At 51.5% G+C, this 114,208-nt stretch overlaps 6 protein-coding genes across 16 annotated transcripts; 3 read left to right on the top strand and 3 right to left on the bottom strand.

The window, feature by feature from the left end:
• The first annotated feature begins 687 nt into the window (after nucleotides 1–687).
• ITGB4 (integrin subunit beta 4) lies at nucleotides 688–26,336 on the top strand. 2 transcript variants are annotated; one of them, XM_051635075.1, is made up of 41 exons: nucleotides 688–838; nucleotides 3,830–3,921; nucleotides 4,066–4,148; nucleotides 4,677–4,778; nucleotides 5,026–5,230; nucleotides 5,627–5,723; nucleotides 6,150–6,321; nucleotides 6,985–7,248; nucleotides 7,657–7,746; nucleotides 7,911–8,033; nucleotides 8,174–8,341; nucleotides 8,635–8,711; nucleotides 8,867–9,078; nucleotides 9,672–9,775; nucleotides 9,944–10,042; nucleotides 10,713–10,839; nucleotides 10,984–11,103; nucleotides 11,570–11,676; nucleotides 12,201–12,234; nucleotides 12,664–12,852; nucleotides 13,402–13,505; nucleotides 13,919–13,977; nucleotides 14,596–14,619; nucleotides 14,775–14,923; nucleotides 15,004–15,183; nucleotides 15,744–15,892; nucleotides 16,240–16,444; nucleotides 17,358–17,518; nucleotides 17,888–18,068; nucleotides 18,250–18,387; nucleotides 18,926–19,108; nucleotides 19,283–19,414; nucleotides 20,411–20,614; nucleotides 21,543–21,716; nucleotides 22,006–22,179; nucleotides 23,115–23,264; nucleotides 23,405–23,593; nucleotides 23,865–24,020; nucleotides 24,475–24,639; nucleotides 25,064–25,180; nucleotides 25,519–26,336. In XM_051635075.1, exons 1-41 carry the CDS (start codon nucleotides 834–836, stop codon nucleotides 25,659–25,661), a joined length of 5,607 nt encoding a protein of 1,868 aa, XP_051491035.1. In that variant the 5' UTR covers nucleotides 688–833; the 3' UTR covers nucleotides 25,662–26,336. The 2 variants fall into 2 exon arrangements, with proteins under 2 accessions (XP_051491035.1, XP_051491034.1); XM_051635074.1 differs by lacking the exon at nucleotides 688–838 and having other exon boundaries at nucleotides 3,819–3,921.
• Nucleotides 26,337–28,252: 1,916 nt separating this feature from the next.
• Nucleotides 28,253–32,716, bottom strand: GALK1 (galactokinase 1). Its single transcript, XM_051634912.1, has 8 exons — nucleotides 32,533–32,716; nucleotides 31,695–31,884; nucleotides 31,260–31,379; nucleotides 30,945–31,080; nucleotides 30,335–30,516; nucleotides 29,961–30,111; nucleotides 29,421–29,583; nucleotides 28,253–28,464 (listed from the first exon to the last, which is right to left on the bottom strand). The coding sequence occupies exons 1-8, from the start codon at nucleotides 32,698–32,700 to the stop codon at nucleotides 28,393–28,395; spliced, it is 1,182 nt and encodes a 393-aa protein (XP_051490872.1). The 5' UTR covers nucleotides 32,701–32,716; the 3' UTR covers nucleotides 28,253–28,392.
• Nucleotides 32,717–33,172: 456 nt separating this feature from the next.
• On the top strand, nucleotides 33,173–39,792 carry LOC127391781 (uncharacterized). Of its 2 annotated transcripts, none has more exons than XM_051634910.1 (16): nucleotides 33,173–33,259; nucleotides 33,619–33,726; nucleotides 33,813–33,885; nucleotides 34,043–34,148; nucleotides 34,292–34,337; nucleotides 35,253–35,311; nucleotides 35,418–35,453; nucleotides 36,430–36,482; nucleotides 36,754–36,886; nucleotides 36,975–37,171; nucleotides 37,382–37,427; nucleotides 37,534–37,599; nucleotides 38,168–38,227; nucleotides 38,369–38,451; nucleotides 38,623–38,717; nucleotides 39,545–39,792. In XM_051634910.1, exons 1-16 carry the CDS (start codon nucleotides 33,223–33,225, stop codon nucleotides 39,577–39,579), a joined length of 1,233 nt encoding a protein of 410 aa, XP_051490870.1. In that variant the 5' UTR covers nucleotides 33,173–33,222; the 3' UTR covers nucleotides 39,580–39,792. The 2 variants fall into 2 exon arrangements, with proteins under 2 accessions (XP_051490870.1, XP_051490869.1); XM_051634909.1 differs by having other exon boundaries at nucleotides 34,043–34,199.
• A 772-nt stretch (nucleotides 39,793–40,564) lies between these two features.
• On the bottom strand, nucleotides 40,565–42,315 carry LOC127391785 (histone H3.3A). Its single transcript, XM_051634916.1, has 4 exons — nucleotides 42,241–42,315; nucleotides 41,617–41,758; nucleotides 41,370–41,523; nucleotides 40,565–41,273 (listed from the first exon to the last, which is right to left on the bottom strand). Exons 2-4 carry the CDS (start codon nucleotides 41,742–41,744, stop codon nucleotides 41,145–41,147), a joined length of 411 nt encoding a protein of 136 aa, XP_051490876.1. The 5' UTR covers nucleotides 41,745–41,758; nucleotides 42,241–42,315; the 3' UTR covers nucleotides 40,565–41,144.
• Nucleotides 42,316–45,740: 3,425 nt separating this feature from the next.
• On the top strand, nucleotides 45,741–91,015 carry UNK (unk zinc finger). 9 transcript variants are annotated; one of them, XM_051634897.1, is made up of 17 exons: nucleotides 45,741–45,881; nucleotides 64,082–64,291; nucleotides 65,878–66,054; nucleotides 66,483–66,613; nucleotides 66,737–66,872; nucleotides 68,449–68,566; nucleotides 69,559–69,643; nucleotides 71,431–71,573; nucleotides 72,863–72,910; nucleotides 73,789–73,989; nucleotides 78,274–78,342; nucleotides 79,041–79,215; nucleotides 80,377–80,478; nucleotides 81,975–82,163; nucleotides 85,151–85,248; nucleotides 85,785–86,042; nucleotides 86,429–91,015. In XM_051634897.1, exons 1-17 carry the CDS (start codon nucleotides 45,784–45,786, stop codon nucleotides 86,582–86,584), a joined length of 2,394 nt encoding a protein of 797 aa, XP_051490857.1. In that variant the 5' UTR covers nucleotides 45,741–45,783; the 3' UTR covers nucleotides 86,585–91,015. The 9 variants fall into 9 exon arrangements, with proteins under 9 accessions (XP_051490857.1, XP_051490855.1, XP_051490856.1 ...); XM_051634895.1 differs by having other exon boundaries at nucleotides 85,067–85,248; XM_051634896.1 differs by lacking the exon at nucleotides 72,863–72,910 and having other exon boundaries at nucleotides 85,067–85,248.
• A 1,815-nt stretch (nucleotides 91,016–92,830) lies between these two features.
• UNC13D (unc-13 homolog D) lies at nucleotides 92,831–106,981 on the bottom strand. Its single transcript, XM_051634917.1, has 32 exons — nucleotides 106,925–106,981; nucleotides 104,366–104,398; nucleotides 103,988–104,095; nucleotides 103,562–103,621; nucleotides 103,309–103,375; nucleotides 103,034–103,211; nucleotides 102,628–102,672; nucleotides 102,182–102,250; nucleotides 101,905–101,974; nucleotides 101,516–101,620; nucleotides 101,259–101,351; nucleotides 100,913–101,016; nucleotides 100,546–100,663; nucleotides 99,883–100,007; nucleotides 99,531–99,621; nucleotides 99,207–99,263; nucleotides 98,732–98,829; nucleotides 98,440–98,491; nucleotides 98,010–98,140; nucleotides 97,547–97,667; nucleotides 97,013–97,156; nucleotides 96,615–96,713; nucleotides 96,012–96,218; nucleotides 95,778–95,846; nucleotides 95,463–95,542; nucleotides 95,137–95,242; nucleotides 94,977–95,048; nucleotides 94,796–94,879; nucleotides 94,376–94,496; nucleotides 93,642–93,765; nucleotides 93,113–93,318; nucleotides 92,831–93,006 (listed from the first exon to the last, which is right to left on the bottom strand). The coding sequence occupies exons 1-32, from the start codon at nucleotides 106,979–106,981 to the stop codon at nucleotides 92,903–92,905; spliced, it is 3,198 nt and encodes a 1,065-aa protein (XP_051490877.1). The 3' UTR covers nucleotides 92,831–92,902.
• Between the last annotated feature and the right edge of the window lie 7,227 nt (nucleotides 106,982–114,208).

Genomic DNA, 114,208 nt, shown 5'->3' with positions numbered 1-114,208 from the left:
TGAGGAGTGGGCTGGCGTGCTTGGATATAGCGGGATGTGGATCCATCCTCTTTATGAGCCGGGGACTGCAGTTGGGTGGCCGTGGTCACAGCAGGGGCTTCCCTGGTACTTCAGCCGGGAGCTCCCGGGGCAGACCCAGGGATCACACCCCATATCCAGCTTGTGCCAGTGGGAAATGTGGAGAAACCCCCAGGGCGGGGGCTGGGGGAGCACCCTGGGCTCTGCCCCCGTGGGATCGTCCCATTCCCGCTGGATGCTGCTTGTGCGGAGGGAGGGTCCGGGCTGCCCGTCCAGGTGTGCGAGGGAGGAATGCCAGGCTCTGAGTCACGGGCACTCTCTCCGCCCTCCCTAGCTGGGATAAAGCTTGTCCTCACCTGGGATCCAATCTCATTTTATCGCCGTTCCCACCTTTCCTCCCTGCCAGCCCCTCGGGAGGGAGAGGCGGCAGCTCCGGGACAACGAGGCAGGGGGGAAAACAAAGTCGGTTCTCGACGGGAGGGTGCAGGAATCCGCAGGGAGGTATGTGGGATCCCCGGCTGCCTGCCCTCCCTGCCCGGCTGGAAGTCGACGTTTAACCGGAAAGAGAAAAGGGACAGAAAACAGAGAGGAGGGAGGGGAGAAAAAAAGAAAAGAAAAAAAAACAGAAAAGAAAAAGAGGAAAAAAAAAAACAAGAAAGAAACCAGAAAAGCAAAGGCCAAGGCTGGGAATCAAGAGGTGGCAGCGAAGCAGCACGTTCCCCTCTGCCTTCGGAGGAATTTCTTGGCTTGGTGTGTGGGTGCCTGTTGTTCAGGCTGCAGCAGAGGATTTGGACAGTGAGTCAGACCCAGCGCTAATGAGGTTTGTGGAATTAATTCATCTGTGCTCTTTAGCCTCCAGCTTGCTTGAATTTCACTGCGTTGATTAAGCAGGGGGGTGCAAGAAGGTGGGGGGCTCCTCGCAGGAGCAGGTGGGCAGGGCAGGGAGTGGGGGGGTCAGGTCCCTGCCTGCTTGTTCCCCCCTTTTTCATCTGGTTTTGGCTGTTGGGCAGAGTCTTGTGCCCGTCTGCTGACTGGGGAGGGTGACGCTGGTGACAGAGCAGAGCTTGTCAGGGCTGCACGGGGTGGGTTTTGTCTCTGAAGGTATTTGAGTGGGGGGCTGTGGCCTGGAGGTGGGGCCATGCAGAGTGGGCAGGCAGTGCCCAGCCCTGCGGGATCCTTCGTGGCAGGTAGCTAAGGGTGCCCTCTGCGACCCCCCCGCTTCCAGGGAGAAAAGGTGGTTGTGCCTTGGACCCAGGGAACACTTTTCACGGGTGGAACAGCACGAGGTCGGCTGGGATGTGGGTCTCTCCGACCTGCTGAACCCCCGGAGGTTGTTGTGCAGAAGGGGTGGCTGCCTGCAGCCCCTGCCGGGGGGTGTTCCCGCAGGAAAATAAATGCCAGGGGGCAGTGGGGGTTCAGGGTGGGCTTTGCTGACCTGCACGTGTTGGGGATTTGCGACGTGGTGGATCTGAAATGGATGGGAATTAGGGAAACGGGCGGAAGGACCAGTGCGAGGGAGCCGACAGGTGGGGGAAAAGGGGAGTGAGGAGCACCCGTGGAGGGGAGGGAGAGGAAAAGTGTCTTGGGGATCACAGGAGCAGGAAGTGTGCCTGGAGTAGCGTGCTGGAGGGGGGACGGGGGGGGTCCCGGGGCTTTGTTGGCATTCGGGCAGCCCTGCAGGAGAGTCCTGACACCTTCCTGCCTGTCCCTCGGGATTCCCGGGGGGCAGAGGGAGGAGCCGGTACCGCGGCCACCGGCACCGGGAAGTGCCGGCCTCTCCCCGGCTCCTGGCAGCTCCCTGGGGGTCCCGGGGCTGGGTCCCCCTGAGCTTGGTCCTTCGCTGCAGGAGGCCAAGGGCTGTATCTGGGATCTGGAGCACAGACCTGGGAGCCAAGATCCTCCTTGCTGGAAACAGCAAACGGGGACACTGGTGTGGAGCCTCCTGGCTGCAGAGACACCTGGAGAGAGAGGGGGAATGGACGGGGCAGACAAACACAACCGAAGACAAATACAATTTCCTGTTTAAGCGACTCTTTGATTTGCAGCTCAAGATTTTGGTCTTTTTCTGGGGGTCTGGCTTGATCAGTTTCCAAGTTCTGGAGCAGGGCAGAAGTTTGTGCAGCACAGATATTATGGGCTGTGTTCCTGCTGCCAGTGGCAGCAGTGATGCTCTGTGCCACCAGCACCCTGCCTGCTGGCAGCTGCCCTCCCCTTGGAGGTTGGCAACTCACAGGGCAACAGGGCATCAAATATCAGGCTGAGTTTTATGGCCTTTGATCTTGGCACTTAAAAAGACATGAGAGCAGTCAGATGCCCCCGCCCTGGAAGTGTTCAAGGCCAGGTTGGATGAGGCTCTGAGCAACCTGATTGATCTACTGGGAGGTGTTCCTGCCCATGCAGGGTGTTGGAACTAGATGATCTTTAAGGTCCCTTCTAACCCAAACTATTCTGTGATAAATCCCTCTGAGCACAGCTGACAAGATGAGACATCCATGTCTTGTCCTGCCTTATCTGCATATCAATCACTCTCATGGAGAACAAAGTGTGGACACTGAAGGAGATGTCTCCTGGGGTTGATGCTGTGTGGGTTCAAGTCTATGCTGCAATGATTTCTCTGAGTGCTCAGCTTCATGCAATTCCATTGGCTTCAGTGGCCAATGCAGGATACAGTGGGATCCAACACTTGATGCCAGAGAGGGTCTTTCTACGGGTTTCCCTGGGTCTCAGGTCAGGCCATTAGTGTTGACTGGTCTGTGTGCTGGATGTTCCCCTGGGAACTCAGTTGTCTTCACTGCACAGAACTATTTCCATTTTCCTTCCCTGTTTTAAGTGGTTTTCACATTCTTTTCAATTCTTTAGAGTCAGGGCTCATGCAGCAAGAAGCTATAAAACAATCTATTTGCATCTTACATTTCACACTTGCATTTTCCAGAAAGGAGATCCTTTTAAATTATTTTTATACCAAATCTTTTGCCTTGACCCCTCTCACTTGCTGTGCTGGGGCTGCTGGAGTCAGAGCCACCCTCCAGCACAGCAGCCATGGAGCTCGAGCTCCAGCTTTGTCTCTTTTGTTGACCATGTCCAAGCACTGGCTTTTGGGTGCCACTGAGTCTTCTCAGTCACATCAGGGTGAGATGGTTCACTCTGTTGAGGATTTGGTCTCTGGATCCATGCAAGGGGTCCTGCTGCCCTGGGCAGGACAGAGGGGAGCTGCTGGGCTCTTGAGACCACCAATTCATTCAACAGCTCCAAAGCTCCACGTTCAGCACTTCCCAGGCCTCACCCTCTGTTTGTTGTTGGTTTGACCATCCTGGAAACTCTTAGTGCGATAGGAAATGGTGGCAGGGAGGGGTCTGTTTTGCTGTGGGGGAGAGATGCAGGCAGTTGCTTTGTTTTCCTCCCCTCTTTTTTTTTTCCTTAACCTGCCAGGAAAAGCAAAGTTTGAGCTGCTCTGTGCTTGCAGGTGTGGGCAGTGCTGGGCTCCAGCTGGGAGCAGCCTGGGCTCTGGCTCCTGGCACTGACCCTGCTGTCCCTGCTGTCAATCCAGGCACCCCAGCTCCAGGGCACAGGGGTGCTGTGTCATGGCAGCTGCCCTGCCCTGGCATTCCAGGGCCTTTGAGCCTTTGGCAGATTCCCCAGGCAAAGGACAAGCCGCTCTTGGCTTTGCTTTTGTGCCCTGCCCTGCTGAGATCAGAGCTTGCCTGGGGCAGGCAGGGCTGTCCCGCCCAGGCAGGGCAGGAGCTGCCCTCATCATCTCCAGGACTGTTTCTATCTCTCAGCTCTCTGCAATGTAGTGGTCCATGTGTTTCAGGAGGAAGAGGATGGATGTTCTGCCCCAGGCATGTGTTGGGCTGCTCCTCCTGTCCCTGCTCTGTGCCACTGGGCACTGCCAAAGCAGCAAAAGTGAGTGCAGCTGGGATGGGTCTGACTGTGGTCTCCACTAACCATCTATGCAAAACCTCCACCAGCTGCCCCAGGAATGGGATCAGCCTTTCCCATGGCTCCCTGGGTTTTCTCCATTCCTGATGCCCTGATCTTTCCTGGTAGATAACCCCTGTGTGCTGTCCCGAGCAAAGAGCTGCACCGAGTGCATCCGAGTGGACAAGGACTGCTCCTTCTGCACTGATGAGGTGAGACCCTGCAGGGGAGCCCAGGTCTCTGCTTCCTGCCCTGCTGATGGAGGGATCCCACCATCCCCAGTGAAAGCTGGGAGAGGGACCCAAGAGCAGGGTCAGCTTTGTGCTGGCATGGCCAAGAAGGTGCTCCTGGCTCCAGTTTTTCCCTGCAAAGAGCTGGTCTGGGTGGGAAGCACCAAAACATGGGTTTCCTTTGGGACAGACACATGTGGAGGAAGGGGAATCCAGGCAAATTTTCAGGGATACAGGGGTTTATCAGAAAAATGCCAGTGTCCCAGATCTGAAACAGTGTGTGCAAAGGATGGAGGGAGAGTCTTATCCCAAACAACCCAGTAATTTGCTGGTGGTCACGTTTCCCTGATGCCGGGAGACATTGGCTCTTCGGTGTCACCTCTCTGCCCTCCTCCTGCTCCCAAAGGCCTGCTAAATGTCTCAGCAGGGGACCTGACTGGTGCCTTTCCTCCTTGCATGGAGGATTTGCTGCTTTCTGTGGTTGTCATGTTGTCCTTGCCCCCTTGGCAGACCTTTAAAGAGCCTCGTTGCAACCTGCGGGAGAACTTGCTGCGCTACGGCTGCGGGGAGGGCAGCATCGTCTACACCAGGGGTGAGATGAGGACCCAGCAGGTGGGTACTGGGGACACAGCCCTTGCTCAGCTTCTCCTTAGGGGTCCCACCATTCCTCTGGAGGAGGTTCCCAGCTGGGCACACACGGACACAGAGGAGGCTGCCCCCATATCCAGCTGTGCATATGAGGGAAGGGAGAGTGATCATCCCTGCCTTTTCACTTCCCACATACCTCCCTGCTCCTTGCCTCCTCCTTGTTGCATCCGTGCAGCAGGTGGAGTCCCTACAAGTTGCTCTTTCTTCACAGAATTTCAGTATTGACACATCCCTGAAGAGGACTCAGGTGTCCCCCCAGAGCATGTTCATGCGACTGCGAGCTGGGGAGGAGATGAGCTTTGACATGGATGTCTTCCAGCCCTTGGAGAGCCCTGTGGACCTCTACATCCTCATGGATTTCTCCTACTCTATGTCTGATGATCTGGACAACCTCAAAAGCATGGGCCAAAACCTAGGTGAGACCAGAATTTGGAAAAGAGGGGAGTCAGCCTGATGAAGGCCAGCAGCAACTCCTCCTGTGAGTTCTCTGCCAGCCCCAGAGAAAGGGACACAGCTGGCAAAGGGCTGAGAGGTGTCAGGTTGAATCAGTTCCTCATTCTTGCTGCTTTGTGCAGCTTGGTGGGGGGATGTCTCTCCTGGCCCTGCAGGGTTCATCACCTGTGCTTTTTCTACCCCAAAAAAAGACAAGCCCCAAGCACAAATTGCTTAAAAATAGACAGTTTGAGAGTCTAATCTAAGACCTGACCCTCAAAGAAAGATAGCTAGGAAAGGACTTCTTTCCCTGGAGCAGCGACCTCACAGACATCTCTTTATTCATGTGTCTCTTCCTCCCTCCCTTCCTCTCTTCCCAGCTGAGTTCCTGCAGAACTTGACCTCTGATTACACCATAGGATTTGGCAAGTTTGTGGACAAAGTTTCATCCCCTCAGACAGACATGAGACCCGAGAAGTGAGTGAGGCCAATGGGTTCCTGGGATGGGAGCAGAGGGGAGGGCAGGTGCCTTCTGTCTCTCTGTGGCTTTCCTGACCTTCACTGCACTGCGAGAACCTCCATCCATCCCCATCCCTTGGCTGTGAATGTCTCCCCTGGCCTCCCCACCCTGTGCTTGGGTCTTGCTGTAGCACGGTGCTGGAGCCAGCAGCATCCTCCTCCATGTTCAGACCTTCCTCTCTCTGCCACGACAGATCACACATCTTGTCCTCTCCTCCATCTCTGCCCTTATCCCTCCTACCTCTCAGTGCTGACAGCTTGCCACCTCAACTTCACATCTCCCCTTGAGGGACTCCTCAAGCTTCCTCTCCTTGCATCCAAGTATCCCTTTGCTCCTGGGCCCCCCTCAAAAAACCCCCACCCTGCTCTCCTGTTCTCTCCTAGGCTGCGTGAGCCCTGGAACAATGCTGACTCCCCCTTCTCCTTCAAGAACATCATCCGTCTGACCAGCAACATCAACCACTTCAGCCAGGAGCTCAGGAAGGAACGCATCTCGGGCAACCTGGATGCCCCTGAGGGCGGCTTTGATGCCATCCTGCAGACAGCTGTGTGCAAGGTGAAGGTGACCTGGGATGCAGGAGCCAGCTGGGCAGGGCTCTGCTTTCAATGAGTGGATTTTCTTGATTCTGGGTGGTGAGCAAAAGAGCAGCATTTTGGGCAGCTGATCAGCCAAACAGGGAGCCCAGGGCAGGCGTTCAGCTACAGTCAGTTCCTGCCCTCCCAGCTGCACTTTCCTGGTGCCAGGTTGTTTTGTATTCCCAGTTTTTCCTAGGTCTTAGACCATCAGTGTGTGTATCCCTGGTGTCTGATCCCCCAGCACAGGCGCTGCTGGCGGGGCACCCTGCCTGTGCTCCTGCTCTGCCCCCCTCATGCCCAGGGGGATGAAACTGCTCCCTGGAAAACAGCCCATTTGGGCTTGGCCACTTGGCTGAGGGATGAGTGCAGCTCCCAACACGTCCAGGAAAGCGTGGGCTTTGCCCCCTGCACATGGATGTGCCTGGCACCCAGCTGCTGGGAGACACCCTGAGCACTGGGGGTGTGTGTGGGGGGGGGAAGCAGAGACCTGCTGGCTGGGATTCCCTGGGGCCACCTGGCTGGTGTTTGCTGCCAAGTGGAGGTGGTGCCTTATCCCTTGGGTTTCAGCTCCTGCCAGGGCTGCAAGTGCAGTGGTTTGGGGGGCACCAAGATAAAGGTCCCTTCTTCCTCTCCATGGCTGTAGGATAAGATTGGCTGGAGGAAGGACAGCACTCACCTGCTTGTGTTCTCCACTGAATCTGCCTTTCACTATGAAGCTGATGGTACCAACGTCCTGGCAGGGATCCTGGCAAGAAATGATGAGCAGTGTCACCTGGATGCTGATGGCACCTACGTGTATGACACCAAGCAGGACTACCCTTCGGTGCCCACCCTGGTGCGCCTATTGGGCCAACACAACATCATCCCCATCTTTGCTGTCACCAACCACTCCTACAGCTACTACGAGGTGAGGAGACCATGGTGGTGGTGCCACGTGGGCTCGCTTTTCCTCCAGGACCATTGCTCCTCTGCCTGCAGCTTGGCTCTGAGGAGAGAGCGCTCTCCCATCTCTTGTCCCCAAGTGCTAAACCAACATCTTGATACTTAGGAATGATGCCACAGTGTGTTGGGGGGCTACCCTGGGTTGTAGGAGGTCTCAGGGTGTATTATTGGGTGCAGGAATCTGGGATCCTAGAGGTCTCCCTGTGTTGGTGTCTGTTTCTTGTGAAGCAGTGGGGACACAGAGCTGGAGAGTAATTTGGGGTGGAAGGGACCTTTGGAGGTCTCCAGTCCAAGCTCTGCTCAAAGCAGAGCCCACTTCATTGCTAGAGGAGGTTTCTCAAGGCCTTGGCTCAGGGGGCTCCTGTCTCTGCAGAAGCTGCACAAGTATTTCCCCATCTCTGAGATTGGGGTGCTCCAGGAGGACTCTTCCAACATTGTGGACCTGCTCGACACAGCCTTTAAGGTAACGGTCCTCTCTGGGGCTTCACTTTCCCCCCCTGGGAAGGCAGAGGGTGAACACCTTCTGCCCAGGAGAGGAGGTGGGATGTGGCCCCTCTGGGGCAGGCCGTGGGGTGGTCCCAGGTGTGCTGCTGAAAATCAGTGCTGTGGTTATCTTCTGCCACCCAGCGCATCCACTCCAAGATGGACATCCGGGCTGACTTTGTCCCCAAAGCCATGAAGACAGAGTTCACCTCCTCGATGTATGAAAAGACAGAATCTGGCTCCTTCCACATCAGCCGTGGGAAAGTGGTAGGTGCTCTGGAGGGAAGGTGTGTGTGTGTGTGAGGGGCTGAGCCCTCCACTGCATCCCTCCTTCCCCCTGGGTCAGTCTGGCCAAGCTGTGGTCCAGCAGAGCTGGTTCACCCCTGCCATGTGTCTCTTCCTCCCAGGGCAGGTTCAACATGCATGTGAAGGCGCTGGAGTACGTTGGTGGGCAGCACGTCTGCAGCCTCCCCGAGAGGGACCGGCAGGGGGTTATCCACGTGAAACCCACCTCCCTGAGTGACAGCCTCCAAGTCACCACCTCTGTCATCTGTGATGTGTGTCCTTGTGAACAGGTACGTGGGGGTGTGTGTTGCAGAGAGGTGTCCTCCTCCTGGCCAGCGTGGGGTGGGAACACGCTGGCTGGCGTGTGGGGGTCTTGCTCCACCCCTCACTGCTGCTCCGTGGAGGCTCAGCCTGGCCAAGGAGATCTTCTTGACAGCCTGTACCAAGCTGGGCATGTTGTCCTGTGGCAGAGCTCGGTCTTGTGGGCAAAACTTTGCCCCTAGGGTCTGCCTTTCTGATTCCTGAGATGGTTGTGAGGGCAGCTGAGCCTGTTCAGCAGCGCATCTTCGCTCTCCTCTTACAGCAACAAGAGTTTAGCTCACCCAAGTGCAGCTTCCACGGGGACTTCGTTTGTGGACAGTGCATCTGCCATCCGGGCTGGTAAGGCCTTTGTCCAGCTCCGTACCTCTCCCAGGACTCCTGCTGGGCCTGAGGACCCACAGTGACACCCACTCATGCCCTGGGCATCTTGCCCAGGACCCTGCTGCCCTGCGCTCTGCTCCCGCCTCTCTCAGCACTGTCTCTTCCTCAACCAGGAGAGGGGACACGTGTGACTGCTCCCCAGAATCTTCCCCCAACAAAGAAGCCTGCATCCGCCCCGGGGACACGGAGCCGTGCTCGGGCCGGGGCGAGTGCCTGTGTGGGAAGTGCCAGTGCTACCCCGAGGAGCTGGCCCAGCGCTTCGACGGCGCCTTCTGCCAGTTCGACGTCCTGCAGTGCCCGCGCACCTCCGGCTTCCTCTGCAACGGTGAGAGCAGCCCCAGCACCCCCTGCCGCGGGCTCTGCCGGGCCTGGTGGCACGGGCAGGGGGTGTCCCTGGGTGGGGGTGGCACTGGCACAGACTCGTTCAGGTTGGAAAAGACCTGTGAGATCATCCAGTCCAACCTTGAACCTAGCTCTGCTCACCCAGCTCCACCAGCCTGCTGCTAAACCGTGGCCCCAAGCACTGGACCTGTATGGTTTTTAAACACCTCTGGGGATGGTGGTTCCACCACTTCTCTGGGCAGCCCGTTCCAGTGCTTAATAACCCCTTTCTGTGAAGAAGTTTTTCCTGACATCCAGCCTAGACCTCTCTGGCATAATGTGAATCCATTTCCTCTCATCCTATCGCTAGTTACTAGTGAGAAGAGACCAAAACCCCCCTCACTACAACCTCCTTTCAGGTAGTTGCAGAAGGCACAGGCTGGTTGAGCATCCAGTGCTGGGCTGTGGGGACCCTGCCCTTGTGAAGGTGCAGGGAGGAAGCTGTGGAGGCTGTTCCCAGCCCCCGTGCACCCCAGAGAAGGCAGCAGAGCTGCAGGCAGGGCCGTTCCCGGGGTCACCCCTTCTCTCCCGCGGCAGATCGCGGCCGCTGCTCCGAGGGTGCCTGCGTGTGCCAGAGCGGCTGGGAGGGCCCGGGCTGTGAATGTCCCACCAGCAACGACACCTGCATCGACAGCAGAGGGGTAGGTCCTGCCCTGCCTGCGTGAGGAACCACCAGACCAGGCAGGGCTCCAGAAAATGGCCCCGACACCCCAAGCTCCCCGGGAGCTGGCACCTTGCTGACTCCTGGTGCTTACGATGGATGCTGCTCCTTGCTCTGGGATGCCAACTGTCACCCTCTCCTTTCCCAGGGCATTTGCAACAACCACGGGAGGTGTGAGTGTGGCAGGTGCATCTGTGACAAGGCTTCGCTCTACACCAGCTCCACCTGTGAAATCAGCTACTCCCTGGTGAGGCTCAGCCTGGGCTCCCTCTGGGTTTGTCACTTCTCCTTCCCACACAGAGCCTTCAGGGAAGGAGAGCAAAGCAGGGATGAAGGCACATCTCAGTCAGGAGCAAAATCCTGAGCAGGGGTTGGTGTTGCCCATGCTGCCTTTGGTGGCCAGGAAAGGTCTGGTGTGGGAGTTGTTTTGGAGCCCCAGCCTTCCTTTGTCCTCCAGTTCCCCAGCAGCAGCTGTTGGATGTCTCTGTGTCTGTCTTCACCCTGGTAAAGGGCAGAGGCTCCAGGCTCAGCTCCTAGCTTGTTCTGCTTTGCCTCAAGACTGGAAAAAAAGCATGTAATGGTCTAGTGCCTCAGTTTCCCCATTGACAAACACAGACTAACCCCACAGTGGGCGTGGAGAAAGTAGCTTGGTCACATTTTGGAAAGACCACCTAAACCCCTAATTGCTGCCTAAATGCAGGATGTTGGTGCAAGAGATTTTGGAGCCACCTGTGTTGGATGGATAAATTCTTCATTAGCTCCTTGTTCTCTGTGACTGCTTTGGCTCTGTTTGGCCTTGCCCTGGTGCCAGGGTGAGGACGCAGTGTTGCCTCTCCAGCTCTGCCTTTCAGAGGTGATGTCCTGCCTGTCTCCCCGTGGGCTTTCCCCTGACCATCCCACCTCACCTCCCTGCCCAGGGCTTCCAGGCTGTGTGTGAGAGCATCCGGGACTGCGTCCGCTGCCAGGCCTGGGGAACAGGCAACATGCAAGGGAACTGCAGCAAGTGCCACCTCCAGATCCAGATGGTGGAAGAGCTGAAGAAAGGTACCAGGAGAAACACAGCTGGGTGCAGATATGTGTGGTGTGTCCTCCATGGGTCCTGCCCCGTGTGTGTGTGTGCATGTGGGGCTGCTCCTCAAGCTTTCCTGGTCCTGATGACTTTGTGACCATGTCCCCCTCTCTCTGCAGAGGAGGCCAATGAGTACTGCTCCTTCCAGGATGAGGACGATGACTGCACGTACCACTACACCCTGGAGGGAGACCCCAGTGTCCTCCCCAACACCACTGTCCATGTGCAGAAGAAAAAAGGTGAGCAGGGACCTGGGGCATGTGCAGCCTGGGGTCTGGATCAGCAGTGACCACAGCACCTCTGTCTGTTTGCTGTGCCCCTGGGCAGGGTCAGCTGCAGGCACCACCTCCCTGCCTGCCTGGCAAGGGTGGGTGGCACTGGCTGTCACAAGAGCACCAAGGAGTGGGGTGTAGCGTCCTCAGAGACCAGCACCTTTGGAGATAGGTTCCTTTTCCCTGCCAGCACAGGCAGGGATTGATGCCAGGTGCTGAATGGCCCCTTGGGATGGCTGGATATCCCGGAGATGTGGAATAGTTCTCCATGAACTGCCTTTTTCATTGTGAGCACCAAAAGAAAAGTCCCTGAGCTTACCTGGGCTGCCCCATCCTTCAAATTGCTGTGGTCCAGCCTTTCCCCTCTGCCCTGCCTCCCAGCACACCCCACACAGGGGCTGGTGCCCAGCAGTGACGTTTCTGTTGCCCACAGAGTGTCCACCCGGGAGTTTCCTCTGGCTCATCCCTCTGCTCATCTTCCTCATCCTGCTCCTGGGGCTGCTGCTGCTGCTCTGCTGGAAGTTCTGTGCCTGCTGCAAGGTGAGTGCCCCAGCCTGGGGAGGTGAACAGGTAAAGGCCAGAACCAAGACTGATTTCCAGAATCCACCCAGCCTCCAGCATGTTCTATCACTTGTGACTTTGGAGAAGAGACTAACCCCCCTCTCTCCAACCTCCTTTCAGGGAGCTGTAGAGAGCAATCAGGAGGTATTTAAAAGATGTGGAGTTATGGTGCTGAGGGACATGGTTTAGTGGTGGACTTGGCAGTGCTGGGTTAATGGTTGGACCTGATGATCTTGAAGGTCTTTTCCAACCAAAATGATTCTGTGGTTCTGTGGCCAGATTGCCAGGGGCTGGTCCCAGTGGTATCCAGCACCTCTGCAGTTGCCAACATGAGTTGCTGTGGGATCCACCCCCACCCAGGAATATCTGGCTAAAATGAGTTTCCAGAGCCCCATCCACCCACTGCCCACCCCTCCCTGCCAGTGTGAACCCTCCCAGGTGGAGATGGGACTTTTTTTCCCTTGGCTGCCAAGTGATTGTGTCTCTGGTCATTTGTTTTCTAGGCTTGCCTGGCCCTGCTTCCCTGCTGTGCACGAGGTACTATCCCTTGGAACTGGGGGGAGAGGGATCTGTGGGGGTCATTGCTGTCCCAGAATGGAGGGACCTGCTGGGATAAGCATCCCTTCTCCTTCTCTCTGGGCTGGGGAGGGGGATGAGAGGAAAAGCTCCAAGCAGAGCATCTGAGCCAAGGAGCCTTTGAACTGCTGCTTCTCCCTGTCCCACACCCTGATATGTCCTACTGGGAATCCTACTGCTGGTTCTCCCCTGACCAGTGTCCTTTGTCACGCCAAGGTGGTGTGACGTGCTTTCCCCACTCATGGACACCTCTTATCCTCTCCATCCCTGACATCCCAACACCCTTCCTGTGGTGGAAGCCCTGAAGATTCCCCAGAAGAGAGTCTCTGGTGTTTGGAAGTTGTTGGCTGGCCTCATCCCAGTTTGCCCACCCTGTCCCTGGTTCTGCAGGTCGCACCGTTGGCTTCAAGGAGGACCACTACATGCTTCGCCAGAGCCTCATGTCCTCTGACCACCTGGACACCCCCATGGTCCGCACCGGGTCCCTCAAGGGTCGGGACACAGTTCGCTGGAAGATCAACAACAACGTTCACAAGCAGGGCTTCACCTCCCTCGCTGCCACCAGCCCCAAAGATCTCAGTAAGTGCCACTGCTGAGGAGCAGGGCATGGAGGGGGTGCTGCAGGTGCCATAAATGACACCAACCCTTGGTGATGGCCCCCAGCTCCAGCAGCCACGGAGTTACTTCCAAGCCCAATTGCAAGGGGGGGGGGGGGTTGTTCCTTTACCTGCATCCATGCTGGGGGAAGCTGAGCAGCTCATTCCTGCATCCAGCCTTGTAGCAGGACAGGTGGTGACCTTGGAGACCTCCTGACAGCCTGGCTGGGTGGTGGGTGTACCCTGGGTGTGTCTTGGTCTCATTAGCTCAGTGACACAGCCTTGATTTCTCTGCCTCATCAGTCCAGAGCCACCACTGGACACTGTTTCCTCTGCTGGATCTGGCAGAGAGCTTCCCAGTTAGCCCTCCAGATCTCAGAGGGCTTTCTCTGCTGCTGCTGTGGGGTTTGGGTGCCAGTGATACAGCAGCTGAACCCCGAGCATCACGGGTGTCCCCACGCTTCCAGCTTTTGGCTGGGTTGTTTCTGTGACCAAGAAAGGAGGAGTTTGACTTGGGAATTTCTCTTCCCAGTTCCCTACGGCCTTTCCCTGAGGCTGACCCGGCTTTTCACGCAGAACCTGGTGAAGCTGGACAGCCGGGAGTGCGAGCAGCTGCGCAAGGAAGTGGAGGAGAATGTAGGAACCCGGGCACCAGGGGGCTTTGGGTGGGAGTGGGGGACAGGCACCTTGTGGGGGAAGGGAGAGCATCCCTCCCTTGTGATCCTCTTGAAAGGAAGTAAGCCATTTTTCCTCCTTCTGAAAAAAAGCACAACTTTTAAGGTCACAGTTGTGCCAAAGCCTCACGCTGATGAGATCTGAGGTTTGCTTCAGCCACGTGCTCTGAAGCTCCTGTTTGGCTTCAGTTGGCAGCCTCTTGCTGTGTCCTGGGGAAAGACCCTGTGGTGGTCTCTGCCTGGTTTGGCAGGGGGAGGACCCAGGGGTGGCCAGAAGGCTCTCGTGTTTGCTGGCAGCGGAGCAGTGTCTGCTCTCTGAACACGTCCCTGTTCAGCAGGGGACCTGTTGTGAAAGTCCCTCTTGCTCCTTTGCAGCTGAATGATGTTTTCAAGCACATCCCTGGCTGCCACAAGCTCCAGCAGACCAAGTTCAGGTGAGTCACTGGGGAGAGACCTCCTGTGGAGCAGGGTTCCCCCAGGGCCCTCCTGATGAGGGAGGGGACCAGGGGGCTGGAGTGTGACATCTGGAAGGCTGGGAGGGAATGTGGTCTGTGAGACATCACTGGCACAAGCCTGGGGTGGTGCTTCCCTCACCCAGGACTGCAGAGCAGGGTCCACCCAGCCATGCAGGTGGTCTCAGCTGCATTTGGCTTGGAAGCTCAGGCTCCTACAGACAAATCTTGGTGCTCAATGGAAAAATTCCCATTGACTTCAAATGTTTCAGCCCTGGGCAGAGTCACGAGATCCTGGTGCAGGACAGAGGAGTCTGGGGGTGCCAGTGAGGAGCAGGGAGTGTTACCCCCTCCCCACAGCTCTGACCAGATGTGATCTCTCCCCTGGGCACGTTCCTCATTGCATTTGGAAACCCAAGGCTGGAGGGAGCAGCCAGGCAGGAGGGAACATGTGATGGGCCCTTGGGCTCTATAGGATGGGCTGTCCCCCCAGGGCAGCTGCCACTGCTCAGACCTGCACAGGGTTGTGATTCACCCAGGACTTTGTCTCCCCAAATGTGTTAGTCAACCTGATTTGTTTTTTTTTTTTCCTCCCCTCAGGTTACAGCCCAATTCTGGGAAAAGGTAAGAGGAACTTGCAGGCCTCTCTTGGGCTGCTTTGTACACACACGTGTGGGTGACTGGATGCCCCCCACAATCCCCAGCCCCTCCAGCTGCTCTGTGTGATGAGCTCCCCCGGCCTCAGCTCTTTCCCACCTTGCTCTTCTCCCTGCTCACAGGCAGGACCACACCATTGTGGACACAGTTCTCACTGCCCCTCGCTCAGCCAAGCCTGAGATCATCAAAGTGATGGAAAAACACGTTTCCCACGAGGTTTTCAATGACCTGAAGGTTTCACCAGGTTATTACACTGTGACCTCAGACCAAGGTAGGGAGCAGGGCCCAGCGCTGCCTCCTGACTGGGCAGGAGGGGCATTTCCCACCTCTCACCATTGCCCCTTCCCCCAGATGCTCATGGAATGGTGGAGTTCCAAGAGGACGTGGAGCTGGTGGATGTCCGTGTGCCACTCTTCATCAGGGAGGAGGATGATGATGAGAAGCAGCTGCAGGTGGAGGCCATTGATGTCCCTGCTGGCATTGCTGAGATTGGACGCAGACTTGTCAACATCACCATCATCAAGGAACAAGGTGAAGGGCTGTGACTATGGCATGAGTTGAAGGGCATTTGTGCTTGTGTCCCATGTCCAGGTGGACTCATGTGGTTTCTAGGGAAGGTGCAACCTGTGTGTCTGAGCTCCCCCAGATCACAGGCCAGAGACTTGTTTGGTGACTCCTATCTTGTCACCCGGGTCTAAAACTGAAGCATCTTTTAAAGCATCCAAACAAAGGCCATCATCCCTAGTGACAGAGACACAAATAGTTGCCCATTAGATGCTACCAATTCCATGGCAGATCCAGGGCTGATCCTCTGCTGCCCCAGCTCATAGGTTGCTGGAGTAAAGTAAAACCTCTTTGCTGTTCTGTTGTGCTTGGGGCAGGGGAATGTCCCCAGCACTTTGCATCCACTTCCCATCTGGTTGTTCTGAGCAGGGGGCACAAGTCAGGAGTGGTAAAATCTCCAGTAATACCTCACACAGGGTTCACAGCCAAGGGTGGTAGGAGCTCTGTTCAGGGAGGACACCTGCCTGTCTGTAATGTGACCCTTCATGTATTGACTCTACATGTTCCTTCTCTCCTGCTCCTTCCAGCCAGCAGCCTCATCACCTTCCTGCAGCCAGCCTATTCCCACAGCCGCTTTGACAAGCTGGCCAAGATCCCTGTCCTCCGGGAGATCATAGACAATGGGAAATCCCAGGTCACCTACAGGACCCGGGATCTCACTGCCAAGGATGGCAGGGTAAGGAGGATGCTCTGGCCTTGGCAGGCAGGCGTGGGTGGGCAGAGGACTGGGAAGGAACTGACCCTGGGGCTGCAGGACAGCAGTTGATGAGGCTCAAAGGGGATGTTGGTTGGGAGAGGGGAGACCCGGGGCTTGAGGTTAGCACAAGGGCAGACATTGTCCTCCACCCCTTGCTGCACGTGCCTTGGGGACCTGAGAGGCTGCCTGTACCTGAGGCAGAGGGTACCAGCTGTGGGTACTGGGGGATAAGTTGGGATTAATTGGGAGAGAAGGGGAAGTTCTCTGGGAACCTTCTCGTGGAGATGCTGTGGGCTATAATCTCACACCTCTTCCATCTCCTCCAGGACTACATCTTCACAGAAGGTGACCTGGTCTTCCAGCCCGGGGAGACCCGAAAGGAGGTGCAGATCCCCTTGCTGGAGCTGACAGAAATAGATACCCTGCTCCACAACAGCCAGCTCAAGCAGTTTGCCATCGACCTCCTCCACCCCAAGTACGGCGCCAAGATCGGGCGATACCCCCAGACCACGGTGACCATCGCTGACCCAGGTAGGGGCTGGCAGCCGGGCGGTGGGGCGTGGGGCAGGGGGTGTGGGGTCCCCGAGGTGGTGCTCAGAGCTCCAGCCCTGCTCCTCACCCAAAACCAGGCAATGAGGAGGTTCCTCCAGCTCCGGTTGGTAGATTTGGGCTTCCCTCTAGAGGCATTAGTGGGTATAGACAGTGAGTGGGAAGAAGATGATGGATCATCTACCTCGCTCGAGGAAACCAAGTGGATTTTTCGTTCCTTTTCCCTGGGGGTTTGAATAAAAAGCTATAAAAAATATGGGAGAGGTGGGATTTGCCATGAGCTGTGCTTCGTGGTTCCTGTGGGTGGGCAAGCAAAACTGTAAGTGTTGTCATCAAGCGGGTCGATTACATAAAGGTATTTATCACATATGAATATTGGAGGTACAAGAAAGTCCCTTGTCACTGGACCAACCAGAACCACTTCCGTGGCAGGCACCGGGGCTGGAGAGGCTCCAGTGACCTCTTGGCTGGACTTGGTGGTTTTCTGGGAGAAGCAACTGGGTGACTTGAGAAGGCTCTGCCATCTCTGTCTTCTCTCATGGCTGCACAGGGCAACTGGTCAAGATGTTGAAACATTATTAAACACATTCAGACAGATAAAGATCTTCAGGGGCAAGAAGGTGGTCTTTTCTTCCTACCTGGACAGCCTGTGAGAAGCAGCAGGAGATGCAGGACTTGTGGAATGTGAGCCCAACTCTCAGGCCAGCTTGTTGTGTGGCTTTGGAGAATGTCAGCACCAAGTGCCTCAGTTTCCCTTCCTTAGGCTGGTGACATACCCCAGCTTTGAGAGGCTCCTTGGGGATGGCAGGACAGTGCTGGATAGGGTCACACTTCTTTCTTTTCCTTCCATGCTGGGGACCAGCACTGATGTGACCTTTCTTTCTCATGTCTGCAGAGGTGGTGGATGGTGTCCCCTCGATGACTGGCCTGAGCCAGGTCCCTCAGTCCCCCAAAGGCCGCCTGAGTGCCCCACTTAATCCCAGTGCCCATGCTCTCAGCTCCAGGGAGATCCACTTCAGCTGGTTTCCTCCACCAGGAAAACCTCTGGGGTACAAGGTAAGGGGTGAGTGAGTCCCAGGGGAGGGTGTGGGGCCCATCCTGGGGCTTTTTCACACACATGGTCATTTGTGCCAAAGGGATGGGGAGAAGACAGCCAAAAGTTGGGAGCAAATTCACCTCCTCTATGGCCCCTCCATCTTGAGAAAAACTGGCTGGGTGGATGTGGGATTTGCAGGAAAGGTTCCTGGTGGGTTTATCTCCCTTTCCACCACTCACCACGAACTGCCCAGACTGTTCTGGCCTAGCACTTCAGAGGGGCAGCACAACACCCTGGCTTGCTCAGAGCAGATCCAGGGAGAGATGAGGATTTTCTCACCCGTTACGGTGAGGATCGAAAGGAATCGTGGCTTGCTCTGGCTTTTCCAGGTGAAATACTGGATCCAAGGGGACCCCGAGTCAGAAGCCCATCTCATTGATGTCAAAGCACCATCAGCAGAGCTGAGTAACCTCTACCCCTTCTGCGACTACGAGATGCAAGTCTGTGCCTACAATGCCATGGGGGAAGGGGTTTACTCGGACGTCACCCGCTGCCGCACGCTTGAGGATGGTGAGTGACCCCGCACTTCGCTTCCCGTCCTGTGGGAGCAAGTTGGTGTCTCCAGCCCTGACCTTCTGATGGTCTTGTGGGCTAGCACTGAGCAGCTCCCACTGCAACCCAGCTGTCATCCAGGGAGCCCTGGGCATCTGTGTCCACTGGCTCCTGGTGACCTGTGCTCTTGCCTTTCCAGTCCCCAGCGAGCCCGGCCGCTTGGCTTTCAATGTCGTGTCCTCCACCGTGACACAGCTGAGCTGGGCTGAGCCTGCAGAAACCAACGGGGAGATCACAGCCTATGAAGTCAGTTATGGACTTGTCAACGAGGACAACAGTAAGAATTCATCTTCTGACCCAGGCAGTCCAGCCAGGCTGGGGGACTGGAGGACGCTTTCCACTGGTTGGGCTGGTCCCAAGCAGCAGCAGAACCAGAATGGCTCCAAGCACTTTTCTTGTGAAAACTGGGATCTGGAGGGGTCATTTTTTGATGGAAGGAGTACAGAAAAACCACCACTCAGGATTTGATCTTGCAAAGCCTGAGGGCTTTCTGTTCCCATCCACTTCCATAGTGTTTTGGGTTGTTTTTCATCTTAAAAACTTGGTTCATAAGTCTAGACCCAGGGTCAGGGTGCCAGGAAGATGCAATTGGGTGATGCACCAGCAACAGGAGACCTCTGCTGTAGGTTGACTTCAGCATTCAGTCTGGGATGTCATGCCTGTCATGAGCAGCCCAAATAGCTGCTGCTCCTTGTCCCAGATCCAGGCTGTGTCCTGACACCAAACCTCAGCCAGCCTGTTGGCCAAGGGTGGGGTGCTGTAGGGTCCTCTGTGTCTCATGACCCCGTGGGTGATAGGCGGATCTCTCTTTTCAGTACCCATTGGCCCAGTGAAGAAGGTGCTGGTTGAAGACCCAAAGAAGCGCATGGTGCTGATAGAAAACCTGCGGGAGTCCCAGCCCTACCGCTACATGGTGAAGGCCAGAAATGGTGCTGGATGGGGACCTGAGAGAGAAGCCACTATCAACCTTGCTACCCAGCCCAAGCGCCCAATGTCCAGTGAGTTCCTGCCCTGCCTGGGTGGGGAGCAGCGGGGGGCAGGAGCAGGGCTGGGGGTGCTCCCCAGCATCACCCCAGATGCTTCTCCACATCCCACCCGCTCAGCGAATGGTGGAGTATGGGAAACCTTGCGTGACTTTGAGCTGTATGTCTGATGGCACTTTCCACCTCCAGTCCCCATCATCCCCGACGTCCCCATCATTGATGCAGAGGGAGGTGAGGACTACGACAGCTACCTGATGTACAGCACAGACGTGCTTCGCTCTCCAGCCGGCAGCAAACGTCCCAGCGTCTCCGATGACTCGGGTACGTCGCTCTGAGCTCTGCAAAGGTCACTTTGAACGTTCGTTTTCCTTAACAGCAGCTTTCAACAGGGAGCTTCCCTGCTCCTTTCCTCCTCACAGAGGTGGGGAGAACCAAGTCATGGAGATGGTGGAGATCAGCTTTTCCAAAAGTAGCTGCATTCATGGGAACACTTGACTAGTCACAACATTACTAAGGGCGGTGCTGCCTTGTCTTAGCCATGAGGCAAAGAGGCATCTCAGCATGGGGTGGGAGAGGAGCTTTTCATGGCCCTCCCTGCTCATCTTCCCTTCCTGTTGCCATTTGGCCAGACCACAAGAGTTACTGTCAGCAAAAAAACAGTCAAGGCACAGACCTCTGAGTCCATTGGATGCTCAGGGTCTTGGCCAAGCGAACAGGAGGGAACTTGCCAAGTGCTGGGAGGGCACTGTCATCTCTTCCTCCATCCATTCCTTCTCTGGATGAGGTTAGCTCCCTTGTTTTGTACTGGGGAAACAAGGGGAAGCTGGGCCATGATGAGGCTTGTCAGTAGGATCTCTATGGTCTTTTCTGGGGGCGGTTCTTCAGGGTATGGAGTGAGTCCCTGGTCCTTTCAGAGAGCAAGGTAATGGGAACACCAAGAGTTCAACCATCCTGAGCATGCATCAAGAAGTGAGGAAACCTCTCCTGAGCAGAGAACAATTGTTGCAGACTCTTCGTGATAGGGTGGTGGGACTTTGACTCTCACCTTTTGTTGTGATGGACACAGGGCTGGAAAACTGCCCTGGGGTTGAAGAACCCCATGCATGTCATGTTCCCACCATCCTCCAGCTACCAGTCACATGATGGTCGCACCTCCTGAACTCATCAGCCAGCACTTGGCCAGACAGGCTGTGAACGGGCATCGCTGCCACTGGTGCCTGCCCCTTCCCCTCCCCAGCAAGCAGCACAAAAGCAGTGGGTAGCCCACTCTGTCCCCTCCAGATCGTGCCAACACCAGTGCTTGCCTTGTCCCAAAAGTCTCCAGGTGGAAATATGTGCAGTTGCTGGGAGAAGACTTGGATCTTCGCCGCATCACCTGGAGGCTCCCACCTGAAACCATTCCCCGCCTCTCTGGCAGCAGCCGCTTCTCCTCGGACACCGAGGGTCTCCTCCATGAGGAGGACAGCGACGTGCCTACTGGCAGCCTGAGGAGGAGGAGTGGGACACCCCGGCCCCAAGCAGGTGAAGGACAGCTTTGTTACAGCACTGAGTGTCCTGTCTCATCCTGCTCTGAGCCGAGGGGCTGGCAGCTGGGGTCTGCCCCAGTTTGTGTCCCCTTCCCTCCCCTTCTGTCCCCGTCCTCGTGTTGGCATGATGTGCTCTTCAAGTGCTGTAACTTGCTCCAAAACCTTGTCCTGGTGTGTCATCTCACAAGAGTGTCAAGGTAACCCCCATCTCGGCATGGACTTGGGAGCCTGCTAGCAAGTTGCTTCTACAAAAGGCTGGACCTTTGAGGCAGGTGTAAACTCAGATGAGATGTGCTAAGTGGCCACCTTCAAGGGCAGCTCCTCATCTTAGTTAAGTGCCCTGAGCTTCTGGGGCAGATCTGTTGGACTCTTAAACAGAAATCACTCTCTTATGGATAGCTGATCTCCCCCGGCCTGCTGGGAAGGGATGGGGGTTTGTCAAGGACCAGGACAATGGAGCAGAGTTTGCCTTTCAGATCCAGCTGAAATGGGATCCAGAGTGAGATTTGGAGAAACCACCTCCATAAAGGGCTTTTTGTTTTTCCTTTTGTTTTTCCTTTTTCCTCTTAATCTGAAATTCTAAACCTGTGCTTGCATCTAAGGAGAGATGTGAGAGAACATGGCAAGAACCACAAAGCAGTGCCCCAGGGAGGCCGAGGTCTGGAGTTACCTTGGGCACCATGAGTGTCTCTGGTTCTGGGTGTAGGACAAAGTCTCCGTTTACCTGTTTGTTTCCCTGTCATTGTGTTGGGTCATTGTGGCTTGTTCTAGATGTAGTGCTCCAGAACAACCTTCCAGAGTGGCTGAAGCCGGGATGCAGCCAAGGCAGGATGCCACATGATGCCTCCTGCTTCCTCCCCATGGAAATGGGAGCAGCAGACCTGTCCACAGCCATGTTCCTCACGGTGTGTCCTCTTTCACAGAGCACTTGCTGAATGGCCGGGTGGACTTCTCCTTCCCTGGCAGTGCCAGTGGGACACTGACCAGGACAACAAACACCAGCTACCACCAGCTGAGCCAACACATGCAGCAGGAGCACAGGGTGATGGGGAGCTCCTCGCTGACAAGAGACTACTCCACGATGCTGATGGGGCATGGTGAGTTCTGTGGTGATGGGACCTGTCCTTCCCTTCCGCTCCCATGAGTCTCTTCAGACCCATGCACTCCAGGAAGAGCACGTGTGTCCTCTTATTATTCTGTCTAGCTGCATGTTTGCCTTTCAGCTCCACGTGTGTACATCAGGTGGCACTGACAGAAGGTTGTTAAAAAAGGCTCTTCAAATCTGAGCCTTAAAAAGTCATTTCTGCAGGAGCCAGCCCCTGGGCTGAACCTGCTCCGAAGTCTCCAATGGTGTTTTTCTCTCTTTCTCTTGCACTGCTTCTGTAGATTCCCCAGGGAGACTCCTCCCTCCCATCCATGAAGATGCTGGGAGGACAATCCCACAGCGCTGGGATGTGGGTTTCAGGAGCAGGGTAAAGGTGAAGGGTTACTACCCCAGCACTGGCTTTCGGGACTCTATAATCATGCCTGATGGGTCCGCAGGGATGAGCAAGTACATAGGTACAGCTTTGTCCAGTGTCTGCTCCCAGCCACACATCCCATCACAGCCAAACCACCGGCTGTCCATGAGCTGTTGCCATCTGCTCATCCCAAACTCTCACTCCATGGCTTGCTGTGCACAGCACTGATCTTCCTCCTGACCTGGCCTGTGCCTCCATCTCACCACCTTTCCATTTGCAGGTGACTTCAGCTGAGTTTCAACCCACCCGGGCTGATTAACACTCACCACCACTGCCAGTGTGCTCTAACGAGTTGATCAGCTCATTGTCCCCAACCTCCTCATTCCTAACAAGCTTGTTCTCAGCTTTACCCCACAGGCCTTTGGAGAACTTTTGGGGGGAACGTGTGCTCCGTATGAGATGTCCCTCTGCAAGCTCCTTGGCCAAAGCCTGTGTCAATGAGGGGCTCCAGTCCCTGGGTGCCACCTGGGATGCTGCTGTGCTCGCCATGGGCCTTGTGTCCCAGTGGGATGAGTTGGGGGGGAGAGCTACAGCACCCAGTCCTGGTCCCAGCCCATTGAACAGTCCCTGGAGGTGTTGGGCTGCTTTACCTGTAGACTAGGGCTAGTCTTAACTGAGCTACATCTGAAGATGTCTGTGAAGCTTCTTGTAGACCAGACAGGGTGCTTTGGGGTGAGCAAGGAGAACCTCACCCAGCATCCCAGGCCTCTCCTCTGGTCTCTCTACCACAGGAATGTGAAGCTTACCTTGACTTGTCCTACTCAAGGTTGGCACCCCAAGGCCATGAGACATCCCTCTGGGTGTGCAGAGCCAGCCCCTCTCATGACAGGACAGCTTGCAGAGATGACATCTCACCACGTTCTCCCCGGACCTTCGGGACCATCCCACGCTTGCGTGTGCCGCTCCCTCCTCTCCCCTAGATCCCTTAGCCCCCAGTTCCCAGATTTCCACCCTGATGTTCCCTTTTTGCCTCAGACTCCAGGCTACCACTGGGCATTCCTGACACCCCCACACGCCTGGTGTTCTCCGCCCTGGGACCCACCTCCCTGAAGGTGAGCTGGCAGGAGCCCCACTGTGAGAAGGAGGTGCAGGGCTACAGCGTGCAGTACCAGCTCCTCAACGGAGGTCAGTGAACAGGCAGCTGGTGCCCACCAGGCAGTTGGTGGTGGGAGTTTCTGGTGGTGGAGATTCTGGTCTGGGTCTTCTCCTGGGCAACTGGCTCTGGGTGACCCTGCCCTGATGTCCCCCTTCCCCGTGTGTCCCAGGAGAAGTGCACCGACTCACCATCCCCAACCCCAGCCAGAACTCGGTGGTGGTGGAGGACCTGCTGCCCAACCACTCCTACATCTTCAAGGTGAAGGCACAGAGTGAGGAAGGCTGGGGCCCTGAGAGGGAAGGAGTCATCACCATTGAGTCCCAGGTGGACCCGCAGAGCCCGCTCAGCCCTGTGCCAGGTGAGGTGGGTGGGGAACAGGAGAAGGATGGCACTGATGTCTCTGCTGCTGTCTGCAGTGCTGGCCTTGCTGTTTTCTCCCCTCTTACACATCCTGAGCTCTCCTTCTTTTTGTTTACAAATAGGACCTTCTTCCCCATGCACTTCCCTTCTGCCAGTTGTCTGGATAGCTGAGACCTTCCAGCTCGTTTTATAGATGCTGTGTGCAGATCCCTCCCAGGCTCCTCCTCACCACCTTCTGCATTTCTGACCTCTTGCTCGTGCCCCTGCAGGTTCACCCTTCACGCTGAGCACACCCAGTGCTCCAGGACCACTGGTTTTCACTGCCCTCAGCCCTGACTCCCTGCAGCTCAGCTGGGAGAGACCCCGCAAGCCCAATGGGTCCATCTTGGGCTACATGATCACCTGTGAGATGCTGCATGGAGGAGGTAGGGCATCAGGCTGTGGAAGCTCATTTCCCTGTGTAGACCACAAGATATACCCCCAGCAAAGGCAGCAAATTGCTGTGTCTTTGCTGGGATCAGCAACAAAATTTTCTGCTTCCATGGATGCAGAAAAAGAGGGGACATGAGGCTGATTCCAGGCCTGGGAGCTGCTGGGCCCTGACACTTCATGTCATTGCATGGTGTGGTGTAACAGATGTGGTGGGCAGAGGGAGGACTTGTAGCTTATTACAGCCCAAAGCCAGTGGAGGTTGCTTGAGGATCACCACTACTGAAGTAGGCTTGTCTTAACCCTCAGGAGACCTGGGGGCAATCAGGCCGTCTGTGGGTGGCATAAAGCTCAGGGAAAGCCAAGAGAGCAGCCAGAGTTGGGGGGCTTGTGTTTGGAGGGACTGTTACTCCTGTCTGTCTTCACCACTGGTATGTCATTGTGGATTAGGGGAGCCCAGGAATATCTATGTCGAAGGAGACAATCCAGAAACGACCCTGACTGTGCCCCACCTGAGTGAGAATGTCCCATACAAGTTCAAAGTGCAGGCCAAGACCACCCAAGGCTTTGGACCAGAGAGAGAAGGCATCATCACCATCGAATCTCAGGATGGAGGTACAGAACCATGTCTTTGTGGACAAGAAACCTCGCAGGACAGGGAACACAATTCTTGGAGTCCCTTTCCAGCTCTGATGGTGACTCCATTTGCTGGGAAGGACATGGAAACATTGTCTTCCATGAAGACAGTGCTGTGCCCTGTGAGCACTGTCCTGATGCACCAAATGAGGGAGGATCATGACAACCTGCAAGTGTTGAATTTATCATTAAATTTCTCTCTTAGGGACACGGTACCTGGAGATACCTTCTTACACTGCACAGGTGTAAGACCTTCCCTGCTTTCCCATTTCCTCCTAAACCTGGCTCTGGTGTCAGCAAGAGAAACCTCCTGAGATGACTGTTGGTGCTCACTGTTCAGGGTTGAGGGGTTGGAAGCTCCTGGTTGTTTCCTGGCTGACTCGTCCCTTTTCCTTCTCCCCAGGCACCTTCTCCCAGTATGGAGGACAGCAGTACATGAGAGAAGAAGTGTACAACTTCCCCACCGAATACACCACCAAAACCAGCATCAGCCATTCCTCTCTGGATCCCCACTTCACAGGTAGGGTCTCGCTGTCTGCTTTGAAACCCTCAGAAAGCAAAGGACAGCTCTGCTTGCCTAGAGGTCTCTTCCCTTGTCAAAGGCAGGAAGGGAGGGTCCATCAGGTGGGATTGATGGAGAGGACCAGGCTCTTTCCTGCACTGTGTCCCTGCTCTGCCCCAGAGGCATTTGCAGTCGTTTCCCCACATGCTGCCCACTCACAGAGGGAACTTTCAAGGAGGGTTTCCCTCAGTGAAAGTGGTATTTAAGGAGAAATCCCTGCCAGGATTCATCAGGTAGAGCAGATCCTATTCCCTGTACCCAGCAGGGTGTCCTGACCACTGATCTTCTGGTTGCAGATGGCATGCTCATGACAACCCAGCGAGTGGAGAGCGCCAGCAGCACCCTCACCAAACAGGTCACCAAGGAGTTTGTGAGCCGGACCGTGATGTCCAGTGGGACCCTCACCAAACAGATGGAGAGGCAGTTCTACGAGGCCTGAGCCAGGGCAGGCTTGTCCCCCGGAGGGACGTTCTTGTGCAGGTGGCAGGACTTTGTGGAATGAACCAAGGGTCCTTCAGGCAGACACTGCTGCCCTGTGTGGGCAGAGATCCTCCAAGGCACTTCAAGCTCTGGACATCTCCTTTGGAGCCCAGCACACTCAAAGTTCTGGCACGGTTGGGTCACCAGGTGTGGGCTCATCCTTAAGGGCTTGTTCAGCCTGTCCTGCTCTGCAGGGACTCGATTCTGCAGAGTCCACAGGAACATCTTGCATGAACAATCACCACTCGCTCCAATACCATTCCTCAGTGCCCATCCATCCCAACACACCTACCAAAATCCAGGTGTCTTGATGGCTCCAGCCTCCCCAGATAAACAGAACAGAATGATTTCTTCTCAGGTCCTCAGTTTTGAGAGGATCCCAGCTGGTGTTACCCTGATTTACAGGGGGTCACCATTTCCCTCATTGCTCCAGGCTCTCTGGCAAACCTGCCTGTCCCCTGGAAATGGTTATTTTGTTCTGTTTGGGGTTTTTTTTTTTTTTCATACAAGAGCTGCCAGGTGGGGCTTGGGGTAACCTGTGCTTTCTTACTGCACCTTTTTGTGTCTGTCCTTTGCTGCTGACATTTGGTACCACGATAGCAAAGTATAGCTTTCCATTTGTATGGCATGACTCCTGATGGCCCCTGATGCATTGTTTTTATTTTTTTTGCATAAAAAAAATTGTACAGTTTTCACAGTATATATATATATTAATATAAATGTATTTTATTATTTAAAAAAAATGGAGGTGGATGAGATCTGTGCTGAATGTGGAGGCTGCAATGAGAGTGTGGCTGCTGAGAAATGTGATTAACTGGAAGAAACTAGTTCAGGGCTTGATCCAAAAGCCACCAAACCTTGTGGAACGCCTGTTGCTGGCTCTGCCTTGGGCCTGATAGACTCCAGCAGAAGGTTGCAAGTGACCAGACCTGCTCCCTGCCCAGCACCCACCAGCATGGAAGGGTTTGGGAGCTGCCTGGAGGTGAGGGATAAGGATGGCCCAGGCAGCGGTGCCCAGAGATGGGAACAGTGCCTGGGATTTCTTACATGGCTGATGTGGAAAGCATGAGATTTTGGGACAGAATTTGTTGGCTATCTTTGAAAAGCCCTTTTGCCCAACGGCAACATCCATAAATGAACCTGTGATCTCTCTGTGAACAGCAGGGAAGAGCAAGCCTGGGAAGAGCAAGCCTGGGAAGAGCAAGCCTGGGAAGAGCAGGCTCTCCTCACCCTGAGCACAGCTCTGAGCCTTCCTTGGCCTTAGCTGTCCTTGCACAGTGCTGGCTGCAGGGCTGAGCTGAGGCCTTGCTGGACCTCATTCCCCAGCTCCTGGCACAATGCCTGGCATCTCACTGCCCTCTGCCAAGGAGAACAATTGGGCTCCATGTCTTGCTGAGCAGCGTGTTCCCCTGGCTGCCCGGGAGCAGGTGAGGAGCCTGCCAAAAGCAAGGATCCTGCCCCCAGCAGCAGCTGCCTCTGCTCTGGATTAGACCTTCCAGCCAAAACAGCAGCTGCCCCATCTCCCTGGCAGCTTCATCGGCCTGATTTGATCTGACATTGGACTTTGGCTTTTTCGTTTTGGGTTTGTTGGGGTTTTTTTTGTTCTTTTTTTTTTTTTTTTTTTGGACTCAGAATAAGACTTCCTAGCACTGACACCACTGAGAGCTCCCTCCCCTCCTCTCTGAGCTGCTCATTTGAGTGGGATGGGTCATAAATGTTGATGCTAAAGATGTACGTGGGTGAGTAAAGTGTACAGGATTCTCCAGGATTGCAGCTGGAGCTAGGTCAGGCTTGAACTTGGGTCAAGAGAAACTTCAGCAACCCTGTGGTTTTACTGTGTCTTCAAGAAGCACTTATTTGTCCTGAGCAAGTTCCAGTGGTGTTATCCTGCCTCCCAGTTCCCCTCTCACCTTTGTGGTTGAGGTTTCTTCTCCAGCTGTTTTTTCTCCTAGACAAGGACTCCATGACCCTTTCCCTGAGCTTTATGGTCAAGGGTAAAACAGTGAAAACTGCCTAAATGGGAGCCCTACTTTCAAGGATTTTAACCAAAGATTATCCTGTTATCCAGGAGGAGGGCACAGCCCAGCAACTGCTGCTCTCCAGCCTGTGTCCAGGCCAAGGCACTGCACACCCACCCCCTGCCTCACACAGGAGCAGTCTCACTATTTAATGTTCATCTCCTCATTAGGGCTGGTGGTTTTTCAGCCTTTGCAAGGTGGATCCAGCAGCCCCTTCTGACAGAGGGTCTTTGATCAGATGGTTTCCTATTGCACTCAGCAAATGTTTTCTCTACAGTCTGCCTCTTCCCTTTCCTTTAAAAATTAATTTAAAAATCCTTCCCCTTTACTACCCTCCATCTGCAGCAGCAGCAGACAGACACATGCCAGAAGCAGATACCCAAGCAGGGCTTTCTGCCAAGTGTCAATGCCTGCTGCTCTTCCAGTGCCATCCCCCCGTGTGACTGCAGCTCCAGGGACGTTCCTGGACCCCACATCCCCAGTAATGGCTCATTAGGAAAGGTTCCCAGTGACTTTCAGAGCTCAACTCAGGTGGGTGTGGAAGGACTGTGCAAATGTTTTACATTTATTAGGCAAATGGTGCAGACGGACACATTGATTCCCTTGTGAAGTGAGGAAGACAGCAGCCTCCTGAAGGGTGGCAGTCCCAGCTCAGGTGAGGTGGTCACTCCTCTACAGGGGCAGCAGCTTTGCCCCTCCGGAGGGTTTGGTGAGGTAGAAGGTGGCTGTGCCACTGTATTTCTCCTAGGAGACAAGAGGAGCAATGAGTGGATGGATGCATGTTGCCCTGGCCACTGCCTGGGGTCCCCTGGTCCATCCACAGCATGGGCAGGGAGGCTGTCAGCACATCCCCAAGCTGGCCCTCCATGGATCATTCTCCATTACTTTTTCCAACAGCTTTTGACTCTGCTTGTGCTGCTGCCCTCCATGGCCTCTGGCAACAGCAGAGAACTGCCACCCCCCCACCCCCACCCCCCCCCAACATAGCTCTGCATGGTGCCTCCTCAGCTCTGGTTTTCTCCTAACTTATCCAGTGGTCACTGGTTCTTATTTTGGAGGATCTCAGGGTCAGTCCCACACTCACCCTATCTCCCCCCTTCGCTGTTTTGTAACTCCTGGTCACATTCCCTCTATTCCAGCTTCTCGTCAGATGGCAGAGGCACAGACCTCTCAGGCTCTCCTTGTTTCACACACCCTCCTCTGCCCCTTTTGTATCTCCTCCCACTATTTACAGGGGGCACCATGATCTTATATAGCAGCAAAATGAGGCTCTGCCTCTTTCACAGCCCCCGTTTTTGACACCCCCACCTTGCTGGCATTTTTACCCACCAATGCTCACTGAGCTACTGTTTTAGAGAACATTGATGACAATACTGAGATCTTTTCTGGGCTGTAATTGCAGGTGTTAAGCTCATCTCGGATTACTTTTCCCTAGATAGCTTTAGCCTTCCTGAAGATCAGTGGCACCTTTTTCCTCACTTTCTCAGTGCAGGAAGGTCCTTGGGCAGTGCTCTGTGACCACCACGGTGCTGAACTGCCTGCAAGAGCTCAGCAGCATTAATGGTCTTATAGGGCACAGCACTGGATGGGCTGCACCAACCCCAAGTGCCTCAGGACCTTCAATGGCAACCCCAGGCCATGTCCCTGAGTGTTTCCTTGGGATCTTTAAGCCAATCTCCTGACACTTTTCTGCAGTGTACCTGGATGTGGTGCTGGGCTCTCTCTGCAGCCCCAGCCTCCAGCAGTGTCACTGTGCAGCCTCCAAAGCCCCCCCCAGTCATCCTGCTGCCATAAACCCCATCGACCTCCAGGGTTGCCACTACCAGCTCATCCAGCTCTGGGCAGCTCACTTCATAGTCATCCCTGGAGAGAGGAGATCCATGATCAGCCCTGTCCTGCACCCCAGCCATAGCCCCTGCTCCCCAAAGGAGCAAACTGCAGCAATGCAGGGTGCCAGAGATCCTGGTCCAGTTCTCTGCCTGTAAATGCAGAGCATCAGGGACCTGCTGGGTGCTGCCATGTCTAGTTAAGAAGCCATGTCTGTAACATATGTGACCAGCTGCCTCAACCCAGCTCCCCCTGCTGCAGAAGCTTGGGAGTCTTTCCTTCAAACTCCCCAGCCGGCTGAGCCATGAGACACCGGGCAGGACATGGTGCTGGCTGCCCCCAGTGCTGCACCCGCAGGCAAGGGAACCCCATGAGGACTCGACACCAGTGCCCCAGGGGTGGCACATCCTCACCTGAGGGAGTTGTGACTCTCCACCATCAGCCTCCCAAACATCCTGTAGTCCTTGTCCTGCAGTGCTTGTGCTGCCCGGGCTGTCCGTGCTATCTCACTGATGACGTGCCTGGCCCGTCGGTACACCTCCTCACCCAGCTGGCTCCTGGCCCCTGTGGGGACATGCACGCCCCTGCAGCAAAGCCACTCGGGACTGTGGGATGCTGCTGGGTGTGAGCAACCATCCTGTGTCAGAGCTTCTCTCCTCGTGGCACGTTCCCACCCCGCTGCGCGCACTCGCCCACCTCTCCCAGGTGCTGCCCCACAGGCTCAGCCCATGCCATGGGGCACCCAGCTCCTGAGAGCAGCTGGAGCCAAGGGAGGGACTGTCCCCACCTTCCAGCTCAGCCATGGTGGCATGTCTCAGGCTGGCCTTGCCAAGAGCAGCTGCTGCCTCCTCGCACTGCCGCCGGCGCGTGGGGTACTCGCTGCCCGTCAGCGTGTGCCGCACGTTGGAGTTGGTGATGAGAATGGCCAAGCTGGCATCGGCCAGTGGGACTAGGGTGGTCTCCAGGGACCTGCAGTGACAGCTCAGTGTGGGCCACGTGTCTATCCTCCCTGCCCTCTCCAGCCCTCAACCACCCAGGAGAGGCCATGTAGCAGGGAGCTCCTGCCTCCACAGAGGCAAAGTCCAAGTGGTTTAGGATTTTTGCTCCAGCATTTCACTCCCTCCCAATTATTAGTCCCATCATGGCTTTGCAGGCAAGACGGCCCAAGCAAGCAGCAGAAAGGATGCAGGGGGAGGGATCAAGATGCAGGAGGAAGGATCAAGACGCAGGAATTAAAATGCAGGGCATCCCAGCCCTGCCATGAGATTTTGGGCTGGGTTGAAGGGTTAAACTCCTCCCTGCACTCCTGCATTTGGAGTGAGACTCCATGGCTGTGAGACCAGCTTGTCCCCACCTGCCTGAGGAGGTGGGCACGGTGCAGTGAGCTCAGCCCTGACCTGCAGTCAATGAGCAGCGCGTGGCCTTCCTTGCCCATCACAGATATGAACTGGTCCATGATCCCACAGGGCATGTCAGCAAATGTGTGCTCTGCTTTCTGGCACGCCAGGGCCTTGGCTACCAAATCACCATCATCTGTGCCAAAGCAGAGAGAGGCAGGTTAGCAGCTCTGGGACCTTTGCCCCTTCCCCTGGAGCAGGAGAGGAGCAAACACAAAGGAAATGGTGCTTTCCCATGGAATGGGGTTTTGCTAAAGTATCAGCAGCTCCTGCACCAGCGCACAGTGTCTGGGCCAGGATTGGCCGCTGCCTTACCAGGACAGAGCTGCTGGAGGAAGGTGTAAACAGCCACCTCCAGAGAGGCTGAGCTGGAGAGGCCCCCACCCAGGGGAATGTCACTGGCTATCACGGCACTGAAGCCTGGCACGGGACCACCTGTGGGAACAGAAGGGAGGAAGGGGGCTGTGAGCCCCTGCAGGGCTGGGGGCAGCCGCTGGGAACCAGCTCCAAGCAGAGCCCCTTCCAATATCCCATTTTAGGGTGACCCATGGCATAGTATGACCCTGGCAACCCCCCACCCAAACACAGGGTCTTCGGAGCCGAAAGTGTCTCTGCTGGAGCCTGGCCCCAGCAGCAGCTCTGGGATTGCACAGGGGCTGGAAGTACCCCTGGAGCATGCCAAAAGCCAGGCACGGAGCACCAGCCCCAAGGGAGGGGTGGGTCTAACCCTCCCAGCAGCCCAGGCCTTACCCTGGTAGTGCTGGATGACGCCCTTGACGTAGTTGGCCCAGCGAGGCTGCCCTGGGCTCAGGGGGCTGCCTTGGCAGGGAGCTGGGAACTGCACCCTGCGAGGCTCGTCCGCCTCTGCCGAGGTGGTGAGGATGGAGATGGTCCCATCCTGCCTGGGGGATCCCACCAGCACCGTCCCCAGCTGCAGGGCCTGGGAAAGGCAAAGGTGGGCTCAGCCCCTGGGGTACCCCTTGGAGCATCCCCACATGCTCTGCTTCATCACAGCATCAAACGTTCTGGCTATTTAATGCCACACAGGGTCAGTCTTGGCACTGAAATGTTGTGACCAACCACCCAAGCTCAGCGTCCAGCTCTGACTGCTGGACTCTGTGGGTGTAGAGACCCATGACAAAGACATGAGAGGCTTTGGGAAGTTTTCTTGCCTGCAGAGGAATTCAGCTGACCTGCTCCCACGCTCCTCGGCCTCAAAGTAATTAGCTGTAGGTTTGATTTAGGACCGAGCGGGGGCTTTCCCTACCGAGCCGAAGGAGGGCAGGAAGCGCCAGCTGCTTTGAACCATCGCTGCCAGCGAAACAGCGCCCCAGGAAGGGACAATTGTTTGACGGGGTTGCAGAAAAGAGGAGGTCGGGGGTCCCCCCCACCCCCTCCATGCTCGGGGTCCTGCTCCGGCGGTGCTGGGAATGGTGGGGGATTCCAGGGGATCCTGCAGGGTCCTGGGCGAAGGACATCCTGAGGCAGGGAGGGGGGGAAGACGGGGACCCTCGGAGGCTGCAGTGGGGGACCCGGAAGGATGACACCGCGGAATCACGGGGCCGGGGCGGCGGAGCACGGCCCTTACCATGGGCAGCACGAAGCCGCCGTTGTAGTCGGTGTGCTCGCCGATGAGGTTGACCCGGCCGGGGGCCCAGGCCGCCAGCACCGCCGCCCCCCCGAAAGCCGCCTGGTGCGCCCGGCGGGCGGCTGCCAGCAGCGGGGCCAGCCCGGGATCCGCCACCGCCCCCGCCATGGCCGCTCCGCTCCGCCCCGGCCCCGCTCCGCCTCCGCTCCCGCTCCCGGCCCCGCTCCCGGCCCCGCTCCGCCCGCGGCCGGGCTCGAAGCCGCGTCCCTTAGGGGCGCGGACGGAGCCGGGGGGGCCCTTCCCGGCCCTGGCAGCCCCTTCCCACGGGCCGTGCGAGACCCCGGTTGCTGCCTCGGAAACGCTGTTGTGCTTTTCTACAGGCAAGGAGAGAGCCAAGCACACCTATACAGAGCTGCGCACACCTGTGCACACCTGTACCTGAGCGTGCCTGTGGCTATGCCTGGGAGGTTTTGGTACATACATCTACACCCACACCCATGCCCCTAACACATGGACAGATAAACACGCAGGGGAGAGGCGGGGAGGGGGGGGTGAGCCGGCCGGTCCCACTGCCCGCCCCGGGGGCCGGGCTGCCCCGCTCTGCTCCCGGGGCGGGGCCCATTCCCGGTTCCCGGTTCCCGCCCCTCCACAGCTGCCGCCGCGGGACCCCCCGGGCAGGGGGACGAGCCTATGGCCGGGAAGGAGCCGTTGCTGAGCGCCCTTAAAGGTGACCGTGGCCCCCTCTCCCTTCTCTCTTCCCGGGGCCGGCACCAGCTTCCTCCGGCAGCCCCCGCCGCGCGGTTTGGCCCCTCCGGTTCGGCTGGATGGACGGCGGGGGCTCCGGGGGCTGCCGTGGCAGGAGCAGCCCTGCCGGGTGTTAGTCCCCGCGCTGTGCCCCTTTCCCCCCCACACACACTGCCCTTAGTTTTCAGGGAGTTGACCTGAGTTTCTGCCCGGGGTGGGTCACATTCTGCACCGGGCGCAGCCCCAGCGGCCCACCCTGGGGCTGTGCACAGCACTGCTCCCAGGGGTGTTCCCCCTCCGCAGCGGGGGCACCCATGGGTGCTGATGCTCCCCTGACCTCAGGCGGGGTGCTGCGGCTGCGGGAGGACGGGGGGCCCTGCACCGACACCTCGCCGCACCTCGCCTCCTTCTGCCAGCTGCTGGAGACCATCCTGCGCAAGGGGCTGCGACGTGAGTGACTCTGCCTGCCCGGACCGGGGGGGTGGCAGCGTCCCTTTGCCCCCAGCCACGGGTTTCGTCCTCCCTTTCTCCCACAGAGCCAGCCTGGGGGTTCAGGAGACGGGATTACTGGCACTGGCTGGAGCAGCTTCCCACGGGGGATGGCGGCAGGTGAGCGGCCCCCGAGGGGATCCCCTCGGATGGACAAGCTGAGTCGTGGATTGGTGTCCGTCGTGATGTGCTCACCCCACAGCCCCCAGGCGTGGGGAGGATGCTCCCGCGTGTCACCAAAGCTTCAGCCTCGAGCTGCTTCCCCTCTCCCAAACAGGCCGAGCCCGCTGTCCATCAGCATCCAGAGAGCAGGAAGGTGCCGGGAGGTGCGGACAGCCCAGGGCCGCGGGCGGCTCTGCCTGCGCCTGGCTCTGCAGGGAAAGGTGCTGGCAGCGGCCGTGCGGCAGCTGGAGCGGACCCCCCGGCTGCTGGAGGTGCAGCACACGGGGGAGGGGAGGAAACCACTGTCGGTGGGCAACGGGCAGGGAAACGGCGCCGGTAACTGCAGCATTCCTCTGTGTTTCAGTTTTATGATCCGGTGAGCTCCGTCCTCGGCAATGAAGACCTCCTGGGTAAGACCACAGCTCCGAGGTGAGATGGAACCTGCCCCAGGTGGCTGTCTCGGGTGTCATGGCACCGTGTGGCAGCAGGGAGGAAGTAAAATAGTCCACTGATTTATTTTTTTTTTCCTAAACCAACCTTAGTACTAAAATCTAAATACGCTGCTGCAGTGGTGGAAAAGGGGGTGTAAATATTTAAACAGTGTTTGAATCCATCTCAGGTTGGTTTTAGTGTCGTGAGAGAGTAAAAATGCTTCTGGAGTGTCTTTTGTGTAATTTCTTTGTGCTGAGGGAGCTGGTTTAAGCAGGCCTGGCAGTCTGGCTTTGAGGGGAGCCTGTGGTAGCTGGGCCCTGATCCTGCCCAGGGGGGTCCCATGGGGGGGTCAGTGCAGGAAATGGTTGTGTTGCCTTGGCAGGCTGCACTGCTCATCTGCAGCCCTGGTCCTTGGGGGGGTGGGGGGAGCAGCAGGCCTTTTATCTTGTGATTATGATAAACAACCCCGCGTTAAACCTGTACCTAGATGGTTTATAAATCACCCACACTGCTGGTGCATGAGCAGATTGCAGATCTCAGCCAGTGTAATTGTAAGGCTTATGCAGGAGAGCCCGGGCAGCTTTGCATTTGGGGGGAGGAATGGAGAGAAAGTTGCTCATCAGCAGCTTTTGCTGTGAGCCTTGGTCTGAGTTCAGGGGAAATGTGTATTGAGGTGCAGGCCTTGTCTCCCTGTGCTGGCAGCAGGAGCCTGAGAAGAGCCTGAAGCAGCAGCCTGGGTTCCCTGGTGCTGAGATGCTCTTGGGGTCTTGCTCCCCAGAGCTCTTTAGTCACACCAGAAATGGCTTTATTCAGACCACTGCCATGTCCCTGTGAGGCTGTGGCTGCCGGGAGCCTGGTGGTAACACTGCCTCTCCATCCCCATCCCTCTGCAGAGCCTTTCCTCTCGCTGCTGCTGGTGGTGACAGAGATGGATTTCTCCTTAGACCTGGAGGTACGGTGACAAATCAGTGGGGTGGTGGCCAGCACATGGCTGCTGGCACAGAGCTCCAGCCCCTTCTTCCCTGGGCTTGATGGTGCTGACACTCCTTTGTTTGCAGAACTGCAGCTTCTTGGACGAGAGCTGGCTGCTGCCGGTAAGAGCTCCTCTCTCTCCAGAGCTGTCCTTCCGCCACCTGGCCCTCGATGGGAAGTCAGATGAGGAAGATCAGGAGTTATTTGGAGGGGAGGGATTGCCACGCAGCTGGGGGTGGATTGGCTCAGGTTCACCAGCACGAGCAGAGCCACCTCTGCCACCAAGGTCTGATCCTGCCGGGTGCCTGTGCTGTCACCAGGAGCAGATCCCAGCACTCCCAAGCCAGAATAGTACCCAGGCCTAAATTGCTGACAAAACCAAAGTTTTCCCATGCTCCCTTCCCTGATTTCTTGCCCAAAAAATCCTCATTTCCCTGGGCTGACACAGATTATGTGTCAGTTGGTTTTGCTCTTGGTTTTGCCCAGTGAAATATCAGAGTGTTTATTGAGAACAGCAGGGATGTTTGGTATCTTTTAAAAATGAAGAGCATCCCTCTGCTGCCTTTTTAACGCAAAAGAATTCCCAAAAAAAAGAAAAAGAAAAAAAAAAGCTTTGTGTGGCTTTGGGGCTATGGCACTGCTGAGATCTTGCTGGATTTTGGGCATTTCTAATGGCAAGGGTTCCCAAAGTGGCCATGTTTTGTGTCCCTGGTGCTGCAAATGGCAGCAGCTTTTGGGAGGGGTGGCACTGCTCCCCCTGCTGCGTGGGGACCCGTGGGGCAGGGGAGGAGGGGCTCATGGCTGAGTGAAGGGTTCACAGGCTGCTTTGCCATCCCATACATTTGGCAGGTTTGTCCCTCCAGGGTCTGGGCACAGGTGAATCCCAGGAGAGGACAAGGACAAGCAGTCACTGATGGTCCCAACCCTGCCCAGGACACTGGGGACCAGCCTCTCCCTGGGCTCCCAAAGCCCTGTTTTGGCATCAGTGTCAGAAATACCCAGGGCAAGGGGGTCCCATCCTCCCTGCTGTCCTGGTCATGCTTTTTGGGTGTCCTGTGGTCATTGCCAGGGCCACTGTCAATGGCCACTCTCTTCCAGGTGCGCATCACTTACGAGACGGTGCCATGCCGAGCGCTGGGGATAGTGCTCAGGTAGGAGCTCTTGATCCTCCTCTCCTGCAGGATCTACAGACCATGGCAGCAAGCCCCTCTCCAAAAAAGGGGAGAGAAAACCCTGCTGAGAGTATTTCGGTTGTGTCAGGTGGTCTTCTCCCCGTCAGCTCATCCTCACTGGGCTCTGCTGTCTGTGGGGTGGCTTTTCCCTGCCTCCTGTGTATGGGTGAAACATCACTGCTGGTCTGACAGGGCTTGGGGAGCTGGGCTGGGTCCCCAGGACAGAGCTGAGGCTCCGCCACACCCCCAGGTACGTGGATGGCCGTGTCTTCGTCACAGAGGTGCTCCCTGAGAGCCAGGCGGAGGTGGATGAGGTGGTGCTGGCCGGTGACATCCTCGACGAGATCAACGGCTGCTCACTGAGAAACGCCTACAGCGGGCAGGTGGGTGGGCATGGAGGGCTGGTGTGTCCCCCCCACCTCCTCCTCTCCTGCCACCTTCCTTCCTTCATCCTCCCCCCCCTCTCTCCAGGCTGGGGACATGCTGCAGAAGCTGAAGGGACAACCACTGAGCTTCCGCCTGCTGCGGTGGCGGTGGCATGACGGGGAGGTCTATGAGCCACTGCTGCCCTACCTGAAGGTCCTGAAGGAGAAGGAGCCCCATTTTCAGCTCCAGCAGGGCCCCCGGCACAGGGCTGAAGGGGAGCCCCGCAGGCTGCAGGGGGGCAGGTAGGGTCTGGCACCATGGGGACCCCAAATTGGGCTGGGTGTCCCAGCACTGGGGTAGCCCTGTGCCCACACTGTCCCTGCTCTCCACTCAAGGCATTGGGCCAAAGCTGCCCCCGTGGCCTGGAGGGAGTGGGGGTCTGTGAGCATCTTCCCCTGTGAAGAGCAGCAGGGGGTCCTTGCTCTGATGACCCTGAGCCCTTTTCTCCCCAGGCTGCTCTACAACCTGCAGTACCTGGGCCAGACCAGCATTGGGAAGGTGAGGTGATGGGGCTGAGATGTGCCCGGGGGTAAATTTTCGCTTCTGGGTTTGTTTTTATTTTCATGTGTCTGTGGGTTATTCCCTCCTTCCTGCTCCATTTCAGTATGGTGGGAAAGAGGTGCTGGACTGGGCCATCCCTGCTGTGCTGGAGAAGCACTCAGCTGCACGGGTGAGTGACAGGGCTGAGGGCATCCTGGGAAAGGACTTGGTGTGAAAACTGCAGGGAAATATGGTCTCTGCCCAGAGCTTTTTTTTTTTTTTTCCTGCTGGCTCCAGGCTCCCTTGGCCCAGCTGAGTGTTTGACACTCCCAACCCTGTGGTTTTGGTTTTCTTGGTGTTTTGTTTTGTTTTGTTTTTGTTTGGTTGGTTTTTTTTCTGTTTAGAAGCAGCCATGCAGGAGACAAATGCACATTATGGGAGAAAAAAGTAATAATACAACCAGTTGCAGGAAAGCCCTTGGAAGACTGTGAGGATGCTGAGCTTGGTTCTGGGGGTGCTTTAGGACTCAGCTCATTGCTGCTTGAGCCTTTGGGCAGTTATTTGTGATAAGATTCAACTGCGGGAGCACTGGGCGGTGATAAAAAGGGCAACACAGAGAGAATTCCTTGAAAAAGCTGTGTTTCATGGTGCTTCATGACCTCTGGTTTTGAATAATCTCTTCTGTAAGTGTCTTACTAAAGATAAAGCTCAGGCCCTGTGATGACTGGGGCTTCTCCTCCCCTCCATCCCCCATCCAGGAAGTTTTATTTGACGTGAAGGAAGCAGAAGTCCTGGTCCAGGAGAAGGCTTCTTCCAAGGTGAGCAAGTGACACCCAAGAACTGGGTGGCTCCTGAGGCTGCAGGGAGCCCAGCTGGAGGGGTTGTGAGGACAGTTTGAACCAGGAACAGGGAAGATGGGGACTGACAGCAGTCCCCAACACCCCGTCCCTCCTGCACAGCTCCTGTGCCGCTACCCCTACCCCACCATCTCCTGCGTGGGGTGCCGCGTGGACAGGAGAAACGTCTTCGCCTTCTGTGTGGCGTGAGTGCTGCCATGGGCCCTGGGGAGGGGACACAGAGGGACGTGGGTCTTGGAAAACAACCAAGTGACACCCAGCCCAGCTGCGGGGGTCTGTGGTGTGGGTACAAGCCAGGGCTGGGCTGTCAGAGCTGCTCTTTTCTGCTGGCTAATGTTAGGTGTTTCCATTTTTAGCACTTCCCCCGAGAACCCTGGCGGGAGCACATTCGACTGCCTGGTGTTTGCATCCAGTTCTGAGCAAGAATGCGAGGAAATCATCAGGAGAATCGGTAAGGGAATGGTTTGTGTCTCCAGATATCATCACAGCGAGGTCACAGAACACCAAGAACGGTTGCTCTGGTCCCCCACATGTACGATAGAACTCAATTTCTTTTTGTTGAGGTTACTAAGATGACGAGATACTTCGGTACAGTTTTCTGGTGGTTTTGGTTTTTGTGTTGCCTGGTTTGTTGTTGGTTGTTTTAGTTTGTTGTTTGTTTTTTTTTAAGAACTGCTAGACAATGTTTTTATTTTAAGAAACAGCTTCTAGGCATACCCAGATGGTTCATTGTTTCCACTAAGAGCTTGGAGGAAACATTGTTTTCGAGAGATGTTATTTTAAGACATACTTTTCCTGCAGGCGCCCAGCCTGCTACTGCAGTTCAGCCCCAAACCAGGCATTCATAAATCCCATCACTTGGAATTATTTTAACCTGTCTAAACACAAGCTTGTATGGAGCTTCTGAAATTAACGGCTCCTGGGTCACCAAGGACCCTCAGGTTTCTTGAGGGGAGATCCCTGCCAGGTGACCCCCAGGCCAGACCTGGGGGCTCACCTGAGAGTCAACTGAAGCCTGTGATGGTGCTTAACTTTGATCCAGGCCTTTAAAACAATTACAACGTGGATGCAAGTAAATCTTATTCCCTCCAGTTTTAGCAGTGAGGAAAAATACTTGTTTAAAAACCTCATCTTGGCTCGCTTTCAGATCATGTTCTGAGCAGCCCTGCAGACACGATACTGGTGTTGACCATGGGCTGTGTTTGGGCCAAGCCCACTGGGAGCAGGGCAGAGAGGGGTGTTGTGTCAGGGCGTCTGGTCAGGAGCCTGTTCCTCCAGCTGCAGGGTTTCAGCACACCGAGTGGTTTGTCTGATAAGGGAGAGCCCTGGCTCCAGCCCCGGAGCAAGAGCCAGCAGAGTTTTCAGGATATTGGTGTGGAAGGAAGTGCTGTCGTGGCTCCTGCTCTGCAGACAATGGTGCTGAGGAGCCACCCCTGCCCCTCCTTGGTACCAACCACTGCTGCTCTTCCTCCCCAAACACCACTTCTGCCACAGGACTTAGAATGTCACTGCAATAAATCCAGGTGAGCAAGCTAAACTACTTCCCTGTGCTATTTTTTCTGTGCCAACTCCAGCTTTACTAGTGCAGCCTGTTCTTAAAAGAGCCAAGCAGTTTAATTTTAAAGGCTAATTACCCATGTTTCAGACCTAGCCTGAGCAGTTTTCCTCAACCACAGCCCAACAGGGCCTGGCTGTTCCCAGCGGCTGAGCTGAGGAAACCAGCCCCGGCTGAAGCTGTTGCGAGGGTTGGAGTGTAATCCTGGTGCATCAGAAAAGCTCAGATGGGAAATGAGGATCTTATTGAGCGCCCATTCCAGCCTGCCTGGCAGCCCATCTGCTCCCAGGCTGTATAATTAGCTCTGCCACTCACACCCTCCCATGCTGGCAGGAGCTGGGGCTCCCTCACAGCCAGATCCCAAACACTGCCCACACCTCAGACACATCTCAGGAACCAGCTGCTGGGTTTGCTCAGGGCAGACCAGTTGCACCAACACCCCTCCCCTGTCTCAAGTGAAAGGAGTGATGCCTGCAGAGCTGACACTGGTGCTGCTCAACTTGGTAACACCCCTGGGAGCCCCCCCAGGAGGCAGAAGCTGCTGCTGGGCTCAGCTCTGCTCTCCCTGGCCAAGAGTGATGACTCAAGCTACAGAAAAGCCTCCAAAAAAGTTCTCCCTTCTGTTGACAAAGTGAAGTCACCAGAGCAGCAGCCCAGGCTCACCAGCATCTGCTGCTGCCCTACTGGAGCCAGGAGGAAGCTTCTTCCAGCCCATACAGACCCAATGACAAAGACTCCTCACATGTGAATGTAAAACATTTAATTTAAAAATGTTGACACTACAATATATAAAATAGCTATTATAAATGCACATAGTGTATTCTATAGCTGCCAGGTTTACTTTTTTTCTTTTAGGAAACTGTAAGTTACACTGTGGTTAAGACTTGTAGTTTCACCCTCTGAAAAAGTCCACATTTGATCACAGTGATGTATGGTCAGACTAACAGCCCCAATTGTTAAACACTTGGATCAAGTCATAACCAGTTTTATTGCAAAAGGACCCTGTACACATTTATATCAATTCTAGTACCTTACAAGTTTAGCTACCCAACAAGTCATTAACATACAGAAACATGCATGAGAAGCAAGAAAGATCACCCATCCCCTTCTGCATATTAGCAACTTGTCACTCCTGAGCAACAAGGCTCACATCACTGAGGTTTATGTGAACAGTCACTTTTAGCATTCATCCTGAGTGAAAGATGGAATGACTTAAGTACAAATGCAACATATTATAAACAATTTCTTACAAAAAAAGTCACAAATTAAAACCAAAGTATTTTACAGAATTAACTACAAAACACCATAAAAACAGCCTTCATTTTAAGCCCTCTCTCCCCGTATCCTGCGAGCCAACTGGATATCTTTGGGCATGATGGTGACTCTCTTGGCATGGATGGCGCACAGGTTTGTATCTTCAAAGAGACCCACCAGATATGCTTCGCTGGCCTCCTGTTTCAAGAGGACAAGAAGAAATGTCGTTAGAAACCCTCAGCGAAGCACACTCTGCACCGCGAGCGCCGGGGCCCTGCCGGCCACTAGCAATACCTGCAGCGCACCGATGGCTGCACTCTGGAACCTCAAGTCTGTTTTGAAATCTTGAGCGATCTCCCTGACCAGCCGCTGGAAGGGCAGCTTACGGATCAGCAGCTCCGTAGACTTCTGGTAGCGACGGATCTCACGGAGGGCGACGGTGCCCGGCCTGGTTGGAAGAGGAAGGAGGGAGCAGGTGAGCCGGGGCAGGGTGAGGCAGGGCAGGGGCTGCGGCAGCGCCGGGCCGTGCCGACGGCCTTACCTGTAGCGATGAGGCTTCTTAACGCCACCAGTAGAGGGAGCGCTTTTCCGGGCCGCCTTGGTGGCCAGCTGCTTGCGCGGAGCCTTCCCCCCGGTGGACTTGCGGGCGGTCTGCTTTGTACGGGCCATTTTTCTTCACTTACCTACAGGGACAAGCAGGCGTGAAACGGGGCCCAGTTCTCCCCAACCCAGAAGCAGCACGGCCAGCCAGGCCCGGCGCCACGCTGTAAGTTCCCCCCCTTCCCTTCACGTCCAATCCCCTCAAGCCACAGAAGCAGCAGATGTCGGCGCGCTGCTCTTCCCCCCCTCCCCCCCGCCGCTGAAGCGGGCAGGCGGCCAGCGGCCTCCCCCGGGAAAGGGAGGAGGAGTCACGGTTCCCCCTCCACCCCCGCTTCGCGTCGTGGCCCGGCCGCTCCTCTCCCCGGGGGAAGCGGACTGAGTCACGCCGCCTCCTGCTTCCTCCCGGGCCGCCCCGATGGGGGGGGAGGGGGATGGGAACCGGCCGTGACTCAGGGCACGTAGGCAAGGCCCGGCCTGTCCGGGGGGCTCCAAGAGGAACCGAGGCCGCCAAGGGACGTACAGCACTGCCACCCACCACGCAACACGCCCGCCGCCCGCTACTCACCGCTGAGAGAAGAAGGAAGCACCGGTGCCGGTAGCGCTGCGCACCGAAGCCTGCACTGCTCCTGCCGCTCCGCAGCCAACTACCCCCTCACTGCGCCCTCCCCGCCGCGGGGACGCGGTTTTTATAGCGGGGGCGGCGCACGGCGAGGTGACCTCATCGCGCCTGGCAGCAGCGCGCTCTGCCATTGGCCGGAGCCTCCGCCGGCGCCGTGACGTCACGACACACAAAGGCCGTGCTCCGGTTCCTCGGCGCGGATTGGGCGCGAGTCCGGCCGCTGATTGGTTGTTAAAGTAGGCGCCTGATTGGGTATTGTGAGCCGAGAATGAGCCAATCGGCGGCGAGCGGGCGCTCTGCGCGCTGATTGGACGAAACGGGTCAGGGTTTGGATCCTACCCTTTGTTGCAAAGCTCCACAATGGGAAGTCAATAGGAGCGGGGCGGCGGGGCCGGGCGGGGGGTCCCCGGGGCAGCCCACCGACCCCCGCCCCCGAGCGCCTTGCCCGGCCCGTGCAGCGGGGGAGCCAGCGGGAGGCTGCGAGCGGCGAAGGCAGGGCCAGGCCGCGGGGCCGCCCTGGGGGGGCGGTGGGTCTCACCCTCCCCCGGGACCCTCGGGGAGGGCGGTGGGGCTGGGGTCGGAGCCCCCGGTGTGGGGGGAGTGTCGAGGGGACGAGCGAAACGCCCTGCACGGGAACAGGCTCCGGCAGCGCCTGCGGCTTTAGTTGCCTGGTTTTATCAGGCTGTCACGGAGGGTGGAGGGGGAGTGGGCAGCTCTGCGAGGCTGTGACCCCCCGATAGCCGCGGGGGCTGAGCCTCGGCCCTGGGAGCCAGGCAGGGGTTGAGGCTGCATCTCTCCATCCCCCAAATCCCACTGCCTTTGGGGGTCACCATCCGACTCCCAACGCTAAAGCAAATGTCGAAGTTTCATGGCAAGTAGAAAGCCAGAATCCATCTTGCCAGTTGGTAGTGCCTAGGAATATAAATATTAACTAAATAAACAGACCCTTTTGGGGGAGGGTTGCTGCCTTAAGAGTTATACTTTGTCACATACAACTATTTCGTGGGATTTGAAGACTGCTGGGAGTGGAGGCAGGTCCTTGCTGCCATGGGAAGGGCACCTTGGTCGGGAAGAACAGGTCCCACATGCCCCGCAGTTGTGACGCCAGAATATGTAGTGATCCCAAACAGATGCCTGCTTAACCACCTCTCCTGAAGGTATCCGTGAGCTCCACAAGCCAGATCTCAGCTGTCAGCATGCAAGCTTTGCATGAGGTTTTGCATCCTCCTCAAACACCTCAGGGGGAGGATTGCCCTGGTGCAGGAGCTCGGCACGTAGGGAGTGCGTCTCGGGTAAGGCAGGAAGACACACACCAACATGGTGCCACAGGAGAGTCAGGTGTGGCCCAGCCAGGGCTGCCTCTGCTCCTCGTTTTCAGGTTAGTTTCCTTTCTTGTCAAGGAAAATGTTAATTATTTATCAGAGACAAAAAGCTGTGTCTCAGTAGAGTGAGTCGGGAGGTGCAGGTAAAACACGCGTTTGCTTTGTGCCTATTTTGGAAGATCAGAAGTCAAGAATTCTTGACTTTCATCTGAGTTGTTCACTCTGAGGAAGAAATCGAGGAATCTGCTGTTGTGGTCACGGTGCATCCTTTGGATTTGTTGTTTTTTAGAGCTGCTCCATTGTCACTCATGCCAGGAGGCCAGTGCATGACTTTGTCACCAGGCATTGGGAGGCTTCGTTGATAATTCCTTTCCTGTGGTTTTGTGGCTGCTTAAGCTTCTGATTTTAGAGATACTTTCAATTATTTTTGTTCTAAGACTGAAGAAAAGCTGTGCACCCTCTTGGATGGAACAGGTTGAGGGAAAAGCATCCACCCCACAGCTGGAGAGAGCAAACAAGCTCGATGAACAAGGAGCTGCACAAAGAAGGAACTAAAAGTGCCCTGGGCACAGAGACCTGGTGTGTCTGAAATACTTCTCCGGTGCGTGGCAGAGCCTGTGATGAGTTGTCCTGACTGAAACAGAAGAGAACTGGGAGAGGAAAAGGTGTCAGCACAAGGTTGTCAATCAAACATTAGGATTCAAGCCCATGGTTTCCAAATCCCTGGGCACGAAGAACACGTTGAGGGTGTTTGCCGTGTGGTTTGTCACTAATTGAAGAGGTTTTCATGCAGGTTCAACACTGACCAGAATTTTCTGTTGAGTATTTGGGCGTGTACAGGTAGGTACTAACTGAAACACCTCCACACGTCCTGACTTATGAAAAGCTGTCCCACTTGACCAAGAGCTACATAATTACAGTACTCCAGCCTCCCGTGGAGGGATTGTTAGGTGAATAAGGAGGGACTGGTATCCTCTGACTTATTCCCACAATGGGAAGAAGCTATTAAGTGGCCCCAGGAGAAGCTGGACCTCAGTGGGTGCTGAATCAGGGTAAAGGAGAATTAAAAAAGTTATGTCCCTCCCCAGGCAGCACACAGACCAGGCCCAAAAGTTTATTATTAACGTTGTTCACCCCGCGTGTGCTGGCAGAGTTAAAAAAAGGTGTTTGCCTTATAAATCCTGGCTGCCCTTTACCACAGGGCTGGAGGATGCCAGCGAGGGAAGCAGCTCTGTGTAGAGCCCAAGAGATCAAAGTCCTATTAAAAGAAACTTGGATAATTTCCTCCCCTGGGAGCGCAGTTAATTTACAGAGGAAGCTCTTCGTGTGGGAATTCAGCTGTTTCCTTGGACACAACTTCTTCTGGGGGGAGGACAGGGAGCCCCTGTCACCCTCTGATGACCCAGCATTCAGGGACCATTGGTGTCACCTACAAGGAGGTAGGTTCTCCAGGCAGCTCGCTGGGCCTTCCTCCTCTTCCTCCTGGGGGCTGCAGGGATATTCCCAGGCACTTCCTGGACGGCGTTGTCGCGTGGGTGGGGAAGGCCGCGGAGCGATGAAAGATGCCAACACTAAAATAACCCTTTGGCTGGGATGCCGGGCTCCCGCACCCACATTCAGCCCCCGAGGTGGAGGGAAGGGGGGGGGGGGGGGAAGGAAGGAAGTGAGGCGGCCTGCCACAAATAACTCCCCGTCCTCTCACAGGCCTCCAGGCCCAGCCTCCCCTGTGCCCATCCCCGCTTGCCTGGAGGAGCTGGGCTGGCGCGGCGGGGCCGTTCCCGGGGCCCGGGGCCGTTCCCGGGGCCCGCTGAGGCCCGCAGCGGCCGCCATCCCGCCCCGCCTCCGGGGGGCGCCCCAAGCGCTCTGCCCCCCTCCCTCGGACTGCACCTCCCGTCCCGCCCCGCGCGGCAGGAAGCGCGGGCCGCGCCGCCGCGGGGCGCTCCTGGGAGTTGTAGTCCCGCCGCCCGGAAGCCGCTCCCCGCCGCCTCCCGGATTCGGCGGAGCGCGCCCGCGCGCCGGGACTACAAGTCCCACCCCGCCCCGCGCACCGGGGCGGCAATGGCGGCGGCGGCGCCTGCGCGCGGCGCCCTCCGTGCGGACCGCGCAGAGTGAATAATAAAGGTCTCCGGGACGGTAGCGGCGGCGGCGGCAGCGGCAAGCAGGAGGCATGTCCAAGGGCCCGGTGGCGAGCGGCCCCGCCGCGGCCGGGCCGGCGAGCGCCGCCAGCGCGCTGCAGGCGCAGCCCGAGAAGCCGCAGCACTACACGTACGTAGCCGGAGCCTTCCCCGCCGCCGCCGCCGCCGCCGCCCGCGCGCCAACGCGCCTGACGTCAGCGGGCAGCGTGCGCGAGCCCCGCCGCCCGCCCGCGCGGCACCGGCTGGAACCGGCGCCAACCGGCGGGTCCCGCCTGGGCGGGGGGTTTGGCGGGTGAGGGGGAGGGGGGCGGTGGCGGGACCGGCGTCTCCGGGATGCACCGGCGGGCCCGGCCTTCCCTGCCCCGCGGGGCGTGCGAGGGGCAGGCCCGGCGCCCCGAGGCAGCGCGGGCAGGGGCACCTTCCCCTCGGCCCACGCGTGGGTCACCTCAGGCGTGGTGGGGGTGCCGGGGGCCTCGTCTGCGGTCACCCCCATCCTCGGAGGAGCCCGTCTCCTCACGACGCCTCCTTCCACAGGTGCCTGAGGAGCCCGAGCGGGCTCCACCTGTGGAGGGAGGCGGGAGGAGACGGGCGCTGTGTGGTGGTCCCCGAAGATCAAACCCCCTGGGGCTGGCGAGGGGTGGCTGGAGTGAGGTCCCTCCTTGGGACGAGGTGTCCGTGAGGAGTTGCCCACGGTCAAGTGGCGGGAGCGTCTCGCACACGGGTGCGAGAAACATCCCCCCTGTTGGAGATGTCACAGGAGAAAACGCTTGTCCCGCTCCCACCTTTCTGTGCACGGGTCAGCTGCGACTCTGCTGTGAAGGAAACGCTCGGTGTTGTTGTCTTGCTGTCAGCTTGGTGTTGTCTCTGGGTGGAGGCGATCTAGTTTGACTAGATGATCTTCAGAGGTCCTTTCCAACCCCGACCCCTCTGTGTGACACTGTGTATCCTCTCAGTGGTGGCTTATTGCTGGAATGTGTCCCCCCAAAGCAAAAAAATACCATTTCACTCTGTTGTCCCGCAGAGATGTGGCCTCCTGGAGCTTGTGGGCTTGTAAGAAGTTGTTGGGCTTGGAAGTTGTGGCAGTGATGTTCAGTTTTCCTTTTGCAGTAGGGGTGATGGGGTGGATTGAGGGTGAGTGTTGGTGTCTGTGAGGATGGGCTAATGGTGGACTTGAAGTGGGTGGAAATAGCTCAGGTGTTCCCTGTTGTCCTTAAGAAAGTTTGGGACTATTCTTTGGGAGCAAACTATGTGTGCCCAACTGTCTGTCCTTATCGCTTCAGGGTGTTGTCCATATGCAGAAAAAAAATGTACAAGTTGCCCATATCTCTCACTTGTGTTGTTGCCCCCACCCACCATGAGAAGGGCAGGTTCTGCGTGTGGTCTGTGTTCTTTCAGTTTGTGTTTTCACAAGGTTGGTGATGGACGCAGAATAAAAAGAGCCCCAGGAATGTGGAGGCATGGACCTGTACAACCCCTGTGCCTGCTGCAGGGATCACAGGCTGCTTCCCCATCCTCTTCCCTCAGGCTGTTTAGAATTACCAAGTCTGTGGCAGAATGAGGGCTTCTAGGTTTTATGTCCATCATGAAGATGATCTCCAGGGAGCTGGCAAGTCACAGCTTTATTTCTGGTTATTTCAACAGTTAAAAGTTTGAGAGACTGGAATGAAGGAGTCTGCCAGGACTGTTTCTGTGGCTGTAGAAGAGGATATAGAGGGAGTGATGCCAAGGACAGAAGCCATCAGTCAGAAGTGAGAGGGGGGGAAAAACCCAGGTGACAAGGTGATCAGGTGGAGAGGTTGTAAGTACACCAGGTAGAGGAAGATGAAGGTGATAACATGGCTAAGGATGACCATGGAAACAAGGATACCAAAGGTTAGGAAAGAGACAGTGGAAGAAAGAGTGAAAGAAATGGAAGGAGAAAAAGGAAGACTGGCACCCAGTAGCTGAAAAGGACAGAGGAGGAAAATGGGACAGTGTGCAACAAAGTTGGTGGTGCAGTTAGCTTCTTTCCAGAGGGCAAAATATGTATTTTCAGATGGCTGCTAAAAATAATTCAGGAAAACAGTTGCAGAGAAGCTGAATAACCATAAGTGAAGGATGCGTATGGGGGCTGCCGAGCGCTGACAGCGGGATGCCAGCCATGCTTTGGAACTCTTGGATTTGTACACTAGGTCACATCACACTGTAAACCTCCTCCTGATAACATATGGGAACTTATTTGGTGGTCGTTCATGTGGACAAGTTGTATGTTGTCAAAATGTAAATATTTTCTTCCTTTTTTTCCCCTTTAAATATAGTTTGTTTCCATAAAATGACACGAAGGTTACAAGTTGTAAACTCAAGTGAGCTTAATTATCTGCATACTTTGCTGTTCCCTGGGGACAGGCAATCTGGTGCTGGGGATCTCTGTCTTGGAAAGTTTTGGTTGTATTTCTTAGGACGTGTTCCAATTTCTGTATTAGTGTTGATTCCTAAACTCTTGATATTATTTTTGTCTGAGATTTTTAGGTACTTTGAACTGCAGTTCTAGATCCTTGTCAGGAAGCCTTTATATTAGTTCTAGATGTACAGCAAAATAAAATCTGGGGGAAAAAAAAAATGAGTTATTGATGCTGTCTCACCCTTTTGGCTCTGGTAGTGGGAGAAGAACCTAAAAGCCCCCTTTGGTTGTGTCCTGGGTGGCAGCTGGAGTGTGCAGCTGGTATTCCAGGAGACCAAGTCTTTCTGGTATATGCCAACCTTGATTATTTCATTATGAACGGTGTGTTTCTCATCTGGGGTCTTAGTATTCTGTTTGTAGCATTTAAGTGAGTAATGAAACGTTCCACAACTGCCATGGTGGTCTCTCTGGGTTGCTGGATTGGAGATTTTTGTGCGTGGCTGTTCCCGGTGATCCCGTAGCTCCCCTGTGGGGATGAAGTCATAGAGTTCCTCAGAACAGAGAGGGGAGATGGGCTTGTTCCTGGGGTACCTGTGGGCTTTGATCTGCTTTGGGCAATGTGCTGTGCAGGGGTTAGTTGGTTACTGGTGGTGGGAAGTGGATCTGGTGTGGTTCTGTCAAAACCTCAGCTCAGCACCGACTCTGCACCGTTTCTTAGCTGTAGCTGGCATGGTTATTTATGTATGTATCTATCTCTGTCTTGAATGTGTTATCTACTAATGTGGGTAGAGGCCGAGTTTGAAGAAACTGAAAGCAAACCATCAGTCACTTGGAGCTGTAGATACAGAGTACTCTGCTGCAGTTTTGTTTTGGTCTGTCCAACTCAGCTGTTGGCATCTTCATTGGTTTTCAGTCAGGTCGGCCTCTTTAATTGTGAAGATTGTGTCTGCTGCTGGGGTGTTTATTGATCTGGTAGAGTTTAGATAAGGGGAAGTGGAGCAGTCCTTTGTTGGCTGTGCATTCACCTGAAAGCCAGACAACTCTGCAGGAGAGCAAATGTTTGGGTGAAGATAAATTAACCCATTTAAAAAAACAAAACAACAACAAACAAAACCAATGAACAGTGCCTTTATTCCAGTCTGCTCGCCACTCATAACTAGTGATAAATTTTTTGGGACACAAATTTGTTGGGCATAACCCAGATCATCAATACTCAAGATAATTCTCTTGAGTGTGCCCCTCTTAAATACAAGCACCATCCTGTAAATACAGGTTTCTGTGTCCCCACAGGCTGTGCCCTCAGTTGAGATCTGGACCAAGACACTTGGTAGCACATCCTGTCTTCCTTTGTCCTACGGCAAGATAAGCTTTGGGGTTATGCCTTTGCAGCATCAAAGACAAAAAGCTTGCCTTTTTTTTTTTTTGCATGAGAGGAGGAATTTGGGGAAATTCCTGAAAGTTGAGTGCCCTGTAAGTATTGCTAGAACTGCATCCAAATGGTTGGTTTTAGCAAGTGCTGCCCAATGCTCACCCAAGCTTTATCTGGCAACCATTTCAATACCAGGACTAGTGCTCTCGAGTGAAGGATAGTCTTAAGTGGGGATGAAAATCGGGTTGGTGCAATGTTTTAGTGATAGCTCAAATCAAAGACATTTTTTTATATATACATGGTTTTAAGTAGTGCATTGTCTGGTGGTTTCTCAGCCTTGTTCTGGTGGTTTCAAAGGGAACTCTGATTCGGACAGCGATGGAAATACGGGTGAAGAAGAAACAAAAATAAAAATAGCAAGATCAGTGGTGGACTTGGATTTTGGTGAAGAGCTTGCGTGCACAGTCATATTTGTCTCAAAGTCTTCTGTTTGAATTCTTCAAACCAAAGGTGCACGAAAATGCACCTTGAAACATTTCTAGTAGCACAGAGTAATCTGCATCATCTTATCAGTGGACAGTGTCTTATCACTGGCAGGGCAAGCATGGCATGTCAGAGCTCAAGTGTGCAGACTGACTGTCTGAGGAAAAAAACCCAGAAACCAGATGTGTAGCTAACACATTTTCAGAGTTGTGGCTTTTTTTGTAAGTGGCTTTTCTTGTAGGACCCTTGGTGTTTGTCTGCATAGTCTGTTAGATTATACTTTGGATATGCTCGGATTGGGTGGTCTTCACAACCAAGCAAATACATTTAGGCTTTTGAAATGGTTTTTAGAAACCTTTTGTGTTCTTTTTAAACCATCAGAACCCTTAAAATCACATAAACTGTTGCCCTAATTCTGCTTTGGTTTTACCGATGACAACCCTTAGATCAATAAGCTGATATGGACTTAGACAAAAATAGAAACTAGCCCTGTTGTTGAAACAAAACAAGAACCAAAGCAACCAAAAAAAACCCCACAAACAACCCAGAAAACAAAACCAACAACAACAAAATCCCCCATCCATTTTTAGGTTTCAGATTTGGTAATGACCTTGGAGATAGTGAGGAAAGCACAAAGTCAATACTTCTAAACCAGGGACTTACCAGTTGTCTACTACATTGTTACCTGTAAATGTCAGCTTATCAGACAAGTATAAGCTGATTATTATTGCTGTTTTTTTAACGTCTGTGTGAACTTCACTGGATGCAAGTCCACCACAAACTGTTACTAGGAAGTGTGAATAGTTACAGGAAGTTGGAAATAAAAAGTGCTGGAGTGTGAACAGGAAGGGCTGCATTCATGGTATGTGCTCACCACCAAATGCAGACCCTGAAGCAGGCTGGGCAACTGTAATGCTCTAGGTTTTATGGTTCCTCACAGGATGAGTGTTGAAAACCTGCAGCCTGGGAGATGGGCTAGTGGGTTGTTGGCCCCATCAGTGCAGGGCTGTGCTGTCCTGTGGAAGCTGTGAGGGGTTTCTCCCTTGTGTTGAGGTGGGACAGGAGCTGTGGTTTGCTTGGCTACATTTGCACTTACGCAGGGAGTGTTTTTTGGTATCAAAAGTGACTGGCAATTCACGTACAGAGAACTGCTGTGGCATATAAATATTTTGCAGAATGAAAAGCTTCACATGCTGCTTTGACATTTTCAGAGTTAGTTTTGGTCTGGCTAGGCTTGGTATTTAAAAAATCCAAAACTGAGCACAAGAGGAGAGGGATTCAATCACACAGAATTGTTCCAACTTGGAAAATGGATCTTTCAAATTTTTTTTTGTTTGTTTTAAAAAAAGTATTATGTTAATGCCTAAGCATTGCTCACATTAGCATGTAAGATACTTTTTCTCACAAAGGAGACAAAATTAATTCTTTCAGCAAACCTCAGAGTTTCGAGTTTCCCATTATACAGGTTTTTCTCATTTTCCAGGTTTATGTGTCGTCTAATATTGTTTTATATTTTGTGAGTTTATTCTAAAGAAGCTTCCACTGGAATTCAGTAATCTTCTTTTCCTTAGATGTGTTCTTTCCACCAGAATAAGGTTTTCCTAACTTCTGTGGGCAGCTGAAATGTGCAGCCTTCTTGTTACAAAGGGTCTGACCAACATCTTCTGGACAATCTCCCTGCAGTGGGTGACAGTGTTCCTGCCTGGCTGTTTGCTGGTTTTCTGCCCCTGGAACAACGTGGCAGGAGGGAATGTCAGGACACCAGTTAATCACGCTTATTGTGCAGCATATTAGCATGAGCTGTCACTGGTGGGCTGTGCTAATACACCAGGCTCTGAACTGGGGCAGCTGGAGAGCAGGGATGTGTTCCCTTCTCTTAACCCTGTTGTGAGGAGCTGTCATTTCTGAGAGAGGAGCAATAATGTCTTAAATTGCTGCATCAAGACTCTTGAAAACCTGCTTGTCAGGACCCTCAGAGCTGTGTTAATTTCTAGAAGATGCCAAGGTGGTGTTTTGTTCCTTTCTGATAACTTTTTGCCTTTCAAAAACTTGATAAATCTTTTTGAAAGCACAAGAGACGGGGCTGAAAGCGATGGTGAGAAGTTACCTGTCCCATCCCATTGCCTAATGAAATCACCTACACTTAAACTGTCTCTAAGAATTCCCTTGTCCAATTGTTGCTGCTATTTTAATACTGTGTCAGTTAGTTTCCTCCTTAGAAAATCCTTAAACTAGATTTTGGTGAAACTGGACTGCAAGAAGGAGACAAGCACAGAGTTTTCTATCTGATAAAGGCTCCATGTTCTCTATAAGCTTTTTGTAATATTCATCACATCACTTGCAAATCAGGTACAAAGTTGATAGTGAAAGCTACACCCTGTGCATGCACAGAGCCAGCCAGCAGTGCCCCTTGTGTCCTAAATTAATGAAGGGACATGTTCCAGCAGGCTGTCAAGCAGGTGCAATTTCTTAGCTACTTTTTTTCTCTATAGAGAAATGGTTGTTCTTTTGTATCAGGGCAATCAAAAATACAAAGCCTCACCAGAAGAGTACACAGGGAGATGCTAAAGGCTCAAACTCCACCTAGTGATGACAGCCAATTTAGATGCTTGTTATAATTTTCTCAGCAATCTCTTGTGTATTTTGATCAGTGCTTGATGCAGTTAATACCAGTTTGACATTTGAAATACCAGTTGGGATGAATGTTCCCTTAAAATAAATACCAACAATCTCAGCTTTGTTGCAGACTGTCTTCTGAGCCATAACCCCCTACCCTGCTGTAGTGCTCATTCAGGTTTAGAAGGTTATTGTTACAACAAGTTCTAGATTTTCTTTGAAAGAAATATTTCAATGTTAAGTGCTCAAGTGCAACAATAACAGTAGAAGTGCTGGCTCACTGAAATGCTTGATACTGGCCTGATTCTTGTCTCTTACTAAAAGTCAGAGACATTTAATTGAATGTAGTTGTCAGAACGCTGGCAGAAGAGAAACTTAGACCAAGCTTATGATCAGACAAGAAAAATCTTAGGCCATCCCTAGCTAACTGTTGGTCAAAAATGGCAAATACATTTCAGAAGGGCATTCTGGCTTATTGAGAATGATAGCACTGTTTATTGCAGTTAAGAAATTAAGGTTGGATGGCTTTTTAGCATTGCATGCCTAGAATTTCTTTAGATTAATAAGCAGCCATGCACATGTGGAAAGGGAATTAGTTTCTTGAAACTATACTTAATGAACATCTGCAAAAATCTGAATTCTTTAAATGTCTCCTTTTTTACTTGTTAGCCTTCATCTTCATCCTGTTGCCACAGTTCAAAAAGAACACCCAATATGCTCAGTGTTTTTCTCCTCTAATTTTCCATAGACTGTGAGTTTTCATTAATAGCACTTCAATATTATCATCATAGCAGAAATAAAACCAGCAGATGATCCAGGGCAGTTGTGCAGCTTTACAGCAACAACAACAAAAAGTATTGTTTGCACATTTATAATAACTTGAGAGTGCCAGCAGATTTCTTCATGTATCGATTAATCAAAATGGAAAACCAGAAGTTGTGGCACAGCCTTGGGTTTGACTGCTTCCCCCTTGGTGACCATCTCAATGTCAATGTCGCAGTTTTAAGCCCAGTCTGGTGTGGGGTCATGCAGTGGTGCTTCTTTGGACCAGTCTGTGTGAGTAGGACTTTTGGTCCCAGGTGTTGCCTGCCTTATGGCAGCCCAGTGGGCTGTAGCAAACATGGATGAAGTCTGGAGTGCTGAATGGAACAGAAAATCTATTGAATGGCTAACATTGATTCCTCAAAGTCAACCAGTAAGGGTTGGCTTTTATCTTTGTGCTGGCACGTGTGTGCTGGGATGCAGGTTTGTGCTTGTTAGATAATCACTGTGTTTCATTTCAAACTCATAACAGAAAATGTCTCTTCACAAATGCAAGCCTTTCCAAGGAGGCTGGTTCAAATCTGGTTGGCATTAAACCTGAGAAGAAGCAGATGTCATTTCATTTTGAAATGTAGACTTGGTCTGGATGAGTGCTCTACAGAACTGTCATTTCTTGGGGAGTTTTGGTTTTGGTCCAGTGTAGGTATAGACCTTCAAACAGTTAATGGCTTGTCTTGAAACTGAGTGTGGGGCTGCAGTTGATCTACAGGCTGCTTGTTAAATCGTGAGGTTTCTTGGCCTGCTCAGAAGGAAGGCTACTGTGCCCTGTTTCTGAAGCACCTCTTGTGAGACAAGATGTTGAAGTTTAGCTGCCTAAAAGTGCTCATAAAAATCTGTAACTGAAACCCTGAGCTATGTAATGGTTTGTATGGAAATAATATTTTTCTGAATTAGCCTTTATGAATTCTTGCATGTGGGATGTTTTGTTTTTGGGAACTAGCAGAGTGAGTAACACAAGTTTTAAACCAGCCCAGCCCTTTTCCCAGCCTTCACTTGTGTTTCTACAGTTGCTAGCCCTGGGAAGGCTTTGTTAGTGATTGAATCAATGGTGAGAGAAACACAGGGTTGGAAAACTTTACTGAAAGCTGGAACTTTAATTTTTACAGCACAGGACATCAGTGAATTATTCAGAAGTTAATTAATTATAGTCTAGTGCAGCGTGTTCACTTCATTTGAGCTCTACCTTTCTGCAGACATTTCCATGTGCCTGAGGCTGCAAGCACTAACACCAGGATCAAAAAGCATCATCCATCTGATCCAGTTAATATAAGATAGAAAATTTGTCTGGGTAGAAGCTGAATAAATGACCATAACAGACAAATCTGTGGATGGATGTTTTTCTGAAGTAGTTAGTAGTAAAATATTAAGCTGCTCGTATTTAAGCAGGTGCTGATAGATCGTGGTGACAATTAAACCAGGTATAAGCCTCCAACAGTGTACAGCTGTCTGGATGCAGCAGGCTCCAGTATTGTCACTGAAACATTTAGGCTCAACCCACATGTTACTGAAAAATAATTATTTCAATCTAATTGGGTTTTCATAGACTGAGCACTTAAGATGGGTGCTGTAGGGAAGGATTAATGGCAGCTAAACAGCTTGTAGAGCACAAAGCAACCCACAGAGTGAGGAGGGTTGTCTGAACTGGGGGTGATGAGGCTTCAAAACAGGGAGGTGTACTTGAGGTGCAGCTGTGTTGTTTACAGAAAGCAGCAGCGTCAACTGAAGATGTGTCATTTAAACTTGGAAGAGTTTGGCTGTGTTTTTAAAGCCTTGCATGAACCATCTAAGCGCTTGGTTAATTTTGAGGCTATGTCAAGTAATACATATTCATGGGCAACTAATTTGGGGAAAAAAAAGAGATCAAGCTCAAGGAAATGCAAATGTAAACTCAAGGCTTTAGGCAGAGTTCTGGATCTCACTGAATGGCTTTTAAGGAAACATCTCTGAAATGTAATGCAGTTAAATGTTTGCTTATGTCCCTGCTTGGATTGTTTTAGTCAAAAAGGTGGAAGCTCTTTGTAAACAAACACTGGCGTTTAAAATGGGTTTTATTGGTATGGCTTGGTCATAAACATTTCATGGTCCACTGATGCAACAAGTTTATGCTTTTTCAAGAGAGCTCACTGCCAAAAAAGAAAAAAAAATGCATGCAATTGTTTTATTTGTTGGGTTTGAATGACACAGCTCGATGTATGCCAAGCCTCAGGATGCACAGCTCCAGGGAAGTCTGAACAAGCACCTCTCTCCCGCACCACAGACTGCAACACAATTGTAAGTCTGTGGAGTCTTGGCTGTTCACTAAAGTGAGAAATGTTAATTTTATTGAGTTAACTCCGAGTTGGAAGCCTCGATTTTCTTTTCTCATTGAGACACAGTGTTGGTTGAGCTACTTAGCTACAACGTGGTATTTCTCTCAAAACAAAGCCATTTTTGCTCTAACTGTGGAAACCCAACAATGTTTTGCCTGAAACTGATGCAAGGCTGTCTACTTAGGGTGGGCTGGCAGGATGTGTAGTGTCTCTCTTCATTCTTCCTTAGTTTTCCAGTGTAGACAAGACACAACTGTTTGTCTCTGACATTTCTCTTTTCATTGAAAAATGTCCTCATCTTTTCTGATAGTTGTCAACACTTGTTATTTTTAGCATGGACTTTTGCAGTCACTCAGTTGAAGTTCTTATCTATAAAGTAGGGCCAGTATTTAGTTCTTTCCTCATGGCAGAGTTGAATTAGTTGCATTGTTGCCCACCCTGTGGTCTACTTTGAAATCCAGAACGAAAGATAAAGTAGTGGTCAAGTTACTGTGGACTGACTGTTGTACTTGCTGGGGTGTTATCCTTACTGTTCTGTAATCTGGTGGTCTGTGCTTTACCTTCTGCAGGACACACTACCCTTTAGCATTTATTTGAAAGCTTCCAGCTCAACTTTACTTGCTAAATCAATGAGATGCCTAGAAAAAAGGAAAACTTGTGAGTGGTGCCTACCTATTTCTGTAGCAAAAAGTGGGGAAGCCACTGGGCTGCAGATGGGAGCAGTTGTGTTGATCACTGAGGTACCCAATGAGTTATATGAACTCTTAAATGAAAACAAAACAAAACAAAAAACCCTCCACAACCAAACAAGCCCAGCTCCATGCATCTGTAATAAGTTTCTCCAACTCTCACTTTCTTTATTTGCCCTTAGACTGACATTATTGTCAAGCTCTAATGGAGAAGGGGAAATATAACAGCTCTGAAATCACACGGTGCTGTCTACTGTGTGACCTTTTTCCAGTTGATGGTTCAATTTATTTAGGTGATAAAGAAAACACTGAGGCATGTGAAGTCTATCTTCTTGACAGATGTGAGCATACTGAAACTTTTTCCTCATCCTTTTCTCCTTCCTCACATTCATGGTCAGCTTTTTGTTTTTATAAAGTGGTCCATATATTTTTTGCTTTTGAGGTTTAAATGCTTTCTAATCTTTTCAAGGTTTACAGAACTGCACTGGGCTGTTAAGGGTATGAAAAAGCAAAGAGACAGATAGTTGTTGGGATGTACTGAAAGAGAGATGTTTGCATTTTGTGTCAAATGATGCATGGCATATGCAAAAGCCTTGGAGTGAAGTGTCAGGGTTTGGTCTGGTTTGTGAGGTTATTTAGAAAAACGTCATTATATTCAGAAAATGAGGAAATAGCCAATAGTGGTGGGTGCCACAGTAACTGAGACAGTTTACTGGTCCAACCTGGTCAGAACTTTTTCTGAAATCATGATGAAAACCTTCAAAATTGCAGCTAGGAGTGTTGTTATTTTTTGATATTCAGCAGCGGTTAGTGTGAGGCTGTTTCAATGATAGATTACATCTGCCAGTGAGTAAAAAATACTGTTTATTGAAACAGACTTGTCTTAATTACTGCACTCACTAGAAGGATGCTAAACATTTCCTTGCCGAGGTTTAGGCAGGCTGTACACCAGGCTGCTGGTGGCTGCAGCTGTAGGTGAGGGGTTTGGTTGCCTTGTGCCCACCCCTGGGAACAAGGCTATGATGTTAGACTGTTTGCTTCAGGGTTTTTTTTTTTTTCTCCCAAATCCCACAAAATCTTGGGAGTCAAAGGCAGTGATCCCTGTCAGGAAGCTTGCTTTGCATTGAAATGCTGGCCTTTTATAAGGTGCTGTGGGAATGCTGGTGACTGGAAGCAGTAAAAGCCCCAAAGTAGGCAACCTGCTGAACTCCTCTCTACACCACAGGATTCCTTAAAAGCCAAGCCTTCTAGTAGGCCTGTTGATTCACCAGGAGGTGTGTAAGGGTGTTACAGGGAATTACTAATGAGAGGGAATGGAATAGCTGTTCCAGAATATCCATTCTGGACTAATCATTTTGTAACAACACTATTCTTTCAATCCTTCTCTCCTTTTTTTTTTTCCCCTCTTCCTCTAGAATATAATTTTTGCCCTAACAGGAAAAACTCCTGATCAATGTCAGAGCTGCATATCATGGGTTTTATCTCTCAGTAATATGTTCAACCAGAGGTGCGTTAGTAGGATTTTTATTTAGTATCCTGTTGGAATAAGTAGATTCTGTCATGCACCACTGACTCATTTCAATTGGAATACCACAGTTCAGTAAAAGAAAATAATTGAGTCATGGATTTCTTACTTAAAGTGTCTCTGATATCATCTTTTGCAATAAAATTTTATGAGGGTGAAATGAATTAAGAGTGCTGATTAAATATGGGCAGCTCTTTTCTGTTGGGGTGGCTGTTTTGAGTTTAAGAAGAAAATAGCAGTTTGGAAAATATTTCCAATAGATAAGCATTATTGAATTACAAACATCCATATCTACCAGTGGATATTTTCTCCTGGTTTTGCAGTGCTGTTGCAGAGTGTTAGGTAAGCACACCCTGCGTTGCCTCAGATAAAATTATCTGTGTTAGCTCAAACCACTAATTTAAACTTTAAAACTAAGTTAGTGATTTAAAAAAAATAAATAAATTACTTATTTTATCTAAACTGAATTAGGAAAATTTTCTCCAGCCTGCTGTCTAGACAGATGGGTGCCAGTAGGAGCTTCCAGCAAAGGAAAGCTGAAGAGCAGCTGCGAGCAGTGACCTCTGTCACTCAGACTGCAATATTCAAGAGGGATGTCTGCCCACAGGTGAGGTAAACTGGGACCACCTGAAACTTTACCAAGAGGTCTGTGGCCTCCTGCAGTCCTGTCTGAAACAGCAGGACATGATTGATACCAAACTGCCAGCAAATGACCCCAATGTACTTTTGTGCCAATGAAATTATATCTTTGCCCAGTGTGACTCTGCTGAGAGAAGGCAGGCAGGACTGAAATAAGTGGTGATGGCAGAAGAGCATTTTCTTCCTGATACCTGAAATCTTGTCAGGAACTTAACCCTCAGTTTAAAAAAATACCACACAAACACATTTTCCAGTGTGGGCTCTTTTGGACAATACTAAGAATCTTTATACAGCCCTGAACTAGTAATTCCTAATATTAGTGCTAATAATGAAATGAAATGTCTGCACCAGGCAGGACTCTTCAGCAAGGCCCAGAGCCTGCACTGTCTGGCCATGGCCTGGGCTAGGGGTTTATTTTCTTGTGACCAAGGAGCATCTACAGGGATGGAGCCCCCTGGCAGTGCTTTGAGCCTGGACCTGCCTGCTGGTGTAAAAAGTGTCTGTAGTTTACACTGGTCTAACCCCAGATAAACAGCACTGGTGCAAATCACATAACACAGTCCTGTACTGAGGGTGCTGCAGCACAGTTTGATGGGTGTAAACACACACCCGTGTGGCCACGAAGTGGAGATGGTTGCGGTGTTAGATCTCACTATTGTCCTACATTCACAGGCAGTGTCTTAGTCTGGATTAGCCAAACAATTATCTAATGGTTTTCCCTCTGCTGCCACACTGCTGCAGAAGATGCAGATCCTGCTCATGAGCCCCCAACGCTCTCTTTGCACCCAAAAGGAATTTTGGCAGAAAGAGGATTGTCTAGGAGGAGCAAGGAGGGCTGCAAAGGAGAGGAGCTTGTCTTGGGGCCTACGTAAAGATTTCCAATAGCTCAGGGGGTGTTGGAAGCAAAGGAGGGCCTGGCTTTGCATTATGAGAGCAACAAGGGTTTGGAAGAGTTGGGTTTAATCCTTTCATCTCCGCGCTCCTTGGTATTTTCTCTCCAGTTTCCTGGTCCCTGTGTTACAAAGCTGACACTTCTCTCTTGGCATCAGTGTGCATCTTCCAGTGACTTCTGGGAGCTTTGGGTAAGGCTTTTACTGAGGAATTTAGAGCTCAGCTGTCCTCGTGCATTACCAGCACATTTTCCTGACTTGAGCTCACGCCACTTATGTCAGGTTTGGCAGGAAGTCTGCAGCCCTGGAAGGCAGTATGGATGCAGGTATCCTCTCATATGGAGATGCTTGAGTGCACTGGGTGTCAACAGAGCCAAACTGGTGAAGCTGCAGCAGAGCAAGAGATCTGCAGCAGCAGGCAGTGAATGTGACCAGGACAGGGCTGCTAATGTTGATTTTAAAAATTAAGCTTCTAAGTTAGTTTCATCTTGGCTTCTCTCTTGTTTGTTTTTTTTCCTCCTCCTCCTTTCTAGGTTCAATTTTTTTTTTTAAGTTTTTTGTTGTTGTGGTGGTGGTGATGCTTGAAAGTACAATTTTTTTTTTTCTTTTTCTCCTGTCCCACTTGTCTTTTCTCCCAGGTCTCTGAGCAGGTTGCTGCTCGATTCCTCCAGGCCAGAAGGGAAACTAGCTGCAATTACTACCTGCAGATGTAAACACTTGCTGCCCTGCCCTGGAGAGTCGAGCTGCTCCTGGCAATTAAAGGCAGTTAGCAGTTCCCCACTACTGTAAATTCTTGCAGAGAATAATTACTGCCCCTTCCCACATCCCACTCCAGGGGAAATGGAACTTCAGCTAAGTACCACTGGTTTTTTTCTGATTATGTTGCTGCTCCTGTCAGTCTCTGGGAGTTCCCAAAGCTAATCTAAGAACCTCTCCTCTTGCCTTCCCAGTGAGAGAAGCTTTCATTTCCAGTAGTGTCCATCCTGTTCAGCAGCAAGTTGAGTTCTGCCTGGGGACTCTGATCTGCATTGTTCTGGCCAGTCGTGTCCTATTTGTTTGGAATTGCATTTGTCTTTGTTTAGTAGGACTCATAAATGATAACATTTCCTCCAGGAATTTGGGTGTTGCTGTTGATGTTACTGTAGTCTCAGAAAACTGTGCTATGTGTATTCCACTTACTAAAAACTTACATGGGCTTGAAAATATGACACACACATACAAAATAAAATGCACGTAAAGTAAACCAGCACAGAACTGATTAATGCTTGTTGGGTTTTTTTAAAAGAAATATAGAAGTAACTCCTATATAAAATGGGGGTAATAATTCTTCTGCTTCTCATGCAGGGGCTGCAGAGTTTCCTGAGATCTTTAGAGAGGAGTTGAGAAATGCAAGTTATCATTGCTGGATTTCCTCTTCCTGTACAGACACAGCGTTTGGCTGACACTCCGTGAAACGTGTACCAGTTATCAACATGTTTTCAGTTTCAAGGGTCGTTAAAAAAATTCCTTTCCTCAGCTGTTCGGCGGGGGGAATAATGTATAGAGACCATTGACACCAGAAGGATCTGTTAGAGCCTTTGCAAACAGGCTACTGAAATATTAATAGCTTTCGCTTTCTGAGACATCACGTTGCAGTGGTGTGGTCTGTGTATCCTCTCTGGGTTCCCCAAACACTTGTGGTTTAGATGCCTTTCATGTATTTTAATACAAAGTGGCTGAATGAGTGGTCCGTGTTCTCCCAGAGGAGCCAAAACTCACTTCATGGATCAAGAAAATACAGGGCTGTAAAGCAATTTACCATTCGGGCTGTTGTGGAGGAGGGTCATTTGAAATGTAGTGGCTTGGGAAAAAAAGAAAAGAAAAACCCAAAGCAGTGATTGAAAGGCTTGAAATGGCTGAGTTAATGTGATAACTCTCCTTTTCCTATGTTGGGTCTGTTGCAGAGGTGATCATGCACAGTTAATGTGTGTGGTGCTCAATGATACCTGTTTGCAGGACTCGCTTTGAAATTACGAGTGAGATATCATTTATTTAATAGGCAGCATTAAAGAAGGAGTTTCTGGTGAAGCCAGTTAGGTGTTAAACACTTTTCAGGTGAACCGTTTACTTATGTAATTATCTCTCATTTACATTATAATAAATGTTTCTCCAGGGAGTTTAGCCAATCATGAAATGCAATTAATTTTCAAATGCTCTTCAGCAACAATTGACACTCCAGAGACTGAAATCCCCAGTCAGTGTGTACGTTTTTAAACTCCTGCTAAAGGGAAGCTGTTTCACCTTGACTGACTGTGCAGTTGTTCAATTCTAGGCTTTTAAACAGTGTTTTATACTTGTCTATCACTACAAGTCCAGAGTGCTGGGCTATGTAGCCTACACACACAGGTTATGTAGGACTGCTGTCTCCCCTTAGTTTCCAGAGCACTGAAAAGTTTCAGGATGCTGTTCTTTGCATCAAAGCCAGGAGTCACTTTATTGGAGATGGAGGAGTTTAAATGCTTTTGGCTTCTGTCACCAACTGATGGCTGTATGATACTGCCCGGGGCACATAGCCAGCTGTTTTGCAGTTTGACTGTTTGTAAAAGTGGAAGTAACATAAATCCCATGTCTCTAAGGTGTGTGGATGTGGAGATGTACAGGTGGAAGGGACTGGCTGGTGACTGCAGCATCTGTGGACAGCATGATGTATCACGCTGCTGAAGTTTACCTAATTCGCTTTCTAACCTAAATGTTGCTACAGTCACTTTTGCTCTAGGTCCAACGTGCTGATAAGATAAAATAATCTGTGGAATTCCACCTTTTACTGCTGTGTTTGGTGTAACAGCTTAGAAAGCTTTTCAAGAATGGATTCATTTTATTGTGGGTTGGTTTTTCAGATGAGTTGCTGCTGTGGTTGGAGTAGGGATCTCCATTTGAGCTGGCTTTTTAAAAGCGAAAAGGAACAAGGTGATGTTGTTAGCCCTCACCTACTCCAAACAGACCTGTTTCTGGCTCTTTTTTTTCTGATGTTAAGCCTTGGGCCCCAATGTAGATAGTGTTCCAGCCATGCTGGGTTGCAGGAGACAGATGGGCTGGGGTGGGAAGGGGCTCACAACCAGCTGCAGAGCCTCTCCAGCCCCGAGCGCTCGCAGATCCAAAGCAGTGGAACCTGCAAGTCTCACATATTTGGGGATTGAAGAGGAGGAAGAGTTTTTATCTTTTCATGCTTGCAAATTCCGATGTAGGAAAGCTCCTGCCACTGATATTCTGTCTTCATACCAAACAAATAAAACCACTTTGGTTGAGTTTGTGCGTTTTCCTCAGGCTTTCTCTTGGGTTAAAGAGGAAAGGAGGCTTTATTGACATATGTTGCTTTCAGAATGAATTTAGCATGATGATATTATCTGTAAATACAACTTTGGGCATCAGACATCTTTCCATATATTTAGAAACATGATAGAAAGATTTTCTGATATGTGAATGAACACTTGACAAATTCCTATACTTGGTTTTGTTGCCTCAGTACATACGGGGTTTAATACGAGTCCGTTATCTGCTCTTGTATCGTCCTGTTGCTTCCAGCAGAATACTGGTACTTTTATTTTGCCTGCCAAATTTTGTTACTCTTGCTGTTTAAACTGACTTCAAAATGTAAGAGACCAGAACGCCCTAGGCCTCCTGTGTTCTTGGAGGTGTCTGAGACCAAACCCAGTGGGAATTGGGTCTGAGCTACTTGAACTGTTCGTATGTTCCTTGTACATGCAGGGCAACTAGCAGGTTTCAGGCCATGTGGATTTTGTAAGCACCTACACAGAGATCACAGTCAGATCATTATGTTGATCTAAACCATTTTGTAATCCTCTGCAATCTGGGTTTAGAGACTGTTATTAGTGTCACAAATAAAAGCTTGTGACTTCTTTAATTCTCAGGGTAAAAGAAGACACATACTTTCAGATAATTGCTTATTAAAATTAAAGCAACATAAAAATGCCAGTGTTTGGAGGATCAATATCTCACTTTTCAAGACTGAGTCTTGAATTCACAAGATTGCTGAAGAGAAATTGATTAGTTCTTGTTTCATGGTCGACCATGTACTAAAGAAGCTGAGTTAAACCAGGAGGGCAAGGTGTGAAAGAGTCCTTTAAAAATCTTTCTCAGTACCTTGACACTTTAAACATGGCCACAAGGAAAGTGCATTTTATTTGTGGTTTCTTTTTTATCTTGTGGTTTGTTTGGGGTTTTTTTTGACTCAGCATATAAGAAGGAAACTCCTTTTTGTCCAGGTAGGTTTCAGATTTAGAGACAGAAATTGTTAGAAAGGTCCTTAAGAGTTCTTTGTTTCTCACAGACTATTTCCAAGCTCATGAAAAGCCTCTTCAGAATTATATCCAAGGCACAATATAAAGTGATTTCAGCTGTCCTTATCACTCACATCTGTGTTAACTGGCCTGGTAACTTACACCTTCCCGTTACAAACAACCAGCAGCTTCCAGCCTCCAGTATTGACAGCAAAACCCGGGGAGGGCGTGAGAAGGACAGGAGGCCTCTCTGTGATGGACTGGGTGACTGGATATTGCCTGTGACCAGCATCTTGGTCCTAACCTCCTGCTGCTGCATTTCTGCCTGCAGTTACCTGAAGGAATTCCGCACGGAGCAGTGCCCTCTTTTTGTGCAGCACAAGTGCACCCAGCACCGGCCCTACACTTGTTTCCACTGGCACTTTGTCAACCAGCGCCGCCGCAGGTCCATCCGCCGCCGGGACGGGACCTTCAACTACAGCCCTGACATCTACTGTACCAAGTATGATGAGACCACGGGAATCTGCCCAGAAGGAGATGAGTAAGTAAAGACTGCAACCCTGCTTTTCAGGCATTAGGGCTTTGGGATCAGTCCAGGTGATGATTCCAGCCAGTTCTTGTAGAGATGTGGCCAAGTCAGCAGTAAAGCAGCTTTGTAACGTGAGAACAGATGCAAAACCTGTAATAGCAACCGCCGGGCTCCAGGCTTGTTGCAGAGATGATACTAAGGGTGACTTAGATGGGAGTTCAGCTCTTGCATCATTTGCTGACCTCATGAGCCTTGGCATCTTCAGCAAAGTTGAGGTGGGAAGAACAGATCACTGACATAGCTCTGAAAGAGTCTGTTTGTGTAAGTGTCTGACTGTCAAATAACACCTCTTGCTGTTACTCAGCAGTGTAGCTTTGTTTTGAACAGATTGAAGAGAGAGGAGGAGCTTTGTCCTCTAGTCTGCCCGGTTACTGGCCCATTTATTTTGTCTTCCTGAACTTTTAAGAAGCCAGTAGGGAAGCTACAAGTACCCAGAACTAGGCAGCATGAAGAAGAGTTTCTTTCATTGGTGTCTTCTCTCCCCACAACTGCTGTCAGTTAACTGGAGCAGAGAAGTGTTTCTGCTGTGCACGGGGCAATCTCCAGCAGTTAAGGAGTTTACCCAGTAATAGCCACGTGACAGATATGAAAGAAAAACAGTGTAGCCAAGTTATGGTCAAATATAGGGAATGTTTTATGTTGAGATGCTATAGAAAGATGGAATTTCTTCAGTTCCCTCTCACAGTGCCAGTATAAACACACAGAAAAATGCTATTTATTTGGAAAACAGTATTTTATTTTATTTTGTGTCTGATTAAGTAAAGATCTTGTGACTACAGCAGAATGGAATAATCCCCCAGCCAGAAGCCTCAGTTTCAATACTTTGTTCCTTGTTAGAAAAGAATTAGAAGAGACTGGAAATGGGATATTTTGGGGGCTTTGGCTTCTAGATCACTGGTTCATGTGTGGCTCAAACTCAGTGAATGAAAACTGTTCCCATCTGCAGCTCTTTGCTGATTTCTCTTTTTATCTTGATGCTGCAACATCTGAATTTTGCCTAATTCCATCTTGTTCTTTTTTTAATCTCTCAGTGTAGATTGCTCTTTCTCTGCCTAAGAGGGAAAACAAAGCCTAACTTAAGGGAGTAGTATTCTAAGCCTCCTTTCTTGTCCTATGCCTCTAGACAGACTTATCACAGCCCTGTAGGCGTACATCATCAGAGAACAGTAACAGCACTAAGTCTAGATGGGCTGCTGAGGAAATGGTATGTGGCATGTGATGTCCCTTCAATCACAGTGTGTCAGGACACCTTGACAGTGACCCTGCTGTTTTCCAGATCCCTGGCAGTCACTAGGCTAGAACAATAAGCTGCTGCTGGCTTGATAGTCCAGTTGTCTTTTGGGGAGGGAAGCTATTATACTGTGTAGTGACAGGTTTACGGGTTCTGTGTAGTGTTGGGAGGCACAGTGTAAGAGAAAGGGTGGAGTTAGTAAAGGTGTTGTCAACTGCAGCATCTAGTACGGGCATCGTGTCTTCTGGTAGTGTTGAGTCCATCACCTGTGACGAAACTTTGTTCTTCCCCTCCTTCTGCACCTCAGATGTCCCTTCTTGCATAGAACTACTGGGGACACAGAGAGGAGGTATCACTTGCGCTACTACAAAACTGGAATCTGCATTCATGAGACAGACTCCAAGGGAAACTGCACCAAGAACGGGGTGCACTGCGCGTTCGCTCACGGGCCCCACGACCTGCGCTCCCCGGTGTACGACATCAGGTGCGTAGAGGTTGGGGCTGTGGGAGAAAACAGTTCATTTCTCTACCCAAATGGAAAGTCAGCTGATTGGAGGACAGTGCTGCTTCAGGGTGAAGTGCTCCCTGATGGAGCGGTGATGATCTATCCCTTCCTAATAAGGCAAATCGGAATCTCCGGGGAGGGTACTCCAAATGGGGGGAGCACACTTTGAACTACTTGTGCTGTAGTTTGGAGTCTGATGCAGGCTGCCAAAAAAAGCATCTGGAATTCCCAGGGGATGAAGAACATGTATTGCATTTGCTGTTTGACTACAGATGTTCTGACAAACATGTGAATGAAATGCACCTACTTAGGAATTGTTACCACGCTGCAGTATGTCAGTTTTTATACACCTTTACCTGTCTCTTCATCTGCTCAGTCTGTATGTTCATTTAACTCTGTCCGTGAAGGGAGCTTCAGGCGATGGAGGCTTTGCAGAATGGTCAGACTACATCAGAAGGTGGCATAGAGGGTCAGTCTGCAGTTGCTGCTAGCCATGCTATGATAGAGAAAATACTCAGTGAGGAGCCAAGGTGGCAAGGTGAGTGTCACTTGGACTCTGGGAAAGTCTGGTGTTTGTGGAGTACCCACTCCTGCAAAAAAATGTTGGTGTAGTAAATCTAGATCATGGTCATCTCACATGAACTGGTTGTTTCTTTTGCAGATACTACGTATGTGTTGGGAAATTACAAGACAGAGCAGTGTAAGAAGCCCCCCCGTCTCTGCCGCCAGGGTTATGCCTGTCCCTACTACCACAATAGCAAAGACAGAAGAAGAAGCCCAAGAAAACACAAATACAGGTGCCTTGGTCCTGGATATTTTATTTCCCAGCTGAGTGATTAGGTGTAGTAGAAATCTGTAATGAAGGAACTAGGATTTTGTCCACTAAAACATTTGGTGTGTCTCCAAGGCCTCTACTGACAGATGTTATGGATTGTTATTTCTGCTTAGGAGAAGGATAACAAACTAAACAAAGAGTTTTCCTGTATATAGGAACCAGTACCTCTAATAAATGACTGGTGCTAAATCATGTTACAATGCTGATTTTATAGCCAACAGAACTTGTCTGGCTTCTCCTTGCCATATAAACTCCTGCTTTAGAAAGCAGTGCAGGAAAAAGGAAACACAGGAAAGTTTTAGTCTCTATCTAGGAATAAACTCAGTATTCTCATGGTCAAGGATTCAGAATCATCAGGCTGCTTGTTGTGTGTGCCTGGTGATGGGGATGGTGAGGCACAGTGTGACCAGTAGCTGGACGTGCATTCCTGACCAGCTGCTACAAGCTGTGCTGCTGAGGCACCGGGGGGTTCTCCTCACTCAGCTGTCACTGGATTGCTCAGCATGCCACATCTCCCTGGACGTGTTTCATCCAAGTTATAGGCCCTCATTTCCTCCAACACAACAGAGCTTTTGTTGTGATCTCAGTGGGGCTTTTCCTTAGTTCCTTTTTGAAAACATAAGGGCAGACGAGAAAGCCAGGAGAGAAAATATTGTGGATGGTTCTCACTTCCCTTCTCCACCCCCAACATTCACAGAAATTTTTGAATTGGCACTGAAATAATGTATTTAAAAAAACCAACAAATAAAAATCAAAGTAACACGAATCACAGCACTTTAAGGAGAAACAGAAACACTAAGCCAGTCTTCAGGCAGCAGCTCTGTGTTTTTCTGCCCTGCCTGGGCCCTTTGGGACGGGAAGAGCTGAAAGCTTCTGTCCTCCTGATCGCTACTCACTTCTGTGTTGCTTTCCCCACCCCCAGCTGATGTGGCTGCCTTTCATACAGGCGTCTGCTGCTGCTATCTGCTTCCCTCTGCTGTTGTCTGAGGGGATGGTTAAGAGCATAAAGAGCAGGGGAAGTAGGTCACCGTAAAAATTCAGAACCGGGAAAAAGAACTGTCCTTAGTTGAGAGAAAGAAAATGGACTTAAATGGACTTGCCTTTTCCCCAGTGACCTGACTCAGCCTCTTTTCCACATGGCCATACTATAACCCTGGAAACGTACCTCTGTAAGGGTATTATGTGTTTTAGGATTAGCCAATTTACTTATTAGCTTTCTATGAATGTACAGTTCCAAAACAGAAACCAGACCTGGCATCTCTGACACTAATCACATCAGCTGCCAATATTGTTGTGTTATGTTGGTTGAGGTCGTGTTTGGTTTCAGATGGAGAGTTAAGCCATGTTTCTTTCATTGGGAAACTGGAAGAAGGGGAAGAAGATGCAATAGCAGCAGGGAGGGGGCTGGGGAAGCAGCAGCCAGCCAAACAGATTGGACAGCTGAGGGTGGGCAGCCAAACCTGCCTCCTGATGGAAGAAGCAAAGCTCAAAGCATGTTTGATAGCCTGATGCATTCTCCTGACACCTTATTCACACAGATCTTCACCATGTCCCAGTGTGAAACATGGAGATGAGTGGGGAGATCCCAGTAAGTGTGAAAATGGAGACTCATGCCAATACTGCCACACTCGCACAGAACAGCAGTTCCACCCAGAGGTACAGTAGTTTGCTCCTTCTGTTTGGTAGCTGAGTTGAAAACCAAAAGCATTCCATTCTTATGAATTAAATTAGCGTGCCAGCTGGGAGAGGATGTGGGCTGCTTGCAGTGTGGTCCTGGGATACAAAGTGGTGGAAGTAAGCTGAAATTCAGCTGCTTGACAGGGGTGCCTTTTCCTTAGGTAGATGTTATGGGAGGAGGTAAGAAAAGCAGGGGAAAACTCAAGTGTAAGAGCAGTCTCATTTATGGGGGTCCTTTTCAAAGCATGATGTGGGTTTGCAGGTGAGCTTACAGCATCTCCTTCCTTGAGGGAAAATTCTGGGTTGATGATGATCACACGAAATCGCAGATACCTACAAACTAGTGCTAAAACCCACTAAGCTCTTAGTTGTGAGCATGCCCAGAGCATTCCAGTATCCTGACAGAAAGTGTAATTAAGTCCTTGTCCTAGTCTGCTTCATGTTACAGTGTTGAAAAGCTTTGTTGGGCCTGTATCGGCACAGTAACCATTGTCACCGCCTGTCAAACTGGGGGGAAGGGGAATAATCCATTTCCTACCATCATTGTCAATGGTTTGTTATTTTCCTTGCAAATGTGTGGCTGTAAATCTCTGTGCTGTCATCTGGCAACTGTTTCCTACCTTTTACCATTTCTAATATCCATGGAGCTTCCAGTGAGAATGAGGGACTTTATGGCAAATGGTGACCTCTGGGTGAGCTGATGTGTGACGGGCTGATCTTTGGATGAGCTCAAGGTGTGATGGGCATGTCTTGGTGTTTCTATAGTGGGTTCTCCTTTCTTTGAAGCAAAGCACTGAAATGGTCACCCTAAACTCTGCTGGCCTTTGTGCCTTATATCTGTCTTCTTGCTGTCAAGTCTCTTTGTAGTACTTTTGTACCTGGGCTGCAAGTCACAGTTGTTGGTTTGTTGTTTTTTTCCTGTTCATGTCTGTTTTTTTTCTGTTTTTGTTTTTTTTTTTTCCCACCCTTAGATCTACAAATCCACCAAATGCAATGATATGCAGCAGTCTGGCAGCTGTCCCCGAGGACCCTTCTGTGCCTTTGCACATGTAGAACGTACGTGGGCTGCTTCTCTCCTCTTTCATGGATGTGTGAGCTACGGAGAACGTCTGGCCGAAAGAGATGGTTTAAAATACAGGGCCATTAAACTAGAACTTCTGTGAAGGGTTTTCAAAAAACAAATATTGACTTTGGTTGATGTCTGTAAAACCATGCTAGTGTGGGAGGTGTTGGCAGAGCTGAAGGCAGTAGATGGTCTGTAGGACTCAGCCCTTGGCTCTCACTGTATCTCCCTCTGGTCCCTCTTACTTGCTCAGTTCTCTGCATGTCATATTAGGAAACAGAGAGAGCTGCTTCTCTTCTGTACATGGATGAACTGCACCTAGCTAAGTTGCAAAGTGATGTATTTTAAAAAGCTGAGGATAAAATTGCTAGTTACAGATAACATATGGATCCATTAAAACATTAAATACTATTTTACTGTTTATGAAGTTTTGCTTAGAATTTAAATCTTTACATTAGCTTGGAGAAGGAAAATGGCCACTTTTCCTCAGACTCTTCTCAATAGCCCCTGATTTGTGGGCATTATTTCAATCCTCGCTTCTGTCATCTGTAAAGTAGGGATGCTGTTCTGGTTGTGGGAGCTCTATATTCAGACAGGCACTAATGTTCATTCATAGATGGTCAGCTCCTGGTCCTGTGGCTCCTACTCCAGTCTCACTGTGGAATGTGCAGCACTTAGAGCAGGTTACTCAGAAGTCAATAGATGGGCTCTGGTACTCATTACATGGCCCTGAGCAAACCTTTGTTATTTGATTTTCCTTTCTAAGTGGTGGAATTAGTAATTGCTGCCTTTGTCAAGGAATGGTGAGAGTAAATTCCTTACAGGTTATGCAGTTCCTTTTATAGGAAGCCTTGTCCAAGCAGTAATTACAGCTAGACCTGTGGGTCATCAGAGCCCAAAATACAATATGATCCAGCAAGCCTAAGAGAGAATAAAATCTTGATAAAGAAACAGTGTTTAGCAAAGTCCCTTGTATATAACAGTATTTTTGTTTAGGAGATGCCTCATTCCTAACAAGATTACTGCACTTGATACTATAGTACTTTAAAGCCAGAGTAACATTCTGTGGCACTTAGGTCATTCCAGCCTGATCACTTCTTGCTGCCTTATGGAACTGTTGTAGTTTAGTCCTTTCTTAGCAGGGTGAACAGTGAGGCCCTAATTCAATTCAAATAATAGGAGTCAGTTTATTATATCTGCTCTTAGAATGAGTTTTGCTGATTATTAGCAAGAAATGTGTTGAAACTAGTACTTTAAAGATTGCCATACAGCTGTGGTGTCAGTTACAATTTTAGTAAACAATACCACAAGTGACAGCATCTCTGCTTCACCTTCCAAGCCAATGACACTGTCTTTTGGTGTCTGCCTTTCTATGTACATTACTTATTTTGGGTAATGTTTTGTATTGAATGCAGAGAGAAACTTATCTTCCCCAGCTAATTATGATGCAGCCATCAGCTTTGTGCTTAGCAATGAAGGAAGCTCTGCTTAGTTCAGGGCAGCTGAATGAATAATACACAATTCATGCAGGGAGGATAATTTTGGAGCAGCTTTAATGGACTAAAGAGCAGCACAGTGTACAAGTCATACACTAATAATGTAAGGCCTATTAGATAAGTAGTAGCCTTTTGCCAGATAAGATTTCTCCTTGCTTCTCTACTTATAAGTAGATGCCTATGGAATATTTATTCGCTTGAGAATATCTAGATATTCTTGTTCTTGTGCTCCATTGCAGTTCTACAGCTCTGGGTAACATTGCTTGTGCTTTTATTCCTTCCAGAGCCTGCTCTCAGTGAAGATTTACAGCAATCCTCAGCTGTCTCGAGCCCGACGCAGACAGGCCCTGTGATGTACATGCCCTCGGCAGCTGGTGATTCTGTTCCAGTCAGCCCCTCCAGTCCACATGCCCCAGACCTTAGCAATGTATGTAGCACTGTGGGGAAGCCTGGTCCATGTTCTATAAATCTGGGTTTCTCTGAGTCCCTGTACTTCTTTCTCCCCAGAAGAGAAATCTTAAATATCCAAAAGCCCAAAAGATATGGTTATTTTCTTCTAGATCTCAGCTCCACGCTTTTTAGGGAGATCTGTTTGTTTGGAACATAGAATTCAGTGGCTTTAGTGTTGTCCTCTCACCTATAAAATTTCTGAGCCTTCCTTTCTGTGCAGAGTTTGTTGATGTACTTTCAGGAGAGTGGAATACATCCGCACACGAAGTACAACTCCTTCCTGTCTGGAGGTACAGATTGGGCTTAGTTTCCAAGTACTCTAATTAAAGGCTGTGAGCCAATAACGTCCAAAGTACATAACTACAGCTGAGTTTGTTTACATATGTAATTTCAGAGGCTTAACCTGTGCATATTGTGTGTTGCATTATAGGATATCCTTGATTCCCTCTCTCTCCTGCTTCTGGAATTAGCTCAACTCTAATATGTTGAAGTAACGCCCCGCAGAGTTGATAGTACTTCTAATTGTTAGGGAGCTCTCTAAATGCTGAACAGATACAGACAGATAAGAAGCCCATGGAATGCTAGGCCACTTCATTTTTGCTGAGATTCTTTTTTGTGTTTAAGTCCTTCCTGTTTGCACTACTTCTGATAAGGTGTGTAACCTTTTTGCATGGTTGGCTGAGGTTTTGAGAAGGTAAATGACACAAAGTTTAACTCATTTGAAACTGGTCAGAATGAGGTGAATTCATTTAGGACCTCTGTTTTCTCTTATTCCCCTTCTTCAAGGAGAAGCTGATAGTTTGATTTGATTAGTGCCACAGCCAACCTAACAGTTCATAGTTCTCCTGTGTTTGATTTCAGCTAGAATTCCAAACAGATCTTGAAAAGTCTGGACATAATATTTTCTCTTACTAAATAACACTATGGAAAGCCATAAAAAAACAACCCCCCTTCATCTTATGAATATATCATCTAAATTCTCTGAAAACCACAATGAAATTGAAGTTATCTTCCACTGAATAGAGTGTTCAGGTCTTCAATCTCAAGCTCTTAGTCATTTAAACAGCCTTTCCTAATCCGTGGATATTTGCCAAACAGCAACACATGTCTTTCTGTGACTTCATCACTCCACAGGGCATCTGTGTGTAGCTTGCAAACAAATATGGCTTTGCTGGTGATCATTTTACGTGATGAATTAATCAGAGAAAAAGGTCCCTCTAGCAGCCAGCCTCACGTGGCCTGTTCTGTTTTGTATTTGTACTGTAGGTGTGGAATAAATCAGGAACTCTGCCAACTAGCCCCACCTCCACCACAGTGAGTAGTATCTTTGCAACTGTAGGGAAGCATGGACAGCAGGATTGCTGAATAAAAATCAAATCAAAACATTGTAGGATGCTCCTTCTTTTTAATGCCAGCCCAGACTGTGCCACATTTAAGTCTGCAGTAGCAGTAGCTGTCTAAATGTTGTCTGAAGCACAGTCATGCTTGCCAGTGCAAGCAAATAATTTCTTGTCCCAGAGAAATGGGATCTAGGTAGACAGTTTCTCTAAAACTCATCTCCTTTGTTGCTGTCTGTGGCTTCATCTACAGTGCAAAACTAGCCTTGTTGCATGTGGTTGTGATCCCTGGTTATAGTCCAAAGAATGGAACTGTTGGAAATCCTTGAGGTTTTTAATGCAGCTGTTGATACTTGGCTTGGGCCTGCATTAAAACTTTCAGAATTTCCAACTGGAAAGTAAAAGAGACAGTATCACACGTAGCTCAGACATGCTTGGTTGTTCTGACTACCATAGCAACTTTCCAGGTTTCACACTACTCCTCAAAGTGTAGGCAGGATCCACTGTAGCCTAAGGAAAACAAAGGGAGTTTGGTCAGGTTTGGAAACTTTTCTCAGTTTTAGTTTCAGTATCAGTTTTGAGGCCTCAAAAAGAATAAATGTCACTATTTTTCATCAGACTGCACTTCAGAGTAATGACAATAAACCCATAACTGTGGGACTGTATAAATCCAGTCTCTACTTGAGCTTTTTCCTGTTTTTTAAGTAATATTTGCTGGAAGGTTGTATGTTGGTGTTGACTGTCAGTACAATCGAGTCACAAACAGTGAAGTGAGTGGGCTCTTCTGTGGGATGCCTCTCCTCTCCGAGTCGTTGCTGCTGGCTGTACTTTCCTGACACTTCTTCCTTCTGTTAGATTCTTTGTAGGAACAGCAGCCTCGGAAGCCCATCTAATATATGTGGGTCTCCTCCTGGTGCCATTGGGAAGCCCCACAGCTTGGAGACCATTGGTTTTCCTCCAGACTCAGTAACAGCAGCCAGCAGCTACAAGAAAGCACCGGGGTTTGAGCGAGAAGATCAGGTGGGGGCCGAGTATTTGAAGAGTTTCAAATGCCAGGTTAGTAGGGAACATTGGCTGGAGGAGTTGGGGGGGATGAGGAGGAATGAGAAATTGCCCAGTCTAGCTGTCTTTTTATTTTTCAAGGAACTAAAATGAGAAAGCACTGCTCTCATCAGCAGTTCTCAGATCTCTGCTTTCAGCCTCCCTTCCAGTCTCTTCTGTCTTACATCTGTTCTTGTCTGCCTGGCTGCCATCACACACTCAGTTTGTAGAACTCAAGCTGCTGCCTGTTTTCCTAATCCCCCACAACTTCTATCCTGTGTTGACCCCGGGTAGCTTCCCACATATCACATCTTGCTCTTTCTTTTTCCATATTTAGGTCCTTCCCAAGAGTTTTGTTTCTTTGCTGTCTTGTCTCATGGAAACTCATCCTTCCTTCTCTGTTCTCACTCTGAACTCTTACTTTGTTCTCCGTGACTTGGTTTGTCTTCTGTTTTCACCATTCATTTCTCTGGTGTATTAAAAAATGTCACTTTGGTTGTCTCTTGCTTCTCTGGCTGTATCATTCTGATCCTTGACTTTCTCCTGTGGCTTCTGTGTTAGATTTGAATTCCTCATTTGCATTTGAAGAACCCTCTGCAATCTTACCCAACCCTCATCTCTAACAACGTTCCCTCTTCCCCCTTTTGGATATCCCTGTCTTGCCTTGTTGCTTCCTCAGATTTCTCCTTCTTGGTGTCATGCCTTGTTCAGACTCCCTAAGCCTGGAACAGTCTCTTTCATCTCTTTGGTCACGCATGAGCTTTTTCCACAGTCAATTTCTTACTGTGAATTTCCTTTCTTGATGTTACAATTAACACTTTCTCTGCACCATCACTTCCAAGTCAGCTGAGTCCAACACAGAGCTCGGGTCACAGCTTTTATTCCTCACTGAGTTTCTAAATGAATAGAACAACATCTCAATTTAGGGGGGGAAAGCTACTTTTATGAAGAAATGTCTGCAAAAATATTTCCTACAAGTTCTTTAAAATATTAAAAAGGAGTAAAATGACCTGATATATATTGCTTGAAAACAGACATGACAGGAAATGCTGCTTTCAACCTGCCTATGTTTAAATTTTTGTCTATAATATTAAAGAACCCAGCCTTAATGAGTATATAGTGCTGTGTTAGTTTTGCACTGCTGTGAGAAACCAGTGGGAATATCCCATCCAGACAAGACCTTTCATAAAGTAGTTGGATTTAGAAGCAGACTCTGTGGGTTTTGTTTTATTTATTTTTACAACTTGGGGAAAATATAACCAAATGTTTCAGTAGGACCAGCCCTGAACAATGTTTAATCTCATTAAAATGGCTTAGTGACAAATACAGAGGAAGCTATATGCACGTATGGCTTCTTATAAATGCTTCCATTGTCTTGCTCAATGTGGATGTGGCTTAGGAAATTGCAAATTGATGCAACACATCTTTGGGGGTAAAGAGCAGACCATGCTGTGATCCTGGCACTTCTTGCAGGCACAGCAGCTTGTAGCAGTTGTTTAGCAACAAAAGGAGAACCATGTGCTGACTCTCTAATGCCTCTGCTGCAAAGGAGGAGTGAACCCAAAGCTGAAGGACTGAGAGAACCCCTGTTTCCTGCCAGCAGGGGCAGGGTGCCAGGGAGGCCCTGCTTTGGAGAAAATGGGCAGCAAGCCTTAGCCAAGGAGAAAGGGGATGGAGCATGAATAGGACTTACAAAAGGAGGGCCAGATGATGAGCATTTATGTCTGAAGTCCAGGCTGTGCTACAGAAGTCCTGTATTCAGGTAGCTTCTTATTCATGTGGCTTTAATTAAGCAAAGACCTGTGTTAAATGTCTGGAGTAAGTAGCTATTAAGATATAGATGGAAGTAATCACAGTTGCCTTATGCTTGGTTTATTACAGACAAAATTGGGTGTCTCATAAGTGTCCTGATTTAATTTTATTTTAGTCTATAATTACGTACTTTTTAAAAATCCTCTGTAATTCTCTTTGGCTGCAGTGGGCACCAGAGATTCTGGTATACCCTGTAAATTAGACCAATAATTAGGCATTTAACTTCATTCACTCATATCTGAAAACTGAAGAGATGCTTTTGGCTCAGCTCTGCAATGGGCTTGTCATTTTTCCTCTGTAGAATTAGTACAAATAGCTTCTATCTTATTAGAATGACAAATGCACCTTCTGTGTTAATAAGTTCCACATAGTTTGTGGTAAGGCTGAGCCAGCACTTTAAGCTAAAAATAAATTTCCTGAGTCCCAAAAGATTTAGCAAGCTGAAAAAATGCTGGCAGCACTGGAAGGAGCTGAGTGCCACGACCAGGAGGTGTTCCCAAGCCCTGACACACAGTACAGGAGGTTTGTTCCATGCTGGTCAGAAAACATGTGGTTTCACTGGTAATTTATGTCCCCTGTTTTCTTCCCTGACTGCAGCAGAGTGAGCTGGAGAATTTCAGCCTGCCCTTTGCATTTCTGCCTTGATACACAGCCCTTTTAATGTTACCCAGAGCTGAAGCAGACTGGCTTAGTGGTTTGCTCTCTCTTTCACTGGTGGTACATGAATTCAAGGCAGTGGGAATTGGGACTAACTTAGAAACATGCTCACTTTTTCTCCTCCTTAAAGGAACAAAAACCTTCCAGTAAGACTGAACTGCACCAGAGCCAGCTAGCTGTGTTGGCAGGAAGCCTCCCTGTGGGGGGCCATGGATGCATGTGTGCCTTCACTTCAGCTGCTGACGAATGTTGATAGCACATTTTGCGTTCAGTCGAGTGTCAGGCAGGGTGAGGATGTGTTGGATAATCCAGCAGGCGTGTTATCAGGCACACACAGAGGCACCAACCGAACGCGTCTCCTGCTCACAAAGGGAAAACAAGCCTGGGTTGGTTTGGTGGGAGCTTTGCTGTGTGTAAACGTGCTGGGTGGTGTTCAGTGAGAGGATGGTACTCACAGCAGAAGGATCTTTGTGTCTGTATCTCAGCTGCCTGTTTGCCAGGCTTTGACCTCCCCATCTGCCTGTAGGCATACAGCTGAGCAGAGAAAATGATTTAATTAAGCAAAACCAAGGAAGGGATGAATTCTTCTGCTGCTCTTTCGCCTGTCTGGTTATGTCATTCCTCTCCAGCAATCATTTATCTTGATTCATGAGACTATATAAGCCAAAAAGTCAAGGCATATCCCTTCAGGTCGGTGGGGCATCTCATGTGCTGCTGTTGCACATCATGGCTGACTTTCCCCTCCAGAGATGCTGACTGCCTGCTCTGGAGATTAAAAACCATGGAGCAGACCTTGTGCCTGGAATATGGCTCTGATTCAGGCTGGGGGGGAGGGGTTGGAGAACAAGCAAAGCAGCAGCCTTGTCTCTCAGCACTTCTTTGCTCCTTCTCTGTACTGGGAGGGTGTGATTGATCTCCCTGTGCCTTACACATGTAGCAGCACAGGAGGAACAGAGCGAGGCCTGCAGAGCAGACTTACACACTGGCAAGCTCGTGTGGCCACTTCCTTCCCAGCTCTGGTTATTGTAGCTCAGAATTGACTGATGTTGTGAGGCAAGAGGGTTGATATCCGTTAGGGATATAGTGCTGGAAGCTGAATTTTTAAGGTTTTTTTTTAAGTTGAATTTTTAGGCTGGATTGTGGAATTCTAAATGTATGTTGGCATTCATGCAGTTCTGCAATTCCAGACAGTCTTGACCTCACTTATATTTTATAGCTTGGAGCTCTATGTAAATGGATGGGGGGAAGGTTATTTTTTTTTTAAAGATGAATTTTTATGATGTTGCTTTTAAAATTTGTTAGCTACCACTGTATTTTACTTTGCAGACCTAGCTGAGAGCTGAAAAGTTTGAGGGAAAACATAATCTGCATACTTTATTTTCCCAAAGCTGAAAAATGTTTACATAATTTAAAAATACAGGATGCCTCCCACTATTTCTGGATTTTTTTTTTATTTTTTTTTTTTTCCCCCAGATACCAGTAAAGCTGAAGAGTTATTTTTATAGCAAGACAAAATAATTCTTTTTTTGGTCTTGGTACTTAAGGTGTCCTTAGTAATAGCAGAGGATTTATAGCAGCGTTAAAGGCAAATGTGATTGTGACAAGTCTTTACATAACTCTAGGGGGGATGTCCTGGTGTATAGAAAGCAAATTATTTGGGTTGTTTTCAGTTTGCTTTGCTTTCCACTCTGAATTCTCTAGTGCCCAGAGCAGGCTGTAAGAGAGGAGGGGACTGTGTTTCCCATGGCCTCTCCAAAGCCAGCAGGCAGCCATTTTTAATTTTGCTGCTAATCCCTCTGCTTTATCTTTTGTTCTGTGTCTTTCCTGCAGCAAGCAAAAATGAAGTCCCACTCCCTGGAACACAGGAGCCAGGAGCAACCTTTGTTACAGCCCAAACAGGTATGGTGCTGCTGGCAGGGCTCTGCACCTAGCTCAGTGCTCACACTGCCACAGACAAGGACACCAGAAATCTCTTTGGATCCAGATAACTCTGCAGGGAGTCAGTGACACTCCAGACACCATTAGGATGCTCAGCTTGAGGGATTACTTTATGAAGATGGGATGATTTGCTGAAGGTGTTCTTTGTGAATGACTAGACCTGTGTGAATTCAGGATAGATTCATAGGCCTGAACCTTGCTGGAGAGTGTCTCCAAATTACAGAAAATTGAGCTGGAATGGATCTCTGGAGTCATCTAAGTTCAAGGATTCGGCAAAGAGAGTTTAATAGCAGGTTCTAAGTCGTGTGCTAAACTGAGCCTGAGTGAGTGTGTGATCCATCCCTGTGATTGCATGCAACCTGTGGGTCACAGGAGTTAATTCTGGGGCAGCCTGAAGGATTTTTGTAATGCTGGGGGGAGGGGGAGGTTGGGATATGAGAGGGGACAGAACAGAGAACAGTCGGCAGAAATTAAAGGAAAGCTGTTAATCTCTCCCCCACCCCCCAGCCCAGTAGTAGCACCAGCCATCTGTCAGGTTGGAAGCAGGCAGGAACAGGTTTGCTGCTGATCTTTGGCTCATCCCTGCATGCTTCTGAAGGGATTCTTTTATGAAGATGTTTTATATCCTACCTCTTCCCCTTTCAAAACTCTTGTTTCAGGACATACTGGGTATTCTCCCAGTGGGGAGCCCACTGACATCCAGCATCTCCTCTAGTATCACCTCCAGTCTGGCTGCAACTCCACCAAGCCCTGCTGGCACCAGCAGCATACCAGGCATGAATGCCAATGCCCTTCCTTTCTACCCAACCAGTGACACCGTTGAGTCTGTCATAGGTAACTTCACCTCTTCTTTTTTTTACTTATTTATGCTAAAAGGGCTTCCTCAGACATGGATTGCCAGGTCTGAAGGTTGGAATAGCAGGGTGTTCCCGTGAACGCCCATTTTTCATCCCAGTGTTGGCAGATTCCTGAGGGCTGTAAGCTTTTTCTGTGACTGTGACACATCTGATGTTTTCTGCAGGTCATTATGGATGAAATCTACCCACAGGACCAACAGAAGGCCTCTGAGCCACTTACTCAGAATGTCAGATGGTGGAAAGGGGCCTTAGTTTTAGGTTTGGCAAAGTTACAAAAAGGTCTTGGAACAGGCAGGAGATCACAGGGGCATTTTCCACAGTTACAACCCCATACCTTCTAAATGACAATTTTATAGCAAGGGTAACCACCAGGTAGATTGTAAGGTAGATTGCCTTTCATAGAGTGTAGGACAGAGGCTGTAAGAAAAAGGAGAACAGGAGAGTCCAGAGAGTGGAGTCACTCCTCTGAGATTGGTACAGGTTTTTTGGTCACCTGTTTTTTTTGGGTTTTGTTTTTTTTTAATCCAACATTTCTGAGGTGATCTCACCAATTTGTTAAATAATAATAGAAATGAGTGGGCACATGTGGGATGGAATGATATTGATCATGTTTAGTGATGAGGCATGTTCAAATAGATGGAACATTTGCAAGTGTTCATAAGCTTTTTTTATTTTACCCTATCTTTGAACCTCAGGGGTGTTTTTCAGGTGTTCCCTTCTACTGGTGTTGCTTTTCTGAGTGGCTCTTCAGCAAAGTATGGACAAAGCACAAGCCAGGCCCAGACATGTCATAAGCCAGTGTTACTGCATATTATGGACAGACTTGAAAGAGCAGTTTGGGTGAAGACTTATGGGAACTGCTGTTATTTAAGCACATTTTTGTTTTCATATAACATTTGGGATTACTTGGAGACAAAAAAGAAATCAGATCAGGCAAGAAAACCTGAGTGGAAAAGCTGCCCATGAGACTTCTGCCAAAGCATTTAAGAAGAGTGTTGCACAGGGCAGAGAGCAGGGCCGTGCAGACTGACAAATAGAGAGCAAAGGCTCCTTCCTCTGCATGTAGGCTCTTTGGGCCATCCTATCTCTTGAAGTTGTTGGTCCTTTATAACATAATTGGTACCTCTGTGTCTGGCAGAGTCTGCCTTGGATGACCTGGACCTGAATGAATTCGGAGTGGCTGCCCTGGAGAAGACATTTGACAGCAGCACAGTGCCCCACACGAGTGGCATCATGATAGGTACATGAAAGCAACAGAGCTTTCTTTATCTTCTGCCAAGCAGTGTTGCCCAGTCACCTCAGTGGAGACAGCCCAACAAAGCTCTAAAACCAGTCCCAAAATAGCATTGGTTAAAACAGCAATTATAACAAACTCTGGCAACCTCTGAGCATCTCTGAAGTGAAAACTTGACCTGGTTGACTAGAAGAGCTGAGTTTTTCCCATTGGGCCCAGGTGTCTTTGGGATGTTTCTTGACACTGAATGGGACTTGCTTGATTTTTGTGGTGTTTTTTTTTTTCAGTGTGTAAGTAGATTCTAGAAGGCACCTGATACCTTTAAAAACAGGCCAAAGTGTAACCATTTGCATCTTAAGCAGAAAACTCTCCCTAGCAGTAACAGGAAACTCACTGACCTGGTAATACTATCCATCTGTCACAGAGTGTCATCATGGTCTGTTGGTTTGATTCCTGTGATGTCTGTCTCATTTTAATATGTGGAGGTAGGCTGAGGCCTCTTCTGCCTGTCTCTAGTAAGAGTAAAGTAAAAGTAAGGTAAAAACAAATGCCTCGTAGCTTTTGGGAAGTGGTTCTAGGTTTTTGGCTACCCTTGCTGTGTAAGACAGGTTTTGAATGAGAGCTGACTTCAGTGGTCTGAAGGTTTCCAAGGGAACCACACTGTCTGGAGCTGTATTGAGGTAGGAAGGGACCTGTGGAAGGAACCCTAAAGAAAATCACTTCCACTTCCCTGCCAAAGAGAAGATCCTGGTCGGAAAGTTTCCTGTGCATGTCTGCTGATAGCCCTGCTTCTGCTGCTACCCATCTGCAGTGGCTTAAAGATCTTCCATGCTGCTTTTTCCTCTGTTACATCAGGTCTGGGTGTTACCTGGTGATCTTCTAAGAAGGGAGGTGATGAGAGAGTGGGGAGCAGGGCTGAGATCTCATCTGTGTGTGGCAGGGAGAATGACTTCTTGTATAAGGAAGTGCTGTGTCTTTGGAGTTTGGGTTTTTGTTTATTTCCTCTGGGTTTGTTTATTACTGGTAGATCCAGGCACTCAAATACGTCTAAAATGACTAAAGCTAGTCACAGATTCATAGTAGTTAAGATCTTGACCTGACCCAGCAGGTCTTCTCACTACAGATTGGTTGGAAGTATTAAGGGCAGAGGCACATGGTTTAGAAGTGAATTTTTCAGTACGAGTCTTTTGCCAGGTACCAAATTAATCTTCTCTAGACTGATAGGGACTGAACTCTGCTCAGAAAACCTTCTGTTGCTTTGGCTGGTGAAAGAGCAGTCCCTTGAGCTCTGGGGGGCCTCACCTGTGTGGTTCAGGGATGGCAGCTTCAGTGCTCCCCTTAAAGGCTGAGAGGGGAATGAAACGCGCTGAGAAGTGGAGAAAAGTCCCGAGGGGCTTAGGGAGAAGAAAGGGAACCTCCAATGCCTTCTGCTCTGATCTCCTGCACTGTGCCCATACTTCATGGTCATACATAGCCATCCTCTCTGTGTGTTCTTTGTCCAGGTGGGAGTTTGCTGCAAAGTTCTGCTCCTGTAAATATCCCCGGGTCCCTTGGAAGCTCAGCCTCCTTTCACTCTGCCTCTCCTTCTCCACCGGTCAGCCTCTCATCGCATTTCCTTCATCAGCCCCAGGGACACTTAAGCCAATCAGAAAACACATTCCTGGGGACATCAGCTTCTCATGGATCATTAGGTAAATGCACAGTGTGTGTGTCCCATGTACATGCCTGTCTGTGCCATGTAAGTATTTTCCTTTAAGTTAGCTTTGATTTTTAACGTGTTATTTCACTGCTGCCATTTGTAGCTCTTCTCCCCATGAGAAAAGCAGAAGTACTAGAAGCTTCTACACCAAAAATTGGCTAATACCTTGTGAACAAGGGAGCAATTCCCTCTGCTTCAATGCATTTAGCTTGAGGAAAAGAGACAGATAGGTTAAGTGACTTGCTCTGATGATGCCTTTCAGGGAAAAGATCTCTGCCTTTTCCTGCCACCAGTGCTGTGCTGAGACTTCACTTTACATAAAACTCAGAATTCCATCCTCATCTTTGCTTTGCTAAGGTCAGGACTGGAGTTTGCCCTTGGGACTGCTTGTAGATCAGATTGGCTTCTGGGAGCTCTAGAGTGGGTCATCATACTTTTTTCTCCAGTTTGGCACTCTGCACACAGATTTGCAGTATGGACCTTGCAGAAAGTTAGTGTCCTTGTCCCCTTTGCTCTTTTTTTTTAAAAAAACAAAATCCCTCTTGAGGGCCTGTTTCCTGTATGAGGGGACTGTGAAGAGAAATCACTTCGGAGCTTCAGCTCCAAACTGGGAACTAAGGGCTCAAATCTATTTTATTATCCAGATGCAGGGTTACCTTGAGAAATAAGTGTTTAATAGTCTCAAGGCTACAGTGACACCTGCTCTGCAGATTCTCTGTTACTAACAGTAATGTTAGTTCTCTCTCTTGATACTAAATGTAAGTGCTTCTTCAAATTTGAGATGCACTTTAATATTCAGCTCAACCTGGTATAATTATTACATGCTTTTGTAATTTATTTCTGCATGCACTTATCCGTGTAACTGCATCCCTTGTTTGTGTAGGCCAAAACCATGCTTCCATGCCTTGCAGTTGCTGTTTGTTTGGCTTTAACAGCTCTTACAACTATTAGAATAGGAAAAGAGACATCTGAGGGCATCCCTACTGTTAATCAGTGTTGAGGCTGGCTGTTCATCTCAGATTCAGTAAGAAAAGGAAAATTTGCTAAGGCCTGCTTTGAATTTGAGAAGAAAGAAGTTAAGCCTGTTACTTTGGTCTTCACTATACAAATAAAAAGCCGAAGAAATGTAGGGGGCTTAAAAATGCATTAAAATAATTTATTTTTAAGAAAAATAGATTTACCTGTAATAAAACAAAACCATTTTTGCTGAGGTCTTGATAAGATATTTAGCTGTCTTAAATATAACCTAGCAGTTGGGAATCTGGAATCTATTCCATGAACACTGAATGCACATAAGTCAGTGTGTAGTGTGTGCAGTTACTACTTACTTGTATTGCCATTGAGTTAGAAACACCTAGTCCTGGGCTGGTTCCCACTGTGCTAGATGCAAAATGTGCAGAGAAGGCATTCCTGACCAAAGGGGCTTGCTACTTCCAATGTGAAATGAGAGCAGCAGGTGAAAAGAAGGAGTAAAAAAGAAATGGGGAGTTAAGCTTGGTCAGCATGATGGCAGAACTTCTGGCTTGCCAGCATCCTGCTTAGTGCTAAATTCCCTTTCAAGAAGACTGGAGCTTTAAAAACAAAATGTGAGTTAAGGTTCCATTACAACTTCCTGCTCTCAACTGAGCATGCTTCTGAGCAGCAGGGATAAATCTGTGGTAAGTGGCCTGAGCCAGTGGAGAGCCCTTGTTGCTCTGCTAAATGACTTGTTAATGCACCTAAGCCCTTAGTGGAAACAAGCTGCTATTTTTCAGCTGTATTATTTTTATAACTATTTATGTCTTGGCTGGCACTAAATGGGAAGGAAGTGGTGTTGAGTTGGCTGTCACTGAGAGGCCATTGCCCCCAGGGCTTCCTTGCAGACACAGTCAGTTCAGCTGCTCTAAAATCAGACTTATCAGGTGCAATTAGATGTAGGAGTGTCCACAGCCAGTGCTGAGCACCACTGAGTGAAAATGACTCCTGCATCCAACTGGTGCATGTCTATGTGCACAAGAGTCCACATCACTCAGTAACTGTCCCAGTGTCAGCTTCCCCTGTTAGTTCTCCCTTGAGTGCAAAGTGTGGATACTTATTTTAAGGAAAAATAGTTTTGTTATTAGAAGAGTACAAACCTGTAAGTCTGTGAGAAAAAAAAAAAAGACAATTTTGTTTACAACTTTTTCTACTGCTTTGTCTCCTAAACCTGAATTTTTTTTTCCTGAAAGGAGAAATAATTTGAACAAGCTTAAAATAGGGAAGTGGTTAGTCTCCTCCAGTGCCAATCACTAGCTTCATGCTCGAACTCTGCAGAGTGAAACTGGTGTATGTACTGTGGCCTCCACTTGTTTATAAACAGGGTTTTCCAGTTGGTGCTGTTCCTTGTGTATGGAAACAGTAACAACATTTGTGTGTTTTAGTCTCGCTGCTTGGGAACTGAGGCTCCTTTCCTAAGCTGAGAGACAGAAGCAGAAGACTTTTAGGGCATAGTGTGGCAGGAGGCACCACCGGGGTGGGCTGTGTATACTCATCTGTTCCCCAAGGCCCAGGGCTGTGCTGCTCAGAAAAGGGGGAAGGCAGTAGCAGCTCAGAGGTTCTCATATGAGAAGGGGGATTCAAGCTGGTAGCCAGCTCTGTTGTGAAGTGGATGCATCTAAAAACAGCCTGGTTCAAAAGCTGCCTCCACTCAGTTTCTTGGGTCCTCCCTTTATACTTTAAAGACAAGGCCAAATGGTCTGAAAATTCCCCTATTCAGGTCCCTCTGGGAGGGACTCCTGGGGGTGAGAGTAATTCTGAAGATGATCTTCTCTTTCCTGTGTACACGTTTTTGAATCCTGGCTTTCACAAGGGTAGGGAGGAAATGGGGGAAATTGCCAGCACCTGTGACATAACCCTCTGTATTTCCCTGTGAAACAGGTTTAAATGGGATGAACAACAGCATATGGGAGCACTTTGCTTCAGGGAGTTTTTCGCCCAGTACCTCACCTGCATTTCTGTCAGGTCCAGGTGCTGCGGAGCTGGCACGGCTACGGCAAGAGCTGGATGAAGCCAACGGCACAATAAAGCAGTGGGAAGAGTCCTGGAAACAAGCCAAACAGGTACTTGGATAACACCTGGGAAGAGGGATTAGGGAGTGGAAAGGAGTAGGAGAGTGTCAGCCTTCAAAGAGAAGCTCCCCAGACACTGAGGTGATGGGAAGGGCTGTAGGGTTTCACAGACAGGTTCTCTGAAGGTCTCTGGTTCTTTCTTCTGCCTTGGAAAAGGGGATTGAATCACTGAGCCTGATGTGTTCAGAGGCTGCTTGGGCAGCTGTCACAACAGGTGCACTGAGGTGCTTGACAATCTTTCACACCTGGCAGTTGACTCAAATCTGTGACAATTTGCCAGTATGCAAAGTTAGTCCTCTGAACAGTATGAGCCAAAGATGTAAAACCACAGCCCGACCAGGTGGGGGGTCTGGAATGAGCAGCTCTTTGCAGTGAAGCTCCAAGGACGCTTCTGAACAGAGCAGATTGGACAGGACTCTCTCCTGGTGACACGTGGATGAAAATGGATAGTTTTGCCTGGGAATCTCTGTTGGAGGCTGACCGAGTTTTCAGACTGCTCCTTTTACCCTCTTTGTTGGAACCTGTAGGCTTGTGATGCTTGGAAAAAGGAGGCAGAGGAAGCAAACGATCGTGCCAACACAGCTAACATGGAATGTGAACTGGCCCGGGAGCAGAGGGAAGCCCTGGAGCTGCAAGTGAAGAAACTGCAGGAGGAGCTGGAGAGGATCCACACAGGCCAGGACCCTCAGTTTCTGCGCTCCTTCTCTGACCTGGAAACTCTGTCTCTCTCTTCCCTTTATACCCTTCAGAAGCAGTTGCGGGCAAACCTGGAGAAAGTGGACAAGGTGAGTGCTGGGGATTGGCAGCCAGGGCCTCTCTCTGCTGCTCCACAGCTTTTTTTTCCCCTCTTCTTTAATACAGCCAGAAATCAGCAGCCTATCTAACCCATTCCCTGGGGATGTAGGCAAAGTGAGTTTTAGGCAGCTTACAGGACAGTACCTACATCATCTTGATGCCTAAAACCCAGAGTTTAAGTCAAGGAGAGCTGCTCTGTTGACCCTCAAGGTGTCAAAAGACAAGGTGTGCTGTGCTTTTGCTTCAGGGGACCAAATCGGGTGGAGAGCTGCAAGTCCTGCCCTGGTGGTGCCCCAAACTGCATAGCCCAGGAAGGGGGGTGACCCTTTTGCTGTGTGACCTTGCTTACGTTTTGCCCCGTCCCCCTCTCTTGCAGGCGGTATTTCAGATGCAGTCAGTGAAATGCCTTAAGTGTCAGGAGGAGAACCGGGTGGTGTTACCGTGCCAACACGCGGTGCTGTGCGAGACCTGCGCCGAGCAGGGGGAGTGCCCCATCTGCCAGCCCAACAGGCCCCTCTCCCTCCAGTCGTGACCTTCCAAGGACACTTCTTCTAATCATATCGTATAGAACTTTTTAACTTTATACATACGTACATATATATGTATGTGTACATATATATATGTATGTGTAGATATATATATGTATATACGTGTGCGTATGTGCGTGGCTGTGTATGTGTTTCTACATGCACACACATGCACATACACACATAAAACAAAAATTAGTTGCAGAGCACTTTTTAATATTTTACATCCCGTATCTAAACTGCCCCTCACCCGTCTCCCACTAATTCTAACTCTTGAGGAACTTTGAGAGCTGTTTTTAATACAGATCAAAGGGCCATTTGCAAAGAGTCTTCTGTTTCTCCTCTTTTCTATTTAGGTGATAACAAATTTTTGACTATTTCCAGAAGGATTTAGAGTGGGCAAGAGGGGCTTCCATGTGCTTTCCAGAGGAAGAGTTGAGATCACAGGGAGGATCGAGGTGGATTGCAATGACTTGTTGATGTCTTCAGTCTCCCTGCTCTCTCCCTGACCCAGCCTGGTTAACACTGTCCTCCCTGATGGGAGCTCCACTGGGTGCCTGCCTGGTGGGCTTCACGTTGCCCATCTCTGAATGTGCAGGAACTTTGTCTGTCATTTAATCAGCAAAGTTCACTTTTTAAATTTTTTTTACGCTCTTTGTATATTTATATGAAAAGAAGAAAAGATGCGGAAAAAAAAAAATAAAATCACAATTATTGGACCTAGAGCAAGCCAAGCCCCAAAATTTAGTGACTGGTGTTCATTGCTGATACAGCTAATGTGTTTCAGGTCTGAGCAGCCTTAGAAGTATTGCCCTTGAGTCAGCTAAAGCCCTTTAGGAAAGAAATACGGATGCAGAGGTTGGTTCTCTCCAGGCAGCCTTTGTCTGGTGGCTGCCCAGAAGCTCTTTACTGTTTCAGACCAGATCAATTTTGGTTTAACCACAGGGACCTGGTTCATAGTCACTGCTGAAATGCATGAAACAGTTCCAGGTAGTTTGAGGATGATTTTGTTGAACAGAGTAGATGTTTCCTGTGTCAGCACCTCAAGGATGGCTTGTGGACTTCTAGATCCAGAAGCCTTTGAGCTAGAGCCTCACATGTGCCCGTGGTGACACAAAGTTCAGTGTGACAAAGAAATGCCACCAGCTTAGACCAGTAGCTGAGCTGTCCTGTGACCTCCTTAACCAGTGTGCCCACTGGATTTTTTACATCAGGTGGATTGCAGTAACCTGCTGGGATCTCAACCAAAAGGCCTCTCAGTTGACTAAACAGTTTTATTTTGCATGGGAATGCTGCCTGTGCCACCCTTCCCTGACCTGGAAAAGCACTGGAACCTCCAGCAGCCCACTGGTGTAGGAAAACTGAATTCTCACCAGAGCCTCTCAGAAAGCTTCATATTTAATGCAGAGACATAATTAGGTTTGCTTCCATAATTCCACCCTTCCTTTACATGGAAGGGATTAATATGCATTCCCAGATGATCTCTTAAGTGCAGCTCTGTGTAGTTCTTTTTTATGTTTTTCCCATTAACTTTGTTTTGGGTTTTTTTGGTAAAAATGCTCTTTTTTTTTTTTTTCCATGTGTATTTTATTGTAACTAGCATCAGTTTTTTTAATATTTTTTTTTTCTATGGAGAGACACTGTTGAGTGACTATTGTGGCTATGTTGTTTGGTTATAGCCTTTGAATGTCTGTGCCATGGGGCAGCACATCTGCCTTGGTCTGATCTTAAGGAAAGACCTTTTATTAAAATACGTGAACGTTTCTTTTTTTAGGAAAAATAAAAAGGAAAAAAAAAAAAAATAAAAAGAAGTTGGGGGAAGAGGAAAAAGCCCAATTAAGAGAAAAAAAATTGCTAAAAAGCTTTTGTAACTAACTTAAATCATAGGAAATAAACTCTTCAATCAGGTCTTTAATATTTATAAGAACCAGAGCTGATCAGCCTGTTTTGGCTATTGGTTTGTAACACTTTTTATTACCAGGGTGGTTTATCTGCTCCCCAGCCTCCCTGTGGGGCTGTTGAGGGTGATGCTGCCTGTGGCCAGCCCTCTTTTTCCAGACCTGCCCAGCACACCCAGCTGCATGACTGCATCCCATTCCCACAGGGGCTCTTCACTTTGTCCCCTCTCCTCAGCTGGAATTGTCCCCTGGTGCCAGCTCTGGCTGCCTCAGTGGGACTTCAGTGGGGTCGTGCTGCAGGGCTGCCTGGCAAGGGGGAAGAGAGATTTGCCCCCAGTTTCTGGGGTGGGGGGAGGGGGCACACTGCTTAGGCAGGGGGTACAAGGAAAATTCCAGGCCAGAGAAAACATGTTTGGTTTGTTGTTTTGTTTTTTTTTCCTTTTGAGTAAAACAGTTTCTCTGTTTTAAAACTTCTACTGAAGGACCAAAGAATTCAAAACTTCCCCCCCCCCCCTCCCCTTTCTGGCCTTTACAATTTAACTTTCCATTGCCACACTGCACTCATGGCAGAACAGCCTGAAGGAATTAGCACTAGCCCTGGGATGTCAAGTCCCCTTCCCTGCCCCCAGCCCAACTTTTCTCAGCACTCTCTTTGCACAAGCACATAGACTCTTTCTCTCTTTTCTCTGGGTCTTTAAGAAACACTTCCTAAATTTAGGTTTCTATTAATTTGTTTGCTGCTTTCAAAACAAAAACAGAAATAATTTGAAATGTGAATTATTTTCTTAAGCATCAGATGGAAAAGGGAACTTCATCTTGGAGTATTTTGTGAGTATTTGGGGGGGGGCCACTTTATGTGACAATTTCATAACTGAGTGAGGTGAGAGCAGAGGGAAAGGGCAGCATTTCTGCCCCACTCCAGCACTTGTTCCTGCCTGAGGCAGGAGGGATGACCCATAATCACAGCACTGTGTTTCAGGCTAAAGAGTCTGTGGTCAGCTTCTATATGGTGTTAAAAAAAAATAATAGGAGAGTCTTGTTGAGATAAACCTGGTGCTAATGTGTACAGCCCCTGTAACCTACTGTCCTGCTTCCTTCTGAAGCAGGAACTCCCTTTTACAGGACACACAGAAACACATCAGAACTAAGGGGGCTTTTTTTTCTTTTTGGCTGAGTCACATTTCAAAATGATATTTTCATCCAGAAGGCTTCTCTGAGCAGCCCAGCTGGCTGTCACTGAACTGCTGTGAACATGCCTGGGTCCTGCCTCTTTGTGCAGACTCCTCATTGGATAATGACATTTTTCCTCCCCCAGTTTATTTGTTGAGCTTTGGATGCATTCACCTCGGTGACTGTTGGTGCAGGTTGGAAAGTTCTGAGCTAAGGAGCTGGGGGAAGGGAGTCTTAATTGTGTTGTGAAAACCACAGGATCTTAAAAGGTCAAGAAACTTTGACATTATTATGGAAAAACAATATAGAAGCAGATGTCTTAAGACAACACTGTCCTGGGTAGGTAGATACCAAAAAGCAAGGCTAGAGCTGTAGATGACAGGCCAGGAGCTGAAGAATTTTGGCATTGCTTTGGGCTAAGCAGGACCACGTTTAGATCATCTCCAGCCTTAGGTCACGTAGCCACGTGCCAACTGTGGCACAGGAGGGATGGGGGGAAAAGTCTGGGAGCAGGAGCAAAACCTTTTCCTTGAGCAGACCCCGCCCCCCCAGAGGGGCTCACTGCAGCTGAACCCTGCCCAAGGGTTTGACACTTCCCGTACATCTCTGAAGCTGAACCTGAGCCACTTGGCAAGGCTTGTGCAGCTGAGACAACGAGGAGAAGTCCTTCCCCTGTGAGGAAGCCCCTAAATGCTGAACAGATTCATTGCTGTGCCACCAGCCTCCAAACCTCTTTTTCTCCTTCCCCCACCCTAAGAAGGAAGAATATTATCAGTGGTTTTATTTTTCCTCCAGAATTATAAGAATCCTTGGAGCAACGGCCAACAGCAAAATAGATGTTACTGATGTAAAATCTAGTATTTTAAAGGTGAAATATTCCTGCAAACCAGTGACTGCATCGGAGAGGTTTCTGGGGCTTCCCCCCACTCCGTGGCTTCCACTGTTAAAAGAAAGACAATATACTTTAAAAAAAAAATATAATAACACACTGCAGTATTTCTGGTGGCAATTCTTGGCCAGTCCCTTCCCTGCTCTCCCCCAGGAGGAAGGGCACTGGGCAGAAGAGCCCCCTAGTCCGTGTAGAAGTTGGCAGAATGGTGATGATGGTGTGTAAAACGTGTTGTTGATTCCATGTATAGAACTGTGATTTCAGCTGTCGTTCTCTCGTGCTCTGTAAATATGTGTTTTGGCTGTCAGAAACCTGGTTTAGACTCTTTTCTTGGCAGAGTGAATTTGCATGTGGGGCTGGAAAGAACTCAAATCTGTGTCACAGTTTCCAAGGGCAGGATGGATTTTTTTTTTCTTTTTTTTTTTAGAGGACAATAAATTTTTATTTTTTTGCTAAGAAATATATATATATATATTAAAGCTGTGTGTGTGTGCCTGCCTGCCTGCCTGCCTGCCTGCCTGAAGTGTATGTGCTCTGGGGCTTGGGGGGTGGTGGGGACAAGTCTGTGCTGTGGAGCCTTTGAAACAACAAATCAAATCCATCCCGTGGCAAATCTTCCTTCCTCCCTTTCATATTACCAGGAATCATTTCTTCCTGAACTCCCTTCTGTATCAATCCCCCCTTTTTTGTGGTGGGGGGTTGCTCTTCATGTTTATGCTTGGGGTGCAATGGAAGGGGGGTGGAGTTGGTGCTGTTAGGTGGGGCAGAGACTCTGGTAATGGCAAAACCACAGAGCAAAGGGTGTTTTTGTCACCCAGATTCTTGGGCTGGACAAGAATTTAACCTCCTGCAAGAGCTAGGCTGGGTGGAGGGGAGCTCTGCCTGCCCCCAAGTGTCTGTGCAGCTGTGGGGGATAGAAACATATGACCATACATATGACCCTGGCACCCAAAAGAACAGGCCTTACAGATGGAGCCAAGAATTCCCTTTTATTTCTTTGGGGTCTAATTAATGCCTCAAAGATGCATCAACCACTTTCCCTTAGTCCAACCAAAACAATAATCCAACTCGCCCAGTTCAGTAATAAGGTTGGTAGGTGGAGGTGCCTTCCCTCCTGTGATCTGCCTGTGTCAGGGTTCTTCACCAGGGTGATGATGATGATGGGGATGCCTTCCTCCTCAGTCTTGCATTTGCTAGGAGCTGGGTTTGTGTGCTTCATACCCTATTTTTTTTTACTGCCTGGGCTATTCTTGTCCACGGGGTTAGTTATGCTCTGATTGTTTAAGGTTTGTTAGTCCTTCTCTGGAAAGGGTGTGATTTCTTTTTTTGGGGTGGGAAAAGACCCACAGAACTGCTCAGAACTGAGAAGAAGAATAATGAAAAGCTAGAACACCTTAGCTAATAAAATGCAAACAACCTCCAAGCTGAGGGTAGCCTGGTGCCACCTGCTCCCTGGGATACGTGAGGACAGCCTGGGTGATGGGCAGCCCAGGGCAAGGTAGAGCAGGACAATTTTTAAACATACAGCTAAAAAAAAAATGACCTAAAACCAGATTCAAATGTGCAGCCACAGATGCTGAGCCTTGCACTGCAGTGTGAGATGGGATGCTAGCAGCTACCAACACCAGATGGGCTGCAGGGTGCTGGGGTCTCCTCTCTCTGGGAGCAGTAGCAGCAAACCTGGCTGCAAGGACCCCTGGGTGGGTGTCTGCAAGCAGGGACCCTTCTCCTGCATCTTACTTCTCTGCAGAGCTACAAGAGGGAACAGAAATGAGTGATTTTAAGCCAGCAAATGGCTTCCTGGTGAGCCAGCAGCCTTAATCCCTCCTGCTGTGGGTTTTTGTTTTGTTTTGTTTTGTTTTAATTATTTCCCCCCACCCCTGCATCAGAGGCTTGACCTGAACTGACCCAGTGGTTGCTCTACCCTCTGAGAAAGCAGCTGGTGCTCAGAGGGTGCTGCTTTTAATGCCCTGGGACACAGCAGCTCCCAGGGATCTGCTGCAGCTCAGGCACAGCCTTCCCACTCCCCCCGCCTGGCAGGGTGGGGGCAGAGGGAGCTGCAGCTTGTAATTAGCAATGACTGCAGCTCAAACAAGCTCCAAGCTCACATGTGTAGTGTTACCAGTCTGGACGGGCAAAGAAAGCCCCTGATACATCGTTTGACCACCCTCCTCAGCCTCACAGGAGCATTGTTACCCGAAGATGGGGGCAAGATGGGTGCTGGGAGCTGGTGGGAGGCACAGGGACCCCCTCTCTCCCCCCCAACCCCCCCAGCCCCTGCAGATGACTCCAGCTCCAGCACAACTCCTGGGGTCCCACTGGGCAGACCCCCCCCCTCCTTTCGGGACCTTCTTCCTCTGCCTCCATCAATCTGTCTCCTTGGACTGCTTGGCTCGTTGCTTGCGGAGCTTGACAAAGGCCTGAGCTTCTTTGTCCCCCTTCCTGGACTCCAGCAGCCTGAGGATCTCATCTGCCAGACAGGAGGGGAAGGATGGTGGGGGCTGCTCAGCGCAGCCCCCTCCCCTCGCGGCGGGAACAGGGCTGGGTGGGCTCAGCCCGGCTGTGGCACCACGTACCGGTGGGTTTGGGGTGGGTGAGGGGGAGGCGGGTCTGGGGCACCCGTCCCAGGTCAGCCTGGTCCTCCTGGGCGTCCAGGCCGGGCAGGTGGCAGAGGGGGAAGAAGGCTTCTCCCTCCAGGTCGTTGGAGCCCAGTGTGTCGTAGTCAAACACGGTCAGCAGCAGGCAGGCCCCCTCCTGCCGGCACTTCTCGGGGGGGATCAAGCTGTAAGGGGGGGGGTGGGATGCAGCCCACCCCCTGAAAGTCAGCCTTCTGTCCAGATCAGGCTTTCCTAGGGTGATGCTCCTTGGGAAAGCCAATCCCACACCCCCCCCCCCCTCCCACTGCCCTGACACCAGCCTCAGGGTGTTTGGGGGTGTCCCTATCCCCCCTATCCCAACTCCCACCCTGAGGACCCCCCTGTCTGAGCCCCCAGTAGAGTGCAGGGGTTGGAATTCTGCCTCCTGGAGGAGCAACAGCCCCATAGTGGGGGTTCAACTGAAACGGGGGGTGGGGGGGTGGGCAATGGGGTGTCAGCCCCTACGTACAAGTCGAAGGCTTCATCGAAGAGGGGGTGCAGCTCGTTCCTCTTGCACTGGGTGGTCCGAGCCACCACCTCAGGGAATTCATGCCGGGGCTCCAGAGTCAGCTGGACGAAGGGGTCACTGGAGCCTGGTGGGGTGCAAACATCAGCCCCCCCTCCCCACGGTCCCCCGAGCCCACCCAGGGTGGCCAGAAACGGAGGGGGGGGGAATCAGGACACCCCTCACTGCCCCCCCTCCCCCGGTGCCATCCCCAACCCTGCTCACACATGGAACGGACACGGGTGGCTGCTAGAGGAGTGACCTCTCCTGGAGACCTCCCCAAATGACAGCCGAACCCCACAGATTGTCCCTTGTCAGCCCAGCATATTGGGGTGGTTGTTTTTTTTTTTGTCTGAGACACGGTTTGCAGGCTGGACAACAGCCACCTTGCCCTGGCTGCTGCCTGTGCTGCCAGGTGAAGGCAGAGGGGGGGGTGGGCACAGGGTCCTGCCTGCCACATCCCACTGGACCACCCTGCACCGGTGCAATGACCCCCTCCCCCCCCACCCTGCTTCCCCAAATCCCCCTCCTTGGATGCAAAAAAAAAAAAAGGTCCCATTACTTCAAGCACTGCCAGCATCTCTGCTCCCCAGGGGTCTATTGGGGACCAAGGACAGGGGGTCTTGGAGCAATGGGGCTCCCCATCCCATCAGGGGTGTATTGGGGTGGTGGGGCTCCCCAGCCCACCCATAACCCACCGTTGGAGTCCAGTGGGATGAGGTTGGCAGCGTTGAGCACTTCCACGCGGAGCTTCTGCTCCGAAGGGCGGTACAGGGCTTTGATGGTCACGGCCCCGTACTTCTCCGAGCTGGTGTCCAGCTGAGTGGTGGAATGCAAGAATAAGGTCACTGCCCTTTGGCACACCCACAGAGGGGATCCCCGGGGCCTGGTGGAAGCTAAATGGACATTTTGGGGGTGACCAAGGGGTGATGAACATCCTCGGGGATGCAATTGAACCCCCTCCCTGCCCACCATTGGGCAAAGCCAGCCCAACCAGCCCCGGGACTGGGGGGAGTGGTGGGGAAATCCCACGTACCCATGGGTGAGCTGTGCTGGGCTGCCTGGCATGTGTGAGGGTGGGGTGGGGAAGGGGCTGGGGGCACCATCCTGACTCCTACCTGCTGCTGGATCCTGTTGCTGAAGTACTTCTGGATGAGCTTGCGGCTGGTGGCGGAGCAGAGAGCCAGGTGGGTCTCCAGCGACTGCAGGGAGGACGAGAGGTGACAGTCAAGCACACAGATGGGTCTACATCTTGGGGATGCCAAAGGAAACCCTGAGGACCCCCCCAGCACCCCCTACCAGGAAGGCTGGGGTGTGGAGAGTGTCCAGTGGCAGCCCACAGCCCTCGGCGTAGAAGCACAGCTCCAGGCTCTAGGGAGAAGGACAGTGTTAGTGGGCACCCAAACCTCCCCTCCCTGCCAGGGACACCCCCCCTCTCCCATCTCCCCCTCCTCGGTACCTTCAGGGCACAGTGAAGCTTCTTATAGCTCTGGGCCAAGGGGACCTGCTGCCCCGCAGCTGCTGAAAGCACATCCAAGGTGTGATGCCAGAGGAGAGTGAGGAGGCTGCAGAGGTGAGGGAGGACCCAGGGTGGTGGGTTGGGGGTTGGTCCTCAGCCAAGGGGCTTCACAGAGCCCCAGAGGGAACCAGTTCATCCCCCTGGGCTGAGCAGCCAGCCCCAAAGAAGAGTGTCCCCAAGCCCCATGGGGTTGAGGGGGACACTCCTGACAAGGGACAGTAACACTGCTGACCCCCACCATGGTGCATCCCCAGGGCCTCAGTCACCTTTTGAAGTTCTCCTGGACCAGATGCTCATTGAGATACTGCAGCTCTGACTCCAGGAACTTCATGAGTGGGATGATGGACTGCAGCGAGAGGAGAGGGGCACTGGGGAGGGCACGGGGGGTCCCGTACCCAACAGGGCACTGCTGGCTGGAGCCAGCAGGGCAGGGGGGTCTGGAGGGGCTCCATCCCACAATAAGGACTTGGGAAGGCATGAGGCAGGGAGAGGCAGAGAAGGGTGATAGGGGCCTCCACCAGTAAGGTTATTGACAGCTGCCCACCAAAGAGAGATGAGGAGGGGCCAGGCCAGGTACTTACATCCTCAGGCTCCCGGGTGTCATTGGAAGATGAGAGCTCCTGGATGTGCCTGGCGATGCCCTTTTCCAGCTGCCAGGGAGAAATGCACAGAGGCACTTGGCATTTGCCCTCTGCACCAGCTTCTTCATTCCCAGGTCTCCTTCTTGTCTCCATCCCAGGACCCCTGGGGGCTCCAGACTCCCTTAGGTGAAACCTCCCCACTTTAGGCCAGGGGAGTCAGTGGCAGGTGATCACCTTAGTTGCCAGGGCTTGCACCACATCCCGGACCTGGTGGTCCAGGCAGGAGACAGTGCTGTCCAGCTGGTGGTGCAGTGTGTGCTGGATCTGCTGCTGGTCGATGACGGGCCCCGTGCGCTGCTCCAGCTGCGCCCAGTCCAGCTGTGACGGCAGCTTCAGGATCAGCAGCCGCAGCTGCTTGATGTTGTTCACCACGATGCAGAGCTGGGAGACGTGGGTCTGCTTCAGGTTGTCCCACACCCTCCTGCTGCATCCACCACCAGCTCCATCCCCATCACTAGCCCCATCCTCATCCCCATCTCCATCCCCATCTTCATTCCATTCTCATCCCCATCCCCCTCTCCTTTCCCAGCTCCATCCTCAGCCCCATCCTCATCCCCATCTCTATCCCCATCACCATCTCCATCTCTGTCCCCACCCTACTCCCCCTGCTCACACCATTTCCCTCCTGATTTTCCAGCATTACAGCTATTTGGGGTCAACTGGTCCCCATGAAAGCCAGACCCAGGATGTCAGCTGGGTGCTCATCTCCCTCTCTGCCCTGAAACCATGGCCAGATCCTGTCCTTCCCTCAGCAGTGGACCCTGCCCAGATACCAACCCTGTTGGCTGCTTTGGCCTCGCTCTGCTCGCTCAGTGACAGAGCCTCAGCCCTCTCCTTGATGAGCCTGCAGTACATCAGGGCGATCTTGCATATGTCCTGCAGGAGAGAGGAGAACCCAATGGGACTCAGCTGAGCAGCACAGGGACCACTGTGGTGCCAGGGGACCCTGCCACATCAGCATGGGATGCTGGCCCTTTTCATGGAGACGTGTGTCCAAGACCAGGAGAGGAAACTCCAGCTGTGGATGTTCATGAGCATAGCATCTTGTGAGCATTGGGGACATGGTTTAGTGGTGGTCTTGGCAGGGCTGGGTTAACAGTTGGATTTGATCACCACAAAGGTATTTTCCAACCAAAATGATTCTATGATCTAATGGCAGGGCCAAGTGTACAAACCTCCACGAGCTTCACCATGATCATAAAGGCTTCCTCAGGGTCTGGCCAGTTGAGCTGCTGCCAGGTCTTCACGATCTGGGCATAGCAGGTGGACAGGTCCACAGTGGACGTGCTGTGCTTGTTGTGCTCCCCAAAGGGTGTCAGCTGGGAAGGCAGAGAAAGCAAATGTAACTTGATTTGTGTGGCAAGAAGCCATCCCAGACAGCAGAGCTGCTCCTTTCCTTTGGAGCTCTCTGGCCCATCATCAGCTCCATATATCCCCATGTCATCTCCCAGCCACTTTGAAGAGCAGAGGAGATGAGGATGGAGCATCCCGAGCCCCCCACATTGGGCTGTGCCCCACCAGACTCTAACCCAGCACTGATGGACATCACTGAGGAGTGGAGTGAGGAGCCTGTGGCCCGATGGCTGCCTTCCCTCCCCTCTTCCCAAGGGTCAGAAGCAAAGGGGACATGTGAGCCAGGCACAGCAGCAAGGCATGGAAAGAGCTGGAGTGTCCCCAAGAGACAGAGGGAGAAGTTCTGCCTGGCTTACCTGGTCCATCTGGACAGCTCTCTGTGCTCTCTCCAATGCAATGGTGTAGGCCTTCTGCAGCCACTGGGGCACGGCTTCCTTGAACCACTGGTGGAAATTGCTCAGAGCCAGAGGTCCATCCCTGTGGATAAAGGCACAAGCTTCTCCAAACCGCACAGTGATGACGTGGGGCCATCCCTCCTCCTCTCACAGGCAAGAAACTGCCTCGAGGCAGAGGCAGCACAAAGCAATGTGCTCAGGAGAAACCTTCACTTGTCTGGAAGTTGAGGTCTCCACCAACACCACTCAAGAGATGAGCCTGAAACCCTTTTGGTGATGCTCATATCACCACCAGACACCAACAGCCGGGGTTTGCCTGCCTTGGGTGTAATTAGTGATGGAGATGAATGGGAAGGATCTGGAGTTCCTCTGAATTTACTGCTCGTTCTCCCACCCAGCATCTGCCCCCTCTCTGGGTCAGTACCTCTCTGGGACAAAGTCCTTCATCCGATAGAGCTCCTGCAGGTTCATGTAGAGCTGGAAAAGGCTCTCAGCTGTGGGCTTGGACATGCTGCTGTCAACCTCGTGCAGCTGCTCCTGGACATGTTCTGCGACCTGGCAGTGACCAAGGGAAGGGGGGACAGCTGTCAGTGAGGGTCCCCCTTCTGTGGGGTCTCTGCAGCCACGGGGTGAGGGTCAGCCTGGGAGACTCCTCTTGCTTCTGGGTGGCATTTCAGGAGATTCACTGGGTCAACAGGTGACAGTCACTGCCCGGGCGTGCAGGGGAACAGTTTCCCTGGCTTGCTCCCTTTCTAGGCTTGCAACAACCAGCTGACACCTGAAGGGTGGCCAAGAATCTCAACCTGGCTTTAGACCTTAGTCCCACAAGTGCAGAGCAGCCCAGGCTCACTCACCAGGCTCTCCAGCTCCAGGTAGGCGATGGAGAAGAGATTTAACTTCAAGGTCCTGCAAGAGAGAGACAAGGAGTCAGGAGCCTGCCAGCCCCAGCCCAGCAAACCCAGCTCAACAGACCCTCCCAGGTGATGTCCTTGTCACAATGATGAGGACAGCACAGCTCTAAGAGGCAGAGATGGGACCACAGATGCTATTGTGGAGTTCAAGAGCCAAGGAATGAAACACCAAAGTGTCCTGTTGGTCTTGGCCCCAGGGAAGGTGAATAAGGAGAGATTAAGCTCCAAGACCTACCTGATGAAGAATTTATTCCAGATATTCTGGCACTGCTGGAGATCTCCTATCACCTCCACAAGCAGTCTGGACAAGGCTTTGCCATTCTCCTCCACGCTCTGCAAAGGGAGGAACAGCTTGTTTTGGATACTCAATGATGTTGACATGACCTGAGCCCTGTTCTGATCTGACTGGCCTCTATGATTTGTTCTTGTGGGGCAGCCATCTAATCAAGAAGTTGTCACCATGTGCTTGTGTGGCTGGTCTGGGGACCATCTCCTGTTCTACTGAGCATCACACCAAGACCTGAAGCTTCAATGCACCTCCACAGCTGCAGGTAACATGGCTCATGGTGTTGGAAACCCAAATGCCTTGGCTGTACCAGAAAACTGGAGAAGCCTCATCTCTGTTTTGTCTTCCCAGCTCCTCAGGCCTCCCACCCCAAGCCCAGCAAATTGCTTCTTAACATGTCAGAGAATCAGAGTTGGGAACTGACCTTCACCATGGGCTGAAGGTGCTGCTTCTTCATGTGAAACCACTCCTTTGTGCCTGACTGCAAGAGAGGAGTCCTGGTGTGACAGCAGGAGGAGCAAAGCCAGCTCTGTCACCCCCTCCACTCTCCCTGTCCCCTGGGTGTGGGCAGGACCCAGCTCCATGTGCTGGGAACCACAGGCTGGGACCACCAGGTTGAACAAGGGCAGGTATTTTCCCCAGCCAGGATGGTGTGTGTAGCTTTGCTGAGGTGTGGCCGTTAGGCAGGGATGGATGGGAAGGGAGAGCCATGGAGTCCCACCTCCCTGGAGCTGGGGGATCCTGGTACCTTGAGTGCCGTGGAGACCATCTGGGGGAGGTCAGGGCTGAGAGTGCACAGCTCACGGAAAGCTTTCATTTTGCACATCTGGACCAGGACCCTGCAAAGCAAGAACCCCGAGGGAAAACCCAGCACAGGCCCATCAGAAACAACCACCTCTTCCCCTGGAGACCCTACCCAAACTGACCTTCCCCTCCCAACAACATTCCCCATGGGGAACCCAGGACGAGGGGCAGGACACAGCATCACAGCAAGGGGCAGAAAGGGCTCACATGGGTTTTTGCTCAAGGTTACAGGCTTGTCCACCATGGGGGCCAAGCCCTACGACCACATGTGCAGCTGGGACCAGCGCTTAACTCACTGGAGCAGGGACTGGAGCCTCTCCATGGACCTCGGGACAGAGAGGGGGAAAATGATGCGGAACCTCCGGATGAGGGAGACCCCGTAAGCCAGCAAGGACTGGAAGGACTCAGCCAGCTCTGCTTTCTGGAGAGAAGGAAGGAAACGTGCTGTCATCCTCAGCAGCAGCCAGAGATGGCAGCAGGACCATGGCTCCGTGGTGGAGGGTGCCCAGGGCTCCTGCTCCTTTCAGGCCTGCTCCAGGGATGGGAAAGCCCCCTGATGCCTGGGGTAACTTCTCCATGGAGGGGCTGAACTGAGCTTTGTGTTTAAGCCTGAAAAACTTGAGTCACAGCAGGGTGCTGGGATGCCCTGGGAAAACAGGCAGGGAAGCAGAAGTTGGGTCATCTTTAAGTTTAGCAGGAGGTTGTGATTGCCCTGACAGCAGTGATGGACGAGGGGGGTGTTGGTGCCAAGGATAAGGGCTTGAGCTGGTCCCCCTGGCTGGTTGCTCCCCAGAAATGTCCTCCAGCCACCCTGGCAGCCCTATATCCCTCAACCTTCTGCCCTTCCTGGAGCACAGGGAGGGAAATGGCCCCAGGAGATGGGAGAAGAGGCTGGGGTTGGGGGCACGGGCCACGTGTCCCCAGCCCGTGGCCCCCACGTGGTGCCGAAGCCCCCTCACCTGCTCCGGCCTCAGGCGCTCCTGCACCCACTGGTACTCGATGCTGGTGATCTGGTGGAGCAGGCAGCTGCTGTTGAACTCCAGGCTCTGGTAGAGTTTGCTGTATGCCAGCCACTGCCTGGGGAGCAGGGAGAGGCTGGGCTGAGCCCCCGGGGGCTGGGGGCACCCAGGGGCCGAGGTGGGGGTCCCACACCCATGGCTACAGCTGGGTTGCAGAGGCAGGACCTGGCACTGCTCGGGGTAGAGGGTCAACAAGTTCCCCGCAGAGGTCATGGGAGAGACCAGCCCTCAGGAAGGTGTTGGGGTCCTCATGTGTCCCCCCCATCCCAGTGCTTCACTGTGGCTCCCCAGGCATGGGGGTACTCACGCCATGACCTGGTGGAAGTCAGAGAGATCCTTCTGCGTGGCGTGCAGGTACAGCACGGTGCTGGCGTGTCGGCTCAGCTCCCCGTCCCAGGAGATGCTGCCAGCCTGTCGGGGTGGAACAGGAGGGTGACACAGCCTGGAGCCAGCTGTGCTGAGCAAGGAGGGGGACAGGCACTGGGATGGAGGGGGTTTGCAGGACCGCAGGAGAGATGGGTGCCCTGTAAGGGCACCAGGCAGCACCATGACCCTCCTCCCTGTCTCCCTGCAGCAATGGGTCAGGCGTGGTGGGCTCCAAGGAAGGCCTCACCCCCTCCCAGCCCTGGAGAGCTGCTTCCCTCCCTCCGTACCTGGTGCTGAAGGATCTCATAGGACACCAGCTGCTGCAGGAGGTGGCGATGGACTGTGTAGCTGGGCTGTGTCCGGCTGCAGGTGGTGGCCCTCTGAGAAGAGACAAGGCAGGGAAACTGTGTGTGAATCATCATGGAGTGGTTTGGGTTGGGAGGGACCTTAAAGATCATCTCGTTCCAAATCCCTGGAATGGGCAGGGACACCATCCACTAGACCAGGTTTCTCCAAGTCCCATGGAAAGAGACCACCCTCCTACCTTCTTGTGGGTCAGCAGGAACTGCAGGTGACACTGTCCCCGGTTGGGATACGTCTCAGTCCGTGGCTCCAGCTGGTACCACCGGTCATTCCAGCAGTGCAGGTCCTGGATGCACAGAGACAAGGGTGAAGCCTCGGGCAGCATTCCTGGGGGAAGGATCCCTCTCAGGGACCAAGCCCCACTGGCCTTAATGGGGCAGGAAGGTGCTGCAGTGGGTAACTCTAGTACTGGATCAAAAATCCCAGATGGAAAAGCACTGAGTGGGCATGGTGGGGTGGCTGGGGCACCTGCCACCGAACCGAGGGACCTGGCATCAACATGTGGCTCTGGGTGGGCTGGGATCCTGCCTGGATCCCGTGGGGAGCCACCTGGAGGAGAGGGTGCATCACCTTCAGGCGAATGACCACGTTCCCCAGGAAATCATCCTGCCCTTTGTCCTTGCGAGCATCTTTGAAGATCCTGAAAGGCCCAAAAGAAGGGAGAGGGCTGAAGAGTTTTCCTGCAGCTGTGACCCAGTACGGAGGGGGCAAGGCAGGGGGTGACACAGACCTGCTGCCTGCCCCCCCCTTCCCTCCCTCCAAGGGCAATTTTTTAAAACCCAGCAGGCAAATAACCGTTCTCCAGACCCTCCTTCCTCAGCAGGCTGAAGGCCACTCCAGCACCAACCGTTTGAGGCCATGAAGGTCTGTCAGCTCCCCCAGCTTGTGCCGCACCGACTCCACCGCGTCCGAGTCCCTGCAAGGGTGGGAGCCCACCCGGGGGGGGAGGAAGGGGAAATTCAGGTGGTTGCAAAACAGTTCAGGGAGTGGAGAAAGGAAGGTGTTGGGAGCAGGGGGAGGAATGTGTTGGGACTGAGGTCACCCCCCCCAAAATCAGCTGTCCAGCCTGAATCTGCAAGCTTCTTGACATACATAAAATCAGGGCTCAGGACCAGCCCTGAGTAGGCAAAGCCAACCTGGCTCACGCTGGTCCTACCCTGCTCCAGCAGAAACTGATGGAGAAGAGAGTTCCCAGCTGGTTTTGGGGCTTTTTAAAGGGTGCAGGCTGAAGGACCAGCCCAGGAGGCAGGACCCCAGGGGTCAGGGTGACTGGCCAGCAGTGCTGTCACTCACCACATGTCCAAGTGGAAGCTGGCTGTCTCCGTGTCTTCAAACTCCCTGCAAGGCACCAGCAGGGTGCTGTTACTCCAGCAGCACCCGAGGGACCAGCAGCAAGGCAGGGCAGCTGGGGATCACAGGCAGGTGGCCCCTCCCTTGGGGAGACAGACCCCAAACCACCCTGCACAGCCTGGAGAAGTGGTGGGAGAGCCCTGAGGGAGGGATTTTTTTTTTCCATGCCTTCCTTTTTCACCTCCTTGGACCTGCTATATAGGTCAGAGCAGAAGGCTGACGAAGCCCCTCACCCTAGCAAAGCCCCAGCTGCTGGTTGGGATGAATTTAAACCCCCCAACCACCCCTGAGGAACATGGGCCACCCCCTCCAGCCCCACCACGAGTAGAGCCAAGGGGCGGTGGCTTACAGGATAAACGTCTCATCCCACACGGGGCTGAGGGTCTGGCTTATGACTTGTGTGCGATGGATCTGGTCCTCAGGGATGAGGTCTTTGACCACGGCCTTCATCCGCTTCTTGTGGTCAGGGTGGGCTGGTTCCTGGCTCCTGGCCTCGATGCCCAGCAGGCAGTACGGGTCGCTGAACCCTGCGAGGGTTGGAAAGTTCCTGTTGGGAGCAGCAGCTCTCCCCCCACCCCCAGCCCCATCCCTTTTCCCACGGGACACCCACCCGTCTCCACTTACCGCTGACGTCTTTCCCCAGAATCCACTTGGCTTCCTTCACTGTTGCTTTCAGGCAGAAAATCGGGCTCTGGAAGAACGTAAAAAAACTACTCACGATGAAGGGGTGGGGAGGCAGGTCACCGACCCTGCGAGGAAGGATGGGGCAGGACCACACCACCAGCTGCCACTCAGGCCAGCGCACAGCTCCCGGGCGGTTCCCCCAGAACAACTCCAGGGCCCCCCAAAGCCATGAAGCTGCCATGGCCCTATGTACCTCCAGGTCCTTGACCTGCTGCATGATGACGCTGTGCTCCTCCGCATCCATGCCGAAAGCCTGTCGGAGATAGCAGGGTGGGTAAAGGATGGACCACGGCTGGAGAGCAGCCAGGGACTTCCCTCCACTCCCTGGGAGCCAGATGCAGCTCCAGGAGAGGAGCGAAGAGCCCAGCAGAAGGGCTGGGGACCAGCTGAAAGCTCTCAAGCCTTCTTCCCACCACCCTGAGCCTAAGATAAATCATTCTCCCCAAGGATAATATTTCCCAGACACAAGCTGTCCCAGCCCCCCAGCTGGATGCTGCTGATGTGTCTTTTAACATGCTCACTAAAAGCTCCTTCAGCTCCCTCTGAGGGCTCCCCACCTCCTTTATCTGGGAGGGTGGACATGCAGGGGACAGGCTTTGAGGACCCCATTGGGACCCACCTTTTGCACATAGGTGTAGAGCTCCCGGGAGTCGGCAACGTGGTGGTGCTCAGGCTTGCCCAGACGGTGCCAGATGGTGTAGAGGACCTCCTCGTAGAGCAGGGCCAGCTGTGGGGTGAGCATCCACACCTCACACAGGGCCAGGACAGCAGGGGCTTGCTCTATGCACCCCCCCCAGGATGAGGGGGTGTCTCTCCCTGCCAGCCCCTCAGGCTCCCTGCTGGTCCCTGCCTCCCAGCACCCAGCCCTGCTCCGCCACCACCAGCTCTTCCTGGGGAGCATCTTTGAGAGCTGAGCCATGTCCCTGAGCCCCAGCAGTGCTGCCACCCCCCCCTCTCCAGTGCCACCAAGGGTGACTGTGGCAGGGCCACATCATACCTCTTGTTTGGAGAACCGGTGGGACAGATCCATCTAGAGAGAAAAAAAGGGAAGCAGAGAGGTGTCCCGTCAGGTCCCGTGACAGAGGGTGGTTTTAGGAGGAAACCACAGCCAAGCAGGGCAGGGCAGCCAGGATGGGGTGGCATCACCCACAGCCCATCAGAGTGAGATGTCCCAAAGGACCCCATGACACCCAACAGCTGAGAGGTCATGTCCTCCTCACAGTGGGAGGCACAGATGCCTCAATACCAAGGCCGATTAATTGAGGAGGAAGTGATGAAGATGGCAACAGCAATTTGGGTTCTCCCATAGGAGGCTTTAAAAGCCACCCACCCACCTCTCACCCCACAGAGCTGCTAGCTGGCCCAGCAGGACCAGCAGGACCAGGCTGGAGGGGCAAACCAGCCAAGGGAGAGGCCAAAACCACAGCGAGCTGCTGCAGGCTGGGCAAGGCAGTTATGGGTAAGGAGACACCAAAAAGCCATTGGGATTGGTGACTTGAGACCCTTAGACAGAAAGAAAAGCAAGTGGTGCTGCTGCTGCAAGAGTGCCTTGCTCGTTGTGGAGCTGAAGGTCCATTCCCCACTTGAAGGGTGACCAGCAATAGCATTTGCTTTCCAAAAGTCAATTAAATGAAACCAGGATGAGGCACAGCTCAGCACCAGCAATGCTCAGCCCCTGGGCTGGCTGGGAGGTCCCACTGCCCACAAAGCCACCATTGTCCCCCTCCTCAAACATCACCTCCTACTCACCCCAACTCCATATTATTCCATCTGGGATGGAATAATGGAAACCACCTCTGCTTAGAATACCCTCTTCCCTGGCAAACCCCAGCTCTCTGCATGTCCCACCATGGAGGCTGAGCCTGTCCTGCAGCTGCTCCTCTAACCATGACCTGGATTCTGTCACCACCACAAGCTGAGCAACTCCTTCCTGCTGCAGAGCCTGGTGGGGTGACAGTGACTTTGCCACCACCGTGAGCTGGGTGACCCAATCAGAGGGAGGGGGACCAGTGTCCCCGTGTCACCTGCTATGACTCCCACAGATGGAGCCCCTGGGAGTGCAACGGGGTCACCACCAAAACAATTCATACAGATGTTTAAGACCAGTTTGGCCCCTTCCATGCCAAGAGACATTCACTGAGCCTGGCTCAGCCGGGGCAGGTGGGGACAGCTGGACAGCCCAGCACTTCCTGTGGGTCAGCCCAGGCCCTGAAGTGACCTTAAGATTCCTCTAACCGTTAAAAAAAAACAACCCAACCCAACAAAACCAACCAGCCAGAGCTGGAACGTTACATTTGCTGATGGCAAATCCAGGGCTGCCATAATCCCCCGGCCATCTGCGCTGAATTCAACTATCCCAACCCCGGGTGAGCTTAACCCTTGAGCTGCTTCTCTCCCACCTGCTCCACATCCCCTCTTTGGTGGCCGGTGGGTGCTGGGGGCTGCACTGGCTCAGCAGCCCCTGTGAGGTGGGCACCTCTTGCACCCAGGAGGGACCCTCCCTGCTCCTCCCTGCTCCTGCCCAGGGCACCATCCACCTTCTGCTGCTCCCAGCTCCATCCTGCCTGCACCAGGGCATGGGGCTCCACCCCAAATCATCCTGCCCCTGCTATCCCACCCGCAGGCAGCCCCAAAGCAGGGTCACAGAGAGGGGAGGAAAAGGACTTTATTTCTCTGCTGTCATTATTTCTCTGCTCTCATTATTTCTCAGCAAGGCAGAAGTGGCTGCTCCTGGGACAGCAGTGGAGCAGCAGGAGAGGGCAGGGGGAGGAATCAGAGGAATCACTATTTTTTGGGGGGGAGGGAGGAGAAACCCTGTTGGGATGGTGACCACGGGATCTGCTTTGTGCCCACCCGTATGTGCACAGGACTGGGGAAGCTAAAGCTGAGCTGAGCCAGCGGGGTGTTTACGCTGCTGCTAATCCCCGTGCCCAGGTCAAACCCAGCAGCAGGGTTTCAATCCCGTCAGGATGCAGCCCCCAGCATCAGCCCCATCCCATCAGCTGTGGCAGCGTCACCCGTGCCAGAGGGCAGCTCGGCTGCAGAGACACTCAGCAGGGAGGACAAGTCCCTGGTGGGGGGGACACCAGCACCAGGACAGACTAACCCAGCTGTCCAGCCTGGAGGATCAACCCAGCAGTGCCGGGCAGAGCAGCAGGTCCCATCTCCACAGGGACAGACACAGGGACAGACACAGGGACACTGTCTGCCCAGCCGCTGCAGAGCAAGTTGGTTGGGTTGGCCAAGCAGGGCTGTGGGGGGGGTTCTGCTGGCAGCGGGGAGCCCCAGGGGGCTGCAGCTGAGCTAGGAGGGGACCCTCAGTGCTGCTGGAGAGCTACAGCCATGCCAGCCCCACAGTTGGCACAGGGATGTCACCCCCACCACACAACATCTCAGCCAGGACACGTTTCTCTCATCCCCCTTTCACAACCTCATCCCCCGGTTCCTCACCCTGGGGTCCCCTGCGCACACCCCACCCGAGGCCTCCCCCCAGGGACACCCCAAACACTCTCCCCAGCCCCCAAAAACCCCCTCCCCGGGGGTCAAGATCACCTACATCAGGGCTCTCCTCCCCGGGCAGGGTCCCGGCGGGGGTCTGGTTGGCAGCATCCATCTTGGGGGGCCCGAGCGCGGGGCGGGGGGAGCGGCTGCAGCTCTGCCTGCTGCTGCTGCCTCCCCCCTGCCTCACACGCCGGAGGAAACCGCAGCCTTATCTGGCCAGGGCCATTTTGAAGGAGCGGAAACGTGCGCAGGGGCGCGGGGACACGGGCCCTGCCCGGCTCCCACCGCCCCGGGCAGCCCCCTCGGGACAGCGTGGGATGGGGGGACAGGAGCAGGGGGCTCACATCCACCCCTTGATGGGTGAGGAAGGGGGAGCGAGAGGGCAAAACAGCCCTAAGAAGCCAAAAGGCCAGCAGGGAAACGGAAGGGGGGGATGGGGAGGATGGGTAGGGGCAACGTGGAGGATCTGGGAGGTGACGGGGATTTGGGATCCATCGTGCAGATGGATCCCAAAGTGCAGGTGGGGGACCCCACGGAAGGCAGAAGTCACCTCCAGGCCTGGGGGATGGAGGGCATGGGAAAGAAACCCACTGCAAACGTTGCAGGGTGGGAAATCCCTGCAGCCCCCCGGGCGAGGTGGGGCTGAGAACTGACGCAGTTGGTGCATCTGCTGGGGACGGTACCGGGAAAGGGCCGGTGACTGAGAAACAAACAACAACAACCACCAAAAAAAGAAAGCAGCAGGAAATGGAATCTAAAACTTGTGCTTTACTGTCAGCTTTCATTCTTGTAAAGTCTTTATCTGATTGCAACTCGCCAGGCAGTTGCCTATCACAGGCAGCAGCACCCACCCCCTGCAGATCCCTATCGAAACGCCTGCGCTGGTGGCAAGTGGTGGGGGGAGCCACGGGTGGGCACCAGGAAGAGCCACAGCCCAGGAGGTGGCCCAGGGAAGGGCTGGTTGGCTCCTGGATGTCTGATCATAGCACGCTAGAACGGGTTGGAAAGGGCCTTAAAGATAATCTAGTTTCAGCACCCCCCCCGTCCATGGGACACTTTTCCCACCAGCCCAGGCTGCTCCAAGCCCCATCCAACCTGCCCTTCAACACTGCCAGGGATGGGGCAGCCACAACTTCTCATCCCCTTTGCTGGCAGAGATGCTCAGAGGTGCCTGCCCAGCCCTGCCAGCCTCAGCCCTGTTTTTATCCAGCTGAGCATTTGCTTCACCTTGGGCAAACAGTTTCAAAGTGTCTCCTCCCTTGCTGGTGGAGGGGGACACAGCAGAGGAGGTGACATCTACCCTGCACCCCCCTCCCACGAGACACACAAATGCTGCTTATTGATCTGGGACATCAGTGCCCTGCTCCACTGGAAAATGACAGGGGGAAGCAGAGATGTAATGTGCACGATGGCATTTTAAAATTCTTCCTGTCATCTTTGCTTTTAGCTTTGATGGCAAAAGAAAAATCTGGCCTAGCAAAAAGCCACCTCAGAGATAAAAGCTAGACACGGAGCTCCTCATACCTTCTGCTGCTTCTTGCCAACAAAAAATGACAGAGGCAAAAAAAAAAGTCTCTTACCTCAACCAGCACAGAGACAATGACTGCTAAGAGTTTAGTTAATCCTCAAATCCACCTCCCTTCTCCCTGTAACACTGAAGAAATAAAACCCACTGCAATCACAAATATTGCTGAGCACCAGGCAGTCACTGTCCAGCCAGCAGCTGGTGGCTGTGCTGGGGTTTTACAGGTTTTAGAGACAAAAAGCTCAGCTTCGGTGTGGAAGTGTCTGGCTAAAAACATTGTCCCCACCGGTTCCCCACTGCCCTGCTCGGGGCCAGTTTGAAATGCCAGCTGGAAATGCCCAGGCCCAGCCCAGCAGGTCTCTGTGCCCCAGGACTTCACAGTTTTGAGCCTCTACATGTGCAAAGGGAGAGTTATTTGGTGATCCTGTTCTAAGAGCAGCAATTATTCTTTCCTTCCCCCCCCCCCCCCCCCGCCAGGATTTTACCAGCAACCACCTGCTCCACAGAACACCAGTGACAAAAATCACTGAGCTCACGTATCTCATCATAGTTACACCTCAAATTACTCACGTACAGGAAACAATAACAAAAGCTCTAAAGGCAGCTCCAGAATTAGCAGAGATTTCTACTTAGTAGAGACAAGTCCAAATACAACTCCCAGTGCCTCAAACCTGCAGGACAACTAGGCAGGACCTTGCAAAACATCCAGTCAGCACCTACAAAGAGACTTTGTTTGCTAAAATGAGTATTCCCTAAACTCGCCCTCCCTCCCTCCAACATCAATCTACCGAGGGGCACGTACCATAGACGAGCACAACAGAACAGAGCACACATCCACTCCTTTTCAAGGAAATTCCTTTTCCTTACAGGCTGCAGGGCTCTCTGCCCTGTGGAGTTACAGGCTGGCCCACTATAAAGCCCACAGGTCACTGCTGCACTGGTTTTAGGTGCTGCTGACAGACCAGCTCTCCAAAGAACAAGCATTATCGCCCTCTTTTTATTTAAAGATTATCTTCCCTTTACAGAAAAAAAACAGAGATGAAAGGACCCTCCACAAGCATTAACAGCAGTTTACCTCCCTACCTCTTGGCTTGATGATCCCGGAGCTGCAGGCTGCCCTCAGCCTTATCTCAATCTCTTGGCTGGAAATGGGCTAAGAGTCAAAAAAAAAATAATAAAAAAAATCGATTTCAACATGTCCCTCCCTCCCTCACTTCTCCTTTTAAACACGGGGTCCAATGACTCTGCAGAACCTGGCTGTGCCTGCTGGAGCTGGGCAGAAAAAGCAGCGCTCAGAGAGGATGGTGGTTTCAAAACAAGAGCAGGGCCAGTTCTGCTCCCCCTCGTTGAGGCTGCCTGGCCTGGGTGTCCCCCCTGGGGGGTCTCTGGGTGCTGCATGTTCTGGGACTGGCAATTCCATACCCGGGAGGGATGTCAGTCTCTTCCCCTCCTTGTCTGCTATGGGATCTCCCAGTTATTCCTGCCCTGACCCCTCAACCTTTCCTTCCACACGCTCTCCCGAGTGCTTTGAAACCACCTGGCCAAAAAATGCTGCTGCCTGGGAAGGATGGGAGGGACAGACAGCACCTCCCACCCCCTTCGGGACATCTTAAGAAGAGATCAAGGCTAACCCCATCCTTCTGGGAAGAGCAAAGGGGACTTCCCCGCAGGTCAGGGCAGTTGTGAAAGCTGGGTTTGCCCCCGGCAGGAGCACGGGTTTGACATGGGACATCCCAGCTCCACAGCAGGGGCATCAAGGGGGACTCCAGCCACGCTGCCCACGAGGTAGCCCCCACCCTGGTCACCCTGGAGGGGCCTCACAAGCCAGTCCCAACCCCTCTGGAGGAAATGCCACCGTGATGCCAAGCTCTGATGGCTGCTGCTCGCAGCTGGGCCCCAAAGGGGAAAGCAGGACGTGTCCTGCCCGCCCTGATCCCACTCCCCTGCCATCTCCCAGGGATGCAGAACACGGGGCTGACCTGCCCAGTCACCATCCCAGCAAAAACCCTGCGTCTGATCCCTGCACAGCGGCACAAGGCATGGGGACAGCACAGCCCCCCCCCGGCAGCTGCCTGCCGTGTCCTTTAGGAGGTCACATACTTCATGTCTAGACCCGGATGCCGTTTGTTTGGCCTGCAGCACCTTGTGACAGCTTTGTTTTCTCCATCACTGCCACGTGCAACGTGCGCCCAGCAAATATTTCTTCACCCACCCTCTCCCAGGGAGATGAATTTCGTGTTGGCCACAGGATTTATCATCCCCCCCCATGGAGGACACACGGATTTCAAGGCCATTTTATCTGCTGGGGCATGCAGTTGAGAGCAGCAGGACCTACAGCTGGCGTGTGAGCCCAGGGACCAGGGTAGATGTTTGTGAAGGTGGAAGAACTTGGGGCTGACACTGGGGTACCAGGAGTGCCCCATAGTGTGTGTCAGGCAGCTTTGTGCCTATCCTGGGGCACACGTGCCAAATTATCCACCCACTTCAGCACCAAAATGGTCCCCTCGTGGCTTTTCCACTGTCACCTCTCTCCACACACATGTTAAAGCCCCCTGAGGAGCCTACCAAGCCCCAGGGAGCTGCACGCTGGGGTGACAGGAGGAGGCTGCAGGGTTGAACCCCCCCACACACCACCCCGGGATCCCAGACACCAAAACATGGAATATTATTGCAGCAGATCCATGCCAGGGGAGGGAGTGACTCTGCCCCTGCCAGAGCCCAGCCCTTGTGGAGCAAAGTACATGGAGGAGGAGGAGGGATTGGAGTTGAGCAAGGGAAAGGAAAGGTCTAGAAAGGCGGGATTTGCTGAATCCAGCTCACAAATGGAATCCAAGCCAGTACCTTTTGCTCCAGAATCCAGAGATGATAGGAAATGGCAGGAGACAGCAGAGGTGGGTCCTGGTCCCTTTGCACCCTGAGGCAGCAGGTCCCGCAGCCCTGGCCGGCAGGGACGTGTCCCAGCTCCGACACTCCTCACCTCCCGTTGTGGCCTCTCGGGGAGCACAGGAACGGCCCTTGAGCAAGGAGGGTGGTGAAACACCAGTTTCCAGCTCGGTCTCATGATGGCAGCTCTCTGTGCTGACTCACCCAGGAGAGCAGGCGTGGGCACCACCCGGCAGGGCTGCAGGGAAAACCCTTGCTTGAATTGCAGATCTGCACCCGGCGTGTCCCAGCACTTCATACCAACCCACAGAAACAAAAACCCCACATTTGTCACTTGGGCTTGCTGGTGCAGCTTTAAACCTGAAACCACCTCTTGACCACAGCCTCTCTTAGCAAAACCCACCTCCAGATACTAACCTGGCAGCACCCAGAGGTGCCTGGGATGTGACTGCTCCAGCCAACACCAGCTGCTCACCAGCAGGGACTGGCCCTGCTCCCAGCTGCTCCAGGCACACCTGGGTCCAAACTTCACCCCACACACCTCCTGCTACCTCCAGTCACCGTGCCCATCCTGCTGTGGAGATGCAATTTGACCATCTTCTGCTTGGAGAGTGGTGGGAAGTCCCCTCAATTCCCAAAGGAAGCTGGACAGGTATGGGGCTGGCAGGTGCTGGCCAGGCTGGCTTAACCATGGTCCCTAGAACTGGTCAGTGCATCCCCAGCTAGTAATGGAAAATAACCATTTGTTTTAATCTTTTTTTATATATATCATTGGTTGCACAAAGCAGGAGTGTTGGAGGTAAAATCTGGGCAGAACGGTGTGGAGGAGGAGGACTAGAGGCATTCCTGGGCAAGCACACACGTGCCTGGTCCTTCCAGGGTAAAGACCCTGCCCAGCCCCCAGGGAAATCAGCAGGATTTCAGGGCTGATAGTAGGAAACCTGGAAGTAGCACCTGCAGTTCCTACAGTGACAGGTTGTTTTTTTTTTTTTGCATAAGATCTCAAAGCACTTTAGAAACACCCAGTTACACCACAGCCCCCTGGAAGGAGGGAAACACCCACGTTTCAGAGCAGGGAGGCAGGCACAGGGTGTGGGGTGGAACTTCTCTAACCAGGACTCTGACTCAGATGGAGAAGACAGAACTGTACACAGTGGTGGAAAATCTGTATATGCCAGAAGATTAACTGGATCCAACCCTAACTGTTCCCTGTGTCCCCTCTTTTTCTTCAGTAGTATAATACCATCCAAATATTGGAATGCAATGGTAGGGACCTAGCTTTCACATGACAGCTTTCTGCTCCACAGCTGATTAATCATTCAAGGAGGGACTGGACCTGGAGATATATTAATGCACAGTATTTCCTCCTGCCCTGCTCTCACCCCACTTCCAGAGCAGGACCAGACTTTCAATTGCATTTCCCTGCTTTAATATTTAATATATTCTCTGTGGGCAGCAGGACCAGCTGACCCTCCCACCCCTCCCTAAGCCCTTTCCAAAGCAGAACACAGCTCCCCAGTTCCCATCAGGGAGAGGGCTGAAAATGTCCAAGGCAAATGTGGCTTTTCAGGTTTGAATGAGCGAGGCAGGGATTCTCACCAGCATCTAACCTGCCCAAAATCTGCACTGTCCAGAATCGTGCTGCTCCACTCGAATACCTGCACGTGCCTTGCTGACCATGTGCCTTCCCCAAGCTTGCATTCCCAAAATGTGCTTCACTTCTCATCCACCTGTTCCAAACACACTGAGAAGACCATGATCAATCTCTGTTTTGATTTGCTCCTTCTCACTTCCATCTCAACTGTGCCAAACTCTAGCCTGGAGAAGCAGGGACGTTCACCAACAAACCACTGTAAAAAGCTCAGAGCTGAAAAGCCCCTGGTTTAGTTCACTAATACCCATGTTGAGGAGAGGAATATTCCATTTATTCCAGCTTGACTCATCCTCTCAACATAGCTTCCTTTTTCCAGGCAGCAAATCTCATGGTCTCTGCAGACCTTGCCACTTGTCCACGCTAGAGGAGAGAGATTCAGCTTGAACCATGGAGCCAAGTTCTCATCAGAGCAGGTATCTCCACGTTTCTTCTCTCAAGCACACTTAGGTGAGGAAAGATTTTTTAAAAAAACAACCAACCTGAGTTTGTGCTGATTGTTGGCACGGGGAGCCACGCTGGGCAAGAGACCTGGAAACTTTGTGCAATCCATGTTTCCTAGGATTGTCTGTCTGGGAGCAGAGGGTAACTGGGAGGGAGGCATTTTAAAACAGCCCAGAGTACAGAGAGGTTTCTGCAGCATCTTGCAGTTGGACTGATTTGATTCAGGAAACCTTGATTTGAAGTAATTTAATTCACAGAACAGGATTTATTAGGTTCCTACTGGGCTTGAACATTTTCTCTGAATGCTTCCCTTCCCCACCCACCTCTTGCTACAGAAGACAAACCCAAGTGGCTCAGACAGCCTTAAAATGCAGTAGAAGAGCCACGTGGGAGGATGTGAGAGTCTGAAGTGATGTAGAAGAAGAGCAGAACAGCAGAACCTGGGAGACTCCAGCTGATCAGGGGGTTCAAGAGAATTAAGGCAGCCAGTGGCTGCTGGAAGGAGGAATGAAGCCAAGGAAGGTTTGGATGTTACCTGTAGAGCAGCTGCTGAGGAACTTGTTTGCCATAGGTCAGTGCAAACTGAAGGGACTCCCCTGACCTCAGTACCCACAGGAATGATCTGCCAAGCTACCTATGGACCCAACACACCAGGAAGATGAGCCCTGGCTCTGTTCCTGCAGCACACCCCAGAGGAGCACAATAAGCTGCTCAAGCAGCAACTAAAAGCTCTTCTGGGGCTTCCAGGTGGACCACATCTTCAGGAGTTCAGACCTAACTGAGCAGAACTACCCAGGCTTCTCAGCACACTTAATAAAAAGATAAATTTATTCATT

This window comes from Apus apus, chromosome 17, assembly GCF_020740795.1.
Source record: "Apus apus isolate bApuApu2 chromosome 17, bApuApu2.pri.cur, whole genome shotgun sequence".
Taxonomy (NCBI): Eukaryota; Metazoa; Chordata; class Aves; order Apodiformes; family Apodidae; genus Apus; species Apus apus.
This window is presented reverse-complemented; position numbering and strand designations above follow the sequence as displayed.

What these genes read in the sequence shown, in the direction of transcription:
- LOC127391785 (XM_051634916.1), bottom strand. Translation starts at nt 41,744, where the DNA reads ATGGCCCGTACAAAGCAGACCGCCCGCAAGTCCACCGGGGGGAAGGCT. An exon ending in AAGAAGCCTCATCGCTACAG is followed by an intron (nt 41,524 to 41,616) that starts GTAAGGCCGTCG and finishes TCTTCCAACCAG; the next exon opens with GCCGGGCACCGTCGCCCTCC. An exon ending in CAGCCATCGGTGCGCTGCAG is followed by an intron (nt 41,274 to 41,369) that starts GTATTGCTAGTG and finishes CTCTTGAAACAG; the next exon opens with GAGGCCAGCGAAGCATATCT.
- UNK (XM_051634895.1), top strand. Translation starts at nt 45,784, where the DNA reads ATGTCCAAGGGCCCGGTGGCGAGCGGCCCCGCCGCGGCCGGGCCGGCG. An exon ending in CTAGCCCCACCTCCACCACA is followed by an intron (nt 72,911 to 73,788) that starts GTGAGTAGTATC and finishes TCCTTCTGTTAG; the next exon opens with ATTCTTTGTAGGAACAGCAG. An exon ending in TGAAGAGTTTCAAATGCCAG is followed by an intron (nt 73,990 to 78,273) that starts GTTAGTAGGGAA and finishes TCTTTCCTGCAG; the next exon opens with CAAGCAAAAATGAAGTCCCA.
- GALK1 (XM_051634912.1), bottom strand. Translation starts at nt 32,700, where the DNA reads ATGGCGGGGGCGGTGGCGGATCCCGGGCTGGCCCCGCTGCTGGCAGCC. An exon ending in CGTCATCCAGCACTACCAGG is followed by an intron (nt 31,380 to 31,694) that starts GTAAGGCCTGGG and finishes CTGTTCCCACAG; the next exon opens with GTGGTCCCGTGCCAGGCTTC. An exon ending in GCGCTGCTCATTGACTGCAG is followed by an intron (nt 30,517 to 30,944) that starts GTCAGGGCTGAG and finishes CTGTCACTGCAG; the next exon opens with GTCCCTGGAGACCACCCTAG.
- UNC13D (XM_051634917.1), bottom strand. Translation starts at nt 106,981, where the DNA reads ATGGATGCTGCCAACCAGACCCCCGCCGGGACCCTGCCCGGGGAGGAG. An exon ending in CCGGGGAGGAGAGCCCTGAT is followed by an intron (nt 104,399 to 106,924) that starts GTAGGTGATCTT and finishes TTTTCTCTCTAG; the next exon opens with ATGGATCTGTCCCACCGGTT. An exon ending in TGGTCTCCACGGCACTCAAG is followed by an intron (nt 99,264 to 99,530) that starts GTACCAGGATCC and finishes CCTCTCTTGCAG; the next exon opens with TCAGGCACAAAGGAGTGGTT.
- ITGB4 (XM_051635074.1), top strand. Translation starts at nt 3,819, where the DNA reads ATGTGTTTCAGGAGGAAGAGGATGGATGTTCTGCCCCAGGCATGTGTT. An exon ending in TCACTGCCAAGGATGGCAGG is followed by an intron (nt 15,893 to 16,239) that starts GTAAGGAGGATG and finishes CATCTCCTCCAG; the next exon opens with GACTACATCTTCACAGAAGG. An exon ending in CACGATGCTGATGGGGCATG is followed by an intron (nt 21,717 to 22,005) that starts GTGAGTTCTGTG and finishes CTGCTTCTGTAG; the next exon opens with ATTCCCCAGGGAGACTCCTC.
- LOC127391781 (XM_051634909.1), top strand. Translation starts at nt 33,223, where the DNA reads ATGGCCGGGAAGGAGCCGTTGCTGAGCGCCCTTAAAG. An exon ending in CCCACGGGGGATGGCGGCAG is followed by an intron (nt 33,886 to 34,042) that starts GTGAGCGGCCCC and finishes TCTCCCAAACAG; the next exon opens with GCCGAGCCCGCTGTCCATCA. An exon ending in GTCTTCGCCTTCTGTGTGGC is followed by an intron (nt 38,452 to 38,622) that starts GTGAGTGCTGCC and finishes TTCCATTTTTAG; the next exon opens with CACTTCCCCCGAGAACCCTG.